Source organism: Manduca sexta, chromosome 26 (assembly GCF_014839805.1).
Source record: "Manduca sexta isolate Smith_Timp_Sample1 chromosome 26, JHU_Msex_v1.0, whole genome shotgun sequence".
Taxonomy (NCBI): Eukaryota; Metazoa; Arthropoda; class Insecta; order Lepidoptera; family Sphingidae; genus Manduca; species Manduca sexta.
Genome location: NC_051140.1, coordinates 3,027,485 through 3,164,948, shown reverse-complemented (window position 1 = coordinate 3,164,948; position 137,464 = coordinate 3,027,485). Strand labels below are relative to the sequence as shown.

Sequence of the window (137,464 nt, the reverse complement as noted above, 5' to 3'; positions counted from 1 at the left end):
TAACGAGGCGAATGACAAAAGCTCTCCGTGTGAGGTTGTCTGAAAATGGGCTGACGGCAGACATTGAAGATGAGAACAACAAAGTGGTGTTCATCGTCCTCAGCGACGCTAAGGACGGCGAGTCACGATACGACACGCTGCGCCGCCACAACGACTTCATGGAAGAACAGTTCTCTAAGTTCGAAGGAAATAATGTCATCGGTCTGTACACCGCCAGGAAACCCTCGCATGGATCATTCCAGAGTCGCACTTCCGCGTGCGTCGCCAGGCTCCCGCCGTCAACGTGAGCACTCCAGACTACTTTATGGATGGGCTCCGTTTGTATGCTAAGAAATCACTGTCTCACGGAAACACAACCAATGTGCTCAGCGGCTTCTCATCCGGCCCCAGTGCATTCAATGGCACTACCATGAACACCACAATGCACTTTGAGCAAGCCAGCCTCACTCTGAACTTCCAACAGGCTGGCGGATACTGGTTCTTTGGTAAGTACATTATAATTTGTTTTTTATATTTCTTTGCTAGTTTTTTATATTGATAAGAGAACTCTCCCAAATTTATGATGAGTATTCTATTTTTTTTAAGTATAGTATTCAAGGAATAAACAATTAAAAGTTAAATAAATATGTATGTTATACAATCAATCAATAAATATTTTTGTGTTTAAGATCTGTCAATTCTATCTATGTTCTTAAGATATATTTTGTAAGAAATTTGTATAACAGTATGTGAATTAAATCTACTGATCATGAAATTCCCAGGGTTACATAAGTTACAAAATACAATATACACAGTATGCGACTGGATAGACTTTTAATTGAATTTTGTGAACTGGAGGGTGAATAAATTGTTATTACTAGTGTTTGGGGCTCTCGCCGTTGACGATGCCCTGTAGTAGTTGTGTGTTTGTTGTAGGCCAAAATAGTTAACGCCAAACCACTTTGAAGCTTAAGAGTTTATTGTAAATAAAGATATACATTTAGTAATCTGAGTCGCACGTTTGTTTATAATAGTTTAGGGCGTGACGAGTGTTTTTGTGACGACTGTTTTATGACTGTTTTATTTAGCACATATCGACGAATATATGTACGATAATTGCTGTATGAGCATTATTGGCTCGTACAACTAGTCATACAAGAATAGTTGTTTCATATGTGATAATGCCCAGTCTAGGTAGATGTCATATTGTCCAATTTTGCTTGTCAGCAGCAATGAGCATACACTGTTGCAGTCTTATTTTAAGGTCATTGTGCACAGTATTATAACTGTAGCTTGTTGGCACCCAATGCTAAATATTTAAAGATTACCAATAAATTAAATGAATTAAGTTGTTACTTAAAATAAAGGAAACAAATGACCTATAAGGTTTATAAAAAAATCCATTATGGAATAAGACAAAAATTAAAAGAACCATATGGTGTCATGTGACAATGTAAGTCATGTCATGTGAAACTAATTTATTTGTACTTTAAAGATTTTAAAAAAATATAATATCTATATAAAAAATCCTAATTTTGTTGTCATATCTGTGTCAAGTACAGAAAGCACTTTATACAATATTTATAAAAGCAGATTTGAATGTCTACTAAACATCATCTTATGCTAAAGATAACATCATATTTAAGTAGATTCCTCAAAGGTTTTGTTTTGAGTGTCTTTAAAGTGGTTATATAAACAAGTTCTCATGTGTTACACATTTTCTACAGCATTATTAAATATTGTTCATCATGGCAAGAATATATTAAAATAAGACAATTAAAAGCATGTTAGAAAACATTGTTCTGGGCAAGAACAAGATGGTAATAAGAAAAATGTAGATAGAAATTTTAATATTAATTTAAACAATCACTGTAATAATGTTATAACCATGTAATATTTGTAATTTGTAGATTCGGTAGATTTGGAGCAGAGTCCATCGGTCTCGGAGCATTTGTTACCCACATCGGATGTGCACGCCCTGATCGACTTCTCGTACCGCTGCAAGCAGTTTATCAGCTTCTCTAGCGTCAACGAGTCCACAGTGTACACAGTCTCATTTGAAGACATGAAAGTATGTTATTGTACAAATATTTTATTTCTAAAATTTAAAGTGCAAACTAACTTCTGTTTGGGGTTTTAAGTGTGTAGTGTGTACTGGATTTATTAGGTTTATTGGTTTTCACTTAAACTCTAATGAGTAACTAGTTTATATTTATAAACATTGGCATAGCTAGTTTTTCTCTAGGGCAGCTAGCGGAAGTAAAACTAAATAAGCTCACCAAATTCAACGACAATAGCATTAAAAGCAAGAAAAAAAATAGGACTTTTCAAATTTCCTTTTATAGGGGCTACATTTACTATTACGCTCTTTACGATGAAGCCATTCAATTGGCTAACTAATCTTATGACACATTCACAGATCCAACCATTCTTCGCGTCTTCAAACGAGAGCCAACCATTCGGCGACTCGTTCAACTGCGTCGGGTTCTTCTCTGCGCCCATCTGGGCTGGCTTGTTCGTCGTGTTCATCCTGCTGGCCATCATGTTCTACGGCGTGATGATGATGATGGACATCAGGACCATGGACCGCTTCGACGATCCCAAGGGCAAGACGATCACGATCAACGCCGCCGAGTAATAGGCAGGCGTGACACGGCGCGGTTGGGGACTTCACGGATATTATAAGCACGATCACTCGCAACAGTCGCTCACTGTAGTTAGGCACTGGGCAACACAAGCGACAAGCGGTTAACTAGAATGTTGGTTAGTTTTGGATATGCGGATGATATGTTTGTTATTGGCTGTGCGTAGACGGTTAACATTTCGTCGAACCGCTCTTAAAAAACTGCCACACAATTTAGATAATGTTCTAACTTGAAATGTACTAGAAACATCTTTGGATCCCTTTTCTCAATCATGCGTCGTGTTATGTGAATATATGGTGCAGTAGCGACCAGTAACTAACTTAAGAGCTCAAAAAATTCCAAAATATATTGAAAAGTCGTTATTTCTATATAGTATTACTGAGACCTAGATGTATGGTTGAACGCATTGCGACGTCCAGTGCTACTAATGTGGGATATGCCCTTCATACCTGGCCAAGGAAACATAATGGCACACTGTTTCGCAAGCTACTGCCCAATGCTTACGAAATTGAATGATAGTTTGTGCAGACAATCTATCTTCAAAAACAGTGTTATACGAAACCACATGGAAGTTGTAGCACAGGACGCCACATTTCGTATATGGTGCCTCATAAATGCAATAGACAATATTATGATACAAATTAATAAAAACACGCCCTACGAATTCATTTCATGAATGTTTCAACATTCCGCATCATGTGAAATGAACTTCGTACAAAAAGCTATTTTTGATTTTAACACAATGGAAAATATTTAGATAGGATGCTTTTATTATATACGAGATAAAAATAATATTGCTATTCCTATATATTTATTTAACTAGATTAGTATTCTTTACCGGTTATGTGCCTAAGGTCTTGAAGATGCGGGGACAGTGAATTCGACCCCCACTTTGAAATTGAGCGAAACTTTGATCCTTCCAAACGAAATTTACATGTCCCCGCATCGTAACTTGTTTAGAGAAAATAATAATTGTTAATAAATTCGAGATATTAAACAAAATATATAAAATTAGATTTATCACTTGTCTTCAGAACACGTGTACTAAGGAGTCGTTTACAATGAAGGTGGGAAACCCAGCGTTGAAGAAGTGGTGTTGCAGAACGTCATTAGTACGCATGTTCAGTAAGACACGCTTGTATTAGTACTTTATGGCCTTACTGAAGCACACGAAAGTCTGAATTTCAGTTTCACAACGATTCCATACGGAGCTTGGTTATTGCGTAGTATAAAATGTAATGTTTAACAAAATAAAATGAGTGCCCTCCATATAGTGCCAATTCAATGTGTAGATTACGATTCGAATAATATTTATGGAAATATGGAATATAAGAGAATTAAATTTGTCACACAATTGAATATTCTTCCTTTCTATTTGACCCTTTGAAGTCGTGCCGATGAATCACTTACTTAGACTGAAGTTCATATTTTTTTTTGTTTATATAACGGTAAATATTACCGAAGAATCATTTTCTGATGTGGAATACGAACGTTAACTTATGAATGCTGTTGATTGTATCCCTCCAAAACTTTACATTTCATTAATTCCTAAAGGGTCAAATCTGAGTAGTTCAGTAGGATATCCGGCGGTTGAGATGCGCGTGCGCACGTCGCCTTAGATTTAAGTGTAACAGTTCCGTTTTTTTCTTGTAAATACGATTGCTTTCGATCCCATGTATATTTTGTTGATGTTTTGATGAGTATTAAATATGTGAGATATTTACTGTTTTTTTTCTTTAAGTATGTCATTTTTGCCTATAAGTCTATGTTTCGCGTTTGTTTTTGAGGCGCAATCTGTGGCGACTGACGCTCGACATGTTGGTGACAACCAACTATAAGAGCGCAGTGAACCATGAAACAAAAGTACTGTATCGTTTATCATAAAGGGACTATTTAGCGATTTACAATTTGGTATTGCCCAGTCGGCGATGCCCACCGTCACTATATTCAAACTATTCCTCACTAGTACACCAAACTCACGGTAATCGGTTAAGCGCCCTTTATTATAGAATAACATTTAATATTTGTTTTAATGGAATTCTCGTAATAGCTTATATTGTTTGGCTAAACCTTGCCACACCTCGGTGCCAAACACAAAACATTTGGCCAAAAACATTGTAGCCAGTGTAACTACTGGACATAATAAGATTAACATCTCATGTCTCAGGATGGCGAGCGCAGTGGAATACCAACTAATATCTACTTTGTAATTCAAAATGTTGCATGGTGATTCTACTGTTTATGGCCAGGCGTATCGCTCATTATTAGGCGAACAGCAAGCTAGTCTCGTCATTAAAAGGAAAAAAAAAAACATTATTTTTTCTTATTTAAATTTATTAGGATGAATTAATTATGTGAAGGATGCATACAGCATTAGTAAACAACATCTATGTTAATTCTTTAAAAAAATGTAGGGTGTTCAAATTTACATTATTGTAGCAAAAAGTCTTAGAATATATTGAGCACTCGATTATTACAATAGGGTATTACACTTTTTTTTTCTGAATAATAAGTGCCATTGAAATAAATTTAAATACTACATTTCAAATTTTCACGTTGCTGACGTCATCCCGACAGTAAACAGCGTTGTGCATAGGCACAGCGTTTAGGGAAAGAGGAAATTAATACAATTAAAATGCGGTACTATCTTTATCATTAGTGTATTGTTCCTGAATCTTAGAATACTAGTGTAAAATCGCCGAACAAATTGTGAATTCAAGTGCCAACTCATATAACTATGAGGAAAACTTGGTTACAACTTGCGGGAAGAGATCCAAATTAATTGTCCGAAAATTTGTATATTTCGATAATTTAGAAATAGTGAACGTAAGTATATTGCCATTTCAAGCAGTTTACTGCCTTGATGACGTCATGTCATGGCGGCACTCGTTTCGCATATTTGTAAAACAGATAAAAAAAGTCAAAACTTTGAAATGAATTTAAAAATTTAATTTATAATTTTATGAACTGAAACTACTATTTTCCGATTGCTTTTTGATTAAACTATCTTATTTATGTATTTTTGGATTCTTTCTCACATACACTAAAATGCCCTATTGATTACATAAGTTCATATTCATTTAATCTTTATATTAGTTTTACTATCGAATAACTATTTTATTTCATACAAATTCTTACTAATAATTGCCATCGAAGATTAAGTCCTTAATATTTTACTAAACCTATCTAAAATTTTCAATTTTCAAAATAACCAATTTCAGTGTTACATACGCAGGTTCGTCGAGAAATAATAAAAGGTGTAGCTTTAGGATTGTCTCCTGCACAAGTTAAGTATTTATATAAGTTTTTTATAATTTTTACATTACAGTGTACCTTTTATTTATTACAAAACTAATAATTATGCTGAAGTGATTATTAATGTACCGTATTATTAACCGCAAAGAAACGTTTTGGTGAAATTCTCAACAATTTTAAGACCTAGCTTTGAATATTTTACGTTTCCAAACGATTCGAAAAAATTATAAATAATTGGTTATTATTTACTTGACGAAATAATTTATTCTTAAATCTTAAGTATAATCTTAAACAAACTCAGACACTCCTGTAACAACCAATTTAATTCATTTATAATTCAGGTCAATAAATAATTAGAAAGTCGTTCTGGTAGAATTTTGCTGTGGACGTGTCTTCCTAATTTTTATTATTGATGTAAACGCTATAGAAGCTGAACTCCCGCGTTCGGTCTTAAAGTTCGTAAACCGTAACATCGTAGTTTACGAATAGCAGCTTGTCGTCGATCCACTCCCGCACGTTGGCCACATTCACATACACGCCGGGGGTGTCGTTGTCGTCGCACCCGCCCCACGCCATGATACCCTTCTGCACGTAGCGATCCTTCTCGTACTGCAAATTGTATGTTGGCGTATTAACTTGTATTTCTACGTAATAAAACGGGACTAATGAAGTTTATGCTCGTGGAACCTCATACATGAGTTGTGTGACATACCTCGTTAGGACAGACGAGCGGGGAGCCGCCGTCCCCCTCGCAGATGTTGCGGCCGGGTTCTCTGCCAGCGCACATGAACGACGAGTGCAGCTCGAAGAATTGCCCGAGCTGAGTCTTGCGCAGCTGGTCACGGCACGTGTTGCGGTCCACTACAGGCACTTCAATCTGTCAATATAACACAATACATTATCTACGTAGGTACGATCGATCATTAGTTATGAAATTAATGATAATAATTTTATTTCAGTATTGGTACCTTTTTCAATATAACCTGGTAGCGGCCAGCTTTGCCGAACTTGTCCTTGCCCCAACTCGAGGCGAAGCAGCGCGTGCCGGGGGTTACGAGTTCGCGGGCCTTCGGCAGGCACACCAGTCCCACGTTGGGCGCCAGATCCATCGGCGAATTAAGGAACAGCAGCGCCGCGTCGTAGAACAGGTTGCCTGAGATTAACAAACACTTAAAGGACCTGACACATTTGGTGAATGTATGTAAAATTATCTGCGTAGTGCGTAGGTAGCTGAACAAATTCAAAATTTCAAATCGCTTGTGCACCTTTTACTTATATTTGCAAATCTCACAATTACATTCGAGTAGCTGTTTGCACGCCACACTCCAGTGACATACACATTATTTGCATGTGAAATGTGCTAATGTTTTCGTTACATTGGTAACATAATGAAACTAAACTGCATTCGCGCAGGCTGAGCGCACTTTACAAGTTTTGTGAGAGTTTCAAATGGGGTGAAGCGCTGATTATTTGTTTCGGCTGACTTCTAGCGGTCAGACCGGACTTAGAGTAAAATATAGTCTAAATAAACCAGGAAAGACAGCTTATGAATTTAATATGGTCCACCGAACTAAGACTATAGTTCCGACACTCACCTTTATTAAAGTCCTTGTGAACGACAATCCGGGAGACATCGCGGTCTTGGTGGGGATAGGGCTCCTTGGCGTGTTGTGTATCCCACTCGCCGGCGCGCACGCGCAACTGCGGCCCGGACGCCACATAGTGCGCCGCCGTCAGCACCACGCTCGGGTGGATCAGTGACCCGCCGCCGACGTACTGACTGTCTGGCTCATTTTCGTTCGCCGGTTTTATCCTGAAAATTGACAAAAGTACATGATACTTATGGTGTAAGCATTTCTGGATGATGGATCTCATGTAATACCAGGTAATCTACTTTTTCGTTAATCAGCTTATGGTATTAAACAACTTACTTAAGAATCGCGACCATCCAGGGGAACTCTCCGAACTTGGTCTCGCCGTCGGTGTCGCCGGTGGTGCGGACGACTACTCCCTCAGGGTTGCGCCAGCCACAGCCTTGACGCTAGAACCAACCATGTTCTTACATTTATTAGTTAAAAATAAGTTAAATAATGTATACTTATTACTAACATATGAAATGAAACGTTTTTTTTATTCACAGCTGGAGTACAATTTGTACATCGTCTAAAAACACAGGAAGGCATATTATTAACGAAAATACAATAAGTTAGTAAGCCTACTAGCCGCGACAGTTGTAGGTTGACTAACTGAATGTCGGGCAATTACCTTGCTTTCGTCTTGCCAATATTGAGCTCAGACAACGTATCTATGTAATAAAAACATCATAGCGCCAGAGTCTCTAGTGCCATGTGCACCCTAATCCGTTCACCGATATACCATCTACAACCCTGCGATGGCCTTCTTCAGTGGCAGGGACTATGCCTAAGGTCAGTATTACTCGTTGTACTTGCTAAGACCAGCTAATTGCGCATTGTGATGTCAAACAGCCAAATGCAAATGTGTGATTTCGATTGAATATAAGTACAGTATTTTTGTCGACTATAAATGATGAGGATACAACAATATGTAAAGGACATAAGAAGATACTTAAAAAAATGTATTTTCATTGTTGTTTTCCTAATCAAGGTGAGGTCACGAGGGATGAGATAATCATAAGCATTGTGAACCTGTTCCACCGGTCGCTGTCCAGTCCTGGCGACCGAGTGAAATTAGTTCCATTGCTCATTAAATTATAGGTTTATCCTCAAAAAACTACAGAAATAAAAGACATTGTTTTTTGCGTGTTTTGTTAATGTATTAATTGATTTAAAATGCAGTTTTGTTTTTTCATAGTATACTTAACATTAGTATCGAACATAATGCATTTATATTCTTACCTCGGGTTTGACGGGGTCTGGCTTGGGTATGATGGGGTCGGTGTCCGGCCTCTTCTCGGGCACCAGGCAGCATGTGTCGATGTACGATTGACAGGGACCGTCGCGGAAACTATTTCAAACAAGACTTAATATGGATCCCATGTTTCTTATACTGTAAACTGAAGACGTCTGTCTGATTTTTTTATCGCTATCGAACCTTTGAAACTGATAGATTCGCTGTTCCACCAAAAACTAAATTCGACATAACCCAAGAGTACCCACTTATTGTTATTTAAAAATGTCTGTTGAAACTAATGAATTGAATTTGTTAATTATTATCGATATTTACTTCGTCAGGTCCTCGATCTAACCGATATATCCTCCTGTTTGTTTCTGGGGATGTACAGAATTGATTTTAATAAAGAAATCGTTAGGATCTATATTCTGTATAAACGTTGAACAGAAGAAACACACAATATGTTGCCAGACCTAAGGAATAAGGAGTCCAGGGTCTTCCGCCCTGCACCTTTATGTTGTCACTCGGCTACGAAGACGACAAAATTCAAATATTATGCTACCTACTAGGTACTACTTGTATAATTATATTATTCACCTATAGACCTGAGCTCTGCAAAGAGAATAAAATAGATAGTCTTAAACATTTCCGTGGTCTTTCATAGCTCCTGAAAAATACTCTCAAACATTTATGAGGTTTAAATATGTGTGCTAAAGTAACTCACAGAAAAAAAAATAAGAAATAAATACAAATGGAATAAAAATATGTTGGTTAGCAGAACACCAAAGTGCTAAATGTTGATCATGGGAACATGGAGGAGGCAGTTATACAAACGATGTGAATAAGAGTATACTATGATGTCTATTCACCGAATGTCGATGACCCCGGTGCCGTTGATGATGATGGTGTTGTTGCTGGTGTTGCACAAGTAGTAGGTGACACACTCGCCCACCTGTCCGTCGTCCAGTGTGCACGACAAGTCGGTCGCTGTGTGAGATCAACCGCTATGTTATAAAAACTAAATTTTTTGTATTCGTATGTCAAATATATTGTACTTAATTGGATTATCCAAAAAATATGATAGACTAGGTATTGCGCGCCTTTCGCCCACGTGCAAAGCCTTTGTTGCTACAAAGAAACCTAAAGCACAGTAGCGATCTATGTCGCCGGTGCATCTGTTTGAAAAATCAGATTCAAAATTCCAATTATTTCTATTCATGTGTCAAATACACCGAATTCCGTTCAGCTGTTTCTTTTTACTTCTAACAACCAAAGTTAAACAACCAAACATTATCACAAACTGGCATTTATTTATTACTTTTCCAAATTGAAATGTTGTTATGTACTTACTATTCGCTTGCGGAACGCTGGGGATCACGGTCGATGGCGTTTCGTTGTCTATAGAAGCTTGCGTCGTGGGGCTGGTGAAGGGAACTTCGGATATCTGACGGGTACTAGACTCCAGATCTTCGGTCTGTGCGCAGGCGCACGCCAGCAAGGCGTACAATGGTAGCGTTTTGTACATCTGGGCGAAGAGTTATACCTTAAAATAATCTTTCGCTAATGTTGTTGTCAGCAGGTCTCAAGTCTCTTAACCATTAATAATATGCATGATGCATCCTTCATATTCTTACAATGACATTTATCTGTTAGAATTTAAGGAAAAAATATTTTTTGTTTAGATAAGGAAAATCCAAAGAACATAGGTACCTAACAACATAATCTGAATAGCAACAACAAAGATTTTTTAATTTGACCAGATAAAAAATATTCAATAGCGTACATAGATCGTAGCGAAGATTCTAAGGCTCCGACAAGATCACCGTGAAAGTTTTCTCCTGGCTTCAATGAAGATAACTATGGTTGTGTATTATACAAGTGTAAGTAGTATTAATATATGGCTCATTCCTACAAAATATAAACGATCTTACTCGCAACGTTAGTTTCATAGTGATAATGAAGAATATGATTTTTTTTTATACTGGCACGGAATAGTAATCCGTGAGTGAGTGGAGTGGGGTCCAATAGAAGTCGATTGACGAGAGATGATTACCCCTCGGCAGTCGACTTAATTATGCCGGCCTGTTAGAACCACATACACACATTACGCAGGCTGACCCCGGAACGCGAGACACTTACGTCGTTTATTATGTAAGTACTTTTGAAATTATGCCACTCTTATCTCCCTACTTAAATATTCGGGATTACAAAAAACTATATTACGTTTTGAATTGGTGATATAATAATACTATCAGCCGTCTATTATATACTAAACCCCAACAGCTGGGCACGGGCCTCCTCTCTACTACTGAGAGGGATTAGGCCTTATTCTATCTACCACGCTGGCCTAGTGCAGTTTGGAAAACTTCACACACTCTCAAAATTCCTATAGGGAAATTCTCAAGTATGCACAAGTTTCCTTCACCGTTAAAGCAAGCGATCATTCACAACGAAAACACATAATTTTAGAAAAGTTAGAGGTGTGTGCCCTTGGGATTTGAACCTGCGGACATTCGTCTTGGCAGTCTGTTCCACAACCAACTAGGCTATCGCTGCTTTGGTCATATACATCTAATATTCTAAAGATTATGAATGTCTCGTCACATTTAATAAAAAAGTTGACGAATTATAAAGAAGATTAGTCGATAATGGCTTTGTACAAAACAGACACACTAGAACATTTTACCTTACCTATACTGTTACTTCTTACCTTAACCCACCGTACCTAAATATAATTTTGATTGAACGTTTATATCCTGGTGTTTACAAACAGGTTATCAAGTTGTTCGGCAAGTTATCGTCATACAAAAGTATGACCCTCGTACGACTTACAGTGGGCCATTTTTTTATGTTGTTTTACAATCATCCCGTCTTTCATTTCGTGTTACAGAAAAGGAGTCGTTACAGACATCCCCTCAACAGTGTATTGATTCATAGGCACGTGGTAGGATAGGTAGGTATCTATAAATGTATATCCACAGCTTTGGTAAACGTGATTGACGCAAAGAGTAAAAATCACACTGTGCGAATACTACTGGCCAATGGTAGCACAGCTAACCTTGACACGCAGAGCTTATCAGAAAAACTGGGTTTGTCGCTACGCGGTACAAGCACTTAAGTAACAGGTATCAATAATCACATGTCAACTAGTACACAGTCTTGTCACCTCGTGATAGTCTTTATGCTGTGCTTATACTGTTGACATCGAATGTCACATTTTGTCTGAGATTACCTGAGGAGATTACAGTCTTACCACTCTCATTTGTGCACGACGAACAAGTTCCTATTGCATCAGGTCTAAAACTAGCAGACCCGAACTTTAACGTTCCGTCAGTCGTAGATATCCTCGTAGGTGCTAAAATATTTTGAAATGTCTTAGGCAGCAATACGATAGATTTAGGAGCAAATCTACCTAGATTATTTGAAACTAAATTCGGATGGCTTGAATCATACATTTTAAATAAATCTAATATTTTTTCCACACTTTTTCCCATCATACCAAAATTACTCCTTATCTTGGAACAGACAATTTTGGGAGCTTGACACCGTGGTGTCGTCAAAGCATCCTCATTCTCTTGAGGAAAGAATTTGTGAAAATCTGTTTTATCAAAACGCAGTTCTTAGATTCATTTAAACATAAAAACATGTTTCTCGATTGCATATACAAAGTACCACATCTTTTGCAAGTATATTTAAGATTCAGTGCCTTCCTTCACGCCACATGTTTATAATAAAGTAAACGTAAAAGCAAATTGTATAATAAAACATTGTTCGGTCAGAGAAATTAAATTTAAGGTCCAGAAATGGTTACGTTCCCTCGAATATAAAGACGTTGTAGCACTACTTAAAGTAGCCCAGTAGCAAACTATAGTTCATATATGCAACACATAGACACATACACACACTATTATACCCATACTAAACAATCACAAAACCCACACACATGATATACAGACACTACAAAACGTGTATACAACCACACATTCGCAGACCCAAATTTATAAAACCTTGCATTAATGTTTCGCACTTTATTTTGTGCCTAGTGTAGGGTCTGAGGTATAGTTGTTGTCCTACAGTCCTATGTTCCCATTTTATTTTTATTAGTATGTTAAAACCTAAGGTTATTTGTCTTAGTTCATAAGGAAAATTGTACTTTGGGTAAATTTGGTAGGTACATAAATAAAAATAAAATACTTAATCACAATAAATCTTCTGTTGTTTTTAACGTAAATAGTTATGAACCACCTCTATTATTATTATTTTTAAGTTATTAAACTCAAGCAGAAGTAACGGCCACCCAGTGTCGTTAAGTTAGTAATAACTAGGAAGTATTTATTATATTTTATTGAGACACATCATACAATTAGTAAATAGTAAGTACTCACCTCAATAAGAGAGTAAATAAAGTCTTACTCCTTATCGAAATATATAACATAAACATATAATCATCAATCACGCAGGTAACCCGATAATCCGCCTTATGGATCGAGGCGTTTGGAAAATTCGACCACGGTATCCCCTGCATGTCGTAAAACGCGACTAAAAAGGACCATTGGGAATTGTCGGCGGGCGGCAGGGGGCCGCCCTTAGTGTACGCTGTGCACATTTCCCACATTGTGCTGCTGTTGATACAGAGAGCGTCCTTCGGTTGCCTCCTGGTACGGCCTGTCTCTTAAGGGGCCGTTGAACCACATTATCTCGAGATTGGTCTCAAATATAATCCAATCAGTATGGAGTTTGATCGCACCGTTCTCCTAATTTTTATTTTAGTTGGTTATTATCAAATTCGTTTAATACCTAAATTTGGAAATATAATTGCTTTTAAACGAAAATAGAGTCTTTTTTTTGTTTTTTTTTAATCTTTATTTAAGAGCTTGGTCGTTATTTCACGACTATGGTAATAAACATGAAAAATTGTATTATCGTATTTACAGTGGTCCGACGATATTCGTAGGATCGCCGGTGGACGCTGGATGAGGAGAGCGGAGGACTAAACAGCGTGGCGCGCTTTAGGGGAGGCCTATGTTCAGCAGTGGACAGCTGTAGGCTGATGATGATGATGATTTACAGTGTTATTAAGAGACCGCCTTGTCCGCATCACAGTTCTATGTGTGCACACTAGAGTTTATAATAATCACAATGAATTTCGCAAGTAGTCCTTTTATGTAAATCAGGTTTTACTATCGGAATTAATGTTTGTTTGTGTTTCAATACCAGATTAAATGGAAGGCAAGGATTTTTATGAGATAGGAACTTAATTTTTGAGAACAATGTGTTTTAACTTAATAAGACATCACCAAGATTGTGTTTTTAACTGTTTTCAAATAAGGAGGAGGTTCTCAATTCGACTTTTTTCCAAACTTTTGACTGGGTGAACTGATTCTGACAATTCTTTTTTTATTTGGAAGCTTTCTGTGTGGTTCCATATAAATTTGATTGTTGTCGTCAAGGTATACTGATTTTTATTACCACAAAATAGCAAAAAAAAACTTTTTAATTTTAAAGGTATAATTTTTGTTAAAATGTTTTTATTATAGTTAAAGCTTACCTTGTATTGTTAAGTTGAAGTTCCTGTAGAGAAGGCACACGTTTTCCGGCCGTCGAAGCTGTTCACTGACTAGTGACCATACAAGTACAACAGTAGAAGATGTAATAAGGAAAAATGTACAATATTTTCCAAAATCACATTTGAACTATCAAATGTCACACCGCCTTTATAAATAACAACGATGTGATCTACATATATAAACGGCAAGTATTAAACAGTATTTATTCGAAACCATTTTAGGTAAAAGTCAAGGCAGTTTAGGCGTGGAACATGCACGTAAGCTATTTTGATGACTCCAGTAGTCGTATCAATAGACATATCACCAACGCCTATATTTGCCAACTTCTCTCCATTTGCCACAGTAATTGTACCTTCATCTATAAGGCGATGGTTAATAAACCAACCACGGGGGTCATATGAACTGTTGCACCTAAATCCAAAATCCATCTTTTAAATTCTTTATTTTTTGGTGCAGATAAAGCCATTTCAGTGAAAAATTGTTTCGAATTCGTTCCACGTTCTTTCACATTACTCGCAAAAAGACCGGTTTCACATTTTGCATTCTTATCATTATAAACACAACTTGGCTTATCCTTTTTAAAAAGACAGTTGGGAGACTTATAATCTGGTTTTTTGCATTTATAGCTATTACACCACTTTTTTTTTTTTTTTAAAAAGCGACCATACCCCAGTTGGGTGTGAAACGGACTGCCAAGACGAATGTCCGTAGGTCCAAATCCCAAGGGCACACACCTCTGACTTTTTTTTAAATTATGTGTGTATTCTTTATGAATTATCGTTCGCTTGAAGGTGAAGGAAAACATCGTGAGGAAACCTGCATATCTGAGAAGTTCTCTATAGTAATTTTGAGGGTGTGTGAAGTCTACCAACCCGCATTAGGCCATCGTGGTGAACTATGGCCTAATTCCTCTCAGTAGCAGACGAGGCCCGTACCCAGCAGTGGGATAGTATATAATACAGGGCCATTATTCTGTATGGTAGCGTGAACGCGTAACGCGGCCGTGTCATGTTATCTTCGTGAAATGTGCGTGGAATGGTATTCTGTAAGACAAATTTCTATAGTCCTAAACATGATGCGTTATGTTACGTGCTTGTTACGCACTGTTATAATAACGTGCGAGATAGAGAATAAGGCCCCAGGGCTGATATTATTATTACATCCTTTTTATGAAATGAGTATCCTCCACGATAACGTAACTGCTATACTTATCTTAAATTCTAAATAAGATAACGTCATGCTGGTACTTACCACAAATACTTATTTGTAGTAAACATAATGAAAATACGAATAATTTTCGGATCGAATAAATTCGGAGATTTTCAACCCCCAAGGGGATAAAATTAGTTTGAACCTATCAGTAGTACCGGGAAAATATGTAGCAAGACTTTTATCATACAGTGGACTTTTATCCCGGAAAAATACTTCACGCGGGCAAAGCCGCGAGCAAAACCTAGTCTCCTTAATATAGAAGGTTTTAGAGAGTAGTCCCTACTATAACTGTGAAAGTCCTATACTTCAGCTTCTCACATATTTCTAAAGTATATGTAGTATGCTTTTTAAAGCATACTTAAAGAGTACCTTTTAAAGCCTTATCAAACATTTGCTGTTGTTTTTAAGGAAATAATAAAAATCACTTTTTAGTTTATGTTAGATCATAGATTAGTAGAATTATATGAAATGAAACTATTATAAAAAATAAAATGTAGACTCTCTAGTCTGTTATGTCTTGTATTGACAAGATGTATTTTATTTCGCATTACCTATATAAATTTCTGATTTAATCTATTTAAAGTAATATTTATCAGGTTATGGGCCATTATTACTCCGTAAAAGATTAAATCAGTTTTTTACCGAAATAGTCACGCGATTAAATGGGATAAAATAGATAGAGATTCACCGGTCAACCACGAGCGACATTTTGTTCTAGAAGTTTTTCAGCGAACTGCAAAAATGAATTCACAATTATCCAACGTGGAAATTCGCCGTGAAAAAATATTTGTAACATGAGGAGCTGTGGGACACTATTGAACCGGGTGCGGACTACAAACACGATGTCAAAAAGGATACAAAAGCAAGATCTAAACTAATATTACTAATTGATCCCATTAATTATGTCCACGTACAGGAGGCGACTACGGCGAAACAGGTATGGTCGAAATTAGAGCAAGTCTTTGATGACTCCGGGCTCAGCAGAAAAGTAGGTTTATTACGGGAATTACTTATTAACAACTACTTTAGATAATAGCTCTAATGTTGAGGATTATATTAATAAATTGATGACAGCAGCACACAAGCTCAGAAATATAACTTTGTAGTAGGAGACGAGTGGCTCGGTAAATTGCTACTCGCTGGCCTCCCTGAAGTCTACAAACCGATGATTATGAATAGAAAGCTCTGGTGTGCCCGTTAGCGCTGGTTTTGTCAAAACGAAGCTATAACAAGACGTCAAAGTGTCAGAATCCTCAGCCTATTATGTCAATGGGAAAGGAAATGAAACAACAATTGAAAAGTAAATTTGACAGAGTCGTACTGTGCCCGAAACAAACATATTGACTTAAGATATCATTTACTGCGTGAAAAGGTTTCTAAAAAGGGAATAAAAATTATGTACATGGGTACTGAAAGAATGGTGGCTGACATACTTACTAAACCTACAACACGCATTAAATTCCAAGAATGTGTTCGAGAAATGGGACTACGTTTTGGGGAGGATGTTAGATCATAGATTAGTAGAATTATATGAAATGAAACTATTATAAAAAATAAAATGTAGACTCTCTAGTCTGTTATGTCTTGTATTGACAAGATGTATTTTATTTCGCATTACCTATATAAATTTCTGATTTAATCTATTTAAAGTAATATTTATCAGTTTATTTAATAAAATATAACCAAGTTAATGATTTATTGTGGTAATTTCTATAGAAATCTTGTAAAAAAAAATTCGTGAACACTATTTAACACACTGAAAATGCGTCTGATATTACCCCAACATACAGTAAACAATTACGTAGTTTTAAAATGACAGGCCATAATGAACATACATATGCCCAACATAGTCATTCGTGATTTCGAAATTATTATTTTTTTATTTTGTAATGCAAAAACACACAACAATTTTTTTGGTACTTCCTTTATTATTATATAAGTTACAATTTAATCAAAGGCTTTTCTACTATCAATTTATGAAACGAATATAAAAGAAAGTGGGCCATCAATGACTCCATACCATTTAACTAATCACAAAACATTTTGGATAATGGTTTGTAAAGGGAACTCATCTTGAGAATTGAAAACGAATCTGAACTCCCGCGTTTGGTCTTAGAGTTCGTAAACCGAAACGTCGTAGTTAACGCCTAGGAGAATGCCGTCGATCCACTCCCGCACGTTGGCCACGTCCACGTACACGCCGGGGGTGCCGTCCTCGCCGCACCCGATGCCCCACGCCACGATACCGTTCTGCACGTAACGATCCTTCTCGTACTGCAAATTGTATGTTGGCGTATTAACTTGTGTTTCTACATAATAAAACGGGAATAATGAAGTTTAATGCTCATTCGACTTCATACATGAGTTGTGTGACCCACCTCGCTGGGACAGACGAGCGGGGAGCCGCCGTCTCCCTTGCAGGTGTCGCGGCCGGGTTCGCCGCCCGCGCACATGAACGACGAGTGCAGCTCGAAGTACCGCCCCAGCCGAGTCTTGCGCAGTTGGTCACGGCACGTGTTGCGGTCCACCACAGGCACTTCAATCTGTCAATATAATACAATACATTAGCTACGTAGTTACAACCTATCATTAGTTATTAAATTAATAACAATAATTTCACATCAATATTGTTACCTTTTTCAATATAACCTGGTAGCGACCATCTTTGCCGAACTTGTCCTTGCCCCAACCCGAGGCGAAGCAGCGCGTGCCGGCAGTGGCGCGTTCGCGGGCCTTCGGCAGGCACGCCAGTCCCACGTTGGGCGCCAGATCCATCGGCGAATTGAGGAACAGCAGCGCCACGTCGTAGAACAGGTTGCCTGAGATCAACAAACATTTTAAGGACTTGACACATTTGGTAAATCTTTGCACAATCACTTTCTCTTATTTTTGCAAATCCCACAGTTACATTCGAGTAGCTGTTTGCACGCCACACTCCAGCGACATACACATTTTTTGCTCATGAAATGTGCTAATGTTTTCGTTAAATTGGTAAAATAATGAAACATAACTGCATTCGCGCAGGCAGGCGCACTTTACAAGTTTTGAGAGAGTTTAAAATGGGGTGAAGCGCTGTTTATTTGTTTCGGCTGACGGCTTACTAGCTATTACTCAAATCGGACTGAGAGTAAATAGTCTAAATAAACCAGGAAAGACAGCTAGTGAATTTAATATGGTCCACCGAACTAAGACTATAGTTCCGACACTCACCTTTATTAAAGTCCTTGTGAACGACAATCCGGGAGACATCGCGGTCCTGGTAAGGATATGGCTCCTTGGCGTGTTGTGTATCCCACTCGCCGGCGCGCACACGCAGCTGCGGCCCGGACGCAACATAATGCGCCGCCGTCAGCACCACGCTCGGGTGGATTAGCGATCCGCCGCCGACGTACACGTTCAGCTTCTGGCCGTCTGGCTCATTTTCGTTCACCGGTTCGATCCTGAAAGGTGACAGTCAAATTAAGTTTACTCTAGCGTTACCATACAGATTTTACAACAATGTAATTGAAGCCCGTTAAATAAAATATGAATATTTTTGTACATAATCATATCAAACTAGAACCATAAATAAGAACTAGATATAAAAGTCACAGCTTGCAGTTGTATTTAGTGTATTCAGGGAGATATATCCCGAAGCCCAACTATGAGTATAGTAGTGCAAAAGTACATGATACTTATGGTGTAAGCATTACTGGATGATGGATCTCATGTAATACCAGGTAACCTACTTTTTTGTTAATCAGCTTATGGTATTAAACCACTTACTTAAGAATCGCGACCATCCAGGGGAACTCTCCGAACTTGGTCTCGCCGTCGGTGTCGCCGGTGGTGCGGACGGCTACTCCCTCAGGGTTGCGCCAGCCACAGCCTTGACGCTGGAAACAACCATGTTCCTACATTAGCGTATGTCTACATTGGCCAAGCTAAGCCAGATAATAGGCCCTTTATAGGAAAGTACTTATTAGTCAAATAACGCTGATGTTTACATAAATACACTATGCCTAGTATATTTTTGGCATAAAAAATACACTGGTATTACATTTATTAAAACAAAATCTGTCTTACAAGTTAAATCAATTTGATTAATTATTGAGGATCACGCAAACCAGTAGCGTAGCTTGACGTAGAGGAGCCCTATATCTATATTTGTTGGGGCCTCTTTAGGGCAGTGCAAACTTTTGGGCGCCCGTTTAGTTTAATGTAGGTATGGGCCAAGAGGGGCCCCAAAGTTTGAGAGCCCCGTATCACTGATACGGCGCGGCCGAAGCTACGCCCCTGACGCAAGCATTCTGGTGCGCCTTTTTTTATCGCGGGAAAAACGCGTTACTGATTGGTTTCACAAATCTTACGGCTGCGTCGACGTCTAGGAGTATAGCGTTTTGTGGACTAGTACCGGTCAGAGCCTCTTATGCCATGTACACCATATCCCTTCACCGATATACCATCCACGACCCCGCGATGGCTTTCTTCAGTTGCGGGGTCTAGACGCCTTCGGTAACATTTAGTTGCTGTACTTGTTAGAACCAACTCATTGCGCACTGAAGACTACCAAATGTATTTTTGTCGAATATAAATGATGAGGATATAACAATATGTAAAAGATAAGCTGATACTCAAAAAAACGTATTTTTATTGTTGTTCTCCTAGTCAAGGTGAGGTCACGAGCGATGAGCTAATCATAAGAATTGTGAACCCGTTCCACCGGTCGCTGTCCAGTCCTGGTGACCGAGAGCAAACTAGTTCCATTGCCCATTAAATTATAGGTTTTTCCTCAAAAAACGACAGAAATAAAAGACATTGTTTTTTACGAGTTTGTTAACGTACCTACCATAATTGATTGATTTAAAATGCAGTTTTGTTTCTTTATACTGTACATAACATTACTATCGAGCATAATGAATTGATATTCTTACCTCGGGTTTGACGGGGTCTGGCTTGGGTATGATGGGGTCGGTCTCCGGCCTCTTCTCGGGCACCAGGCAGCATGTGTCGATGTACGACTGACAGGGACCGTCGCGGAAACTATTCCAAATAACAATACTTAATATGGATCTCATGTCATTTTATACTGTTCTTATACTACAAACACAAGAGATCTGTTTGATTTTTTTATCGCCATCGAGTCTTTGAAACTGATAGATTTGCTGTTCCACCGAAAGCAAGATGGGACAGAACCCAAGAGTACCCACTTATTGTTAATTAAAAAATGTCTGTTGAAACTAATGATTTGACTTAGTTAATGATTACAGACCGGCATTTACTTCGTCAGATCCTCGATCTACTTATATAATATCAATTTCGTTTTATTTGATGGCAATTTGTCTCGTTGATATTGCTTTGTATTTGAAATCTTGGTAAACACTAAATTAAACAACCCTTTGAACTCAAACTCAGCAATTGGAAAAGAATGAAAGCCATGAACGGTGTTTGGTTATATTTTAAGCGAAAGGCATTGTTAGCATACCCTGAAATGGCTTTTGTTTCAGATTTCTCCGATATATGCTCCTGTTTGTTTCTGGGGATGTACAGAATTGATTTTAATCAAGGAATAGTTAGTATCTATTTAACGTTGACAGAGGAAAACGAAAATATGTTGCCCGACCTAAGGAATAAGCAGGCCACGATCTTCCAACCTGTACCTAGTAGATGTTGCCACTAGGCCACGAAAACGACAAAATTCAGATATTATACTACCTTCTGGGTATTACTAGTATAATTACTTTTACCTATAGACCTGAGATCTGCAAGGTGCAAACAAAACATAAAATAATAGTGTTAAGCATTTGAAGGACCGTGGACTTGCATATCTCCTGATTCAAACATTTATGGGGATTAAATATGTGTGCAAAAGTAACCCACCGAATATAAAAAATAAATTTAAATGGAATAAAAATATGTCAGTTTTAAAGCAGACCACCAAAGTACTACATGTTGATCATGAGAACATGGACGAGGCAGCTATACAAACGATGTGAATAAGAGTATATGATGTCTGTTCACCGAATGTCGATGACCCCGGTGCCGTCGGTGATGATGGTGTTGTTGCTGGTGTTGCACAAGTAGTAGGTGACACACTCGCCCACCTGTCCGTCGTCCAGTGTGCACGACAAGTCGGTCGCTGTGTGCGATCAAACGCCATGTTATAAAAAATATTTTTTTTTATATGTCAAATATATTATACTTAATTGCATTATCCTAAAAATATTGTAGACTAGGTGTTGCTCGCGACTTCGTCCGCGTAAAAAGACTTTCTCGCTACAAAAATTCCTAAATCCCAGTAGCAATCTATGACGCCGGTGCCATCTGTTTGAAAAATGAGATTAAAAATTTCAATTATTTCAATTCGTGTATAAAATTTCACACAATTTCGTTCAGCTGTTTCCTGTCACTTCTGACAACCATCTAAACATCCAAACATTTTCACGAACTTTCGCATTTTAATATAATAAGATAACTTTTCCGAATTGAAATGTTGTTATGTACTTACCATTCGCTTGTGGAACGCTGGGCACCACGGTCGATGGCGCTCTGTTGACTATAGAGGCTTGCGTCGTGGTGCCGGAGGCGGGAACGTTGAATATCTCGTGGATGATAGCCTCCAGATCTCCGGACTGTGCGCAGGCGCACGCCAACAAGGCGAACAATGGCAGCGTTTTGTACATCTGGGCGAAGATTTATATCTTAATATAGTCTTGCGGTAATGTTGCGGTAATATTTATTTTTACTTAGCACTTGATAATCATCAGGATACTCAACCAAAATTATGAGTGATAAATCTCAAATAGATAGTATTTACACCAAACTGACAAACCAGTTAAGAAAATATTTTTTTGGTGAAATAAGTAAATCCAAAGGACATAGGTGACATAATCTGAAGAGCCACCACGACGTTTTTTATTTGACCAGATAGAAAGTATGCAATAATGTAACGATCCTGAGGCTCCGGCAAGATAAACCGTGAAAGTTTTTTTCCGGCTTCGTGAATGTGAATACCGATACATACAAAATATAAACACTCTCACCCGTTACCGTCAGTTTTAAATTGTTTTTTTTTTTATACTGTAAGTGTCCCCACTGCACCTGATGGTAAGTGGAATGGGTCCAATAGAATGTCCACTGACGAGAAATGATTAACCCCTTCGGCACACGACACAGTTATGCCGGCCTGTTGGAACCAGATATAGGTACACAGGCTAATCCCGGAACGCAACACACTTACGTGGACCACTATGGCGGCATTTAACACCTTGTGTGATGTGATCGCTCTCCAGGCGGATATAAAACATATTATTTTTTATATAAATTTGTTTGGCATGTTGAAGTGTAGTTAGCGATTGGGATAGTTTAATTTTGGGATTGGCCCTTATAACAATGGTGAAACAGACTATTATAACAATGGTGTTAGGTAACTACCTATATTGAATCTAGCTATTGACAAAATGGGATAAGATCACAGTTAGGGCCGGCTTAGATTGAATTGTTTGTTTTAATAAATTGCAGTTAGTCACATGAATAATTTTGGTAAAACTTTTCATAGCATAAACATTTATACCTACATTTTGGAAGTTAGACGATAAATACAAGTACCATACCTATATCGTATTGTAAGGTAAGTACCTATGTGTTGGACGTGACACTAATTAATTTTATTAAAATAACTATGCGGTAAATGTCGTAGGTTTCTCATATTGTTACGTTCAATAAAATTCTTTAGGTGGCCTTATACTTAATCCTCACGGTTCTTAACACTTATCTTATTCTGCTAAAATGTCTATTCTTGGAAAACATTTTTTTTATTTAACTTCCAGAAGAATCTTCAAATTTTACCAGATTTATGATCATCGAATCACGTATAAGAATTACTTGCTTATATTTATTTCAGAGAACCGAGTTAGCTATGATTATTTGTACTAGTAACGACCGAGCCGAGGCGACCAAACCGGTTCCACTATTCAATCATAGAGTCTGCTAAATCTGAAGATTTTCCTTGTGGAAGACAAACAAGTTAAACATTGATAATACGTTTATAAGCGCGATGAGTTCATCCGACGAGGTCACGCACTGTTATCGTATTTGCTATTCATATATTTATAAGTATAGGGTCGTTTAATAATATAACATTATTTACCGACCTCCGTCTCCATTTAGGTTGCGAAAGACATTCTGCTAAACTATTATTTAATCTCTTATTATAAAGTACTTTTGAAATTATGCCATTCCTGAACCACCGTTACCAATGCCTTGGGTGTCTATGCTTATTGGATTATATCTGATGACTTATAAGTACTTACTTAAATATTTAGGCTTAAAATTTATTTATTGTTTAAATTGGCCATCTACCTACATCTTACATTCTAAAGATTACGAAGGTCTCGTCACATTCAATAAAAATAATTAGGAATTAAAAAGAAGTTTAGTCGATAATGGCTTTGTACAAAATAGACACACTAAAACATTTTACCTACCTATACTGTTACTTCTTACCTTAACCCACCCTAGCTAAATATAATTTTAATTGAACTTTTACATCGTGATTACAATCAGGCTATCAAGTTGTTCGTCTAGTTATCGTCATACAAAAGTACGACCTTCACATAACTCACAGTGGGCCATGTTTGTATGTTGTTTTACATTCATCCAGTCTTTCATTTCGTGTTACATGAAGAAAAGGAGTCGTTACAGACATCCCCTCAACAGCTTATTGATTCATAGACACGTGGTGGGCATGAAGTATAGGTAAGTATCTACTTAATGAAGTAGATACTCTATTATCTAACAAAAAATATGGTACAAAATGTTAAAGATGTAGTTTTTGAGTTAAAGCTTATTTTTTACCGTCCTCTGCAAGTAGTGCCTTGCCTACAAACGGTACTCAATAATGAACAAAAAAACAACTGCAACTGCTTAACCCCGCCTGACAATCGATAGAAGTAAGAAATCTTATTACATACATTACCCATTATAAGTCAATTAAAAATATATTACGCGTAACGTAAGCAGAAACAATTAGTACTTGGATAAAGGACTTCCCTGTTTATTGTCAGACATAGGAATTCCCCTACAGAGTCTGGTTCTTATTATTCAGTATAATGCATCATTACGACGTCGTCACTTGATTTAGAAAGTGCTTATTCATCATGAAAAGAAAAAAATAAACATCATATATTTTAATGCGTTTTCAATTATTATTGTCTAGCAAATATCTCTTGTTCAATTACTAAGAACATGAATACTTAAAACATTAAAAGAAATTTATATCCAGATCCAGTATCGTTATTCGTTACTTAGAAGCGGAATCAAGGGCGTCGTCAAGGGGGAGCTGGGAGGGGCAGCTGTTCTCCCCTAGAGGTTCTACAACTCGAAAGAATTCACCAATTCCATTCCTAATATTCCGTACGCTCAATTACGCTCTGCTCTATGTTAGTGTTAATGCGGGAGAGGGAGAGTAGGGGTGGAACATGTGCTCTCGACTTTACCTTGTTCCCCCCCTTCCTCCCGCCCCCCGCCTAGGCCATCGGCTGCCATCGGCTGGCGACGCTCTTGAGCGGAATAATTAAGTAAGTGTATCCTATTTTTTCTTTTCTGTTCAACCATAATAAAATAGGGGCGCAAGGAAAATAAAAATACGACAGTATTTCGTGAAAGGATGTGTTATTGATAAGCCCACTACGCATTCATCTGACGTAAATACTTGGTCAAAGTTAAGTTCAAGGAGAATTAATGGCCTTTAAATGAGAATCACAACAGAAAATCAAAATGATATTTTCGAGAATACCTACCATAATTAATTATTAACAACGAAATTAATATCCATTAAAATCCAATAAAGCTAATTCATGTACGTAATCGAATTGGTGATATTATTGTGTTCTGAGTTCTTGGAATTTTATATGAATGTGAACATGACCTTGTAGTGTCGCGGTCGAGTGGCGAGGTGTGTCCGGTGAGCGGGGTTGCCAGATTCAGGTCTATCATTACGTAGAAATCACCTAAATATTAATATGTAGGCACTGAAACGGTCTATTCAAACTTTTGGGCGATAAATCAATATTAAACATTTATGTTAAAATTATAGTCTTCTGTGATATCTGTAAAACGTAAATGCGTTAAGACTGTTACTTTAAGGACAGTAAAGTAATCGTTGGACATGAAACCAGTCAACTATATTCCAGAACTTTTTCGAATTTCCCAACCATCTGGCAAGTTTCGCGGCGCAGTGGGCTGCACATGCTAATTTCCCGTATTGAGACTAAATACTTTTTATTTGATCCGCGAATACCTATCAACTTGTTGAAAACGGCTTGTTAGCTTGTTACAAACAATCATAAGATGCTAATTTAGATAAACGAGAGGACAAATACTGATCAAGTAGAAGGTTCCTTGACCTACTATGACCTTTCGAAATCAAGTTACAAATTAACTAATTACTTAATCTTCTGTTTTTTTTAACGTAAATTGTTATCAACAACCCCTATTATTACTTAGTTATTAAACCCAAGCAGAAGTAATGGCTCTCCAGTATCTTTAAAAAAGTAATTACTAGGTAGTATTATTATACTTTATTGAGATAGAATCAGTAAGTACTCACCTCAATAAGAGAGAAAACAAAGTTTACTCTTTATCCTAACATGTTAGGTAAACATATAATTATCAATCAAGTAGGTAACTCAATAACAAAAAAAAAATATTAGTTACTTTATGTAAACACTAATAAATATATTAAAACAATGTTACCAAGGGGCTGATGTTAATAAATAACCGCGATGTCCAACACATTATTTCGAGATTGGTCTCAAATATAATACAATCAGTAAGTTTGATCGCATCGTTCTCCTAACTTTTATTTTAGTTGGTTTATTAACAATTTTGTTTAATTTGGAAATAAAACGTTTTTAAACGAAAATAGTGTCTTGTAATAAAGATGAAAATTATATTATCGTATCTTCAGTGTTACTAAGAGAGCGTTTTCTCCGCATCACATTTCTATTTGTGCAAACCACAATTAATTTCGTTTTCTTTTTATGTAAATCAGGTTTTATCCTCGTAATTAATATGTGTTTGTGCTCAAATACCAGATTATATAAAATGACAAGGATTTTTATGAGATAGGTACTTAATTCTTAAAAAACAATGCGTTTAACCTTAATAAGGCATCACCAATATTGTATATTAATAGTTTTTAAAGCTCACCTTGTGTTGTTGAATTATTTTAGCATATTAACACAAAAACACTGTTAAGTTAAAGTTCCTGTAGATAAGGCACACGTGTGCCGGCCGTCAGAGCTGCCCTCACACTGTTCACTGGCCAGTGACCATACAAGTAAAACTGACACTCAAAGATGTTACAAGGAAAAATGACGATTATTTTAACATCAGAAATGGTTTCCCCGCAGCATATTTAAGCGTTACTAGAAATAAAAACCCAGTAGTCGTATACTGTTATGGGGTTGTCCGTATTGCACGGGGACTTTTGGTTTTTCGCCAGACACTAACTGGCTGTACCCATATTGTGCGCTACGTTGTATACAGGGTCATACTGACACAGATTGCCTCGATGTCGTACTTTAATGCGAACGCGGTACGATAACACTACCGTACTGATGGATTCGAATCCCGAGTCAGGTCAATTATAAATTTAAACTGCTTCTTTCATCTTAATCTGAGGTAAGAACCTCTGTTTAATAATAAATAGATTTTACTGAGATACTGACGCGACATAAATATAACATGTTAAATTATTTTTTGGATTTTGTGGTTATTGAAGGCGGTTAAATATTTATTCTTTTTTTTTATTTGTGTTAGAAAAAATAGTCCGTCTCGATAGTGTAGTTATATTGAGCTCACGGTTTGACTATCGCGATGAGGTGTTACATCTCTACCTACCCCTGATAAGGGGAAAAGGTGTGATATTATATAAATATACGTAAGTAGGTAAGAAGTAGACTCAACTAAACTCAACGTAAAAACATAACTTAAAAACGTCACAAGAAAGCTAAATTTGTAATTTCATTTACTTGGCGACATAATTATTGTAGTTATTTTAGTTTTGAAACCAAACTACTGAAGCGAATATGAAAAAAATCTATAGGAACAATCTGGAGATATATTCTTTCGAACAAAAAATATTTTCCAAATCGGTTCATAAATGACCGAGTTTTAAGGTAACAAACATAAAAAAACACACGTCGAATTGATAACCTCCTCCTTTTTTTCAGTCGGTTAAAAATATTGGTAGTAGGATGCTGTATTCATAACTCAAATTACCAGATTTTGACGTACCAAAGACACATCTACTGACATTGAGTAAAAGGTCAGCAGATGACATCATGCTTTTCCTATATTACATTGTTTGAATATTGGTTGCTCCTTCTCCGCATTATTCCAAATGTACAGATGATCTTTTTGCATGATATAATTATTTACAAATAGTGTCTAGTGGCAACATGAGGTGACGGGGAAATACCGCTCGAACTGGTTTTAAACATTGGAAACGCGCTACTGACAAAATATTTGTCTAGGTACATTGGTTACTAATTAATGAACTTGAACTAAGTAATTCTCTCGTCATTTATGATATCTTTACAAATTATAGATCTGATAAAACTATAATTAATTGTTAAAATGTTTAATGGAAAGATTTTAATTTGAATGTGATATGGTTCACCGTTAAAACTAGTTGGCGGCCGCCAAAAACCGGAAAGTCCTAGCAAATCCTGAGTTCATGGTTCCGAACATATAAATGTAACACAGCTCGCAAAGAAGTTTTCATCCAATTTAATATTAATACCATATATATTAAGATGCCAACTCTGAATGCCAGAAAAAACAGCCCATAAGCAATAACCGTAACGTCTTCAGACAGATTCCACATTAGACGATGACATATTTGGGGGAATTCGGGTGATTCACCCAATTACCTTATTCTACAGACAAGGGCTTGGCGGGGGGGGGGGGGGGCTGGTTTGTTTTGCTGTCAAGGCGTAAAATTTTTTTGAGACTGCAGAATGTTATTTTTTAAAGTATGTAGTTTTGAAATAATGTATTTGCGTGTTTATTAAGGCAAGTGTTTACTGTATACCTACTCTAACCAATTACTATTGAATGGCGTGGTAATTGAATTTATGAAATAAAAATTAGTTTAAAAATATATAAATATATAACCCCTGGCATATAACCGGTGCCGAACCCGGACTGGGAGGATGTAAAATCTACACACACATTTAGAGGCTTTTTGTGTCGGTATTGTTCATATTTTTTGGATACATTTATTATAGCTTAATATAATATTAAATTTTTCACATTATGTATTGATTGGTAGAAATAAAATTATTTTTAAATACGTTCTGTGTAAACATTAATACTTAAATATCGATAGAATGCCTACACAATTATGTTAATTCAATGAATCAGGCTACAATGAACACCCAATTGCCCAATATAGCCATTCATGATTACAATTTTATTTTTTTATAATGCAAAAATCCATGATTTTTTTTGAAACTTTCTTTATTATAATGTAAGTTACAATTTAATCAAAGGATTTTCTTACTATTAATTTATGAAACGATCATAAAATAAGGTGGGCCATCGATGATTTCATTACCATTTAACTAATTACAAAGCATTTTGGACAATGGTTTGTAAAGTGAACTTATTTGAGAATTGAAAACGAACTGACCAAACGAAGCATTTGGTCTTAGAGTTCGTAAACCGAAACGTCGTAGTTGACGCCTAGGAGAATGCCGTCGATCCACTCCCGCACGTTAGCCACGTCCACGTACACGCCGGGGGTGCCGTCCTCGCCGCACCCGATGCCCCACGCCACGATACCGTTCTGCACGTAACGATCCTTCTCGTACTGCAAATTGTATGTTGGCGTATTATCATGTGTTTCTACATTATAAAACGGGACTAATGAAGTTTAATGCTAGTGGAACTTCATACATGAGTTGTGTGACCCACCTCGCTGGGACAGACGAGCGGGGAGCCGCCGTCTCCCTTGCAGGTGTCGCGGCCGGGTTCGCCACCCGCGCACATGAAAGACGAGTGCAACTCGAAGTACCGCCCCAGCCGAGTCTTGCGCAGCTGGTTGCGGCACGTGTTGCGGTCCACCACAGGCACTTCAATCTGTCAATATAACAATACATTAGCTACGTAGGTAGGAGCGATCATTAGTTATGAAATTAATGACAATAATTTCACAGATCAATATTGTTACCTTTTTCAATATAACCTGGTAGCGACCATCTTTGCCGAACTTGTCCTTGCCCCAACCCGAGGCGAAGCAGCGCGTGCCGGCAGTGGCGCGTTCGCGGGCCTTCGGCAGGCACGCCAGTCCCACGTTGGGTGCTAGATCCATCGGCGAATTGAGGAACAGCAGCGCCACGTCGTAGAACAGGTTGCCTGGGATTAATACACATTAAAACCCTGACACATTTAGTGAATGTATGTACAGTCACCTACAAAAGTAGCTAAAAAATTTGAAATTTATAATCGCCTGTGCACCTTCATGTTCTTACAAACCTTTATGTTTACTTTTATAAATAAAACATACAGGGTTTACTTAACTCAAAACAAAGAAAAAGAATATTTCAATTAAACTTAACGTCTACTTATATTTATTAAATTTTTAAATTTTTCAACTACTTTTGTAGTTAATCTATACTATTATATAAAGCTGATGAGTTTGTTTGTTTGTTTGTTTGAACGCGCTAATCTCAGGAACTACCGGTCCAAACTGAAAATTCTTTTTGCGTTGGATAGCCCTTTGTTCGTGGAGTGCTATAGGCTATATATCATCACGCTATACCCAATAGGAGCGGAGCAGTAATGGCTAATCTCAGGAACTACCGGTCCAAACTGAAAAATTATTTTTGCGTTGGATAGCCCTTTGTTCGTGGAGTGCTATAGGCTATATATCATCACGCTATACCCAAAAGGAGCGGAGCAGTAATGGCTAATCTTAGGAACTACCGGTCCAAACTGAAAAATTATTTTTGCGTTGGATAGCCCTTTGTTCGTGGAGTGCTATATGCTATAAGTATATCATCACGCTATACCCAATAGGAGCGGAGCAGTGATAGCTAATCTCAGGAACTACCGGTTCGAACTGAAAAAATCTTTTTGTGTTGAATAGCCCTTTGTTTTTGGAGTGCTCTAAGTTATATATCATCACGCTATGACCAATAGGAGCGGAGCAGTAATGGCTAATCTCAGGAACTACCGGTTCGAACTAAAAAAATCTTTTTGTGTTGAATAGCCGTTTGTTTGTGGAGTGCTCTAAGTTATATATCATCACGCTATGACCAATAGGATCGGAGCAGTAATGAAACATGTTGCAAACACGGGGACAATTTATTAGTTTTGAGAGCTTCCGTTGCGTGCGCTGCGTAAACGGTTAAAGTTATGCAACAATGATGTATGACGGGATTGTTCCTCTTAAAAAGTTGTAAAAAATATATTATAAAACATAGTCCCCCGCTGCATCTGTCTGCCTGAACGTGTTAAACTCAAAAACTACCCAACGTATTAAGATGAAATTCGGTATGGAGACAGTTTGAGACCCTGGGAAGAACATAGGCTCCCGGGAAACCACTACTTTTATAACGGAAAACTTTAGCCTGAAAAACTTTATAACGCGGGCGGAGCCGCGGGCAAAAGCTAGTTGTATTTATATTTCCAAATCTCGCAACTCCAGCTCCACACGAGTGGCTGTTCACACGCCACTTCTAAGCGAGACACATTTTCTGTGCCTGAACTGTGCTAAATACAATTGTTAGCTGGCTATTTAATTTGAATTATGAAGAAACGGAATTATTGTTATGTAACATCATAAATAAATTATAAGTTATTATTATTTTGCTACCTTTTTACCATATTATCTTTTAAAGAAGTTCTCACCTCACTCAATTTTGTTATTTATTTAATTTTATTTACTGTTAGTGCTCACCTAGCAAACAAATTATAGAAAACCTAATTGTGTTTTATATTTAAATTATTTCTGGTATCCCAAGGTACAGGCCTAGCCTAGTTTGGGTACCCCTGGCAAATATGTTAACTTTTGTTTTTATAATAAGTTTGTAATTTGTAACCATTGAAATTGTAAACAAATTCTGTTATTTACAATAAAAAAATATTATTATTAAAAAAATATTATTATTATTAATGATTCCATTAAATTGGTAACATAGTCAAACTGAACTGCATGCGCACAGGCTGAGCGCATTTTACAAGTCTTGTGAGGCTTTCAAAAAGGGTGAAGCGCTGTTTATTCGTTTCAGCTGACGGCTCACTACTAACGGTGAAATCAGACTGAAAGTAAATAGTCTAAATAGACCAGGAAAGACAGTCAGTGAATTTAATATAGACCAAAGAACACTTTATAGTTCCGACACTCACCTTTATTGAAGTCCTTGTGAACGACAATTCGGGAGACATCGCGGTCCTGGTGGGGATAGGGCTCTTTGGTATGCTGTGTGTCCCACTCGCCGGCGCGCGCGCGCAGCTGCAGCCTGGACGCCACATAGTGCGCCGTCGTCAGCACCACGCTCGGGTGGATCAGTGACCCGCCGCCGACGTACACTTCTAGCTGTAGACCGTTTGGATCGTGCAATGGCTCCAACCTTAATAATGGTAGCAAAGTTAATTGCGTCCTAAAGCCTTATTCTAATTAACGTCTTATTCTACATTCAAATGATGGCGGACAAAAAACAACCTATAGAAATCCGTCAATCAAAAATAATAAATACCAACCTGTAAATGTTTTACATTGTATTGTATCCAGAATATAATTAAGATAAACTCTACAATGCATAAAAGGGATCAACCTCTTTGCAAAGAAAATATTCCTGACTACTAGCGACCTGCCCTTGCTTTATATGGATGCAATAACTTACGTGATTTAAGTCAAGTATAAAAAAATATACTTAATACAAAAAATTCAAATGAAAATGGACAGAAAACGTCATGCGACAGAAAACAGAAAAATGGACCAAGGCTAAGACCAGGGCAAAAACATAATGGTATCCGAGGGATAAGAAAAGGAATAAAAGTCCATAGAACAAACGATAGAAAGATGACATCAAAAAAATGGCGGATCCTGAATGGATCAGGATAACAAAAGATAGAGAAAAGTGGGAATCTTTAGAGGAGGTCTCTATACAAGGACAAGCTGGTCAAGAAGAAAGTGAACGGGTTGCCGCTGAAGGCTTAACCGAGTATTGTAACTAATATTAAAACTTAGTAAACCGGTAACAAAATAGAAAATTGTAAGAGAAATGGCAATAAAAGTAACTTTTATTTTATTTTATTTATGCATAAAAAAACACTATTCTGTTATGTTGTATATAGATTAGGGACTCGCCGGGTCGTAAGACACGGTGAACCCCACATAACCGCACAGTCGCCCTCCCCGCAGGCTGGGCGGTAGTCATAAGGCACTTTTCCGCGAAAACAAAAAAAAAGACCACCGTCTAATACGGAACAGAAAAACCCTATATCACTTGCCTGACCCGAATAAATTCACTAAATAACAGTTAACGGATAAACAGACAGATGAGGGTCTATTATTGATATAGATAAATAAAATTAGGAGCGGAAATTTCACACGGCGTTGAAAACGGCAGCCAAAATGAACTCTAAAGACTCTAAAGACAGTATTGATGATAAATCGAATAGTATCTATATATATTCTAGACAAAGAATCAATGAACCTTACTTGAGAATCGCGACCATCCAGGGGAACTCTCCAAACTTAGTCTCGCCGTCGGTGTCGCCGGTGGTGCGGACGACTACTCCCTCAGGGTTGCGCCAGCCACAGCCTTGACGCTGGAAACAACCAAATTCTCACATTAGCATGTGTCTACATTGGTCAATGTGCTGTGCTTTACACAATTTACGGTGCTAGTTGGAAAGACAATTTGTGACTGACCACTAACAGTGACTACACTCTGCTGCGTGGCGACAAAAATAGACATTGGTACCTACCCAGGCAGACTCTCACATAATGAAAGACCTACCACCAGTAAAACGGAACTCTTCTAATAGTTCCGGCCTGCGAGCCGACGATGACGTTCATAGATTAGTTGACAGTAAAACCATCCCTTAATCACTTGCCTCCGTCTACTCCCAGTGACTGTTCTGAGCCGAGGTTCGTGACCCGTTATAAAGTTGCCCTCAGCACAGTAACTTAAAAGACTTCGGGCGCCTAAAGCATTCACCCGAAAGACCGGTGTGGCCAGAAAAGACGACTCACGTCAGGCTACTGGCCCTAAGGACCAGAAGTATTAGTCTGTACATATATGATACGCGAAAACGTATATGGAGAATTGGATCGTATATAATATGGGAACTTCAAGTATTCTTGCCTTTAATTCTGGCTTGGGGGTGACCTCCGGTCTCTTGTCAGGTAGCGCGCAGCAAATTTCGAAGATTGTCGGGCAGGGACCGTACGTACTAAAAAAAATAACACTATTAGAAGTTTGTAGGTACTTTATTGTATAACGCAGACGATTTTACAGCAATACAGGACATAATTATATTTTTTAACTATATAATATATTGTTCAACCGATTTCAAAGGAGGTTACTTATTTCGTCGTAATTGCACAGCAATAATGTTTAACCCTGTGATTCGATTTAAATTATTATTTGTGGGTTAGATTTTGTATCGCTTCAGAATGATCTTATTTTTAAACTGACTCCTTGTGTAATTGGTTACAATACCAATACATATAAGGAACTTAGACTTTGAATATGTAGTGGTAAACTCCTCACAACCAAAATGATTTTGATGATTATTTTTGTGCTGCGCTCAATAGAACTTTAAAATACTACCATATAAAAAAAATCTTTGTTTGACGTTAAACGTTTTTTATACGCGCACGACAAGTTGCACCTTATGGTAAGTGAAGTGGGGAGCCAATAGAATGTCGACTGATGAGAGATGATTACCCCTCTACAATCGACACAATTATGCCGGCCTGTTGAAACCGGATAAACACAAGCTGATCCCAGAATGCGCCTTAAGTGTGTACGGTTGCCGCTATCCAGACGGAAATAAAATATATCCTTCTACCAGCAAAAAACAATAGAACAGAAGGAAACTCCTTTAAATAAAAAATTCAAATAGAATTTGTACGATTCTTTTTGTTTTAAATGCAGTACAGTTTTAACATACAACGATAACACAACTGTTGTTTGACCTCTATTTTAGAAGCGTAAGTATATACTTAGGTATAATAAAAAATAATATATGAATACATTTATTGTATCTCACCGTATGTCAATGATGTCGGTGCCGTCGTTGATTATTGTATTAGTAATCTTGTTGCACTGATAATGGAGGACACACTCGCCCGTCTGCCCGGCGTCCAGCGAGCACGACAACTCGGTTGCTGCGTGCAATCAAATAAGGTGCATTGGGGTAAGATCGTAGGAGGTGTAACATCATATAAATCAAATGCCTTGCTATTGTATTATAATTTTTGTTTTTTGACATTTCCTGCAACCCTATCTTGTTTTCTATACTCCACTAATTCGTGTGAGTGATTCCGGCAAGTAAGTTAATGTTTACGGTGCTAACAAACATTATACCTGTATTTCGCCATTCCATGGAAGATCCGGGCTAATCCCGGGCAAGAATTTACCTAATTTTAATTGAGTTTTTACTGTTTTCAATTAATTTTCTACCTATCATAAAACAAAAAAAACTTCAGGCTTGTTTAATCAAATTTGTCGAAACACGTCTATACGCTGAGATCCGATCTTTACCCATACAATTATTTGGCGCTACAGGACGGATTAAAAACATAATATTTTGATCTTGCGCTTGTAAAATATTGCATGTGTGTGTCACTTACACACGAAGGGTTTAACATCATATAAATCAACACACATAGATAATCCCATTGAAATAGTAATTAGGTAAGTAAGTATTTACTTACTTTAAAGTTTGCAACTGGCATATTCAACACGTAACTAGATTCTAGATAACTTACATATTTATTTGAATACAATTAAAACAAGAAGAATATCAATGTTCTTACCGTTCGATTGTGGTTTACTGGTGAAGGGAAAACCGAAGATACGGGCTATTTCATCCACATTTATTGTTTGCGCGCAGGCGCACACTAGTAGCATGAGAAATGGAAACGTTTTATACATCTGGAAAAAAAATATACTTAGGTACTTAAATAAGTAAGTACATAAGTCAGATCTCGGGTTAAAAAAAGAGCTGCGCAAATTAGTAAGTAAGTAATAGTACTTACTTTTCGGCTGTACCTATTTATAATTCTACGAAGATTCACTGGATAACATTATAAGGTGCTGTTTATCTTCAAAAAAATAAATAAAGGGATATACTAAATACAAAACTAAGTATTGCCCGCGGCTCCGCCTGCGTGAAGTCTTACCGGCTAACTAAGTACTAAAGTTCCTAATCAATGACGAGACCCATAACACTAGCTGGCCAGTGTCAACTTAGTCAACTTATTTATAGCGCATTAAAATAAAACAATATTTCGGACGGGAGCGATGTACAAAAAGCAATTAGCCTATAATATGTTAAGCCAAGACATGGTCTACGTTCTACCCATGGGGTAAACCAACTATATGCAAACATGTCTACAAACATTCGAATTAATAACAATACTAGCTTCCGCCCGCAGCTTCGCCCGCGTGGATTTCGGACTTCAAAAATGGAGGAGGTGCTCAATTTGTCGGGATGTTTTTTTAATGTATGGTGGTATGCAGGTGGTCCGATTGTCCGGTCAGGGTCTGATGATAGGATCCTGGTGAAATCGAAAGAACTCCTCTAATATTATAGGCAAACCTATGACGATTTCGGTATTTTATATAGCATAGCTGTTGTCCGCGACTTCGCCCGCGTTTCCGTCGTTTTTCGTAAAAAAAAGTAGCCTATGTAACCCTTACATGAAAATAACGCGTGATGGCTTATTATTAGCGTATTTCATGTATAACTTTGGTGTTTCTATACCGATTTCTATGATTCTTTTTTATGGAATATTTAATAATGTTATCTTTTTTAATGAGTATATACAAAAATAATCCTTATAGCATGATTCAGTATTCACGCGTGATGGCTTTGTATAACTTTGGTGTTTCTATACCGATTTCTATGATTCTTTTTTATGGAATATTTAATAATGTTAACTTTTTTAATATATACAAAAATAATTCTTATAGCATGATTCAGTATTCACGCGTGATGGCTTTGTATAACTTTGGTGTTTCTATACCGATTTCTATGATTCTTTTTTATGGAATATTTAATAATGTTAACTTTTTTAATATATACAAAAATAATCCTTATAGCATGATTCAGTATTCACGCGTGATGGCTTTGTATAACTTTGGTGTTTCTATACCGATTTCTATGATTCTTTTTTATGGAATATTTAATAATGTTAACTTTTTTAATATATACAAAAATAATTCTTATAGCATGATTCAGTATTCACGCGTGATGGCTTTGTATAACTTTGGTGTTTCTATACCGATTTCTATGATTCTTTTTTATGGAATATTTAATAATGTTAACTTTTTTAATATATACAAAAATAATCCTTATAGCATGATTCAGTATTCACGCGTGATGGCTTTGTATAACTTTGGTGTTTCTATACCGATTTCTATGATTCTTTTTTATGGAATATTTAATAATGTTAACTTTTTTAATATATACAAAAATAATCCTTATAGCATGATTCAGTATCCACGCGTGATGGCTTTGTATAACTTTGGTGTTTCTATACCGATTTCTATGATTCTTTTTTATGGAATATTTAATAATGTTAACTTTTTTAATTAGGGATGACTGAGAGTGTTATAAACGTAAGAGTAGACAAACATAATGAGAAAGCTTCGAACTGCTAAGCTATCGGGAGTTACACGTGTTATTGTGAGTCAACCATAAAAAATAAACATATGCTGTCGTGGGATATTTTTTTGTATAATTTTAAGGACAACATTTCCGTCATACATGATTTCTATGTAGCTTTAACCATTAAGGTTGCATACGCGACGGAAGCTTAAAAAATGGAGTAACTCTCCCGTTTTCCCAACATTTCCCTTCACTGTTCTGCTCCTATTAATTGTAGCGTGATGAAAAGTATACTATAACCAGCTCAGGAGTATGAAAAATAATTGTACCAAGTTTCGTTAAAATCCGTCGAGTAGTTTTTGTTTCTATAACGGTTATACAGACAGACAGACAGACAAAAATTTTACTGATTGCATTTTTGGGATCAGTATCGATCCCTAATCACCCCCTGATAGTTATTTTGGAAATATATTTCATGTACAGAATTGACCTCTCTACAGATTTATTATAAGTATAGATAGACGAGTAAGAAAAATAAATTAAATTAAAATTCCATCCAGGTTTGAATGTCACAAGCCAAAGAATCTGGTGGGACGTGATCAGTTGCAACTTGAAATATAATACTAGGTAATACAGAATAGAATCAACTGTTTGGGGAAAGCATTCTTAATTTTGAAGTAAATAAATTCGATAAGCTTACCATGTATTCTTAAATATTTTACTATAGTGACACGAAGAACACTACATTAATTCAAAATTATTGTTGCCAAAGAACAGGCGCGATCGCTCCTCGTAAGCTATTTAAGAACTACCACATAATTAAAACTGACACTAAAAACAAACGTTTCAACTACCTATCATTCGAATGGGCTTTCCCGTGGCGTAAATCTTACATATCTAAAGTTACTGGAAAAGTCTCAATAGTGATTGACCTGTGACCAAATCAATTACAGATACCAGAATCTCCGTGTGACCCCAGCTGCACTGAGGCTATTTAAAGATTAACAGCCCGCTTGTATTTCATTACCCGTACTTAATAAGTAACAAATAGTTCAAAGCAGGGCTTTTCTGTGAGGGCATGCCAAAGGAAAGATCGAAACTATTGGAAAAAATGCCACTAAACAGTAAAGGAAGGAAGAAGGATACAAAATATTATGGACTTATAATTTTCGAGAATTAGTGTGAGCCCAAAAAAGAAGTAACATAAAAGACCTGGTTATAGGTATTCATGGTGATGTAAAATAATAAATATATTTTGGACTCACGGAATCTGTATCTGAAAACACTGATTCCCTACAAAAATGCTACATGAATCGTGATGCAAAATTAGACTTAACTTAATTATTCTAATCATAAGAGCGTTTACGTGCCGCGCGTGAAGTCAACTATAGGTAATTCTTCGCAAAATTCACTCACACAGAGCCGTTGCGTAGCTGTGTGCGTAGAGTTAGCGCGTCGGCTATCTTTATAGTCAGACCAACCAATTTTGATCTTTTCGCTTTAATTATCTAATTGGAATGTAACTTATGATTTATGAATTTATGATAAATGAAGAATTCTATTATTAAATATATAAGAATTCATCATGAAATAGTTTATATGTATCATTTTGTAATTATAAAAAAAAATAAACATTTTTAACAAATTTTAACGGCAATTTTACAAATTGTTATTTTCACTTTTTAAATGCAAATGCTTAAAAATTTAAGCATTTGCATTTAGAGAAAGTACCCTTTAGTAAAGTGGAGTTCATCATGAAGCCGAAAGATAGGCACCAGAACTCCGTATTCAGACAATAAATCAGGAAAATTACTGTGCTACGATGTTTATAATGGACCACATAATTACTCCATAGATCTGCAGTTTTTAATATTTAGCGTATTGAAAGTTTAAATTAAGTCATTAAAAATTACATATTGGAATTTATATTTTGAGTCAGAAGGTGTATGTAATGAGATGTCATTTTTAGGTGTATAACTAAAAAGTGAGAAATAAAAGACTTCTTTTTTCGGAAGTTTTTTTAATAGGTATTGCTTCTCAGTGACATCGATCATCAATCGATCGATTGTACATCCATGTATAACAATTTACCAGTTTTATATCCATAGTTTTGCATAATATTTGCGACACACGACGAAGCAAAATAGTTGGTTCTGTACTTTTTTTTGACCAACAGCAGTCAGCTTTGACTGTAAGTATGGGAATACCGTCTTTTACATCGCCACAGGCAACATCTTTATCAGTTTCTTCCCTAGCGGCCTCTTGCATCCTGTCCTCTGCAGCTAATTTCAATCATTTAGCTAACTCGTCGTAACATTTCATGTAAACATTTTGCGTTAATATTGGTAAATCTATGGAAGCTAACTGTTCGTTTAAATTTGATCTACCAACTTCAGTCATCATAGCTCCATTCACAGTTCCACGATATACGTCCATACTATCAGTATATCTCTTAGCGCTTAAATAGCTTAAATTCCATATTGCACATATTACACTTCATTAAAAATGTTGACTGCAAGCAAACATTCTCTTTCAATAGTTGTAAATGTTCGATACTACAACCTGTTGCTCTGTTGTGGTTATTGAGTGTTTTAATTTGATCCAAAAAATATTGAAAATCTATAATTTTACGGCTTTTAATAACCTTATTTATTTTGAGAGTAATATCAGGCACGATTACCTAAAAATTAAAAAAAACATATAGAATATACTATTATTGTTATCGAAGTTTACACAAACACTACATACTTAAGTAAAACTGCATATGGATCTAGACGCGTTTAATTTATACACAGGGTTAAACGTCAGGATAAAAATATATGTAAAATTGATGTGAGCTTGTAAACCTAAACTAGCCCAAATAGTTAAGAAGATAGGTATACTAACTACTACTAGTAGTTTTATTCACTAGCGTCATAAATTACCAAATCCCTTATTTCTAAGGTTCAAAGAGGAGAAAGATATAGGATTCCGTCTCTCGTCACTTGAATTTTCTTAACAGTGCGCATCAGTGAACACGAAAACCTTGTTATTTGAAAGTAAGCGTACCTATGCATTATGCAAAAAAATCAGCCAAGTGCGAGTGGGACTCGCGCAATGGGTATTTGGCGAGTTGTAAACGTTTTGACAACGGGACAGCAAAGTGATTCTATAAGGCTAAGAACTCACGAAGCGGTTTTTACTCGCGCCCGCCGTGGTTGAGAAACGGCTGTTTTATTTCCAAACTCATGACGACCGGAGATCTGTGCGATTTGTAACCACCGCGGTTCCGATTACGTCCTGCAAACTTGGCGAGCGATTATCGCAAGGCGGGCGGTTACAAGATGGACAGTTAACGGTCAGTTGAGTTCCAGAACGCCATGGACACATATCAGAAACGATCACGATGGAGGAAAATGGCGTCAGATTTCTGTAACCACCCCTCCCCTACCGACTACTGCAGTCGCCCACCTACTAACCACAGAGCGCGCTGGTGCTACCGTGGCCCGCACGATTCTACTAGTTGGCCGCCAATACAGCAGGTACCGCATACAACCGCGCACGCCGCGGGCGTAAAACGAGTTTTGAAATGTGCGTTTAGTCCATTGAAATGGTACAATTTAAGGACCGAATATTGCATTTCTTGGAGGACGCAATTTTATTTTTGAGCCATGTGTGGGGGGTCAATAGAAGCTTAACCTCAAGTTTGTGGGGTCGCCACCCTTGTCCCCCGGCCGCCATCTTGGAAAAAGGGGTGAAAACACTTTTTTCGCGATATCTCGGAAACTATACGTCTTACAAAAATTTTGTAAAGCCATAATTTGTAGCAAATTGTTTTCCTCCATCGTGATCGTTTCTGATATGTGTCCATGGCGTTCTGGAACTCAACTGACCGTTAACTGTCCATCTTGTAACCGCCCGCCTTGCGATAATCGCTCGCCAAGTTTGCAGGACGTAATCGGAACCGCGGTGGTTACAAATCGCACAGATCTCCGGTCGTCATGAGTTTGGAAATAAAACAGCCGTTTCTCAACCACGGCGGGCGCGAGTAAAAACCGCTTCGTGAGTTCTTAGCCTTATAGAATCACTTTGCTGTCCCGTTGTCAAAACGTTTACAACTCGCCAAATACCCAGTGCGCGAGTCCCACTCGCACTTGGCTGATTTTTTTGCATAATGCATAGGTACGCTTACTTTCAAATAACAAGGTTTTTGTGTTCACTGATGCGCACTGTTAAGAAAATTCAAGTGACGAGAGACGGAATCCTATATCTTTCTCCTCTTTGAACCTTAGAAATAAGGGATTTGGTAATTTATGTAGCTAGTGAATAAAACTACTAGTAGTAGTTAGTATACCTATCTTCTTAACTATTTGGACTAGTTTAGGTTTACAAGCTCACATCAATTTTACATATATTTTTATCCTGACGTTTAACCCTGTGCAGGTTTCGGCGTCATTATACTTGTATAAATTAAACGCGTCTAGATCCATATGCAGTTTTACTTAAGTATGTAGTGTTTGCGTAAACTTCGATAACAATAATAGTATATTCTATATGTTTTTTTTAATTTTTAGGTAATCGTGCCTGATATTACTCTCAAAATAAATAAGGTTATTAAAAGCCGTAAAATTATAGATTTTCAATATTTTTTGGATCAAATTAAAACACTCAATAACCACAACAGAGCAACAGGTTGTAGTATCGAACATTTTCAACTATTGAAAGAGAATGTTTGCTTGCAGTCAACATTTTTAATGAAGTGTAATATGTGCAATATGGAATTTAAGCTATTTAAGCGCTAAGAGATATACTGATAGTATGGACGTATATCGTGGAACTGTGAATGGAGCTATGATGACTGAAGTTGGTAGATCAAATTTAAACGAACAGTTAGCTTCCATAGATTTACCAATATTAACGCAAAATGTTTACATGAAATGTTACGACGAGTTAGCTAAATGATTGAAATTAGCTGCAGAGGACAGGATGCAAGAGGCCGCTAGGGAAGAAACTGATAAAGATGTTGCCTGTGGCGATGTAAAAGACGGTATTCCCATACTTACAGTCAAAGCTGACTGCTGTTGGTCAAAAAGTACAGAACCAACTATTTTGCTTCGTCGTGTGTCGCAAATATTATGCAAAACTATGGATATAAAACTGGTAAATTGTTATACATGGATGTACAATCGATCGATTGATGATCGATGTCACTGAGAAGCAATACCTATTAAAAAAACTTCCGAAAAAAGAAGTCTTTTATTTCTCACTTTTTAGTTATACACCTAAAAATGACATCTCATTACATACACCTTCTGACTCAAAATATAAATTCCAATATGTAATTTCTAATGACTTAATTTAAACTTTCAATACGCTAAATATTAAAAACTGCAGATCTATGGAGTAATTATGTGGTCCATTATAAACATCGTAGCACAGTAATTTTCCTGATTTATTGTCTGATTACGGAGTTCTGGTGCCTATCTTTCGGCTTCATGATGAACTTTTCTAAATGCAAATGCTTAAATTTTTAAGCATTTGCATTTAAAAGTGAAAATAACAATTTGTAAAATTGCCGTTAAAATTTGTTAAAAATGTTTATTTTTTTATAATTACAAAATGATACATATAAACTATTTCATGATGAATTCTTATATATTTAATAATAGAATTCTTCATTTATCATAAATTCATAAATCATAAGTTACATTCCAATTAGATAATTAAAGCGAAAAGATCAAAATTGGTTGGTCTGACTATAAAGATAGCCGACGCGCTAACTCTACGCACACAGCTACGCAACGGCTCTGTGTGAGTGAATTTTGCGAAGAATTACCTATAGTTGACTTCACGCGCGGCACGTAAACGCTCTTAAGGCGATACCTCAAGGTCCATTTTCATACATTTTGTTTCACCTTTAATCTGGGTAACTAAAAAAGTATTGGCAAGTAAAGAATTTAAATTCACGTCTAGATATTTCTGCCTTTAAAATTTCGTCATATTAAATTTTAAAGGCCGAAATATCCATGATTATTAATTATTTTTACGTTTTTCTTTTAACTGCGAGAACTAATCACTAACTAGACGTGAATTTAAATTCTTTACTTGCCAATACTTGTTTAGTTACCCAGATTAAAGGTGAAACAAAATGTATGAAAATGGACCTTGAGGTATCGCCTTAAGTACCTAAGTTAAAGTCTTACGACTAAATTTTGTAACAGTGTTGTCCTGTTTCTAATTTATCATAACAAATAAACTTTCCAATGCTCCTTTTATGATAAATAATAATATTCTCAGACAAATAAAAAATTCCAAGGAACGCCCACAAACAAGAAATGCAAGCGAGTGCCCACGCAGACTTAATTTTTTTTACTTTAAATGATCTATAGGTACTTAATTTATCGATTTTGCCGAATATTGTAAATATCCCTAGTAACACTGACGTGGGAGTTTTATATGGCGCAAATATTTGGCCTCGTTATGCGGTGTATATATTTAACTATACCTACTGTTTAATGTCTGCTTATATGTATTACAATGTGCAGAAATCGGCGCATAATAGGGTAATCATTTCATCTCTTTTTTTCACACGCGTCATTATTCCTTAATCCCATTAACGTCATAATGATAGAATTGCGTCTCTGTTTTCCTTTTTTGACATCTAGCCTTTCCATCGGCTTTCTGGTTAAAAATATTGACAAACTTAATAAAAAAATATTAGTTAATTAGCCTATTCAATGAACTAGCATGAAAATTATAAAGTATCTTTTCTTTAAGAACTGGTTTATATTTTGAACCATAGGTAAGTAAGTACTTTCGAGCCTATCGGATATCCATATACCTTGACATGCATCACAAGCAACCGTTGGAAATGTTTGGCTTTCGTTGTTAAATGAAAAAATCTTTAACAACACACGTTAGATTTTATAGTTTATCCAATTAGTTAGTTTTATATTTTAATTGCACCAGCAGAATCTGAACAAGGCATTCGCGCGACGACTGTTTTCAAGTGTAACTGCTCCGATGGGACATAATTTCTTATTTATTTCAATATGCTTGGTAAGTTTTATATGTCCTGTGACATGTATGACATTACGTACCTACATACATTTGTATTCATTATTAACACTTATTAATAAAAAGTAGATATTACACACAATGAAATATATAGGTAGGTACTTATTACCGATAGATATTTATGAGCTGTGACCTATTTGATTCTCAGGCTGATGCAAGAAGTGTTAAGGCCCGAAGGTATTAAGTACTCCGAAGATAGTGTAGCCAATTCAGATTTTGAAAAAGGCGCACACTAAAACAAAAATTATGTAGATTTATAGATCATCCACAAAGACGCGCCTACTCCCAAATCGCTTACAGTGTGCGTGAGCTGCATCAGTGCACACTCACACCACAATAGATAGCGCCGAAATGACAATCCTGCGTAAGTCCAGTTGCCATAAGGCTGTGAATCGTCTGGATTCTCCAAACATTTTATGTGATGTCAAGCGACAGACAAACAACAAAATCTCCCAATAAACTGCTTATTGTCATGCTCTATCGCAATAAAAAATTTAAAAGATGCTATCTTATTTACAGAGCTCTACGATTTTCAAAACGCTTATAATATTTCAATAATTGTTAATGAATCCACGGACACTCGTTGCATAACCAGCTCATAACTCCCCATAAATAAATAGCACGGTAGATGTCTTTGAAATATTTCATAGAGTTTTTTTTTTTAAATCTTTATTTTAGGAGCTTGGTCGTTATTTCACGACTATGTCGCTCCATACGTCCACTTTTACCCGTGCCTACAAAATTTTGATGAAATCAAAATATTTAATAAAGTCTTAGCCTCTTCTGATACAGGAAAAAAGTTTTCCTTTGTTATTGTTGAATGTGCAGTTTATTCAGTTAAAGGTCGGCCTATTTCCTGTGGTCTCCGGGTCCAATGGCGATCTATCTTCATTTCAACTTGTAAGTTTGAAAATATTATGAAGGTAAGCACATTTGTTTCGCAAGTTAATAATTTTCTAATTCGCAATTATATTTTTAGCTCGCCCGCCTCTCTTTCCCAACTGTGGAAACTGTAAGTACGGTAGAATAAATATTTGAATATTGAACGAAATCAAATATTTGAGAAATGTACGTACTTAATCAAAATTCCCAAATGAAAGCATTGTTATTTATATATATGTGGGTGAAGCGAATAATTTACCTCGTCAGACAAAAAATACCTAGTGAACTCCACCTGCAACTTTGAATACAAATAATTTTAGGTACTGATCTTATAGTTTTGGGTTTATACAATGTTTTTAAATTTTAAAATGCCTATTTTATTCATACTACACTCAAACAGAAGCCGTACAACATGCCGAGCTCGAAGGAGATCGACCCTCGGCACAGCTACGCGGACGAAAAGTTCGAGAAACTTCAACAGTACTATAGTTACATGAATGGCAGGATGAAGGAACCCCATAACCCGGTAGGTGCTCAGTTCTGGTGCGTGACCAAGCAACCTTGATAATAACATTATTTTTAAAATTTTCAGCTTTACTTTCCTGGGATTGCTTAAATTGTGTTTTTGCACACTGTGCAGCGTGTTCAGTGTACACCTCTTCGTAGCAGTACACATTAAGGCCTAAAAGGGTCCGCGAACATTTCCCTGCCACCCATTCTTAGAAGTTCCTATCCTTCCCCACTCTCCATCTTATTTTATTTTATTATTACCCTTGCAGGTATACCTTTAGCATGGCAATCTGGCAATAACTACTACCCCTCCCACCTTTAAAATCAATTATACATACTTAGAAATTCTAAATCGTGCACTTTAAATGAAAAACAATATGCATTAAACAATATTATTATACTTGTCCCTCCATATACGGAGCAGACAACCATATAATTGTGGTACACCACGGTCCACAATATAGTTGTACTGAACTACGACCGGTAATATTAAAGCACACTCAAAAATCACACGCTCTTTCTCAATTCCAGTCTCTATTTTGCAGACAGAACGGCGAGAGATATTGGAGAACTCGCAGCAGAAGTTATTTGACTTCATAGACACACACATCAAAGACCTGAAGCGATTGTTGTTCGCGACCGACATGGCACTCATGTCTATGGTCCTCCTGAAGTTAAACAAGAAGATGGACACTTCAGAAGCCAAGATCAAAGCCACTCAGGCGAAGATTCCTTTTGGATTATATACCAGCCCTGGTTCAAATTTCTTTTTATTATATTTTAACATGCAAAAACCATTATTCGAACTATAAGGCTGAGTAGCTTCTACTTGCTTTTGATGAATGTCTTTTGTGAATTGCAATGTTTGATCCCAACGGGGGAGAAGCAAATTATAAGTTTATATTTACTTTCGTTTGTTACCAAATATATTTTCTATAACGTCATCTATCGTTTCCAGAATTTAAGTGTCTAGACACTTCATACTACATCGCATCAGCCCACAATCAAGAAGACGTTCAAATGATTCTCTCGAGCGAGAGGAAGCCACACTGTTATACTTTCAGAGGTTGGGAATAAAAATTTAAAATTATCAATTTATTTACAGTTTGTTGTTGAAATATGAATATTGTTTGTGCAATTAAAATTTCAAAGGTTTTACTTCTTGAACAAACTGTGTAATACACAGCAAAGCACTTAAAAGACCGAAACTCAATTAATATTGTAGGTGCTTTCGCGTTCAGTGGATTTTACCATCGCCACTCGGAAACCACGTACGTGGGCCCGCACGCGGAACAGTTCCAAGCGAAGGACCCCAGCCAGGGCCTGTACTGCCACTCCGACGACAACTGGAGCGATGCGCAATGCATTTACAAGTAATACCTTTTCTCGACATTGTTATGGTTTCTGCAGATCCAGTAGCTGGATGTCAAATGGAAACCAAACGAATTCACCGGGTTTTTCTTTGCATTGTTGTGACTTTTGCAGAACCAGTAATTAATAACTTACGGAAGAAAGCCGTACAATTCTATTTTTTTTACATACCAACCAACAAATCAAACGATTTTGTATATTCTATGACGCGGATACGATACTATATCAACATGTGCCATTGAAACGTCACAAAAAGTTAATTCCTTAAACCGCGTAGGTGCCTAATAGTGAACCAGTAATGTAAAGGCCTCCCTCTCAGTAGTAAAGGAGGCTCGTGCCCAACAGTAGGACAGTATATAATACCTGATATTATAATGTTAAAGCACTCATCATGTTACATATGGTCGCAGGATCAACCCGCGCGAGGAGTTCCCGGAGTCAGTGGAGTACGAGCCGAAGATCTCCTACTGGTGCGGCCCGTACCGGTACTTTGTGCCCGCTACTACCGACGTGCGCTGCATCTTCTCCATCTTCGCCATGAACTTCGTCTTCCGCTTCGGATATGACGGCGTCACTTATAAGAGCTCTGATCTGTCATTTGTTAGTATCTTTGTGACTATTTGTGGATGTTTGTTTTGGACTCAATTGTATATGTATAAGGGGGAGTCGTGACTTTTTTGTCTTGCCATCTACGTTCATGTCTTAAAGTGATGAAGGAATCTCTCCTAGTCGAAGGTGCACTCTCTGTTCCTTCACGCCCGTAAACGGTTGACGCGGTAATCCGACATGACCGGAGAGAGATCAGGTGCAGGACCAACGACTTTACGTACATTCCGATGAACGAAGGTATCACACCGCTAACTTCTTGACTCCGAGCTATGATTTTTTTTTTTTATTAAAATGGAAAACTTAGTAACAATATTTTTTTAATAACCCGGGATTCGAACCCAGGACTTCAGGGCAGTCGTACTCGACCCGCGTACGCATTACAACTACGCCACCGAGGCAGTCAATAACAAAGTAATGATGATGTGTCACGAGAGTAATATAGTAGTTACAACATGATGATCAAGGTACGATTATTAATAAATTGCGTTATATGGGCAGATTTATCAGAACGGGCAGGTGTTCTACACAGACGAGCCGTGGGCGGGCATGTCCTGCTGGAACTGGGCGTGCAAATGGCGCCACAACCAGAACATGCGCTCCAACGAGTTTTTCGTCAACTGAATCGAGCCTCTGACAATAAACTCGTGCAAACTATCATTTAGTTTCATTAATATTCATATTCTTTACGTGTTACGATAGCAGTTCAAACCGATGTGGTCAGCTCTTTCTGAATAAAATATAAACAAAAATAAACAAATTGTTAAACGCTCTTTTTAACCGACTTCAAAAAAGGAGGAGGTTATCAATTCGACGTGAATTTTTTTTTTGTTTTTTTTTTTGTATGTTTGTTACCTCAGAACTCGCTCGTTTATGAAACGATTTCGAAAATTCTTTTTTTATTCGAAAGAATTTCTCTCCAGATTGGTCCCATAAATTTTTTTTCAACATCGCTTCGGTAGTTTGGTTTTAAAATTAAAAAAACTAGAATAATTATGTCGTCCAAGAAAACGAAATCGCGAATTTAGCTTTCCTGTGACGTATTTAGTTATGTTTTTGCATTGAGTTTGGTTGACTGTACTTCTCACATACTAATACATATAACATAACACCTTTTCCCCGTGTCAGGGGTAGGCAGCGGCGTAACATTTCATCACGATAGTCGTACTATGTGTGAAACATATCAGTAGTGTTTTTGGGTTGGGTTTAATTGAGTCTACTTCTTACATACATACATATATGTATATAGTATCACACCTTTTCCCCTTTTTAGGGGTAGGCAGAGATGAACACTATAGCGCGATAGTTATAGTATGATCGAAATATATCAGTTGTGTTTTTGCGTTAGGTTTGCTTGAACTCTACTTCTTACACACATATATATAGCATCACACCTTTTCCCCTTTTCAGGGGTAGGCAATGGTGTAACATTTCAGCGCGATAGTCGTACTGCGTGCGAAACACATTAGTTGTGTTTTTGTGTAGGGGTTTAGTGAACTCTACTTCTTACATACATACATATATATAGCATCACACCTTTTCCCCTTTTCAGGGGTAGGCAGAGGTGTTACACCACAGGGCGATAGTTATACTGTGAGCCAAATATATCAGTTGAGTTTTTGCGTTAAGTTTCCTTGAATCTACTTCTTACATAAATATATATAGCATCACACCTTTTCCCCGTGTCAGGGGTAGGCAGAGGCGTATAATTTCATCGCGATAGTCGTATTGCGTGCGAAACACATTACTTGTGTTTTTGCGTTGGTTTTAGTTGACTCCACTTCTTACATACATACATACATATATGTATATAGCATCACACCTTTTCCCCTTTTTAGGGGTAGGCAGAGATGTAACACCACAGCGCGATAGTTATGGTATGATCGAAATATATCAGTTGCGTTTTTGCGTTAGTGTTGCTTGAATCTACTTCCTACATACATATATATAGCATCACCCCTTTTCCTCTTTTCAGGAGTAGGCAGAGGTGTAACATTTCAGCGCGATAGTCGTACTGTGAGCCAAATAATATCAGTTGTGTTTTTGCGTTAGGTTTGCTTGAATTTACTTCTTACATACATATATATAGAATCACACCTTTTCCCCTTTTCAGTGGTAGGCAGAGGTGTAACTCCTCAGCGCGATAGTCATATCGTGAGCGAAACACAACCATGCCATTGAGACGGTCTATTTTTTATTTATTACTAACACAAAAAAGCAAAAACTCCAAAATTGGTATCCAATATATACTTGTTATGTGAAATTATTTTTTGGTTTTGAGTGGTTTTGAAGGCGGTTTAATTTTTTGTTAAAATTATTTTTATTACAGTAAGCATTATATTAGCAAAATAATTACAGAGTACAATTTTAGACATTTCTTGACAACGTCCAACTAGAGAGAATAATAGAATGGTCGCCGCGTGACATATCTTCTCTTCTACCAGCCAGACCGCGGAGCCGAATACTTCCGGAAACGCCCGATGACATCGGCTAGGATAGCGGCGCGTAACAAAATACATATCACACATGTATGAAAATATGTTATTATAAAAACCATTTCGATAATAATGTACTAGTGCAGTACTCATAATTACGTGTGTACATAAAAAATTATGTTCAAAATTAAGAATTAATAAAACAAAAATATCCTCAAAAATCATATAATATTTCTAATCTCATATCTATCTACACATATATCTTTTACAATATATTTTAACAATCATTATCTTATATACAAAACAATTCATTTTTGCTATACACCAAAACTGTCAAAAACTTGATATAAAATATTTTGTCAGTGCCAAATTAATCCATTAACTCATGTGGAGTCACGAGTTATTAAAATAATTATATAAATTCACGCCTGTCCCCTAAGGGGTGCGTAGAGGTGCAACTACTGCAGCCGTAAGAGCCAAACTCATTTCCGATCCACGGCCAAATAGCATAAGAACCCTATTCCAATAACGGCATAAATTTAAATCTCTCTGATCTTTAAAACTTAAAACGCATCTGTTTGTCAACTATGGCTTAAATAAACAACCAGTAGACCAATAGAAGATTGTTCTACGAGAAATAATAAACAAAAATAATTATAATTATTACTTTCAGTATTAAATTGTGCGTTAAAATTGATATACTTAAAATAGGTATGTTAGCCGCGTAAGCAGTGTTTGGAGTACGCGTTACAGCACCATGAGGAAGCTCAGAAACAGCACCGGCTTTAAACTAAGGTAAGGGGTGGGGGGGCTTGGTGCGGCCGCCCTGGACCCTCAGGCCATGCGACATGCATTCACTTTACTTCATCATCAGGGAAATGGAAATAGCCACAACGTAACAAGTTTCACATTATCAGAATGTAATGTCAAGATCATCAGCTTGTATTCACTATTTACCTGGATCTAACGCCAGCGCTAGTATACTTTGTAAAATTTAGGATGAGCCCTATGACAGCTGCATAAATACCGGTCTGGAAGGGGCATATTAAAAAAAGATGAGTAGTAAGGATTATTGTTGAATTTTTTATCTATTAAACTATTAACAGTACTGTAAATTCACCTATTGACAATGGTCATTAATAGCGCCTACACGAATGTGGAAGGTTCAGCGATGGATCGTTCTCGAAAGTTCACGATGTTTCCAAAATGGTGTGGAAACTCGATAACGGATCTCAATTTTACTAGAGAGTTCCCGACCATTCCGGATCTTTCGAGAATGTTTCACAGACATCCATTGTGCATGCGGCTGGGTATAACAGGAGAGCGCGCGGCCGCCGCCAGACAGTCTTGTTTTTGACGCGATCCAAAGCGATATCCGTACTACAAGCGACTTCGAAGTTAATACCGTGAATACTGTATAACTGCGTAGTGAGTGTGATTAAGTATACTTGAGTGCTTTAGTGTTGTAGTGTTGATTCACGTGTTGTGTTTTAGCGTTTTTATTTAGTATTTTGGTGGTAATAAAACCGTTTATTTTTTTTCAAGTACAATCGGTATTGACATTGTCTATCTAGAACCCTAGCATGTAACAAAACGTAATTAACAATATTTCAAAGAAATTAATCAACAGTAATATGTTTTTCGTTAAAAGGTGTTTTAATGCAGTACACGTATATTTTTAATAAATTAACTATTTCTATTGGATTTATACTGTTTGTTAAATCGATAACTTACAATCGATGGTTATGAACATCACTATTACTGCAATTGCACTAATAAAGTATGATATTTATCGCACATATTGTAACCTTCAAAAATACGAAGTTTGATAGGCGTGTTTACAATGACAGCTGTCACGAAGCTATCCTAAATCTTACAAAGTATTAGAGGTAAGGAACATTTACGAGCTGGACGGCTGCAGCGGCATCTTATTTGTGCGATCATGGGAGACCTTCCTAAGTAAGCATTGAGTCTACATCAGTACATAAAATTTGGTTTCGAAATAACTGGCACTATGTTTAAAACATTAAGCACATCGATTCGCCATAACAAACTATTTACAATAACTATACATAAAAACAACAATTGACATTAATCTTCAACTACTCCCGAAGTCTCGAAGACTATAAGAACAAGAAGCCATTGCTTTTTCTTGCACGTCACATTATTCCTACATGGAAAATCGTTAGAGAACCCAGGCTTGCTGGAAAGACTAATAATTTTAACCTTGTTTCTGCAATTTTCTCACGCTGAGCAAAGCGCAGTACGCCTTATTTTTAGTTGTTTTTTTACTATTCCATTTTGCAAGTACCTTATACTTTAGGCGCAATTTCTTCATCATAACCAACTACAATCCTTACGCAAACCTTTTTATGCGAGTAGTAATCCTATACTTATGAGCTATTATTTGTGATCGCGGAACGAGAACTGTCTTGGTCAAAATTCTGACTTCATGAGGTCCAACCATTACTCAGAGAGCAGTTTGCCTCATTAACCGGATTGCAATAGTAAATAAGCAAGCCGGGACATTTTGGCAATTTACTTTGACGCGAGCGGAGCTGAGAGTAGCAAGGTAGTGAGCATGGGCGCCAGTAGGGGATACAAGTAGATGCACGTGTCCCCTGACCATAAATAAATCACAAAAAATATAAGTTGCTGAGTAAATTTGCAACGATGTGAATTATTCACCACAAAGGTTTTTTTAATGATAGAGCATTTTCAAAATCACGAGCGATTTGAATAAAAAATAAAAAAAAACTAGTACGCATTAAACTATGTAGTATAATGCATAGGTGCAGATGCCCCACCTGAAACGAATCTAAGCCCATGATAGTGAGTTATAAATATAAAACATGGCGGCACTCGCAAATTCCACGTCAGTTCTCTTTCCGCGCACTAAGTAGAGGTTTTACATTGTTGTGTACATTTAAATATTAAATTATTTGTATTGATTATAACCGATATAGTTATTCATTTATATTGTTGAATATTCAAACGAGATTTAAAATCAGTGTATTGCTTTCTTACTAACTTTTTGAAATTAATTGTTGACTATCTCTTTCATTATTGTACCATTTAATTCATTCGTATAGCACATTTGCATATTAGAACTTATGATGTAGTTCATACTATATATTGAATATTTTAAAAGGATATTACATTTTTGTACCACGTACAGTTCCGACAATCATCAGGAAAACATAAAATATTATTGACTAGTGGGCAGTTTGGAGTCGATAGTTTCAGTCGAACCTAAAGGGTTTCTTACTTGGGCCTAACATGCTCTCCAAGATATCTTAATGCTCCTGCTAAGCGTGGTCACTTCCTCTCCAGGAACCGAACTCACGTCATTGCAGCGCTGTAACCACGGTAGCAGGTTATGTACGACATAACAACATAAAATTGTATTTATATTTGTGCATGTATTTTGTTCAACAGTCATAATATATGTAATAAAAAACATGCTTCATACTTATTACATAATTTATAACTACATATAGTGTAAAGTTGACTTTCGAGCATCAAATCCTAGGGGGGGGGGGGTGTTTAGGGGGTTCATCTCCCTAAGAATAAAGTTTGTTCCACTAACAATTGCTTTGAATTAGTCTTTTAAAGATTGACAATATCTTATTTTATTCAAATGAATATGAAAAGCATTTAAAGCACATTTTTGCTGCTTTTTTTATCCCCTCCCCATACTAAAATCTAGCTACGGTCTTGAAACTAGCGTCAGACGTGTACATGAGTCGTATCGCGCTGATCACGTGATAAACTCATGCGCACACGCGTGCACGATGTTTGCATTGCGTTTTTGACGCGAACGTGTGACTCCCAATATTTGACGCGATCTAAAAGTATTAACAATTTTAAACGCGAGGTTTTAAACAGGTCCGCGAGAATAATTACATATTTTATAGGCTTTATTTCGCTTAAAATCAGGTGCAGAGAAGCCACTTTGCCGGGCAATGTTAAAAAAAATCCAACCGATTCATGATAGGTTTAGAATTATAATTGTAACTTGATTGGGGTAAACGGCTTAGCTCACAGCAATAAGTTTCACGGCCAAATGTACAATCAATGGCTTTGTGGTACCAAAGCGTTTACAATATAAGTCCAAATCTTTATTCAATCATTGGTAAAATTATAACCCGTAGATCTAGCCTTAAATGAAGTAATTTGAAATTGCGTTAATAAATGAAACCAAACTCATTTTCACCCTATATGGTGGAAATAAAGATCAGAATAGTTTTCTTTTTTATTGCCTTTGTAAGCAAACGAACAAGCAGTCCGCCTGATAATAAGCAGCATTCACCGCATGGACTTTGCAATGCCAGAGGCACAGCCAAGCCGTTACCAACCGGGCAACCTAAATATACTTCTTAATGATATTGTCATTTAACGGACCCTTATTCTTTGAGAACTAACACTAAACTTAAAGAGCAAATAAACGAAGTTGCTCTTTATTAGTTTACAACCCTCAACGCATATCAAACCACGACCAGCGTGATTTTGAACTAAGCCTCGTGCAAAATAGTCATATAGCGTATAACTTATTGCACAAATCTCATAAAATTGAATGGAAAGATATCCAAACCTCCTGCGCATGTCTGGCTTCTAAGTGAACCATTTGAGACGTGGACACGACGTTACTGGCAATTGTCAGGAGTTAACAACATTGTAAAAGTCTTAAAAATATCATCCCCCTTATTCATAAACGTATATATCTAAGGACGGAACATTGCTGTGATAAAAAGTCGGTTTGTCAGATTAGTTTATCTGACGGCTTGCTGTTTGTTCAGCTTTGTTTATCTGACAGCCAACTAGATTAAAGTTGTATTTCAATATTAGCCAATCACAACGGCCCTATATCAACGCGTAGGCACTGCGGAGGCTGCCATGTCGTCAGCACTGAGAAACAGCCTTGTTATCACTGTAATGCTCCGTCCTTAGATAAATAACGTTTATGAATAAGGGGGTATAAATATAACATTTGGCCGGGCGCGAGTCCTATGACGTGAGCTAGTTTCATACGAAGTAATAGAACGGATAGAGATACCGCCACCAGCCACCGTTGCTCTCGTCTGACGGCTTGCTGTCCTCTTCAAGCGTGGATGAGAAGCCCTGTGCGAGAAAGAGATAGTTATTGTTTTAGTGTTTTGCAATATAGAAATGCTACAATGATACTTATTATTTTGAATATATTGTATTAGTATATACTGTATTAGTTTTCTCTTCTTCATGTTCCTTCTTCTATTTTAGAATGATGTCAACCAGTGTTGTGCGCTATTGCAACTACAATAGATCATAGAAAACTAAAATTAAATAAAAAAAAAAACTCACCCTCATTTCACTGGTAAGTGCGTCGGTGCCGATGCCGGTGTCCTTGAGCTTTGTGACCTTGACCTTGACCTCTGGCGGAGAGCTATCTTGCTCGTCGGTCTGCGTGCCCTGGTGGTGCGTGCTGGTCTCCGGGACCTTGCCGTTGCCGTTCAACTCCGGCCCTTGTTTCGAAGACTGTAAGTATAGAAACAGACATTAGACCACTGAAGATTACTGCGTGCGCAGGAGCATTGAAATGTAGATTTACGAAGTGCATTTGAAGTTATGTTTAATGAATAAACTTTTCAGCTTAATAGTATAGATAAACAATATATAACCTCCATGTCTTCCTCGCTGACGCCGACGGACTTGTCGTCCTCTTCATTGGACACGTTTGTGGGACTAGGATCGAACGGCGTGAAGTCAGGCAACTCCTGAACGGACAAATCATAATGACAGAGCGACACTAGTACTACAGTACACTACGGGATATATTATTCATAAATGACATGAGTTAAAATTTTTAGTCAAATTTCATGCGCTATAATTGGTTATTTGAAAAACACCAGCAAACTCTCAGGACTAAATAGCTAATATCATAAACAACAAAGCAGAGCGGTCCCTGGCCCACGCCGCCCCGCCGTGTGTAGTGGCTCACCTCGTGTGACTGCGCGCGCGCGGTGCGGTAGTGGTGCGCGGCGGCGCGCATGCGCTGCAGGTAGGCGGGCGCGGCGCGGCCCGTGGCCCACGTCGCCACGCCATGCGGCAGTCCGCCCACCGCCGGCTCGTCGTAGTACGTCAGCACGAACTCCATACCCACCTAAGATTTGAAATTTGCTACAATCGGCATGCCCTGATATCAACTTGATGGCGAGTAGCATTTAAAGCATGCATATCCAGACTGTGTGATTTATCGTTAACAGAATAAATAAATATGTATGTACATCGTACAATTATGATTACCTTGTCGGCACCGTTTAAGGTCTTAATGACCATGTGGCTCCAGTACTCGGAGACGCGGATGGCGTGTTTGCTCACCGGCACCTTCGGATGCTCGCACGACCGCGATATTATCACATACACCTGGGAACATGAACAGAAAATTAATAATTTTCTCAGACCAAAGATCCTTCTTAAACAATATAGGAATTGTATTTTTTTTACACAACAAAAATATATGCGACTGGCTCACATGATGTTGAGTGATTCCTACTGCCTCTAAAGACATACTATACTAAAACAACGGTGAAGTTGGGCTACCGAAAATCACCACTGGAATCCGTTCGGAAACATTGCAATAAATACCTTATTGTCCTTGACAATGCTATCCGCCTGCTGTACTTTGTACGCCTCCATGGCTTTCCTTTTCGCGTTGGAGTGCACGCTGGGCCGCTCGTCGTACTGCGGGTTACGCTGCGGGGTACGCTGCGGCTCACGCTGCGGGTCGGCGGGCGGGTGCGCGGGCGGGTGCGCGGGCGGGTGCACGGGCGGGTGCGCGGGCGGGTGCGCGGGCGGGTGCGCGGGCGGGTGCGCGGGCGGGTGCGCGTGCGCAGCGAACAGCCCGTCTTTGTGCGGCGCTGGCGTCGACGCCGACCGCACCTCGTACTCTTTGTGCCGTCTGATGTACACGTAGTCGCGGTTCGCGAACAATCTCTGGAATTGTTACAGACTACGATATATTTTTAAGTAGCATATGTATATAGTTATGGATGTTATAGGTGACAAAATTATAGAGTGCACAGCGCGTTAATCGCAATACGACATATAAAACCGCCATAAAAAAATATTATGTATAAGTTACGGCTTTGTTATCAAATTAGTATACCTGCCAGCATAGTATTTGTTTATTATTATTTATTTAATATTCTTTTCAACAATCTTTGCTTAACTGAAATCAGTTTCTTAACTTATATCATAAAATTGCAAACCAAATCCTATCAGAACAGAAACTTTCCTATCTTCTGTAAAACATGTACTAAATCTTCAAATGTCTTAATGTAAAACTTATTAAGTATTGTGTTACTGACCGGCCACAGCACCTCCCAGTGCAGCACGGCCTGGTCGGGCAGCCCGTTGGCGCGGCGCTCCACCACCGACAGCGAGGCCACGGCCGCGTCCCACTGCCGCCGGTACGCGCCGTCCACCTGCACCGCCGCGAAGTCCGCCGCCGCCACCTCGCCGTACCGCCCGTACACTGAACACGCAATGCAAAATATATATACTAGGCGTTCTTTGCAGTTTCACGCGCTACAAAAGTTCCTAAATAACTGTAGCGATCCATAGCCTCATCTGTACGACTTCAGCGCCATCTACTCCAAACTCAGATAAAAATCAAATATTTCCTTCGGGACCAAATGATCGTGACAAGAATAAGCCATACTTGAATACGGAACATGGTATAACCGTGTGCCAAATTTCATCCAAATCCGTTTAGCGCTTCCTGCGTTTATTCCTTATAAACATCCAAACGCTTTTTATAAATAATTATTTATAAGTTTACGATTTAATATACCTCCAATTTCAACAACGATTCCTTTTTTTTCTATTCATCGGAATAGACAAATCAGATCAGTTTTTGTATGAAAAAACTATTGTAATGTAAATGTGACACCTCCGAAATCACCTAATCGATTTCAATGATTTAGTTTGTGAGAGTTAAGTTAGTACTACCTTGAACCATAGGATAACTATGGACCCGCTAGATGGTACAGTTGTCGAGACTTAAAAGAAAGGTAGTTTACACAAAAAGACCTCTTTTTAAATAAACCTTTACGGCAGGACAAAGTCTATCGAATCCGCTAGCGATAAATAAATATCGATACTGAAATTTTTAATTAATTATATTTTATTTTAGTTTGTGGCACAACACTGACGCTCGTTTGATTGTTTGTCGATTGTATTTTGGTATTCTGAATACAAATGAATTGTGCTTTAATCCGCATGACGATAAGGTACGATGTAGAATGAATGCAGTATTATCTGCATAAAAAATTAGATCATTAAAAGGCAAGCAATCCTCAAAAATAAGAAAGTGCAGCTTCTGAACGTTGTAGTATTTAGTGTACTGTGACATCACGAGATTCAACACTTTGTTGCATTCCAAAAGTACAAAGTACTGCAAGAATAAGATATCAATAACGTTAATTATATAATAATGATAATGGTCAGAATATATTATTTCGTACCGGACATTGTTACGAATTGATATATAGATTGTTCAATTAAATATTAATAATTAATTGTAAAAAACAGTTCATTAAAGGCAATCAATTTATAAAATAGTTTATTTAGATAAATATTTGCATTACAAACTGTAGAACACAGGGTCCAACTCTAAGCGACATTAATCTTTTATATCAAGATATTGATTGACAAACCATATCAAAATATTAACTTGTGTAGAACTAACAGCATTTTACGCGATCTCAAAATCAAAACAAGTCTTTCTGTAAAAATGGAACGCAATTTGCATAATTTTAATAGGGGACCGTCCTGTGTTTGATTTTGTACATTATTCTATATGTAATGGTTAATAATACGAAAAAGAAACCGTCCAGCGAAAACTGCATTAAAATTGGTTAAAAAAAGAGCCAGTAATTCATATTCCAAATATTACTATGTGCCGAAGTGGGCGCGGAGAGGGGATATCGCTTCATCTGTTTCTTTCGCACGCGTCGTAATTCCCGATGACGTCACACGTGGGTATTGCGCCTCATTTCTGTTTCTTGTTACTTACCCCTTCTACCGAAACTGAAAGACTTATAACTTGTTGATTTTTTACCAGATTTAAATAATTCTTTCTGTGTTATAAATTATATAACGTAAATATTTGATAATAATAAAGAACAGAAATGAGTCCGGTCCCCTATTCTTGGCGCATGGCGGCGTCACTGTCAGCGGTTATGTGAAAATCCCTTTTTTACCTGTTAATTGTAAACTGCTCCTTTAAAATAATATACGGAAATTTGTATCTAATATCAGCGCTTTATTTCACAAATCTCCTACACTTTCCACCATAGCTTAAGCCGTGTATTGGAGTTTTTCGGCCACATAGCCAGAAAGGACGGGCATAACCTCGAACAACTGATGGTCATTGGAGAAGTCGAGGGCAAACTTCCGAGAAGTCGTAACTCCATCAGATGATCAGACCAAATCAGTTCCACGCTTAGCACTATTTCATGTTCCGCTCCACTACAATGTGGGCAGTATAAATAGTTTTTGTCGGTTTCTGTATCTGAAGAGGCTAGGCCTTTATTACAAAAATATTTTGATATCATCAAAAGTTGTAGGCACGGTTAAAGTGGACGTACGGAGCCACATAGTCGTGAAATAACGACCAAGCTCCTTTAATAATGATTTAAAAAAAAAGATAGGGCTAGGTGTCGCAACTTAATTAAAACAAAGATTACCATGTTCAGGGAATCACGACCCTCGGCCATAAAGAAAACGATACGAAGAGAAGGGGGGAGTACTAACAGCAGAACAAAAAAATATTTACTATTACTTTTTATAATTATTGGATAAATATTATAATGGAATATTTATCTTGACAGTTTCAACCCTGATTTGCGATAATTCATGTGTACGACTGCGGTGCGTGACGTCGGAAAAACACAGGACCTTGACGCGCACCGCATATCGTTAGCGAGTCGTCATGTCGGTCGCGGTAGGGTTGCCACTCGGTAGTATAACATTGTTTGCCTCAGTAACATAGTTGTAATGCGCACGCGGTACGAGCATGACTACCACGCTTAGGTACTGGGTTCGAATCCTAGATCAACCCCAAAAATAATTGTGATTGGGTTTTTCCATTTTAAAAAATATTCAGTCGCAATTCGGCGTCAGGAAGTTAGCAGTGTGATTAGTTAACATAAGAAATCATTATACTTACAGTGTGACAACCCTATATAAAATGTTATCGAGACGCGGAATAAATTACGTGATAGTGTAAGATAATCGGTAAATAAATTTTACATGTAGCACTAGTTGAGGGATGGCACAATTTACTTAACGACACAAGAACTTTTTGTCACTTTAGCCTGAGACTCCCTAAAATGCAATACTTTTATAAGCTTTATACTGGCATTAATAAGCGCAATGATCAAAATTCTAAATCAGACAACACAATTCCTGTCATTCGGGGCAAGAAATAACTAATGCATAACCTCGCCGATGTACGCGGCACGTCACTATGGACACGGTTCTTGCCTAGAAAAATATTTTTATTTCAACGTTAGCTCGGTTACGGTCAAGGCCATTGTCGCTTTTATCATGTTCGCATATTTCGTACTGATATGAGTATTTAGTAAAACTAAAACACCGCGGTGGCCCTCTTCGGCGAATTAGGGACAACTGCGGGCTACCTCTGGCGGAAGTGTCTAAGTGGTCGTCCGCAGCCGCTTCTGCGCGGTGCCGCCTGGTGTGGCCCGTCTCCTATGTGGGAAGGAGGAGGGGGCTCTAAAGCACACCGAAGGACGCTCTCAACGATAACGCGAGGCCCATAATCAAAAACTAATTTCGAAGGATTGTTTTGCTGATAGATTAACAGTGAAAGACAAATGTTTTCATAGAGTGCTGTAAATTTTCGACTGCATTCAACTAGGTTTAGATCAGGGCTAAGAATGAAATATACCTTTATAAGCGTAGAGCCCCTGGCCAGGCTTGTACTCCTTCCGCCAAATGATGACGTCCTCCGCCTCCATGTACGGCACCCAGCCGTCGAGGGACTCCGGCTGCTGGCTGCCATTGTTACATCTGGCATGCGCACACGCACACATAAGTATCGGAATATTGTGAAGTATGAATGAGAAGGTCAGAGGCAAGTTCTGTACAGAATTCACCCATGTGATCATGTTTTGATACATGATGAGCGTGTGTTTGTTAATCCAAAATTGTCATATTCAGGGTTGTTTCTGTTTACCGGATATTCAACCTTTAGTTCAATTAGAGGATTCTGACAACGACAGAAGAAACTAACCATTACTTATGAAATAGGCATTTCATAATACTTTAGCCAAGTAAGCAAAAGATAAACATTTCCAAATCGTTATTTGTGAGATTTTATAAATTTGTAAACTCACGTGCAGTAGTGTACTCCGGGGTGCTTCTTGTCGATGAGAAGGCGGCGGCCGCAGCCCGCGCAGAACAGCGTGCGGCGCGACAGCTCCTCCACGCCGGCTAGTTCGGTCAGCAGCGCCTAACGGACGCATTGGTATTTTATTATAATCTATAGTAAACTGCGACGGATTCTGTGATACGGGTTACATAAGACAGTTAATTGACAGAATGCGAGCCCGATACAAATACGTGTAGATACATCAAATATTTGTATCGGAACTGGAAATCCCATTCGAGGAGCTTTTGTCCTCATAGTTTGTAGTATTTACTACAAGCGCGGGCTAGGAATAACGGTGTGTGACTTTTGATTGTAATTATTTCGTACAATGTATAATAAGTGAGTGAGTGAGTGAGAGTTTTTGTATTATTCCAATAGGTTTTAGTGATTATGAACAGTGCCATTTGCGCACATTTCAATAGGGTCCACAGATACTACTTTTTTTCCTTTTTTTTTCATGACAATACGTTTGTTAGCTGGGCCAGGGCAGGTTTATAAAAGTTTTGGATCAGCACTTTAAGCGCTCGCAACTAGAGAACTAATAGTGGCGGGAATATGAAGGACATGAGGATACTGTGTATGCATTAAACAAATACACTCCAAGAATCATTAAAGTCTCGTTTTTAATGATTGAGATTGAATGACGTACACCAGTTTTTTTTATCCCTTTAATACCCGTTTATTTAAGAAAGTCGAGTGTACCCGGTAGTGCCCTTCTGGGTTTTACAATAATAACACAACCATTTGGCTCCGTTTCAAAAGTAAGGAATCTTTGGATTATTTGCGATGTAAACGCTCAAAAAACGGCATGAAAAATGTTAATAAATGTAACACTCTGGAGCATACACGGCATTTTTTTATGAGAACACAAAATTTTTGTCAAACAAGAAAATCTTCCAAAATCTTTGAGGCAGCAACTCGCTAGGTACGGCAGCACAGCCGGGGTAAGAAACATCCCTTATTATTTGTACCATCAAGGTACAAGTTATTGATACATAATTGAAAATTCTATGTAAAATTTACAAATAAAAAACCTTATACAGAATTTCCTTATAATTTTTCTTCCGCGCTTATAAAACCCAAGGCCCAACGTACACAAAGACACGATATAAAAATAACGAAGTGTAAACATGTTTGTTTACGCTGCAATCGCACAGAGGTTTGTGACTCGATGCGATCAAAATATTTTTAGATTAACGAGAAAGGCGGACTTTAAATAATGCTTTATAAAAATCAACTCATACTGGTTATGAGGTAAAAAAACAAATATCTCTACACGATGCTGTTGGTAGGATATATTTTATACCCTTCAGTGTAGCAACCAACGTACACAAGGTGTTAAAACCCGCCATAGTGACCCACGTAAGTTTGTTGCGTTCCGGGATCGGCTTGTGTATATGTCCGGTTACATCAGGGTCACTTTTCTGTACACATATAAAAAAACTAAGCCAATACAAGTTGTCAAGGTTGCGGCATCCTCCTGGGGAACAATGTCACCTAATAACCCACTCATAAGGTCGAGGTTACTGTGGGGTGTTGTAATAGCTAGACAGAATGGCGCCAACAAAGGCGCGTTTTACTACTAAACACTTGATATTATGCGCGCAATAGAGGAAAAGCGGCCCGAGTAACGAAAGGTAGTGGATTTGATTTACCTATACATTTGTTTAGGGAGGATTAGCTGTGATAGTTTATTATATATTTGATTTTTGAGTTCAATGTTATGATATATGCCTTGGTTGTTGACTTCAAGGACAAAAGAAGTGAGATCTAAATGAGTGGCAAGTTCAATGGTCAGTCCTGGAATGTATTTATAGTTCAACATAATATATTTTATAACAACTTAAAATATAATTTCTTATAACTTAGGATAATATATTGAAACCTAAGGTCTGACTTGGCTAGTTCGAATATACAAATTGAACCAATTTTAACATGTTTATGTGAAATAGTTTTTTAGTTCTGAAGGAGTCAAAAGAGGCTCGAAATGGTTCGGTAGTATTGCACAGGGTTCTGCTCGCCATTCTATTAGCTTGAACTTGGCTTGACATGCTACCGCATTTTTAGATATTGAATGTATGAGCACAATAATATATGTAATTGTTGGACATGTGTAGTGTTCATAAGCGTTGAACAACTTAAACTGTTGGGAACTATGTATTTCAACACACTTTTTAGTACATATTACTAAATACTGGTATATTCACATATGATTCAAATGACCTTAACCATATCATAATGTAATTATAATGGTTTATCATACATTATGTAACACCTAACCTGTTATTTTTTAGTTCTTTTCAACAAAAAATAGTTCCTGGTCAGACCTGAAGTATATCACTTAAATCTTATAATATTGATTACAGCTCCATTACACAATCTTGTGTCTCATAACACCCATTCCACACTCTTGTGTATGCCTCAATAAATGCTGATCACCACAAAGGGCACAACATAAACTACAAGTCTTTATGTTTACAAGAGCTACTTTTAATATTAAAAGCGAGCAATATTTGAAAGCCAATGCCACTCTCAAGGCCGATCAGTATTAAATGTTTAATGTAATATTAAAACCTATGAAAGCCAAATAATTTGAATAAAATTAAAGGTTTTTTTTAAATTTGTTGTACACTCATTGAACTGAATTGGAGATTGGACAACTATTTTACAACTAACAGAGTCATGATGGGAATTAACAATGGCTTTTGTTAAAATGTGTTGGTATTCTTTGTTATACTTAATATTTTTTTCTGGATATTCACAAACTTATGTAGTTTATAAAATTTACAGACAAAGTGAAAAGGATAGGGAAATCAGTATTCAGAACTTTAAACAGTTTCTTCTGAGTTTATCTTTATATTGAAAAAATGCTGGCTGAGACTTTAACTTCTATTCTATTAACAAACTTTACCCCACTTAAACATCCCAAGAATTACCTCAATCTTCCATTACTGTTCACCTGTTATATTGTGAGCTAAACTTTAGCATTGTAATCCAGTATATGACATAGTGGCCCATGTGAGTGTTCCAGGATCAGATTCCTGTGCATATCCGGTTCTAACTGGCCAGCATAATTGTGTTTGCAACCTATTGGATTTCAGTTACCATGAGATGCAGAGAGGTCATTTTGTTGTGTTCATTTATAAAAAAACATGTTTTGTCTATCAACCATTGTTAAGAATTTTATTAAACCAAGTAGATAATGCAATGTCACCTTAGATGAACATGTCTCACAGTAATCAGCTATATCAGATAAACAATCCCAATATCACTATAAAAATATTTGTGTATCAATGAAACTGAATATTTTAGGTGAAGTATATTTTATGAAGACACTGTAGTTACGCCAACATTGGCTTATGTAGGACTGTTTACTAGGGCTAGTAAGGCCGAAAAATACACAACATCAAGGGCGTCGCTAAAGAGGGCTATAGAGGGGAAGCTGCCCCCCTAGAGATTCTAAAAAAGTTGCCAAATGTAAAGCAACCAAAGTCCTAAATCTTTGACTCAACTTGCTTGATTTCCGTATGTTGAACCGTGAATGAATTCACCAATTCCATTCCCAATATTTCATACGCTCAACTACACTCTTCTTTTTGTTATTGTTAAAGCAAGAGAGGGGGAGGAACATGTGCTCTCAACTTAACCTACAATTCATACTTTTCTCATTCTCCATATTATGAACTTGCTATCGCCCTGGACCATTGGCTGGTGATGCTATTGTACAGCATTCCATTTTAATTGTAACTCACATAGTCAAATCTAGTACGCGTCAAGCGGCGATAGCCTAGTTGCATGTGGAACGGACTCCCAAGACAAATGTTCACAGATTCAAATCCCAAGAGCACACAATTCTGACTTTTCTAAAAAATTATGTGTATATTCTTAGTGAATTATCACTTGCTTTAAAGGTGAAGGAAAACATGATGAGGAAACCAGCATATCTGAGAAATTCTCTATCGGAATTTTTGACGGTGTATAAAGTCTACCAATCTGCATTGAGCCAGCTTGGTGGACTAAAGCCTAATCTCTCTCAGTATTAGAGGAGGCCCGTGCCCAATAGTGGGACAGTATATAATAGAGGGCTGATATTATTATTATTACTACAATAAAATAATGTATTTAGGATCAAGTAAGTATGTTATATTATATTTCAGATCAATATTAAGTGTCTTATCTCTAAGTGGGTATTTGTATCTTAAAACTTTCCAGACTCCTGAAGCAATTCTACTTTCAATTTGATATAATTTATTATCAATATTGTTTTCATTTTAAATAATGAACTTAATTTTTGTTATGATCATGAGGCAAACAAACACCAAGAATTTATATGAATTATGAACCCTATGTTATTTTTGAGAAATTCAAATTAAGTTAGTAAAGAAATATGTACCTTTAAATCGTCATCAGTTATGCTAGTATTGCAGCTGGCAGGCGGTTCCTCGTCGTCTGCGCGGTGGTACGCAGCCGTCGCCGCTAGTAGTAGAGTCCGCCGCGGTCGCAAAAATGTATGTCGGAAGCACTGGAGTACTTCTTTCACTCCACGCTCTCTTCTGCACCTCCTAACCACATTACTTATTAGGTAACCTCGCGTCCATACACTCCATAGGCGTGCAGCACTTAAATCTTTCCAGATAATTTTGAAAGAGGACATATTTCTCCCCGGCCAGTGGGTTTTATTTAACGTACTGAATATATCTCGATATATGCATCGTTTCGGTGTTAAATAAGATGGTACAAGGTAACCATAAAGGACAGTACTTTTTAATGTCGATTTAGTAGTGGTAAATTCTTTAATTTTCCTACATAACATCTCGTGAACGATTGCGAAATCATAACCTAAACAACCGTCCGTATTTGACAATTGATAATTTTGACGTTCTTGCTGTGCTACCATTCACGATTTTAATTTTACCCTATATTTTAAGTAAATTACCCTAAAGTTCCCTGAAAGATTGAGAAAAAATATTGGACTGTTTTCATAAAGTTTTAAATATGATTTATCAAATAACTATTTTCTTAAAGAGCTAATGTGGATAGTATATAAGTATCAATGCTATTTCAATTTATTGGGAGCATAGAAGTGACATATATAATAAGTCTGCTTACACAATTACAATAAAATTATGATGAGCATACTCGGAAGTTAGGAAACACACCCTAAAAATAACTTATCATGTGTTTAATAACGTAAAGCATGTAAATCTATAGCCCTAGATCTAGGCTATTTATCGTCTCAATAAATCCTTACGATCGGTGATGGAACTATCAATAATACAATAGTAACTTTCATTTGACACGTTGGAGCCCGAAAAATAAGTAATAAATTAAAAGTTGTTTACTGGAAATAATATTTAAAACGTTAAGTTGGAGTTTATTCAAAATTTTCCTCAATCCCTTTTCATGGCAAAAAAGTCGCTTATTTATACAAAATTAGGCTATTTAGCCCTGGAAAAGAGATAAATTCCTCAAAATGGAAAACAGCTTTCTCACTCGACAGCTTTCAATGATTACGAATAGGGATGATGAAAAAAAAAGCAACCAAATCGATAACTTTTTATTATTCTAAGGAGCTTTCATTTTTTTCATTTTTCCTTAAATTTTTCACTTATTCCACAATTTTTCACTTATCCTTCAATTTATATCAATATTTTATTCCACGTCGTACAAAAAGAAATATCTGCACAAAATTGCAGGGTTGCTAATCTTTATTACTAGATACAAACACTGTTACATGCGATTAAATACATATCCTGTTGGTATCCGCAAACAACCATAATAATAGGATCACAGAGAGTAGATATACTTTTATTCGCTGAAAAACTACATTAACTATTTAATTTTACCATATTTTATGTATTATGCATAAGTGTTGTTTAATATTTTTATTTTTATTCAAAAAAAATATTTTGTACCTTTTCAAGAATGTAGTATTATTTATAAAAAAAAATACTGGCAGCCCTGTTAATTTCTCTCATTTTGTCGCCACTCGCCACTCGTCAAACGACTGGTTATTGGGCGTCCGTTCTATCGTTCGGTAAACGTCATCTTATCTCTTTATGTCTGATTTTTGCGATCCACATGCTCAGTGGTGACCGAAATAATTAAATATTCCATAATTCCCGCACGGGAAGCAATTTTGAGGGACGTCAGATGGTAAACGCAAACTAGAAAGTGTTTCAACTGAAGTGTGAGGTGTCCTACCCGTCCGGATCGATCTGGATTTGGGCAGTTTGAACTACATTTTGGGTTCACTTTCCCCCTAATAAATTCATTTAGAAGCGAGGTGGTGTGTTGTAAAGACATATTTTTAGTAACATACAATCGAATCAGTGAGTTTTTTTTGTGTATCAGTTCATAAAACCGAATCAATATGTCTGAAGAGTCGTCAGCAGATCGCAATGTTGAAATATGGAAGATCAAGAAGCTCATAAAGAGCTTGGAAATGGCCCGTGGGTAAGTATTGTATTATTATATTCCAGATGTTATTACGAGATATTCTTTTGTTGTAGAATGTATTGCAATATTGATCGAGCGAATTTGCCAACTGGGCTGCGTCACGGTCGACACATGCGCCGCTGGTGCATGCGCGAATTATAACCTTGTCGATGTACTAAGAAGAAGAATGCACTTTGATCAATTAACCTAGTCTTTCAAGTTGTTATTATGGAATTATAAGAAAATATAGCTGAATTGTCTATTCTGTTTCTTGATAAATGCAAATCAAACAAAGCCGCGTCAATCTCCTACGTATTCGATGACTATCACTTAGCAACAAGTGTACATAAATACAAAATATTTTTATTTTCGGTGATTCAACACTGCTCAATAATGGTTTCCCCATAATACTTGCTCCTAAGCTGTTCCACGCGCGAATATCTATTACATCCCTCTTATACCTTGGTTATCAAGTGAAGTACAAAATGCTTAATATTTAATTTATTATAAATATATTTTGACTAGCACTTAATCATATAGTGTAATCCAATACACTACCAATTTCTACTAAAGTCATGTTTTAATATTTGGCCAACAAAACAATTTACACAGTGGCATAGCTACGCATTTTACTTAAGAGGGGCTTGGCAGGAAGAAAATGGGAATTTAATGAAAGGCTTGCACCATCCGAGGATCTAGCACCAAGACTCTTGGGATGGGCAGTATTAATAATATTGTTTACTGTTTCTCTAGGTTTGGTTATGCGGTTAGAAATAGGTCTGTGAGATGGTACAGGATTTAAGATTTATTTGATTCGATTTACCTTGTAATATGTCATGTTAATATAATTAAGGTATAAACCTCAGTAAAACACCTTAGTAAAGCAATTATTTTTTTGAGTATCAGACCCTGCATTCAACATCAGGGGAAACATGCAAATTGGATACTGGGATTAGTGACAACCGGGCCTTAGAGGAAAGTTGAGAGGGTGATATCTGTGGAAGGAAGTGTGGTGGAAGAAGAAGAAACCTTGTTAGGATGGGCAGAGGGGAGAATGCCAGGATATGTTCGCGAGCCCTCATAGGCCTCAATATGAATTCGGCAACTATAAGGTATACACACTTAACTATGTGACTAAGGTCATAAGAAATGTCTCCCTGTGCATAGGCAAGCATTTAGTGTAGAGAACAAGCGCACCAGAATTGCCTCAGGGATTATTAAGGCAAATTGATGTATTGTAACATTTAAAACATTAATGAGTATGACACTTGAATTCAACATAGTCTGTGAAATTTTATGTCTTTGTTTGGGTACAGTTTTGTTTGTTTTTCAAAAATGTTAATAAGATGATGCATGATGTGTAAAGAATCTAATGTTTTGTTTAAGTTTTTGTTTGTAATTTCTGCATCTAAGAAGATGCTACATCGTAATTAGTGGGCGTGGCTGTAACAAGGTGTACAGCGCCAGCGCGCATCTCCTGCATAAATCAATATTGCACCCGAGAGAGATTGGCGGGAGAGGGGGAAAGCAAGGTGCTCAAACCAACTGTTGTTTAGATGGACGTACATCTAGATTTTTCGGCGCCAATTATCGTTTACCAAATACAAAACCAATTATCACATCTTGCGTATATGAGTGGCCCTCTACTCATGAGATTTCAACAGGTATTGCCTTACCACCTGCTTGAACGTTGAATAAAATGTATGAGACTCAATAGTGGGTACAAACCTATGAATAAAATTGGTTAGTTTTACTTCCACCGGGCTTGCTGACATAATGTGGCCTGGTATACTAGTCATGCCCCTGAAATTCTTACGACGAATAGCAAGCAATAATAAACAGTAAATATCGACTCTGAGATATCGGCAGTCACTTTCGGCCCCGCCAGACAATTCTGTCAGGTAATGCGTTTTTTTTTAATCTTTTATTAAATGTAAACTATAAGAAACTATTTTTTAAAGTATCAGTAGTTTAGATCACGCTTTTCGCGACATTACCTGTTATTATAGTTTAATGCCGTCGCGAGTATTCTCGATCCAACGGCTTGTAGTATTCAACAACCTAAAGATGAGTATGTTCCTTACATAAACTCAAACCACGTCACCTTGTACGAATTCTGCCTAGCTCGTTATTGTATCTTTCATCTTTATTTTAAATTCATAAATTAGGCTGTAGAAATCCCTCTAAGAGTAATAAATTTGTTATTGGATACTAAGATGTTTTTATTACATAGATACGTTGTCCGAGCTCAATACTGGCAAGACGAAAGTAAGGTAATTGCCCGACTTAACAGCCAATGAGCGTGCGGCACTAACGTTGTTACGTAACTGTCAATGTATATATATCTTTTTCTAACGAATGTGTGCTGCATCTTTTTATTCCTTCTTCGAGCCAATTTGTAATTATATGTATAGGTACGTGAATATAGCAAATAGTGCGCCGTTTTTATGTGCCATTTTGTTAGTGTATGACGTGTCTATTTGTAAAACGTCATTGATTGGATATTACATATTATGTTAGTATAGTGAAAGTAGGCTGATGATTCCAATATAGTGCACCAGTTTTGGCATCTTTCTAATAATTGTATGTCAACATATTTTTCATTCCTAATTTAGTATAGAGCATTTCTCAAGATGAAAATAGTATTTATTCTCCATTTTGAATTCGAATTCGCGTTACCCCAGTCCAATAAATTGTCTGATTATTGAGTAACGTAGTCCTGCACGGCATTGGCATGTGTGCATCTCTGGTTATACATTTCCCGGTACAGTTGTGTCTACGTTTAGGCGAAGGTCGCACTAGTTGCGATCAATCATAACACTCTTGTTTGCGAATTACATCTACTGTGACAGTTCCGCCAGTTTCCTTGTGATCTAATATTACTTAACACTTGTTGCTATGCGGTATGTAAATATTGCAAGTACTATGTAGGTTTTTACCAAACTCGTTTCGGCCCGCTATTGAGCATTGTCTATGAGCAGTGAGGAATCATAGTTAAATAAAGGCGTCGGAGGTCCAAGAGTCACGTCATAAGAAGCACCTGAACTATCTTATTCAGCAGCAAGCTGCATTAAGAACTAAATGTCTACTTATCATATTTGCGCTGTAAATCTAAGCGGCAGGTTTTTTTGTAGGAATCCATTTTAATTCAGAACATTTCGTTCATAGGCGCGAGTAGGTTGAGCGGTACTTGAATTTACGATGTCGAATTACTGAGGAAACGTTGGTGACAGTTTCTGCATCACAAATAATATGAACAATACTATGAACCAATATATTATCTGTTAAGTAAATATAATCAGCAGTACATTTTTCACAAAGGCCATTATCTCGCACGGAGACTACCTGACATATATTTTTCGAATATCTATGATAAATGATTGTGGCATTCATTATTGAAAGTCCGACGCATTATGCATGCCTTTGGATTAGTAACCTACATTTAATATTAATTGGTTGTATATTATCTACAAGTTTGTCAGGGCAAAACAAAGATACTTCAATCTAGTGTTTCGATAGTTTACAATGGCATTTTTGTAGGACAAAACTCATGCACACGTAAAGACTAACCCCCTTATTCATAGACGTTTTTTATCTAACGACCGAGTAAGGCTGTGATAACAAGTCTGTTTCTCAGTGCTGACGGCATGGCAGTCTTCGCAGTGCGTAGACGTAGGGCCGTTGTGATTGGCTAATATTGAAATACGACAAAAATAACCAATCACAACGGCCCTATGTCTATTTCTCAGTGCCGTTGGGCATTGAGAAACAGGCTTGTTATCACAGCTTTACTCCGTCCTTAGATAAAAAACGTTTATGAATAAGGTGGTTAATATATACCAGACGTTCCACCTAAACTATTAATATTTCTATAACAACAACCTTATAAATCGTGCTGGTCATGTCGGTTATTGTCATCGTGTTGAACACCTTGAGCTTTGGGTTGTCAATTATTTACCGTGTATAAACTTAAATAATGGAATAGTGAGTACCGCGCTGCAGCCAGACGTTCGGAGCCCACGAGTTTTGAAGTTTGATGTAACATACTTTTATCGAAAGATCAGCCATTATCATTGTTTGTTAACGATGGCAACGATGATGTAGACATTTTACTAGACCTATAATAAAATTTACAAAGACCGATATGCAAAAATTACTAACACAAAGGAAGTTTCGCGAAAAAAACCTAGGCAAAGAGCGCAACGAGGTTTATTTTTTATTGTAAAGCACGTAACAGAGGTCAACCGCCCTCAAAACCTGTAAACTGTACATTCACGATTCTTGTATTTCTTTATTGCGACGATCTCTTAGATATTGGTAGTTGTCATGTTACGTTTATATTATTTACCAAATGAGTAGATATAAAATCGTCTCTGTTCATCTTGAAGTCACGTGTGCTTGTTTATATGCTTTGATCTGGCGGCGTTTGGAATCTCGAGTGTTTGTACAAACCAGGCAACAGGTGTGAAGATTCTTTGAATAACTCTCGCTAATGGATTATTTGATTGTCGATAGGTGTTATGTGTCTGCTAAGCGGTGATAGCCTAGTTTGTCGTGGAACAGACTGCCAAGACGAATGTCCGCAGGTTCAAATCCCAAAGGCAGACACCTCTGAGTTTTCAGACTCAGGCCAGCGTGGTGGACTAAGGCCTAATCCCTCTCAGTAGTAGAGGAGGCCCGTGCCCAACAAGGGACAGTATATAATACAGGCTGATATTATTATTATATTATTAGGTGTTATAAGCTGAAAGACAATTTCTCTTTCTTTTAAACACAATTGAGACATTTGTTTGTGTACACCTGTTTTATAAGGTGAATTGTATCAGGTTTATTTAAGGATTCGTTGAAATAATGGAAATGATTTCCCCTGTTGCCTTTGTTTGATTTTGAAAGCTGTTTACGAGGAGACTGGTTCCGGCAAGATGTCTTGTCTGCTTGTTGAGGACGAGTATATTGTATTCAAAGCGGGATGTTGTGTGTTATTTAGATTGGAACGTGTTTTCTGACATAGTTTCACAATTTGTTATAGAGGTAATTTATCATTTGTGTTTTCATTTACAACGTTAGACAATATGTTTGAACAATACTTTGTCTTGAAATAATCAGATATTACTATTTATGTACTACATATAGTAGTGTCATATATTATGATTATAGTGCAATAACAAAAAATATGAATATGCATAGAGCCTTTCCCCCATACTAGCATTCCCCTTTGTTATCGGCTAATTTGCGACATCGGAACTTCTCGATCACAGGTACGTCGCTACACGTATTCTCAGCAGTCAAAGGCGTTTGAAAGACATTGCAGTTTCCAAATCGATAGGTGCACGCAGGCGCAATTGCGAAATATCCAATTTGAAACGCAGTTTCCCAAAGTGGGAGGCACCACCCACCCACAGAGAGCGCCAGTAGCGTAAGGATGCAAGGGGTGTGGAAGAAGGCGGGCGGGTGGTTTGGGGGGCCTGGGGAGATGATGAAATGCAATAACTTGATACGAATAACCAGTGTAAATAATATAAAAGCATTTACGTGAATAACATAATTAATGTTATGATTTCTTATGTTTACGCCAATGTTAGACATTACAATTCAATTATTTTTTCCGATTTTATCGGGGTTTTAATGTTTAAGGACTTTGGGGACCATCCCCCGGGACCACGAACGCTGCAGTCTTGGAAACGTCGGGAGAAAACTAAAACATTAAAACCGCGATAAAATCCGAATAATTTGTTTTATTTTAATAATTAATATTGTACGCGCAGATTTGCTAAAGTACGGTTGGACAAAGATTTGAGCATTTGAACGAGTTGATTTAAACTTCAATGCATGCTCACACTGATACATAAAACATTTACTACCGTTGTTTAACAATACAAAGATAATAATGATGATTGTTTTTGCTTCATTAAAAATATTAACTGCGACTTGTTTGGTTCAACCTCCACACTGGTAACAATTTATTTTTTTCTACACTTCTTATAGGTACCTAACAAAACATATTGTTATGATAAGTATAGGTTAATATTGATTAAATACAATATTTTCGGGCTATACCAATTTAAAAATTACAATAGTGACTGATCCAGTCATAGGTACAGGTATCACAGGGTTGTGCAGTTCAGCTGTACAACCATAATGCAACTTGCAAACTTAAGGAAACAACAGTTTGTCCCATGTTGATGTGTGAAACCCTTTTAACCCTCGAGCCTCCTCGCCAGTACCCTCGCGTCATGCTTCCGCAAGCCTGTTGAAATTAGTTTCTAATAGTATATATTTTAATGTTTGCACATTAAATATTAATTGAAATCTCTTTTTACATTATGGTTCATAAAGATTTATAGGCCAGTCGAAGTAATGTTGTGTAAATTCCCATTTGACGGGTTTTTCTTAATAAGATTTGTAAGACCGAAGTTAAGGACAAAAAATAGAGATAACTTTTATTAAAACATTCCCTAAGGATCTGATGAAATACAGTTTTGCTCGGGGATTAAATGCCCCGGGAGTTCAATTTAAAAAGGTAGGTCTCTCATCTCGGATGGGTAAAATCTAGTGCTTATTTAACATCAAAATAGAGTACAAATAGAGCTCGTCAGCTCGAGTGCGCCTGCGTGATGTATTGATTTTGTAGCGATGACCTACATCAGATTGCAATCTAGGTGGCTGTGATTGAATCTGTGTACCGGTACTGTAAGCGAATTACTACGCACCTTACTAAAAACTACACAAAAATATGATCGCATGAATAAATGACAGAAGAATAAGGCTATTAACATATCATATATTCAAAAGAGGGAGATTTGTTGACATGACAAAATATAATTGAAATAATTTATAAACCAAATATATTTACATTTTCAAAGAGGGATACCATTATTAGTATGATTAGTAGAATAATTTAAGATGTTTATTTTAATTTAAAGCTAAGTCAAGAAAGGTAATAATGTGTGTAAAGTAATATGGCCTAGTAATGTAATGCGTATTGTGCTCGCAAATCGCAGATCACTTCGAACGTGTTTGTGTGCGTGTTGCGGTAGGACGGACACCTGATGAATGTGCCGGCACGCGCTTCACATAATCCACGCGTAATGTTATTTTATAGTAGTAACACAGCAAACGAATGTGTTTACTACAACTTCTGAGCACAAAGCTGCAGCTATTATAAACGCGTTGTGAGATTTTATAACGTATTAGAAACAAAAGGATCCTTTGGTCCTTCCATAGATGATTCTTAATATTGTATGTCTGGATAACGAGCGCAGTGCAACGCCACGCGGTGCTTTCAAGTTCGACTGGTGTTGCTACTGGTAATATGCATCGTGTTACTGCCGAGAGGTTTCATGTCATTCGGAAAATAATCACAAAATAGCACACCATACCCGCTATATCTTTTTTATACGTGTAGGACCAAGGGACCCCGCTGCACCTGATGGTAAGTGCAGTGCAATCTAACTGATAGCTCAAAATTGTATTTTGATTATATTATCATTTTAATGTTATGCTCTGAAACTTATCAAACACGAGCTTCGTTCTACATCCACAATAGAGACCGTCACGTTGCGTATACCGCCGCGGCGGCCGTTTGTAATAAACTTCCAAATAGTTACCTGATCGATGAAATTGGTTAATAATAAATATTTGAGCCCGGGCAGGTGGAGCGAGTTCGTATGATCGATGCATCTACGCAGCCGCATTGGATGCACCCATCGCGTCGGTCCTGGTGACCCTGTACCGCCCCGCTCCCGTTACGTATAGCTTTGTTAGTAAGACACTCTAATTGTATGAGAAGTTGACACCCGCTACTTCACTGCTGTGTCCGTAAAAATATATATATTACGACTTATAATTTTCTTGTTATTTTTATAATCATATAAAATATTTAGCATTTAAAGGCTCAAGTTAAGTTCTAAGAGCTATTTTCATAGCTATTTTTCTAAAGTTTGCAAAACCAACAAGTGGCTTGTCGCAAAGATAGTTTCAATTTTCTAAGTATAGATTAGGATGAATGAATGAATCGAGCCGGTACTTATTGGCTTTCTGGAATTTACATGTGAAAAGTATATCTTCAAGCCGTATGCCAGAAATGTAGATAGATTTACTTCCTTTAGAATATATTTTTTTTATTTAAGTTTTGGAGATATTTCTACCTTTAGGAATTATGTGAGAGGGGATATAAATTGCTGATATAAAATTACATTAGTTGCTTTCTACGAACTTGTACTGACGAGTATGGTGTTACCGTACTCGGCCGACTCCATATGACCAGCATTATTATTAAACAATTCGGTAATATTACGTGTACGCAATTTGTGTGATAAATTATTAAATAGAGTGTTACGTTTGTTTGCAGTAACGGCACGTCGATGATCTCGCTGATCATCCCGCCGAAGGACCAGATCTCGCGCGTGTCGAAGATGTTGGCGGACGAGTTCGGCACCGCGTCGAACATCAAGTCGCGCGTGAACAGGCTCTCCGTGCTCGGCGCCATCACCTCCGTGCAGCACCGGCTCAAGCTGTACACTAAAGGTGACACTAGCATTTTATTATAATATATTTTTCTTTCATCATCATCATCAGCCGCAGGATGTCGACTGCTGAAAATGGGTCTCTCCCGCAGATTTCCAGGTCGACCTATTGGAAGCGGCCCGCATTTTTTCGCTAATAGAATATAATATCTGGGCAAGATGTCACACGTAAGCAAAATCTAGACTAGAAACATTTGATAACTTGTTGCGATCCAACTAAGTGCCCGGCTTGAAAACAATGCCCAAAACAACACACAGTCTGTCTCAAAAAATATGTCGTCGAAATCGGTTCAGTGGTTCATCCTTGAAAGCAGACAGACAGTCACTACCGCATTTATAATATTATATATGTGTAAGTGTCGATTGTTTGTAACTCTTTCTTTATGAACGTTTTTTTTTTTTTGTTAGAATGTTATTAATTCTCGCTCAACACTTGATAGGCTAATTAATGTTTCTAAGATTTGTTTTATATATTAAATTATTTTTTGCAACACAGTGCCGCCCAACGGCTTGGTGATCTACTGCGGCACGATTGTGACGGAGGAGGGCAAGGAGAAGAAGGTGAACATCGACTTCGAGCCGTTCAAGCCGATCAACACCTCGCTGTACCTGTGCGACAACAAGTTCCACACGGAGGCGCTCACGGCGCTGCTCGCCGACGACAACAAGTTCGGTTTCATCGTCATGGACGGAAACGGCGCGCTCTTCGGTACTCTACAAGGGAACACAAGAGAGGTGACAATAAACACATATCGTCTTCAAGGAAGGAATCTAACGATGCATTTTGTGGAGTTAACAATAATTATACCAATACTAAAGAAAAACCCAAATATGTGGTGGGATGTGTCAAATTAACAGTTAAAAATGGGAGCAAATAATAATGTGTAAGATAACGATGTGTTTATTTTACAAATATCTTGTTTGCTGCACAGGTGCTGCACAAATTCACAGTGGACTTGCCGAAAAAGCACGGTCGCGGTGGTCAGTCCGCGCTGCGTTTCGCGCGTCTGCGTATGGAGAAGCGGCACAACTACGTGCGCAAGGTGGCCGAGGTGGCGACGCAGCTGTTCATCAGCGCCGACCGGCCCAACGTCGCCGGGCTTATCCTCGCCGGTTCCGCGGACTTCAAGACCGAGCTCTCGCAGTCCGACATGTTCGACCCGGTCAGTGTGACATACATCATGCTCTATACACGTGCATGTGTATTAGTTTGGCCTAATTAAAAAAATAACAAGTAACATATTTTAAATGATAAAAAAGTGGAGTTAAATGGATTACACTGACATTTTTTTTGACAATTATTGTAGTTGTAAAATGTATTTTTTTTTTGTGTTGACAGCGTCTGCAAGCCAAGATCATCAAATTGGTGGATGTGTCGTACGGAGGCGAGAACGGATTCAACCAGGCCATCGAGCTGGCGGCCGAGTCCTTGCAGAACGTCAAGTTCATCCAAGAGAAAAAACTGATCGGCAGATACTTCGATGAGATCTCGCAGGTAACACCTACTGACACACTCAATGAGGTCTATCAGAAAAGTGTAATAACTCAATTAAGAGGAAACAGTCATAAACATAGATGAGAATATAGAATTGACGAGAAACTTATTTTAAACACTGAGGTGTAGCGATGGCATAGAGTGACGATACCCAATGCTTTTTTAATTAAGACATATGTGGAGTTGTTCACATTTATGAACATTTATTGCCTGATGGCAAGCGATTTTTCTATCTTCTCATGCGTATATATTTATATATAAAATAGAAAATAACAAAATTGTGTTATATGTTCGCAGGACACCGGCAAATACTGCTTCGGCGTGGACGACACGCTGCGCGCGCTCGAGCTCGGCGCCGTCGAGACGCTCATCTGCTGGGAGAACCTCGACATCCAGCGGTCAGTCTATATTACCTCAGCTTTCACTTTCATAATTCCGTTCCTGGTATAAAAAGTAGCCTATTATAGCACTTATCTAGAAATTTAAACGTGAATATAGACTAAAGCCTTTATGTAACGAATATTCGTTGTTTTAAAATTTTTGAACACTTTGCTCGATGTTTTGTCACATGATTTTAAAAACCAACAAATGAATTGGTGTACCTTTTTATCGAGCAAAGCCACGAGCCCGGCCGACGCGGAATGAAGTGCTCGGGCCGAGGAATATAGTTACTTGTTCAGGGTCACTGGGTGGTGTTGCACGTGCTGTGTGTTTTTAGTATATTTTCTGCGTCGGTGACATAGTTATATTACGGTACGACTAGAATCCTGAAGTCTTGGGTTCGATTCCCGAGTCGGGCGGTGGTACAGGGTTTTTCTACTCAGTATCAGCCCGGAGTCTGGAATTTGTGACCGATATGGTTATAGACTCGCGTCCTATCATGGGACGGAATAAACACGGCGGGATGGGTGCACCTGCGCCCCTGCTTACTCCTTCGGAGATAAAAGGCATTTGTATGTGTGTGTGTAGTCTATTTTCTATTCCAGAATGTCTTGGGATAAGGAAAACTTTGTTTATGAAAAATACCGGAGACATGACGTCATTTCTTTTTAAATATAACTTCATAATAAATGCAGCTTACGCATACCTGTAGGTCGACATTTTAACAATGACTGAACGCAAAGTAGAAAGAAATATATGTTACTGATTAATGCTGACTCGCCTTGAGCAGTATTTCGAACCAAGCGTCGAGCATTGAGAGGAATGCTACAATATATGTAAATGCATTTGGAAACTGAGCTTTTGCCTGTTTTGAACCGTTCATAAGTTACGATACATTGTATTGCTCTAGTCTGTCCTCACCTCAATAGCTTTTATATTAACGATTCTGCCAATCGCTCAAACTATAACATACGTTGTATTTTAAAACATCGAACACGAAAAACAAATGTGGAGCACAAAAAATTCTTTCTGTATAGATGTAACGCATCGCTCGAAATGAATCGATAGTCTCTCGTACCTGATGCACAGCGCCGCGCTGCTCGTTTTGCTACCACGATATACATTGTATTTACATTAAGGTAATACATATGTTTCAGATATGTGCTGAAATCGCACGCCACCAACCAGGAGACCATCCTGCACCTGACACCCGAGCAGGAGAAGGACAAGTCGCACTTCACCGACAAGGAGGTGAGATCGTTATACCTTTTTTTTTAAACTATGACATGTGCATTGTTGACCAAGGAAAAAAAACTGGGTGAATTATGGAGCTTATAATATTGCGCTCCATAAATTTCATTGAAAGTTAAATATAATATAATAATATCAGCCCTGTATTATATACTGCCCCGCTGTTGCTGTCCTCTACTACTGAGAGGGATTAGGCCTTAGTCCACCACACTGGCCTAGTGCAGATTGGTAGACTTCACACACCTTCGAAATTCCTATAGAGAATGTCTCAGGTGTGCAGATTTCGTCACGATTATTTAATTATGTTAATGCAAGCGATAATTCACAAAGATTGATTGACATCATTGACAGTTTGATTTAACCAATGTAGTAGCCTAAATGATATAAATTGTTTCCCGTTAGAGCGGCGTGGAGCTGGAGCTGGTGGAGTGCCAGCCGCTGCTGGAGTGGCTCGCCAACAACTACAAGTCGTTCGGCGCCACGCTCGAGATCATCACCGACAAGAGCCAGGAGGGCAGTCAGTTCGTGCGCGGCTTCGGAGGCATTGGCGGTCAGTATTCTGTTATGCTTTGGGTACATTACTTCTGGGCGTTGTCTTTGTATGCTTGGTTATTGGAAATTCATAAAACTTTGCAGTCACTAGTTTTACTTGTGGCCATCATTTTGAAGATTGCCGGTAATTTGCGGGTACAATTTGTCTGAATGTGTACTACTGCTATCTTGGTGTCTTCGCACTATGATTTTAAATAGGTGATTTTCGATTTTCATGAAATCTAAAGTTCTGTACAGAAGTTTGTAACATTTTCCATACATTTTAATATGTTTTGAATGCTGTATGTTTAGAAATACATCAAAATACAAATGTTGTATAACACACAGTATTACTTTTTTATGAATAATCTATACAAAGCTTTACATTTTCATTTGAATGTAGATATAACACATTGGAGTAAACATGGAGTGCAAATGTATTTGGTTGTATTGTAACTCGCTAATTTTATTTTTCTCCTTTTCCTGCTGCTCGGACCTCACCGTGGGTATTACTATAACGCATAACACACTTCACTCATCAGGCATTTTGCGATACAAAGTGGACTTCCAGTCACTGCAGATGGATGAGCCGCTCGATGACGTTGACTTGGATGATTATTAAATAATGATAAATAAAGAATAAAAAAATCGAGACCATATATTTACTCGAACCAAAAAAAATATAAAATTTACAAAAATGTCTTTAATGACAATAAAAAAATTTAAGTAATTTAAGAGCGGCTTTGGGTTTAATTATTTTTTACTTGGGTTTTTATATCGGATTTTTGTTAGGGGAAAGGGAAGGGCCGTGGACGCTGCGTTGGATTTAGTTTTGTTGCGGTTTTTGTTGTACAGTCAGCAACAAAGGCTGCTGAACAGGATTCATTATCATTGTAACTAGAAACAAAGTATTCAGCAAGTTATGAAAGTTTGTGTCAAGTTACTATGTTAAATAAAAGTGTTCAGCAACTTTTGTTGCTGGCTGTCCCGTACATTATGTAGTAGTAGTAATTAGGACAGTTTTAGAAGTTAAAATGCTCTTGGAAACCCGCGCATTTCAACTTAGGAGCTGTGTAGAATTTGTTCATTATTAATATATTGTTTTTTGATTACATTTTAAATGAGTTTATAGTATTGATTTCTTACACTTTACAACGCAGCGTCTTCAGGCCCTTAATATTAAGATTTGTTCAAATGTTTTATATTTTTCTAAACTTTATTTTGGACATAATGTTGTTTTACCTGCCTCGCACACAGTAATTTGCTCGTTATCGAAGTTTAGAGTTTGGTCTGTCGAATAAAGATTGGAGACGATTTCGACTGGTACAAGTTTCTTAATAATAATCATGAGAATATGCCATGAGACACCGCCATGTGCAGCCTTGAAATAGATATGGTAATCAACGAAAGTGACAACCCTGCAACACCTATTGGCCATCAAATTCATTGACAACTTAATAATTGAGATAAGCTTGTATTAATTTCAATTATAAGTTGAACAGTAACTATTGTTTAGTGTACTGCTGTTCTGTCGATTTGACGGTTAAAAATGCAGCGAGGCATTCTTTAAATATCTCGCTTTACGTCACCATACGGTCGCTTTGTTGGTTGCAAAGAAGATTTTAACTATTGAGAAACTCGGCACACAGTAGGAATACGAACAGGAGCCGTGTTGTAACATTTACCACAAGAGGCTATTTAAGATGATGTAGGGTCTTAAAAGCACTTCATATTTGGACTATGATGTTCATTGACACGTCATGGTCACTCTTCTAAATGGTCGGGGCCCTGTTCGCGCCTGTGACAACGTACCTACTTAAGCTGTAGTCACGATCGGCGCGTCTCCAATGTTCATGCGACAGATCGACAGTCCGCGCAGTCGGCGGTCTCACGCATGCGCGCTGAGGCGGCCGACGCCCGACGGCAACGCAACGCGCTCGCGGCGCGGCCTCACTGCTCGACGCCGACATCTCATTATCACCACTCTTTCACCTCTGCTGGGAAACAAAACATGCACAAATAAGATTGTTTAGTTGCCCTTTACCGTCATTTCAAATAAACGGTCCCAACCGATTTACTCGTTCCATTGCAAAAATGGACCAATCAGAGTAAAGTTTTGTTTGACATTACAAATGAGTTATTTTGATTGGTTCACTCTCGAAATTAGATTGAAGAGTGAGATTGGGAGGGTTTATTGAAAACGGCTGTCAGTCGCAGAGGTACCGAGATGTCACGACTAGAGATCAACCCCAATGTCACGGAGAGTGCGCGCGCGCTCGCCGCGAGTACGTTGCGATGCCGTCCCTTAATATCACTCAACATCGTGTCAGTTTATTGCCAATCCTGTACGAAAAAACAAAATATGTTCGCCTTAGCCTTTCGAAAAGTATCATAAGCAAAATGAAATTTTTGTGATGATAGTTCGGCCTGTAAACCATATCGAACATCATTATACAGTAGCGCGGATTGTAACTGTAGCGGTTCTGTCATTTTCATTTGGTGCTCCCCGACCACGCTTCGTGCAATAGCTATCCCTCTTGTAACGTAGAATGTCCTTAAATATGATATAATCACGATATAGAAGTTATACCATTAACATATGCTTAATCATAATTGTTCGTCCGGTTTTATGGCGGTGGGGTTGTAGACATAACTAGATTTAGCTCTTGTAAAAAAAACAATGAACATACAAATGAGTTGGTGTGGATAAACATACATAATATTATGTTCTAGCGTTAATTCATTACGATTGCGCACAACTCTTAATTAATGAGTTTGAAATTTGCTAACATAATCTAGCACTTTATAAAATTGTTAAAAATCTACAGTTTGCTTGCAAGAGCTGTATGTTTTTGTTTCTTCACCAAATAACACTAATTATTGAATTTTGTGTTTGACTTTTGAAGTCTTATAGCTACAGCGGGAGACTAATTCGGCTGTGAACCAGGAGATTTAGGTTTCGGTACCCTCTCAGGTCTGGAAATCGAACTCTATGCTGTTGGTTAAAACTTTGGAAGGTTTAATAAGTTCCCACAAAACAACTTAAAATGAACCTCAATTTATTAAGGCTAATTTGAGTTTATGACAAATACTCTATGAAAATATTTCAAAGATCAAATTAATTGCGTAAAATTGTCTAATATTGACTCCTTTACCATTCTAACCATTGTAAGAAATAGAGCCCATTCCGCTTCATAACCGGACGAACAACCTATATTCCAACCATTTATCTTGTTCACGTAGTATGTAGTGGGGAAGCATACATTAGGGTTGGAGTCCGGGCGGCACTGTAACGAAACTCTCGTTACATCTGATGCGCTGTAAACTGCAAGTAACACGCTAACAGCTCACACTTGTGGGTAACTAACAACTATTACTAACTTCAGCATCTGTGCCCAATCAACAAATGAAGATCATTATACCTTGGATCATAAATTGAGAAGATGTATTAATAACAAGTACAAAACGTGTTGCAGACCCACGCTTTGGTTATCATGTGGACAGATGGTCGGTCTTAAATGATATTTTTTTTGCTTTATAAGTGGATAGCCTTAGAGCTCTTCAAAAACATTATATTGATACCACCATCATATCCCACGTTTATAAGTATTTATGTCTAGCATTATATTGATGTGTGTAATTGAATTTTAATGATAATATTAAGTTTATCAAAATTATTTTTGAATTGTCAATCACATCAAACATTAGAAACAACAAAATCTAAGATTAAGGGATTCGCGTTAAGAGTTGGAAATGTATGCTTTCTGTAATAAATATACCCAAAAAAGCACATAAAAAACGTTTCTGAAACGGCATTTCGTTGTGTTATTTCGATGAAGCCCCTAAAACTATTTTATTAAAATTTATGGGCTCCAGAAACTTATCCCAATACGTTTTTGTAGGTTTCTAGACATGTAATGTGTGTTCCCCTTAACATTTATTTCCTTTTCCACACGCACACTAAAGGCAATATCAAGGTAATACGTTGTTGTTACAATTCATATGCAGTGTGATTAACTCTTACGCTAGCTAGATGACGACCTAACGTCGGAATCTGTAGTTAGATAAAATAAATAATTGCTTTTGAATATACCGTGAATATCATTAACATTGTGTTTTTGTTTAGGTCTTCTGCGCTACAAGGTTGACTTCCAGTCGATGCAGCTGGAGGACGAGGAAATCGACAATCTTTACGACATCGACGACTACTAAACGATCGCGGCGTACACCTGCGACTATTAGTCGCACGCGGCGTACACCGGCAACTATTAGTCGCGCAAGGCGCACAACAACGCGCGTCTGATCACCTCGTGTTGTGCCGTGTTAGATCTTAGGACAATTTTTAACTCGTCTGTAATGTGTATTGTTATAAAATCAATTGTTTGTTATATTTAACTCTGCGAATGATGAATGAAATTCTATAGTGGCTATAATCTGTGTTAATGATTATTGTGGGTCTAATCCCTAAGTGTTTTTGAAATGTGACTGATTATTATTTTGGGGCCTTACAGAGGAGTCGCACGACATCGCACTAGACTTGGGAACTACTCAGTAATTATAGAATTTGCACAATTATAAGTTTCAGATTAGTGTGCGGGTGCCCTATAGTGTGGCGAGACATAAAGTCGCATCGCAGTAGCGGTTACGTATATTCGTCTCTTTCCTGTGCATGTTAGTTATAATTGATCGTCGTAGTTGAAACAGCAACGCCTCTCAGCACTCCTTAGGTATCTCAACACTGACCAGTATATGGGCTGATTGAATTTGATGTATGGTATGTGTGAGTAAATAGTAAGTATTGGGTCATAATATTATTTGGGCTTCATCACAATAAATATATTTTTTTACAATGATGAAGTCTATTCGCGTAACAATAAACAGCCACATACATAGATCCAAAGACGAACTGATATTGAGGCAATCCTCATACCCATGACAAGATTTCTGTTGACAGTTTTGACGTTGGTGATCCCGTGCATTCTCACGGGTCACACTTGTCCCGGGATACGGATTCCCGTTATTCCCTGTCCTAGTCGGATCGACACACACGTCGACCTGCCACGGAGACTCGGAGATAGTGTAATCATTGTAAAAAAAAAATATACTAACTTTGTAGCTTGTGTCATTCTCATTTTGCTGTAGTTTTATTATATATGGAATCGAGTTAGGTCTCGGTGTTATTCCACAATGTTAATTATTTGTAAACGACACGACACAACACGATGCGGCGGCAAGTTGGCAACAGGCTGGTCTCGTCGCCTTGTCACCAGAGCTGCGTGCGCGAGTCTGTTCGCATGAATGTGTGGCCGTGCCAGCGTGGAAGCAATATTGTCGAATATTATGAACTAAGATACTGACTGATAATGATAAGGCGCGAGCGCAGTCGAGCCGCGCGGAGCCGCGCCGGGACAGCCTACGTGTGAATACTGAGTGGACACTTGCATAAGGGGAACATGGTTTTCTGTACTTGTGGTTGGGGGTAGTGGAGTTTATTGCCTTCATTCGTTTTCAATAAATAATCTCAATCTCAATCGTCCATCTAATTTCGAGAATGAACCAATCAGAATAATTTATTTGTTAACATGTAAAGATAAACTTTCTTCTAATTGGTCCATTTTTGAGATAGATCGAAAAAGCGATTGGGATCGTTGATTGAAAATGGCGGTTAGGCGACTGTCACCGTATCAACAAAAGTATTAGTAGTGAGTCACACAGTAGATCTAGCTCTCTTCTGTCAATGCTACTTGCGCGTATGAACTAGAGAATATTATTTAATAAATATAAACAATGATGATCGTCGAGTGATGTCAATGATTTTGATCTTTTTTTGTACTGAATCTATAGTAGAGGATTACTAAGAAAGTGACCACTCGAAAAGGTATTTTTAGATTAATTTTGTCGGAGTTGTGACGGCGGCGGCGTGGCTCGCGCGGGACGCAGGTCCGTGAACTAAGCGTGAACATTCTCATATCATATGTATCGTATGTAGGCAATATCTACTGTTTTAAAACAATTTATATTTGTTGTATTATATTTTGAATAAAATTAAAATGGTTCATGGCTTCAAAATTTGTTTAATTTTGTGCAACTTTATTAATTCGTAGGCTCATGCTTGATGGTAAAATTATAAGATTATGAAGTGACAAACAGTGCTTGTAATTAAACCCTGAGTACGGACTGGGACAAGGAAAAATGTCTTGTATGACAAGCATATGTTCAGCAGAACATATCGAAAATATGATTTTTATACAACACTATTTCGATATAAAAATATGTAAGAATATAATGTTCACTTCGTAAGAGTTGCTCCCAGCCGAGTCTCTGACCTCATTGAATTCTATAAAAAATACATTAAATTTATAATTTCATTGCATCGTTATACTTTAGAATATTTACATATAAATTGAGTTAAATTAATAGAAATTTAAAAACATGGAACTGAAGTCTGATTGAGCTGATATTATGGGTTATATTTTGTGTGTTACGATCAAATGCAGGTTGCATACTTGTATTTCATATAATGATTTCAACCTACCTATGCGTAGACTCAACCGATAACAAGTAACCATACCATCTGTATGGCAGTAGTTTAACCCGTCATGACTCGTCAAACAGCTACGCGTGTGACGGAAAAATAACCTTATTATGTAGTATATAAGGTTATAATCCCGTGACACGCAAATGTCATGTAGCTGTCTTGGCTCGCCGGCGAGCCACGAGAGACCAAGAGTTAATTGATCCAAAAGTGCTGTCTGAACCTTATTTGAATGTTAGCTATCATTTTCTAAATGGAAACAGTAATTAATCTGGTCTCCAATATTTATTTATTTATTTTGTACGAATAATAATATTGGATGTTATAAAACGGGCATACGACTGTCATTACGTCAAATATTCCAAAATTTAAAAATTCTTACGTCACGTATTTTTCCATATTCCTATTATCCACATTATACTTAATTCCCTCTTTAATTTTCATCCTTCCCTCGCCGATCCTCGCACCTCATCCTGCCTCATCCCTCATCGCCCGAGGACAGCATCCGAAGCATCGCCTGGCATCCCGGGCCTCTGCGGTGTGCGCCTCGTGACTGGCTGCAAGACCGGTGAGTAATTTTGCGCAGTATTACCTAGTAGCCCTCGCTCTCCTCCCTTGAGGGGACGTCGTAGGTAGTGCCTGCTCGGCCTTGCTGTTCCTTGCCCTTCCTCCAACTTTTTTTTCTCTTTGGTTGGGTTATTTACACGCCCAGCCATTCTTATTAGGTATTTGTAGTATTACGGTTTGTTTGATGGCGATGAAATGCCTCCAACGAATTAAATATCGTCAATCTACATTTTTTTAATAATGCTTTAAAATTCCGTCAGGCGCAAGCACCGGTCTGTGAATCAAAATAAGTGTAAAATGAGGGTACAAAGCAACAAGCCTAGTACCATCTTCACAATACTACCACTATAGTGGCACGATTTATATAACCTTATTAATCCATTTATTCATCTCGTATATGAATACTGATCAATAAAAATTTTCAACATTTCTTTACAGTAGGTATGATATGATATCGTACATCCTAGTCTTACAGTTTGTATCAAATGTTATGATACGATAGTTTATCGATTTTTGTCCAAAACAACTCGTTCCAGGAGACTATGAGGTACACGTGTTTTTTATTTACAGGGGCTATTGACTTTAAATTGGTAGCACGCGATAGGATATATTTTCACAACAAAATCATTTTAGGGTTCTCTGAGTAAATCAATGTAAGAAACGCAGCTTAACGTAAGGTGATGCTTCAGTTCTGCTCAGTATCCGCCCGGAGTCTGGTATCGTCTCCCTGGGGACTAAATGGGAAGGGTCGAGACTCGCTCCTTACAGGGTACCTAATATAGTTGGTGAAATCTGCCTAGGTGTACAAATCTTGGACTACGCAGGATGCGAGAATCGTGATACTAGATTGTCAGAAACGCTGTTGTTTCGTGCGTCTAGTGGGTCAAATGTTTTGCTGCAGTCAACGTTATGTATTGCGACAGAGAAACCAAATTTGTCTCTGACAGAGCTTTGGTCTAATCTATAGGCGGCGGATCTTGCTTGTCATCAAGCGGAGCGCTCACACCTTTACCTACTAAGGTAATAAAAATACCTACGATGAAGATTTGCTATAGTAACTCATAAGAAGAAATTCACACAAACCGTTGATATTATGTATTTGGAGTATTCCGATTTGTTGAACGACGATGAAATGTCTCCAAGGAATTAAATATCGAATTAAATTATTTCTCCATAAAAACAAACCTCATGGTGAAAATGTCACTGGCGTGGTGTTTAACGATGTACAGTTATGTACTGTTATTTGTTATTATTGTGGCCATATTGGCCGGCTGTGGTATCTACATTTTTATAGATACTTAATTAGAGTCTTATTAATAATTATAGAGTCATGGAACCCTGACTATACATACGTTGTACACGAACCTGAGGCGAGGTTTCGCATTCGGGAGTTTTTGTTAATTTGACGTCATTGGCAGCTATTCTCGGAATGGTTGGATACTAGGAATTTCAAAGAACCACTTATTTGACTCATGATGAAGTTAGTTATCTTTTTTCTAGATTTTATATGAAATTTTGCACTTAAATAAGTACGTAATATGCAAAAATATATATTTTAAGCGTGTAATTTTTTTTTTATTAAATTAGTAATCTCTGCTTAGTACTTAGATTCAATTTACATCGGGAAGGTAGTCCCGTAAGCGACGCGGTGAACAGTTTCAGTGGCTCCATTATTACAGAATTTTAAACTTTTCTCTACGCACAATTAAAGGTGCTAGCGGTTGATAATAGCGGCGATGAGAGATACAAAGACATACGCTGTTAGCAGGACCACGCGTTTCAGTACTCTGTACATATAAAAGTATTTTAAAGATCGTTTGTCAGTGCTGGCGACCACTTGAGGTCCTTCTCTTTCCAAAATGTTTTGCATCAACAGCACATAGGTAATTGTACCAATTCATATGGAGGCAAGATACAACGGAAGCATGAGTGGGCGCGCGGTTATGCGGGAGGCTGGCACGTGGATCTTTTTTTTTTATTAGCGTCATCGCCTAGCTCAGCTATACCTAATAATCAACCTCGTGCCAGGTGATGTAGAGATGTCTGCACACTGGCATAATAATTTAGTGTAAAAACTTTAGGAAAGTACTTAGTTTCTAATCCGAAATTACTTAAGCCCAAAGCAATTCCGGATTAGACAATCCCTAATTCTTAGGGTATTAGTAATCGTTTTTTAATTACTCAAAACTAGGTCTAGGAATCAAGTTAGTCTAACTTAGAGTAGACGGGGATTAGGTACCTCATAATAAGTATATGATAGTCGCTACAGTTCCACCAACTTTTCATTTTCTGTTACCAAATATCGGGGGCTCCTCTCGATAATTGTCTAAAAGTCTTGAAACACCGGCTAGATTTTAAAAGGTCATCTATAAACTTTTCAAAATAATTGCGTCTATAAAATGAAACAAAAATAGAAATGCCAAAAGTCGAAGCCAATGATATTTTTTATTATTATACAGATCGAAACCGGCTTTTAGAGAGATTTTATGATTTTTTTTTATCAAATGATGTATGGTGGCGTAATGTTTCTGGTGGTATTCAATTTATGAAATACCTACACCAGTGACTAATTCATTGGAGCATCGTTAGTGTAGGAACAGCCCGTATGAGCGGTTGAATGGCGAACTAGAAGATTCTGGGTTCGAATTGTAGGTAGGTAGGTTTAACCAGACGAGATTGACGACCAACTAGGCGGCTTGCATTAGAAAAACTAAGCAAATCAAATTTGCTACAATCAAGGAAAATGTGTTGTGCCGTTCGAGCATTGAAGTGGGATAGGGGCAACAGCACCGAGCCACGAGTTTTGGGTCTGTGTACAGAATATTTTCAAGGAGAAAATTACATCTTATTAATATGCCTAAATATATAATACCGCTCTGAAACTCGTAGTACTGTTATTAATTATAATAAATTAAAAATTATGTTTCATTTGGCTCATTTGTAATCTATATTTTCAGTTACCGTTGTTTAGTATTTGTTGTGTTCGGGGCGCGATCGCCAGCTGGTCGACTGGTCAGCGTCTCACGCTTTGTGAATTGGAACCATCTCTTTTACTGTTGTAAAGGACGAATAATTAGTGATCTCCTGGAACCTTGGCTCCGCAACGAGGAATGTACGGATTAACAACGTCTTTAGTGTATGTATATATTTTCATAGTGTTATTTATTGCTCGATGAACGGTACACATTAATGACTTCCCACAATTTTTTATGACTTTAAGGACGGGCGCAACAATTACCGCCAGCAAACGTAACAATAAGAACATATTATTATGTCTATGTTCATGTGAACAGTACAATTGGGTCGTATGCTTGTTGTATAGGCCAGTGGCCACTGGTTTCGAATTGTACAGTGAAGTATTCCAGCAAGTTATGAGGTGATGCATGTCCAACTTGAATTTTATTTCGGTATTCAATTAACTTAACATAAATGTTCACTTCGTGAGAATTACCTGCTTGATCTACTTTCGACCAATCGACAAGCGGCAAAGACGGCCACCGCGGGGTTTTCATCGACTTTATACCATTTTGAGATTGTTTAAGGTCAATAAAGACTGAAAAGACTGCGAGTTCACGGTAGACATTACCCACGTAGCTGGGAAACTACTAAATCTGAAATTTATCTTCCAAAAATTCTCTTACTCCGTACCAATAAATCTTCACTTCCGTGCTTACGTCATTTTGGATGCGATATATAGTGTTTGTTATTGATTCGGTAGACGTGTTTATGAGTAAAATCCTTCGCTTTTCGCACATTGTGACATATGGATATTTTAGGCTCCGTTTGTAGTAAATACTTACTTAAAATTTTGTTTATTTTAACATCTACACAATTTTTATGCAGAAAAAATGCAGGCGTTGTGTTAATAATAATTTCACCATTATTCACCACGAATTCAGAAATCTTTGCAGGTTTGATTTAAATTAAAGTCCGTATAGTTGACCATGAATAAATAATCTAGTGACAAAAACAATAGCTGTAATAAATTGAGCAATCACGTAGTACGCAACCTGCCTAGCGATGATAACCAAAACTTTTCCGTCACAGCTCTCCGTCGCCGGAGACCTTTGAAAATAAAAAAAACGAAAAGGTCGACACACAAAAACTGTAGTGACGCAACGAACTACCGATACGAAAGTATCGTTTTATTTTTTACTGGGCTCAGTTTCAGGGCCGTCTTTTTGTTTGATTGGTTCTAGTATAATTTGAAAATGTTGCACAACATATTTTGCTTAGGGTTTTCATACACGATCGTTTAGATTTTGTGGATCTAATATCGAACGCATATATACAAAAACATGATTTGGAGATGTAAATCAATCAATCAAGTCATGAGTATGTACTCTAATAGTCAACTTCCCTGCAACATGCTTGAAGCAACTAATGGCTGGTGCGTCATAGGTAGGTACACGTGAACTGGTGATGCTTGTGTGGACTGGTCTGCCCGCTAATACTAAATCTAAGCAAGTACAAATTATTATTAATAGTATACTTATATTGGAAAAAATGTACTTATATCATCAAATTATTTCATGATTACTAGGCACTGGTATGGGAATACAAGAAAACTACTAAACTAAATAGAAAACTATGTATGTAAACGTAACTGTGTATAATAAGTACTTCCTTATATATTGTATTTAGATACCTACATTGTACCTTTGAACTGATTTTGAAAAGAGCAACACTAGAGTTTCTTGCCCTTTCTTCTCTGTTGGAAACAGCTTTCCGAAGTGGTGGTGGAATAAAAATTTTACGGAATCTAAATAATGTTTTACATTTTACATATTCAAATAAATTATTCCATTTGAAGGTAGGGTGCATAGGTTAAATAATCGCTCCATTCAGAGCAATTGTGGTTTTCCTATAACGAAACCAATTAGAAGAGACATATAATTATTTTGGATTTCCGAACTCAAATAATGATAAAAATTGGGTTCTTCGAGTGATTTTTAATAACTGTTGATTGGTCTTCAGCTCCTGATATTCTGGTAAATATACATTTCGGTATTTTTATCAAACAATGATATGGAAAGAACTGATTATTAATTTTATAGGAATTATAAAGCTATATAATTGTGGTAAATAAATAATTCGCAAACACTGTTTAAGACTTTAAAAAAGCATCCTTTTTACCAATACACCTTTATATACTTATGTTTTATGTATTTTATTTAAATTTATGCACAAGAAAATTTTGACGGCATTATATTATTAAAATATAATAATAATTCTGCATTAACCTGTTCTCAACATAAACATGCATGGTTTCGCCACATTATATAATAATGTTATTCTACTAGATTTTTTTTTTGGTTACACGTGTACACACTTCCACGTGTACAATTTATGTTGCAATCTTAGTTTTTGATGCCGAAATTTTGAAATATCAGTACATGTAATAAACAGTGATCGATCCATTGTGTATAGCAACTCGCGAGAAGTATAAAAATTTTCGAAGAATCGGGAATGCTTTGTGATCTTCGAAAATTGACCTATAGGTAGTTACTGTTAATCAACATATTAATTATCTATCTTATACAATATGTAACATGATTGTGCAATATTTCTAATGAAATATAGGTGATACTGTTTCTCCATATTCGTGTGCTCTGTCCTCTGAGTTCTATAACTATTTACCAACCGCACTAAGTGAGGATGAGACCTAAACGTAGCGTTATTCTAGAGGTTTTAACTCAGCAATTTGTGAAAGAAATCACCTACATTTTCGATAACTTGGAATAGAATACCGTTACAAACTTAACGGTTGTTTCATATAAAAGTCATAACTCACCAATATTTAATATGGTTAAAATTATTTCTGAATAAAATCCATCGCATCAGTTGCACGAGTATCCGCAAACTATGAAGTAACCACTTCTATTATCCGAGATGATGATGCACTAATCCAACGAACCAAGGCGAATACTGCTTTCTCCGAGAATTGTGCGGTTTAATTGTGTTATTGTGGATATTATTATTTTTTTTTATCAAAGGTTTAGGTTAAGGTTTGTTGGCCATCTTTACATACAAAGCGTGTCTTCACAACTGCAACGATTTTAATTCTATTGATTTCAATTATTGTATAATTTTAAATTAATTTTACAGATTATGCAATTCATTAATTGACCCTGAAAGAAATCTAGTGACTTCCGACCGATTTTAATCTTAAATGTTAGTGATCCAATTAGATTAATTATATAAATTTAAATACGATTCGAGATTATCAGTAATTTATGCTCAAATATAATATCACAAACGAATGACTCTGTTTCATCGCGCAAAAAATATGTATATTACAGATTAAATATAAATTGATTGCATAATTTAATATAAGTAATCTTAGAGAAACAAATTCATAAAGATAAATTTCGTTGTCACTCCCGATTAAGTCTTTCTACTTTCATCTACTTTCTTATCGAACTTTACCAAAGGTTTATTTTGTGAGCCACAACGTGTTAGGAAATCCTGAATACTTTTTCCTAGTGTAGCTCGACCTGGAATTCGGACCCAGATCCCAAGACCTTCTGATCCGCAGCCCAATAAAACAGTAAGACTACAAACTATCTTCCGAGTACTTAACAGTAAATCACAGAAGTAAAAAATGGAATAGTTGATCTCAGAAGAGTCATATAAAACTATCACACGTGGAAAATTGATTGACGCAAGAAATCCTTGAGAAATTCATTAGTTTCTAATGACGCCGGTTTTTTACTTTCAGACTAATTTTTTTATAATACTAGGCGTTGCTCGCGGCTTCGCCGACGTAATGGTGCTTTTCCGCTACAAAAGTGTCGCAAACATAGAACTATGTTAGCGCCATCTATTTAAAAAATTCAATTATTTCCCACAGGAGCAAATACCAGGATAGTAGTATATGTACAAGTATTAAGTAATTCAGAATAACATGGTCTACCGGTGTGCCAAATTTTATCAAAATCTGTTCAGTGTTACCTCCTAAAAAACATCCAGACATTTTCACACACTTTTGCATTTATAAGATTAGTCAGATAAGAAGTAAGATGTATACTAAATTTTGAGTGCTCTCTTTTGTAAATTATTTTCAATTTTATTGACTAAATTAGGTGTTTATCTACTTGATCAAATGAGCAATGAAGAGGTCCGTAGAAGAACAAAAGTCACCAACATAGCCATACGGTTTAGCAAGCTAAAATGGCAGTGGGCACGGCACACAGTTCGCGGAACTGACGGCAGATGGGGCAAAAAAGTTCTCGAGTGGAGACCACGTGCCGGCAACCGCAGCGTTGGACGTCCACCTGCAAAGTGGACAGACGATTAGATAAAGGTCGCAGGAACACGTTGGATGCAGGTCGCTTTCGACAGGTCCGTCTGGAAATGTTTAGGAGAGGCCTATTTTCAGGAGTGGACTTTATGTGGCTGATGATGATGATGACTGAGTTATGAGTTTCTTCCTTGTTTCATAAATGGTGTAACGTAATAATATTTCTCCTTATTTGCGACTAATATTCAGTTTTAGGACTTGTTTAATGTTTAATGTGAAGTATTAAAAAAAAATTGTACCTATATACTGCCGTGCATACTGCCGGGTCTCTATCGAGGGTTCGCTCCTATTGTTTAGCCATCGATTATCAGCTTTAGGTCATAGCGAATATGTTCAACTTTTGCCTTCCTTACTCTGTCTGACTATTTGGACCAGTAAAAAACACTCGTCGATCCACTGAACCCCAAAACGACGATCCAACGGCACAAATATAAATTTTATTAAATACAAATTCCTTTACAACATTCACCAATACAAATTTATACATTTGGGTACAAACATAATTGGAAAAATACAAAGTCTATTAATATTCTAAATAACTTTGGAGCAAAATAAATATTTTATTTTACAAACACGTCAATATTTTTTTTACTGACGAGCTGACTACCTCGCCGACCTCGTCACGCTTCCTTCCGTTGTCACGCAGAATTCGAGAGTTATTAAATCCATCACATGTAAGGGTGAGCTTAATTAATATATTAGGTGTTTAGATAGAATAAACATTTTGAGGATTACTGTATATATACACTTTTATAACGAAGTTCCCAAAGAGATCTAGTCCTTAAATATGGATACATTCCGAGCAACTGTTAAGCAAAATTTGTGGAGTAAAGCTTATTGCAAGATTTCAGTATAGCTAAAGGATATTAATAATTAACTATATTCGCGTTTTTTTTTAAATCATGTAATTCGATCGAACATATATCATGTTTTTTTTATTCGTAGTATAACTGTAAGTGGCTTGTGTATGACATATTCTCTTATTGTCTGGACCCGCGGCGGCGTTGTGTAACGCGTCGACCACTTCCCTGCAACATGATTGAGGAGGCCGATGGCTGGCACATGCGTCACGCTCGTGAACGGGTACTGCTTGTGTGGACTCTAGTTACTAGATCCTAGTATGTAGAAAATTTACAAATTGTACAAATACCTAGTTAACTGTGTAGGTATTAGTTCTGTTATTTATTTATTGTTTTTTGTCTGGACTTTGGGTCTCGAATAAATATTACTTGTGACGTAATGTAGCAGTATCAGACAACAATAAGAACATGACCAGCAAGGTATTCCAAATTTATACTAACAGCTATATTAGCATATAACCTTTATATGATTTCCACGTCTGCATGACTATGACAAAACTGTAATAATTGCTCAACAGGCTGCCTGCTCGCCGTAGGAGCGAACGCTTTGCAAATAAAAACCATAGCCGGTTTGTCTCAATATGTTTTTAAGCGAGTTTTTCGACCAAATGTAGGTATTTAATACCGTTGCATGACGTAAGTCTGAGCCAAATTTAGAAAGCCACATATTTTTGAGGCTATTTTTAGCTCCACGTTCATTAATAAGTAATTTGTTCGTTCGCGGCGCGGTGACGACGTGCCATCATGTTTTTTATTCTGTTGTTGTATAAAGTCGATTATGGCTTGCGTTTTCAGTGCTATCTGCGCCAAGCCATGGTGAATATAAGCAATGATAATTATTTTACACACAGTGACATAAAGCAAATTTTGATATATAAGATTCGTCCGTATCTTAGTATTTTTTATACCAACCGCAAATTATGATTTGTAAATTGTGACACACTACGGCGAATTTTTGAAAATGTTGTGCAATAAGTCTGATAAAAGTAGGTACCACATTACGGTATATTCAGGCATTTTCTACTTTTTATAAAAAGTACGAAAGTGATAGAAATGAAAACTGTTTTATTCTAAAGCCTGTTATTATAGAAAGAATGTAGAACGTTATTTTGCATCGTCACCTTTAATTATTAGAAATAATCGTTATTCAGTGAAATCTCAAGTTTGTCTCTGATTGCGCGCTAAAATTTGTCTTGTACTTAACATAATTCTGAAAATTTATTAGAGATAATTAATATTTCTCTATTTAAAAGCAAAAAAAGTAATTTTTAGAATATACTTACAAATAGGTTATAATATTATTGACTCATCATCTATACTATTATATAAAGCTGAAGAGTTTGTTTGTTTGTTTGTTTGTTTGTTTGAACGCGCTAATCTCAGGAACTACCGGTCCAAACCGAAAAATTCTTTTTACGTTGGATAGCCCTTTGTTCGTGGAGTGCTATAGGCTATATATCATCACGCTATACCCAATAGGAGCGGAGCAGTAATGTCTTATCTCAGAACTACCAGTTCGAACAGAAATTTTTTTTTTGTGTTGGGTAGCCCTTTGTTCGCGGAGTGCCATAGGCTATATATCATCACGCTATACCCAATAGGAGCGGAGCAGTATNTGTCTTATCTCAGGAACTACCGGTTCGAACTGAAAAATTCTTTTTGTGTTGGATAGCCCTTTGTTTGTGGAGTGCTATAGGCTATGTATCATCACGCTATACCCAATAGGAGCGGAGCAGTAATGGCTAAACTCAGGAACTACCGGTCCCAACAGAAAAAATATTTTTGCGTTGGATGGCCTTTTGTTCGTGGAGTGCTATAGGCTATATATCATCACGCTATGACCAATAGGAGCGGAACAGTAATGAAACATGTTGCAAATCGAGGAAAAATTATTAGTTTTGAGAGCTTCCGTTGCGTGCGCTGCGTAAACGGTTAAAGTTATGCAACAATGATGTATGGCGGGATTGTTCCTCTTAAAAAGTTCTAAAAAATATATTATAAAACAAAGTCCCCCGCTGCATCTGTCTGCCTGAACGTGTTAAACTCAAAAATTACCCAACGTATTAAGATGAAATTTGGTATGGAGACAGATTGAGACCCTGGGAAGAACATAGGCTCCCGGGAAACTACTACTTCTATAACGGAAAACTTTAGCCTGAAAAACTTTATAACGCGGGCGGAGCCGCGGGCAAAAGCTAGTGTTATATAAGTAAGTATATAATTTTCTTTTGAGAATATTGTTTACAGATCATGTTTTATTTTGAGCTGTGATTTGTATTTTTGTCAAAATAGGGGAAAATATTTAGAACAAAAAATAATAAATAAACACTGTATCTAGTTTATTTTCATTAAAAATATTACGAATGTTAGATATTGACAAAAGTAACTGGTAACAAAAATTGGTGGTTGGCCTCTGATTATATGTATGTGAGAATTCGCCTGGGTAGGTAGAACTGCAATGTCTATTTCTGCCGCCAAGCAGCAGTGTGTAGTCACTGTTGTGTCCCGGTTTGAAGGACATTGTAGCCAGGGTAACTACTGGAACTTATAAGACTTAAAATCTCATGTCTCAGGATTGCGAGCGCAGTGGAATACCAAGCAATACTTAATTCAGGTTATGCATGATGTTTGTACTGTTTATGGGCGGTTGTATCGCTTCCCGCGAATGGCAAAGTCCTCTCGTCATTCGAAGCAATAAAAAAATTGTAGTTATAGACTTTAAATAGTTATGTAGGTACCTACGTAACATGCGTAAAAGTTTAGATGCTACGTCACCGTCTGCCGTCTATTGTTACCGTTGTAAAACAGGTTTGGTTACTGGGCTTGTGCGCGGTAAACCTCATTTATTGCTCGCAATAATCGTACGCAAATATTGCTAGAAATTATTATCGTTAGAAGATTATTGTATCATACTGTTCAGACGCATATGATAATGTCACACAAGAATTGCTCGAGACGCACACTGCGACGATCTACACATAATTTTTTTTTTCTCGAACTTACTAATATTTCATATTTTTTTATACTTTAGCAGATTTTTAATAAAAAAAATATAACTAAAATAATGATTAAAACTCTAGAATTTTTTAATGATGTCCACCATCTGGGCCTGAAATGACCATTGCTCTTTACAATGTAAAACAGGAAAAAAAAATAGCGCCATAAAGGAAATTCCACATCGTACAAGAAGTGACTTTACTGATTGTTGTAATTTTTATTTACATATTTTGTTTAGTCAATGCTACAGAATTGTTCTATATAATTGCTACATGTTTCGGGAAATCAATGAATTAAATTCCACCGTGCATGTTGGAAGAAACGGTTAATTAGTACCAAATGACGTTTCATCTTTGGTAAAATTTTAGCAAATAAGCAGCGATTTTCGACATTTGGACATTGGACATTTTACCATTTTATGTGTATCTGGCTTTTAATCCAAAATGATAAGAGCGCAGTTGTTTATTATGGGTGGGCAGTAGATAAACTATCAGCCAATGGCATCGACTCGATGTATCTGAGTGCTCACTTACACGTGTCGGGTCAATACCTCGATGTGGCTGTTTATACCGCTTTTCGGGTTCCATAATATTTGTATTGTAAAAAATTATCTTTATAATAATTTAATTTACCTACCAGTTTCATATTGCCAGTTAAAAATTACCTTTTTATTCCGGTAGGGGATCAAATAAAAGCAAAAAATAGATGAAAATATAATATTAATTGTTGCAATGTTGAAATCGCAAAAAAGACATATTTTTTATTTCTTCCTAACACTAAAGTTTTTAATGTAATATGGTTTCTGATTGGTATGGAACCCACAGTGATCAGTATTGGCTCCGGATTTTTTGTGAAATAGGTAAACTTCCTGTAGGCCCGTTCAATTGTAGTTATCTTCTTGTTGTTAGTCGCGAGCAATTTGTCACAGGACCGACTAGCGATATCATAGAATGCACCGGACCTCGATAGCGTCACACACAATAATATCTTTCGTAATAGAAGGATTATTTGAATTTTCCCCAAATATTCTTTTTACAGGATTTTATGTTCTATGGCATTAGTCTTCCATAATTCGAAATGAAGATAAAATTTAAAATAAAATGACCTTTGTCTTTTTTATTTTTCTTGATTAAATTTTGTTCTTTTTATTTTGTATGAACATATAGGAAAGGTCGTGTTGCGGGCGATAGATGTGTATAATTCGTGGTCTGCTTATTTACGAATCCATTCACGATTTGCATGGCTTTCCGGCAGCAAACTTAATACAATTCAATTCAAAATCATTCTCAGTTTTGATTATCCAAGAGTTCATGGTAATGGAACGGCGTGGAAATCCCTCGATCATATTTAACACAATTAATTGCAATAGAAGAAGTCATAGTTGCAAACGAATAATGTACCTACTGAATGTAATCTGATAAACTAATTTCCAGAGTTTTGTTTAAATTTAAAGAAATATGGTAAGTAGTCATACGCTTTATAAACTACCCTTCAAGTAAACTTTATAGAAAATGTTTATCATTTTAAAATCTGTTGGGCAATTGGAAACGATGTTATTAGTTGTTGTTTTTGAGGAAATTATAATACACGACATCGTGTAATCTAAGTCAAGACATATCTATATTTGACCATACGTCTCGTTTTTAACCGGACTGTACCGTTGTCAACCCGTGTGCCGCGGTGGCTCTAAATAACGCAAAACTAATTGGTTACTGCATTCCATTTTTACTGAAGTTAACTGAATATATTCAGATATATCTATATAAAATTGCATATTTGATGTTCTGTAATATGTCCAAAGAGCTAAACGAATAAAATTATAATAGATATAAGTAATGAAATTATACTAATTATATGTAACCTAAATAACTGTCGCCTTATTTAAAAACATCGAACACTAGAGTCAAGGCGGCCCTACCACGAGGTATATTATATGTTTATATCCTTTATCGCAAAACATTACTTAAATATTTAGATAAGGAATACCTATCTTATTAATTATGTCAGAGATTACAAGTAAGAAATTACTGATATTATGTTATGAAGACATTTTCCGACTATTACCGTTGTGAGCATTCTCTGGTGTACCTAGTTCGGCATATCCTTACATAAATATATGTAGTTACTATGTATATCTCATTAAACTTTAAACTATACTAGTTTTCGTTCACGGAATCACCAGCTTGAACGTGATTTCCCGGGATAAAAGTCCCGCTATATATTTACCCGGGATAAAAAATTTAAATCCTTCCCAGGGTCTCGAACTATCGCCATACGAAATTTCATCTAAATCCATTCGGTAGTTTTTTATTTTATCGTGTTCAGACAGACACGGCTGACGCGGCGGGGGACTTTTTATACAATATGTAAGGATAACAACAATTTAGTATCTATTAACAACGTTGTAACCACATAATTTGTGTTACCTCCGCAGTCACATAATATTACTTATGTTTTGAAGGTTTGGGCTAATGTAGGTACCTCTCAGCGCATCACCTGAACATTTATACATTAGTAATTGGAGTGTAAAGAGTTAAATAATTTGCCTAAAGGTAAATTTCTAGCAGATTGTAGTTAAATTAAACCTGTTACATCCTAATTCGCAGCTTGCTAACACAGCGAACAAACATTTAATTTATTTAGTTTTAGCACATTATAAAGGTAAAAATAAACTTGTAGTGAAAGTATATAAACGCATAAACAGAATCATTAATCCGAATTTCACGCTAATTATACATAAATGCTACGTTTGTTTGTGCTGTCTATACGTTGCGACGTTACTGCATTCAAGTTGAAAGTAAAATAGTGCATCTCTACGTAGTGGTTTTTTTGCTATGTTTGTTAGCCTGAAAAGGGTCGGCTTATACTCACACCAGACTTTTAGGTGAGTGCTTTAGGCGCTCACCTAAAAGGGCGGTTTATAAACCTCACAATGGCTATTGGGAGAGGATGAGACATCAACGATTAGGGAAAGGGTATTGTTAAAGCGCGGGGTACTTTGGTTTCGGCGAATAAGTTATGTAATTAATTACATAGAGACCATCATTAGTGCTGCGTATGGTCAGAAATAATTCCGCGGCGGACAATGAAAAGTTGTGCTGAATTTGCAATATTCATTAACGGAATGTTTTGTCTGTTCGTCGTTTGTTTGTCATGCATGCAACATGTAGATACTTGAAATATTTGGCTTATTACATGCGGATATTTGAAGCGTTAAAGATGAGCGTCAGTTGTTTAGTAAACTGTCTTGTACGCGACGAATATAAGCACGACTTTTATTAGTTCATTACTGCATTAGTAAGGCAATGATTTTTTTCAGATTTATATTACGTGAAGCAATGTTTTTGGATATCGTTATGTTCATAATACATATGTATTTTTGGCTATATAACTTATATTTATTAGCATGTATGAAAAAGCCAGCTATTTTAGATATAGTCCATCCTTCTGTATAGTGATAATTAGTTGTCACCGTGAGACTGAAAGGCTCAGGTATTCAATACCTATAATAGTATAATGGTTTACAGTAAGGTTGTTGATGGTACACAGTTTGAATTATAGCCTTATATAGCCGTTTTGTGTGACTATTTTCTAAATATATTATCAAATCTTTAGTTCCAGGAGGCAGTGGCGAAGGGTGATTTTTTTCAAAAGGTAAACCGAGAAAAAAAGAATTGCCTAACCAATATTACGGCCAATTTAACAGAAAACAAACCTAAAAGGGAAGCCAGTAGGATTCGGATTGTATGGACGCTTTGCCACTGCTAGGAGGTAAAAAATATGACAAAAATTTTAATTTTTTAAGGGAATAAGTACTGACCTTACAATCTCTTCAATGTTACTGCGTCCGTAGTTGGTAGGCGTGTGAATCTTCTAAATATATTATTGTTTTTGAGCATCATTGAAGGTGGCATACAAGTTATCCAGAATAAACATGTTTTGATACTGAAATGGATTTTCCTGTACAATTTATTATAAGTATTTATTATATTTGAAAATGATTTATTCTCTTAGTACAGAGTACACTACCGCTTGATTACATAATATTAATGATGAAAAATTGGTAAAATAAAAGTAAAATGTTGCCCGTTATGCTACGTACCCATCGAGAAAATTCTTAAGCTAAATCTAAGCCATACTTGTGCATATTTATATTTTTTTACATAGATAACACTAAACTTTAAAAAACATATATAATCCAGATTAATTTACGGGCAGACGGAGCCGCGGCACCGGCTAGCTGCAAATTAATTGAATACTCAAACAAGATCTCTGCGGCGCGTAGCGATGATTTGTGATTTTTACGATGTTTGTATAGAATGATATGTAGAACACGACTTTTCCATCCATCGAACGTTTCGACATCCGTTTAACACTTACCTGTGAAGTAATTATATTTAAAAAACACTATTTTCATTACTATAGAACTTAATATCCGCCTTCAAGATCCGCCTGTCCGAATGTTGTACCTTGAGACGCAGATCAATATTTACTGGTCTGTGCGGCATGAACAAAAATTAAATATTTAAATTAGGTCAGCTTAGACTAGATACAAATAAAATATATAATACTGTTAAGCCGTAATAGCCTAGTTGGGAATAGAACGGTTGGCGAACCGAAGGAAGCAGATTCAAAGCCCAAGGCACACACATCTGATTTTTCAAGGTTACCTGTGTAATGATTACCAATTATCGCTCGCTTTAACGGTGAAGAAAAACATCGAGAGTAAATCTACATACCTCAGAATTCTCTATAAGAATTGAAAAGGTACCTATATGAAGTCTGCCAACCCGCATTAGGCTAGCGTGGTGAATCAAGGCCCAAACCCTCTCAGTAGTAGAGGGGTTCGTGCTCAGCAGTGACTAGTATATTACAACTACAGACCATTACTATTATACCCAAGTTTTCAATGCCTCTGTTAGAGTAACAAAAACCATGGCTAGAAATGCTACTGTCATAATTCATTCCTTTTTTTCCATGGTGATGGTGCGGTCGACATATAAATCAAAGGCCGAATTGTTATTCTAAAAATTTGAACATACAGAGGGCGCGCTCCACACGATATTTTCTCATCGCAAAACTCCTAGAATATTGATTCAAAAATGTTTTTTCTTCCGCCACGCAGACGCGGAGTTATAAATTTTTTTACAAGCGAGGCCCACCCCACTCTCCCACCACATACCTACGTCTGATACCAACTAAGGCCGCCACCACCACAACAAAATTGATATACGTTTTTAATATTACCCAACCAATGAATGTTCTGAAATTCTGATATTAAAGGTAAATATCGGGTATATATAAAGGTTCCAGCTTAAACGTGTTTTTGGAAGAATCTTTGATTATTACAGGGTCATAGCATGCAAATCTAACCTCGGAAAAACCTTATGTTTCCGCTGTACGATCTTATTATGTTCGGCTAAACGTAAAGTTTTAGATCCAACTTTTGGGCCAGATAATCAAAGTCAAGAAACAAGTTTGAACTTAATAGTGAGCACCTAGCGACTTTGTTTTAGTACTATTGAGAATTAAGAGATTCTTACTTCGCGCTTTTTTATAACATCAACTTAACACATAAATTACATGTATTTTTTCGTTTTCTGGGGTAAGCAGAGGTGGTAATACATCCGCATTTAGCAAACTACATTAGATTACTTATAACTGAAGGCGAGCGAGGCAATTATCATTTAACAAGTCCATACTGATATTCAGGCTGTTGCTGAATAATACTTTCTAAGTAATCCGTGCTGAGCAGAAAAACCCAACGAGACTACCTCACCTGGGGATTAAACCCAGGACCTCGATAGTGGATTCAGCAATCGATTTCTACAACTACGCTGAGGGAGTTAATGTATTCATTAATACCAAAGCAACAAACTTGAAATCAATTTAAGTCATCGATAATTTAAGTCATTTATTTTTAAACATAGGTAAATGTCAGCACACGAAAATGCACCCATGTGAAGCAAAGGCGAGCTGTTAGTTATATCTGTATTAGGTCTCCTATATGTGAGTAGGAAAAAATTAATTATCTATTTATCTACCTCTCCTCTTTATAATTTGTATATTTATAAAAAGTTCTGTTCACGATGGAGCTGGTGAAATAAATATAATAGACGCCAGAGGTAATATCACAAATCCAGAGTTATCTAATTTAATTGTAGCCAGTGTAACTACTGGATATGTCAAGTAGTTCATAATACATAATAAGACTTAACGTCTCATGTCTTACGATGGCGAGCGCAGTGGAATACCAAACAATACTTTGTAATTCAATGTGTTGGATGGTGTTACTACTTTGAAATAAAAACTAAAAACTATTTAAACGGATTTTATCGCGGTTTTTTTATATTATTATTTTCTCCCGACGTTTCGAAGACTTTGCAGCCTTCATGGTCACGGGGGGGACTGAGGTGTTGTTCATCCGTAAAGTCAAAGTTACAATATCTACCTACATTTTTCAAATATACAACTTTTTAAAATTTTTTATCTGTTGACGGTCCGATCTACGCAGAATGAGCTCACAGTGTCTTGAGGTCTGGCAGCCGGTCTTTTGGGATCCGATTTAATTAAATGTAGAACAGGATCCCAGGCTTGTGCAAGCTTCCAACCATCTTCCCTATTGAAATTTGGGTGTTTTTTAATTTCAATAGCCTCGCGAATCATCCTAGGCAGGAATCGGTGTTCTTTGGCAAGGATTTGTGGCTTGTCTAATCGCAAATAATGATTGGAGCCTCCTTCAGAATGTTCAGCGACTGCAGACTTCGTAGAGCGTCGGTGTTTCACGTCAGCTATATGTTCTTTTACGCGGGTCCCTATATTTCTTTTGTTTGTCCTATATAAGAGAGGCCACAGTTGCAGTCTATCTTGTATACACCCGGTTCTTGCAGAGGTATATGGCACTTGACAGGTGGTAAAAATTGACTAATCTTCTTAGGCGGCTTGAAATAGGTTTTTATTGAAGCACGCTTCAGGATGTAGCCAATCTTGTCGGTGACTCCTCTCACATATGGTAGTACAACCGGAACACGTTCAACTGTGGCTGGTTTCACTCGGTCTCTGTGACGGCGGCGTGGAATTTGGAGCTTGTTGTCTCGCAGTACTTGCTTGACATGTTGTAGCTCAGCGGCCAGGTGTTTCTCGTCACAGATTCCTCGTGCTCTCTGAAACAATGATTTGCCCACGGTAGCTTAAATTTTGCTGTTACACCACGAAGGATGCCGTATGAAGACATTATTTGCAATGTTGAGAACAGTCTTTTCATGAATAATATAAAAAAGGAAGATTCGGAGGCAATACGCCAAGACATTTCGTCAATTTTGCGTCAAAAGAAAATGCCGAAACCAAATCTTCCAAAACATCAATATATCGCTTTGAAGAACTTGCGATCAAGGAAAGACCTTACCATTCTCCGTGCAGATAAAGGGAATGCGACAGTAGTAATGGATACGTCAGACTACAATCATAAAATGGAACAACTTTTATCGGATGGAAGCACGTATAGAATAGTCAAATCAGACCCGACTAACAAGATATTGAAGGCTACTAGCACTTTAATAAAAAATTACTCCGATAAATTAAATCTCGACGTAAACTTACTCGTTCCTTCGTGTGCAAAACCGCCTAAACTGTATGGACTGCCGAAGATACACAAGTTAAATGCTCCACTACGTCCCATTGTGAGTCAGATCGACACACCAACCTACAGATTGGCTCAGCACGTAGCAAAAGTGCTTTCACCCCTCAGAGGAAACACTAGAGCATCTGTGAAGGATTCATACCAATTTGTCAGCGACATTAAACACCTACAGTTAGCTGACAATGAAACAATGGTCAGTTTTGATGTCCAGTCTCTCTTCACGAGCTTACCATTACAAGATTGCATCAAAATTGTGTCTAAGAAGTTAGTAGATAATAACATACCTGTGGAATATGCAGAACTACTCCAACACTGCCTTACATCTGGCTATATGTTGTGGAATGATCAGTTCTATGTACAAGTAGAGGGTGTAGCGATGGGCTCCCCTGTATCTCCGGTAGTCGCCGATATATTCATGGAGGACTTCGAGGGAGACAGCCCTGACAACATCACCGGTCTCTCCAAGGTTTTACAAACGGTACGTAGATGATACTTTCACAATTTTACCATCGGACAAAGTATCTGCATTTTTAAATCACCTTAACTCCATCAATAATAAAATCCAATTCACTATGGAGTTAGAACACAACAAATCTCTTGCTTTCTTGGATGTTTTAGTCATTCGTAATCCTGATCAGACCTTAAGTCATACTGTGTATCGGAAACAGACCCATACTGATAAATGTCTGAACGGTGAATCTCACCACCATCCAAAACAGTTAGCTACCGTGGGCAAATCATTGTTTCAGAGAGCACGAGGAATCTGTGACGAGAAACACCTGGCCGCTGAGCTACAACATGTCAAGCAAGTACTGCGAGACAACAAGCTCCAAATTCCACGCCGCCGTCACAGAGACCGAGTGAAACCAGCCACAGTTGAACGTGTTCCGGTTGTACTACCATATGTGAGAAGAGTCACCGACAAGATTGGCTACATTCTGAAGCGTGCTTCAATAAAAACCTATTTCAAGCCGCCTAAGAAGATTAGTCAATTTTTACCACCTGTCAAGTGCCATATACCTCTGCAAGAACCGGGTGTATACAAGATAGACTGCAACTGTGGCCTCTCTTATATAGGACAAACAAAAAGAAATATAGGGACCCGCGTAAAAGAACATATAGCTGACGTGAAACACCGACGCTCTACGAAGTCTGCAGTCGCTGAACATTCTGAAGGAGGCTCCAATCATTATTTGCGATTAGACAAGCCACAAATCCTTGCCAAAGAACACCGATTCCTGCCTAGGATGATTTGCGAGGCTATTGAAATTAAAAACACCCAAATTTCAATAGGGAAGATGGTTGGAAGCTTGCACAAGCCTGGGATCCTGTTCTACATTTAATTAAATCGGATCCCAAAAGACCGGCTGCCAGACCTCAAGACACTGTGAGCTCATTCTGCGTAGATCGGACCGTCAACAGATAAAAATTTTTAAAAAGTTGTATATTTGAAAAATGTAGGTAGATATTGTAACTTTGACTTTACGGATGAACAACACCTCAGTCCCCCCCGTGACCATGAAGGCTGCAAAGTCTTCGAAACGTCGGGAGAAAATAATAATATAAAAAAAAACCGCGATAAAATCCGTTTAAATAGTTTTTAGTTTTTATTTCAATGTCTAACATTCGCGTAAACATAAGAAATCATTATGGTGTTACTACTTTTTAAGGGCAGTTCTATCGCTTACTATCAGGCGAACGGCAAGCTCGTCTCGTCATACAAAGCAATAATAAAAATACTAAGTTTTTATTTCAATAGCTTTTTGCCTTGACCACAAATATGATAGCAAACCTATATTTATTACTAGTTCAATTATTTGAGTAAATATAGTTTTTAGTAACACGTACAAAAATGTTCACCTATTTACATAATTATGCTTGTCTCTTTAAAATAGTAATGTTTTTTATAACTCACAGCTTAACTGCAAATATCTCGACAAGAAGCCAGTCGACTTGGAATATAAAAAAAATAATAAAAAAATAATTTAGTCCACAGACTGTAAAACGAAGGAGGCGGGAAGATTCCCAGAAATAAAAAAAGAAAAATAAAAAACTCGTAAAAAGGCATTGGCGAGGTAATAGAACCGAAGGGGGGTGCTTGGGGTGGCGGGGACTAGGGCTGTTCCTCGAAGTTCCACCGCGCCATTTCGAAAATCGATCACGCGGCGCGTGTGTGAGACCGTTTTGAATTTCGATCTACATAAGTCTATACATTTTTTTTATTCCACTTAAACTACGACCTTAAAGTGAAAATATTAAAGTATGTTTTTAAATATCAGAGTCTTCAGTATATGGGTGACCCACACACGCACAGCACCAAAATATGAACATCGACCTGGCCTCGGTCCCGCCAAAATAGATTTTTTTGTACGTGAATAAGCATTTTCGATAAAGTATGAGGGCCGGAGATTTTTTACATCTGCCACGGAATATTTAAAAAAAATTAGCCGGATATTTGCTAGCCGATTCTGTTTAGTTAGTATACTTTTTATGTTGACGCTTGTTTTTGCTTTGCAGAATTGACGATTTCTTGGTTTTATTCTAAAAATAAAAATAATGTCAGCTCAAAGGAACCTACTAATTGTCATTATTTCCGGGATTTTCACTTATTTTGTTATCATACTCCTATATTAACACGGTTTGGAAAAAAAATCGTTATTATTGAGCACGAATAATATATGTAGATTTAATACTTTCAAACAGCAATGTCTACAGTATTCAAATTTAGGTATTACATATACATATTTTTTTTACGAATTTTAAAAAGATTATTTTTGTTATACTTATAATTTGTGTAATATTTAACTGGGACATATTTATATATAATTAATTTCATTAAAATTATTTTACTTGTTTGTGTTCGTTTTTGTAATGGAATTTCACGGCGAAGCGACCAATAAAAATCAATAAGCATTGCTTCAGACCATTTCATGTTGTAATATCAGTTTGCAGTATATTTTGTCAGTCATATCAAAATAACAATCGTTTTTATGATTAAGATGTTCACTATAAATAATAGACATTAGCAGTGGCATAAAGGTTTGTGTTCCTTTGATCCAATATTTTCGGAACGTAATTCTTGTCTTTCGTTCAACGGAGATTCAAAGTAATGATGATAAGCACTTGTCACCAGAATAATTAATGCATTTAATTGAAATTAAACGTTGACATTGGCAGATGCGCAAACCGCGCCTTGCCAGAGAGAGAAAAAAAAATTTAATTTAGTAAGTTAATTCACTACAAATGTAGCAAAACTCATTCGGGCGCTTTGTGGAAGTCCTTTGAAAATTTTACGTGTCTTTCTCAACTAACATAAGAAAGTTGAAGTGAATGTTTGATTGAACGTGCTGTCAAGATTTTATTCACTAATAAGAAGCTACGTTACTCCTGAGTGCTTTAGGCTATTTTTTTATCCGGGGAAATTATTTATCCCGCAAAAAAACTCGCGGTGGAACCAGATAAAAGCTAGTTTACGAAACTGTTTCGGTCCTAATTTAAAATTGAATTTGCGTTAAAGTCGGGACAATGTTCTAATCGTGCTATATTATTTTGGTCTAATTTGAGCATGAAAAAAATATATACCTGCGTGATAGAAGTAAACCGCAGGCAGATTTCGATTCACAGGCAGAAAGGAGGGGAAATGTTCGCGACCCGTTTTAGGTCTCAATGTGTTATACAGTCAAGAGGTATACTGTGTACACACTACGCTGGGCGCCTCGGCCCTTGGCCAGCCACAAATATGTCCGTATAGGCGTGCATGCGATGTGAAGACCGGTCCCGCACAAGAATTGCCTGGGGCAGAATTGATCGTGTGTTTGTAGTAACCTATTTAAATTATTAGCAAAAAATTTAATTGTAATTTGATTTAATGTGGAAAATGGAATGCCTACTAATAGGCCAATGCGAGTGCTGAATCTATGTACAAAATTAAATATATTAGAAGAAATGCATTGATAAATATGGTGATATCGCCAAATTGTGAATTTTACATTGCATTGATACTACTTACGGATTGAACTCTATTTACGGTATAAAACTTCTCTAGATCTAGTTTTGCCGTGATTCCATGAAATTTTACATTAATGATTATAGCGGTCAGATCTCAAATTCAGCTCAATTTGTGGTCACGATAGATATCGCATTTCGTAGTGAATTTCTATAAAACGATCGCGGTATATAATCAAAGAATATTAAGTATTTAAAATGTACTGCTAACTTACAGCTGAGCTTGCGTCATGTGATGTTAGATTGAAGATTATTGAGAGCAGAGTCCTTTTTATAGTCTACTCTGACGTCCAATATAGATCGACTAATCGCCTAAAACATTTCGTTCCTAGACTCACTCCCCGGGTAGGACGATTAAAAATGTAGGTAGCTATTACCATTCTAATAGTGCTCAGATTTGGGACTAGCTCTGCCTTTGTCATATAAAATGAAATGGACATCAGCTCGGTAAACCACGGGAGCAATGAACGTAGGTAATTATTTTGACAACAGCTCATGTAAATAAAATGTATTTTAATGCTCCACCATTGAATGGTCAAGAATCGACGGAACTCATTCAAGGAGCGTTGTTGATCAGCAGACGACGAGTTGGAAAATCAATAAACTAAACTTACAACGCTGAAATATCTCGGCGACGAATTAGCATCGACCCGCCAAAAGACTATCGCCAGCTCGGCTCGATGATCGTCCAACGTAAATGCATTGCATTTAGCATGGACTGTAAACACTCCAAACTGCGGCGGGCGCTTGTTGCCGCGCTATTTACCAGTTTGCTACACCACTTAATAGTTTTGTAGCAAAAACCCGAAATGTTTGCCGATGTCGCGTTTCGGTTGTTTTTTGACACTGCCCGTGCGGTGCGGCCTTGAGAGCGTAGTGGCGTCATCAGGGAAACCCAGAGCTTGCGCTGCCCCGCTGCTTACCACGAGCCGCTTCAGTCTCCTTGCGGAACTAATTGCTTTGACGTATAACTTTTCATAGCTTTTTATATGAGTTTTATTTGGAAATGACAACAGGCTCTGATTATACCTAATTCGGAATTCAAAAACATTGATGTCGTCATCGTAATGTTTAGTCTATTCAAGTGTTATTGCTATGTTCCGGGTTTTTTAATTTCCAAAAGGGTTTGGTGCATAGTAATTTTTAAAAATTGGCATTGGCACCCAACTAGTGAAGACCAGCGGGTATTTGTGAGTTGCCTTGAAATTTAAAATATTAAATTGCTTTCAGTTCGTAGTGTCATTATTAATGAAATAATAAAATATGTTAAGAATTAGTAGGTAGTTACCAGTTCTCCATGTAACAAAGCGGTAAACGGAACAAGTAATTAGAACGAGAATAGGTAGAAAATATTATTGGAGTAGTCAGATGTACCCTAATATAGATAAAAGTAAGTACATGAGGCCCCTTATGTGGGATAGTATATATGATTAGAGTAGGACAAAACCACGTCCGCGAGCATGGAATTTCCGTCCCCACAAAGACCACGTATGTAAAACATCAAATATTTTTTGCGAACTAAATTAAATAGTCAGATTATATCAACGTTTACCACACTTTGGTTAGGTGCTTATTTTCGATTAATATATTTATGATTTCTGTCTTGCAACTTGGTCGTTGACGACATGACGGGCTCACTGTAGCGTTAACAGATGTATTGCATCCTATGAAAAAGTAACTCGACCTAAACATCAACTAAGATTACATAGGTAGAAAGTTCCTATTTACCGGATATTGTATGTATCTAGCATGTCTCAGGAATTGGCAAGTACAATCGATATTTGGCTGATATCTTGAACCATGCTCGACAATATGCAAACTAGGCTCTAAGGCCAAGCTTTAATTAGGTATTAAATCGCTTAGCAGTATAATTTTTTTATCAGTTACAGTCAATTTATTTAGACATTCTGATGCTATCCAATGTAAATACGTACTCGGGGCCCTAACGTATATGTCTGTAATGCATTAACACATTACCCAGCGGCTTTTTGTTGTAAACGTATTTATTATTCTAATCAAATACAAGTATACGCGATTACGGGGATTGTAACTTTTTCTAAACGTGCCGATGGAAACAGCACAGTCATCGAAGAGGTGAAATCCGGGCTTTCTCTAAAGGTCATCGTCTTTCGTTTGCGCTTAATCATAAAATACCAAATAGTCACAATTAAAAACGGAGCAAGTGAACGGGTACGGTCGTTACTAATGGTCCGTGTTCGATATCAAGTGCTACGTAAGCCATGGTGAATTCTTATTTTATAACAGATTATGATTTTAATGAAAGGTATTGTCCTATAAGAAAGGAATTGATACATGTTCGACATTCATATGATGCAATTTAGAAAAAATGATATTTCAAGAGGACTCTGTTAGGTTAGCTTAGAAGTTCTCAGAAGCTCTGATATAATTCTAAACAATTATAAAGTATATATGCATATTCAAAATAATAATGAAAGTTGTGTCACATATTTATCATATATATTCTAACGTTTACGCGTCCAATAGATGGCGGCCGCTGGAATTTGTTAGCGCTATGGTTTACTTGCAAGCTAATTTAAAATGTGTAATATTATGGATACTACACTGATACTACATTGATTTTACGAGGTGCTCTAGGTACCCCGAAGTTTATTCATAACTTTTACGCTGGTCCCCCAAAACTATACAATACTTACTCCATTCAACAGCGCGAAATGGAGTCATCCGCGTTGCTTTATCCGATCTATAAAACGAGATCAATTTGGCCACCAAATGCAAGAAGGAATGGAACTGTACACCCTCCCTCTCTATGCTTGAGGGACATAGAGACTTCGGTCTGCAGGCTGGCAATGACTGGACACGCCCCAATCACTAGCATTTCAATATTTATCTCACCCTTAAAGGAGCTTGACTCCGCTGATCTAGATCTGCAATTAGAAATGGGAGTATAAGTCCTTCTGGCGCGTTACCTCAACTGTTCTGAACAGGAATATTGACAGCACAGAAATAGAGATTATAGCTCTACCCGCTATAGTTTCATAGACTACAAACCGGTCTATTCGACATAGCCTTCGTAAAGAATGTCTCCGCATGCGCTTTATGCGGATGCTACAAGAGTCAGGCTCAGACTTGCGATACTAGATCTAGTCTAACAACGATCCAGACGACACAGGCTCTAACGAACCCATGACGGTGAAATCACATTGGCGCCTGTTAGGTGCCAAGCTCTTGGACTCCTCATCCAATGATCACTGCGATGTCCGCATGTATTGTCACCAGGGCTACACAAGAGAACACTTCACGTCGCTTTTCTCTGCAACAATGTTTTCACCATGGTCGCTTCGTACAGTTTATGCTCTACCCAAAATTTGGTTGTGTTTGCTAAGAATACCAAGACTACTTCGTAATTTAGCAATATTGTTATTAAAAAAAAAATAAAACAACTCTTGAATAATTTATTAATTGATCACATTAATGTTTATAAAAAAACTCTGTTCCTATAAGTCTGTGCAAAGTATTTTTTTTTCTATTTTATGCAACAATTATTTTTTTTGATAATGTTTGATAGTGTATCGTGAATTTTAAAAGTAGAATGATGAAGAGAACGACTGCCAATCTTTCGTGTTAACTCAAGTGTTGGGTTCCGTTAGCTAGCAATGGTTGGGCCACAATACCGATTTGGATTTAAATATTAAACACCTACCTACGTGCTTACAAACATTGTATTAAAACGCATTAAGTACATTACGTTTTCAAAATCGTTTCTTTTTATTTATCTTTTTATATCGCTTTTACGCAACAAATTTTATATATTTTTAATTAAAAGGGGTTGCATTTGAATTAAACATTAACGGGAGTAAATTAATTTTACTTGTAGAAAGTTTACAATTAACGTGTAGACGCATCGTGTGCACGTGGTAGGGGCTAAGTTCATCGCCCTAGTCCATACAGCGAGTGCTTCTTTTAAAATACCACTAGCCCTACAATAAAGGGCTCTGACATTTACCCGCCGCGGCCACTGCGAGAGCGGTTCTAGTTTTTTAGTTTTCTTTATAAATACATCGCCGTATTGTTTTGTAAAATAAATTATTTTTGTAAAAGGTTATTAAGGATAATAATAATTACGAAGTACTGTTTACACACAGTAATACCGTTGTAGTAAGTTCTGTTCAATCTGAATGATGAGTCCAACACATTTACAGATCCCAGTCGGGACCCGAGATACGGGAGCTAAATGGAACTTGCCACAATTTTTCTTAACCTGTCTATTTATTTAATTAAATTAAGACGCAAAACAGATTATAATCAAAACTATAGCAAATTATAAAATATACAAGCATAAAAACTAGAATGTATTCCTAAATATTGCGCCCTTATACTAGTCAATTACTGTCACACTGATTTGACTACATCTGCTGTTTAATAATAAGAGGCTGTCTTTTGGCATTAATACACAAGTTACTGTTTATATTGGGACTTTAGCACGGTTCGCCGAAACTAGCTACTGTGGCAAGTCCTCGCTAAGTCGAGCGTAACGGATGCATTCCTGTGGATACCCCAAACTGCAACCTTTCCTGCCATCATTATTACATTGTTTAATTAATATTAAAGCTGTCTTTGCCTTTTCTTATGCCGAGGACCTAAACTATTCATTATAAGTATCGAGTTAAATAAATTACATTGAATGGAAACATATTAACTTAAGACCACATCCTTGTGTCCCACAAATTATTTTTGTTCCATAAAAGCCCGGAATCTTGTTCAACTATTACCCTTAAATAAGTTAATTTTACGATCAAAAACCTAGTCCCCGATTTGACACAGAAGTCGCAGAAACTATTATTTTTTTATTATAGGGTTTAATGAGAATCCAAAACCTCAGCTACTGTCTGGAGTTGAGCTCGGGCCCGTCGTTTGTAAAGAGCTCACGTACGAGCGAGGTGCGGAAGTGACGCTGACGTAACGTCGTGTTGTTTCCTTCTTCATTGTTAAAACATTATCTAACTTTTTATTGATTATACATTCTAGAACCTATCCATACAATCTGAACTAGGTATAGGTTTAAGAATAGACCCGCTTTACGGTTTACCATGATTATTATTTGTTCTACAAAATAACCGATACCAATGTATCCTTAGTTAGCATTCTTCAGTAACGGGGCAGGGACGCTTCGGATGGCAAAATGTATCGAAAATTAACTGGACCACGTAATCAACAATGACTCACACAATTAAAACAGTTTATTTCAGCAATTAAAATATCTTATTTTATAACTCATTGTCAGTTTTTTCGAATTGTAAATTGTCAAGGCGGTCAGATTGACGTGGCGGTATAAAAAAATTGTTAATTTGGAATTTAGAAGGCAAGTCTGTGGTAATATCTGATACTAGAATAACAAGAAGCTTCCCCAATATCACACAGGGCAGAATTTAAACCCGGTAACGATGAACGCATTATTCCCATATCTGTTTGTAATATATATATAAACCTTCCAGGGTATTGGCATTAACCAATGTAATAGTTAAGTAATTATATTTTATTTACATCTCCTACGAAAGTAGTGACATGTACCAACCTGACCGACTTACTATAAAGGTAATAAATTATTAATAAACTAAGCTCTAAGAATCAAATTACAATAAAAAGTATTATAAATGTAAAATAACTCAGCTTTCACTTAATTTACGTTTTAAAGCAAAAAGGTTGTAACGTTAAAATAAAACCGTTTGTAATTATTGTAGACTACGCTACAGCGCTGGTCCGCCATCGAGTAAAACGAATACAAGTTTAAGAGAAAGGTGGGAAAATTCCATCGCAAATTGCATAGATTTTGTTACGTCTCGGGTTCCATCGCACAGTTAAATACATTATTTACTTACCGTGTGGAGAAATTTATTACAAAGTTGCAATTACACGTCGATTTACATGACTTGGTTGTTTTTAAGTCTCCAATATTATTTTATTATTATAATTCCTTATACTTAAAAATCATCATAAATGCAACTTACATTCGGCCTATCTACATTATTTGTGTCTATTTATTGTAATAATATTATATATGTCCCAATTCAATCCCTCGTATAAAACAATTGGAACTGGTAACCACACAGGGGTTACTTAACTGTTTTATTATAATAAATAGATAAAAAGCAAAAGATTACATAAAAAAATCTAAAGTTGGGTACCATTATGCCTAAGTCCTAGTGATAAGACAAATGACTAAAATAAAAAGTATAGTCCTATTCAAACAGACTTATCAAATTTATTTGTTGTTCAAAGGCAAATTCCACAAGTTAATTGCTTTGAATAACATTTGGGATGAAAATAGATATAGCTGATATTTACATTAATAATTTCGAACAATACCGCCTAATGAGTTCAAAATGGACGCGAAAGAAATGTTGTTCGTTGCATAACGTGGAACGAGGCGTTGAACATGTGATACTCTAGGGATAGACATCACTGATGGACGGCAGTGTGCTGTTGGCCTCACACTGCCGTAGACGCCGAGGGCGTCCTTCGGTGCGCGGGGGCTTCTGAGCCCCCCCCCCATAGGGAGACGGGCCGCAAGGCGGCACCGCGCAGGGGCGGCTGCGGTCGCAGACTAGACACTCCAACGTCAGAGGAAGCCCGCGGCCGTCCCTAATGCGCCGAAGAGGGCCACCGCGGAGTTTTAGCTGGTAGGCCGTGCATAGGTTAAGTTGTATATAGGGTTAGGGACTCGGCCTGGCGGTCGCCCGAAGGTCACCATCAAATCCGGGCGGCTCAACGCCGGGCCGTAAGGCACGGTTACCCCAGCATAACCGCTCAGTCGCCCCCCACGAAGGCTGGGCGGTAGTAATAAGGGACTTTCTCCGCGAAACCAAAAAAAAAAAAAAAAAAAGGGATAGACATCACTAAATATAGCATTATTTACAATATATTTATTTGGCGACGTGGCCTCTCACTATGGTACTCATTAGGAGGCTCAAGGTCACTCAACGAGCTATGGAGAGGGCTATGCTCAGTATTTCCCTACGAGATAGAATCAGAAATGAGGATATCCGAGAACAAAGGTTACCGACATAGCCCATAGGATTAGCAAGTTGAAGTGGCAGTGGGCCGGGCATATAGCTCGAAGAACCGATGGCCGTTGGGGTCGAAAGGTTCTCGAGTGGAGGCCACGTACAGGCAAGAGGAATGTCGGACGCCCGCCTACAAGGTGGACGGACGACCTGGCAAGGGTCGCAGGAAGTCGCTGGATGCAGGCCGCTTCCAACAGGTCGACGTGGAGATCCTTGGGGGAGGCCTATGTTCAGCAGTGGACTTCTTGTGGCTAAGATGATGATTATTTATTTGGCGAGTGGCGACATAATAAAATATGTATTTTGACTGCCTCGGTGGCGTAGTTGTATTACGGTACAGCTGCAGTGCTAAAGTCTTCGGCTCGATCGCCGGGTCGGGCAAAGTGATATTGGTTTTTTCTACTCAGTATAAGCCGAGAGTTTGGAATTTGTGCTCGATATGGCGATAGGTTTCCGCATTATCACAACATAGGACGGAACACAACCGGCGGAATGTGTTTGCACCTGTTGCGTCTCTAATTACCCCTTCTGGGAAGAAAGGCGTGATTGTATGTACTTGTGTGTATATTTTTCAGCTTTCACGATTTTTAAGTATTCGTACTACTGATAGATGGCATGATACTATGCTATGCATAACAGACAATATGATGCAAGAAACAATTACACTGGCGTATGCGAACACAGTGATTTCTTGCATTTCTGTGTCTTACATTAGACACTCAAGTCTAATGTCGGTTCTGTTTGAAAGTTATGAGGCTCGAAATTTTATTATTATCGGTAAAAATATGCGCGTCTATCCTTTTCAAACAATCCACACCCATTCCAGGTACGCGCTGACTTTAAAAAAGATGCTTCGGTCTTTCGCTCGCAAGCTCATTTGACACGTGCGTATTTATACTAAGTACTTATATTTTGCTTGATTAAGCATGCTTTAAATTCCAAGTACCATTATAATCTACGTACATTAATTTACTTCACAATATCCAGGGCAAAAGCAACGAGAAATCGCAACGTCGCCATGATCTGCACTATATTCTGAATAAAATAGTACATCGTCAAACGGCAATATACAAGTAATAACTATAGCAGACATATCAGCTGATAATGAGCGGTTGCAGTTATAACAAAAAGTGGTAGTTGGAGCAAAAATCTAGTAATACTAGTGGCAGCCTTCGATTGGAATGAGAAAGGGCGCGCACGGGTGGAGCGTGTTGCGACACTAAACAATATTGATACGTTATTTGTCGGATTTGGACTTACGGATTTAAATATCAATTCTTTCAGACAGTACCACAGAAACAATTGAAGTAAATTATTGAGTTGCTTCTCTGGGCTCTGGTAATCGACATTGAATAGTAAATTCGTAATACGGTATTTAAGTCAGGAGTCCTCGGGATGTTAGTCTTTGTCTAGTAGCTCATTATACACTGTTAGATAATTCATCATTAGCATCTGTCAGGGGATATCCGTGAGTGCGGCGTGCCACGAACCCAAAACACCTTCACTGACAATTGGCAGCTTCGTTCAAATCACACGAACCTACTTACTGTCTGTCTAGCATTCAATGACAGTGGTTACAAAAAATTGCGCGATTCACTCCCTCGCTTACGACAAATACTAGAAGGTTTTTGTTCAATAGTCTACTTTTTCTTTATGTGCCATTGGACTTTACAACTTTTACCTTTAAAACATTAAATTTGCTTAAAAATATTTATAATCATTTGTTTTAAATAATTTAAAAAGACATTATTCCAATTAGTCATGTAAGAACTTAAAGTTATTTTTAAAACGTTGGCCTTTGTTATATAAATAAATTTTTTTGAGGGCTCGAGGCACGGATCCGGTTTTCGAATTTTTATTACCTACTCGATATCATTAAAACTATTTCGGTAACAACAAGAATTGTTGTGAACAAAACAAGTGTGCTTTTAAATGTTGAAATTATGTTTTTAGCACACAATATACTTATGTAGTTATTGTAGTAGAGTAGTTTTGTTATATTAATCGCAGTTGCATGGATCTGAAGAAAATCGGGGGTACGGATTAGTTTTGTAGCAGTGGTTTTCATTTACTCGTCCAGCGTGATCCGTTGCATGCTAGGCTACGAACTTGAACTTGTTCTATGTGTATTTCACTCTACTCGAAGTCACACGGCCAAATTGACAGAAGTCCAATAACCACTAATTTTAACTGCGTGCTTGTAGTTATTTGACTATTCCACTGGGCCTCTTGTTAGTCCCGTTACCGATTGTTTAAAACAACATTCGATAGTAAATTTAAGAGAAGCGTTGATATTGTCGTTAGCTAAATATACATAATATTTGGGTAGCATCTACCTACTGGACCAACAGACGCGCGGAACGTGTCAAGTCTTAAACTTTAGTCCGGTCCAACTTTCAGCATATCCACTACAAAACATATCTTTAGGTGATTAAATATGTATGAAAAAAAATATTCTTTCGTACAAAAAAAGAATCATCAAAATCGATTCACCCATTCAAAAGTCCTGAACAAACATAAAAAAAAGATACAGTTGAATTGAGAACCTCCTTTTTGATTTTGATAGCTGACTCCTTCGTCATTGCTTAACGTACACGAGACACGTTTTTTTATTTGGTTTCCTTATTTCGTATTGTGATGAAATTTGTCTAAGTTTTTATGTTACATTGTCAGCTAAGTAACTGTTGCATACGTAATCGAACTCAATGCAATAAACATTGTCCATAAAAATGTTGATCAGTGGAAATTTATAAAGTATCGATTATTATTTTAATATTCATTATTTAATTGCTAATATTATGTAAATCGTCGGGGAACTTCGCTTATTAATTAAAATTAATTATCCTAGAGCTGTTTCATAATATAAATACCATAATTGAATTTTATCAATTATGTCTAGTGCTTAATTATTTTTTTCCTTTAATTTTACATGACATACTACAGAACATAATAATTATTAACAATACTTAAGCACTAAATTACGTCATGTATAATTGTGAACATTGTCCTCTACTGTTTGGACTTAGAGTTCATTTTATCATCCAACTTCTTAATTCCACTCATCATAATATAACTTCATCGAAACTACGAATATTTTCATAAGTAATAAACGATTAACACAGTAGATACATTAGTGTAAGTCTTAATTTTATTGTCATTTAAGATAATATATAATATATTGTTGAATGTTTATATATAAGAGCAAGTAATTGTAGACACATTAGGAAGAAGAACTAAGGATTCTGTTGCTGTCGAACGAGTAGTTGATAAAAGGCGATGAACTCGGCGCGGTGTCTGCGAGCTGGCCGTCAGACTAGCTAGTACTCTTGAACTAAGAATAAGCATACCCACTCCCTAAATGTACGTAATATATATTTGTGATTCAGGACTTATACCTGAAAGTGTGTTTAATTTATCGACGTCAGCTGTAATATTTTGGAATAAATCCTATCTGCGAAAAGACAACCATTGTTTGTGAAAATTAAAATCACATTAGATTTGAATTATTTCAAGGTTTCAATTTGTGAGGGTTTTGTACATATATATTTATCACCTGGCTAAAAATAGCAAAATCTTTTCTTAACATTAATTAGTTAGGTTTCAGCAAATACGCTTTAGCTTGCTAGGATATTCATAATACAATAAATTTTCTATAAATACTCATTCGCTAGCGGTAGGATAAGTATATTTTATATCCGTGCGGATAGCGACCTCCTTACACGAGATGTTAAAACCCGCCACAGTGGCCCACGTGAGTATGTCGCATTTCGGGATCAGCATGTGTATATCCGGTTACAACAGGCCAGCATAATTGTGACGACTGCCGAGGGGTAATCTCTCGTCAGTCGACATTCTATTGGACTCTATTTCACTTATCAAAACAGTCTGTATAAAAAGATTATCACATAATGTAACATGCCGAATCCTGCATGGAGTAATTATAAAAATATCGCCAATGCTAATATAAATGAGATGATAGCTTCTTGTTTTATAACTGTTATTAAATGTCGGACACCGTTCAGACCACGGAAAATTTTCAGTTTATAATGTGCACAACTGGTAATGACGCGCTGGTTTACTTTTTATAAGAGTAGGTATCTCCGTAATCTATACTAATTTAATATGTTTAAGATGAAGTTAGACGAACGTTTTGTTTGTGTAAACACGTTAATCTCTGGTACATTAATCGCTTATGACCGATTAGTAACAAAAAAGCTAAACCAATAACTACTGACTCAAGAACTCCTAAAATATTTGAGGCAATCCATTTTTAAGTGAGGTCAAATGTATGTATGTCTTAATTGAAAATAAATTTGAAGCATTTTTATATTAGCTACGAGCTGTTACTACCATAAGATGATGATATCATGGTCCACAGAGAAGTTACTTTGCTCCCAACGCTGCATTGCCTCGGACTTGATAGATATGATCAGAACTAACACCATCTATTTGCCATACCGGCAGAACGTACAAGCGACTGGAATGCTAATTATCCAGTATGTGTGGTGCCAACTCGGTTACAAGACCTCTTGCCTAACGCACCCCTGATTGACGATTTATTCAGTTTGTTTTTTATAGTAAACGTGCGTAATGAGATGGTAAACCAATGTGGATTTATAATTCGGACATCATTCTTAGCAGTGCGTTATTTTTTTCCCCTTATTGCTGCCGAAAAGAGACGAGCTAACGGCTCACCTGATGGTAAGTGGTTACCGTTGCCAAGCCAAAGCCGCTGCCTTTTAATTTAAAGGTATAAAGAAGGAAGATATATAGTGGAGAAGAGCGTCTTTTGCCGGTTAATATTTTATATGGATTAAACTGCGCATTCGCCAGATTTGTATCTTTACCGAGCAAAAAAGATTAAGCAGAGCCCCAAAGGAAAGAAGGCAGTTGAAGGAAACTTAGCTATATGTATCTGCACTATATTTCTCTTGTAAAATGATATTGATCCTCAATTGGTAGCAAGATAAATGTTCGTAGTGTAGACATTTAAAATGATTTTTGTCGCGGAGCAACGCCCTAATATAACCAATAATTCTTAATTATCCCCAGTGGGCCGAGACTCGCGAGACCGAGGGATTCCGAACGACTGACTCAGTTTAAGTAGGACACGTGTACCCACTTGGACTGCATACTTTGGTGAAACCTAATTCTTACTTATGCCACGGTATCGATCAGTGTTTATTTTTACGAGGTATAGCACCATCTAAGAGTAGGCTCTAACAGTGTATTTAACAGCTAGCGTATTATAAAGATCGACTTCCAGGAAGCACTATATGTGTTGGGTATGGTCGGGAAGCATTTATTATATCTACCTACTCTTTTTATTTGGAAGGAATTCAGCCAGCAGTGTCTTTCGGGATTAGAAACAATTATATCTGCTTTAATCTATTTCGATCGAAATTTTTATTTTTTTCTTCTAGATTGGCTAGTTAAAAGCAAGTGAGTGTTCTACTAAATTGCTTCTGCCACCCAAAAACAAAAGCCATTCCAGAATCATAGATGCGCTAACAACCGTAAAGGAAGAGAATAGGGATTAAGATATTTGTCTCCCATACGAAAGCCTGTCAGAGTTACATTCACATCATGTTTCTGCTGCTGATTAGAAATATGCAAGAACTGGTGAGTTCTTTTGAAGAACATCGTAGCCAAAGTTATTAGACTTAAAATTTTATTTACGTCTAGACAGTATCAACGAGCATAGTGCAGCACCGCGCCGTGGTTTATAATTCAAAGTTCTGTTCTGGCTACAAGTGGCTATTAGAATTAGCTAACATTCTTTCATCACTTCTTCATTTCTTTCGCGTCCATTTTCTTTAGAAGCATAAATTGCAATCACATCATTATAATATTAACCATCATCGCCACAGAGGTCATTATAAACATCAAAAGACTCGTACCCATTGTCGTTGTTAGCGTCATCGCTAGAATCATTGTCATCGTATTATAATCATTGTCAACATAATTACTTATCATCATCATCATGATAATGATGTTGACGTTAATTAAGAGCTAACTCATTCACTAGAGGTATTTGGTAAGGAGATACGTACTACACCGCGACGGTACAAATTACGCGGATTCTCCGCTTGTGGAAAAATATTAAATAAGTACTGTCCGCACGGGAGCTCCAAGGAATGTTAAGGAATATAAACGTAATGATGCCGCCATTTTCAATAAACCATCCCAGACCCTTTATTAGTTCTATCTCACAAATTGACCATACACACCAAAAAAAAGATTTTGACATGTTTAAAACTGAGCTATTTTGGTTAGTTATTTCTCGGAATTGGATCAAAGACTGAAATTGGGATCGTTTATTGAAACCGGCTGTATTAGTCAATATTGTTGTCAATCTAGGTAAGGTTAGGCAGTGACAGTCAACCTAAGATGTTTTTATTAGCATGCAATGACGTTTCAGAACGTCATTGCAGTCTACCATATATTTTTGACGTAAGTATTTGGTGCGAAATAAAATATAATACAAAAAGAGGCGGACTTAAGGATGTAAATTTATTAATCAAATACATTTGGTATTTTGTGTATTCCGCAATTCAACCAAATTACAAAATAAATTAACAAATTAAGTAACAGCTACGGGTTGTGACTAGTCAGTCAAATTAAAATGAATTATACGACATCAGAGTACTCTCGCACTGGCCCAACGGCTAACACTCATGCTGGGAGTACAAGACGGTCAAACGAGAACCCGTCCCATTTCTCGACCCTCCAATCTTCAGAGGATTTCTCGATTATAGGTTTATTAGATACATAAACTTTCAAAATCATCGCCAAATCCAAATAGAATATAAGTACATATAGATAATACAAGAAATTTTATTTTGACTCGCACTTTTGATGGCTTCAGTTTCATCGGAATATGGCGTCCCACATTCAGATTAAAACTGAAGCCAACAAGTCCTAGCCTACCTCGTCAGGTAGGACGGTTTATTGTTTACAATACAAATTACATAATATAAATAAATACTTCGCAATAGTACGCGCTGTGGAAATATTGTAAATGTTCATTCCTGAAAGAAGAGAAAAATTTGTTAAATATTGTTGTACTTAATAGTTTTAACAGAGTGAACTCATGAAAACAAGTTTTGTTTGTTCAAATTTATTTTTACCTGATGTTCAGATATTTAAAGGACGTTTTGATTAACACATAAAGTCAATGCTAGTTTAAGGTGTAACGGATATACCCTCATAATAATAATTTTATCTACCGACCGAAAAAATCTATTAATAATAAAATCTATTTACCTACACTATTTACAACAACCACGTTATAAGCTGCCAATAAATTTGTATGCAAAAAATATTAGAGTCTCTGTAAAACCGCAAAGCATAAAGTAAACGAATCTAACAGTAGGTATTTTCAATCTCAATATATCGTTTGAGACCGCTGTCTGGCGTGCCCCGAAGTACTGCGACGTAATACTCGCTAGAAAATATAAAAATGAAATTTTTAGATATTGATTCCGCGGCCGACACGCGCCTATACCATTTTTATATAAGTGTAATACAAAACACACACACACACAAATTTTCATCTACACGATAACTACACTACGGGAAGTTAGCGCACACCAACGTAACTTTTACATAGAAAACAGCCGTTCTCCTCTCTAGCCTATCTCTATACGTAATATAGAAAAAAACTTCAAAATAGTACAGCTTCGCTCACTTTTCAACCTTTTTAAACAAATTTATTCCAATTTATATATAAAACTCAAGCGATAGAGCTCAAGTTGCTGTGCTGCGCCTTATCAGGCGTCTCGTTCTCGCAGCCGAATGCTTTCGAGTTTTCCCGTACGCGACCCAACTCAAAATACGCCAAAAATGACGTCGAGCCAATGCTGTTTCGAAAACAGTGTGTGGCGTTTCTTTCTACGGACACCGCGCGCCCGCTCGCTGTTTATTATTTGGAATTTTCCAATCGACTGGCCGTCGCTTGTCGTGAGTTTTACAAACAAATTCATATCCGTTTCGTATTTTTCGCAATTAGCGCCAAATACGAAAGTCGTAAGTGATGATGTAAATAAGGTCGAGATTCGTCCACCCTCGGCGGTTAACCGACCGATTCGAGACGAAGGGCCCGATCGTAATCGTACAGTGCATCACGGTACCGTCCAAATCGGTCGCATAGAACGTAGAAAATTCTGACAGCTCGGAGCCGTCACAAGAAAATAATGTCGTTTTTATTACATTTTTTGATAAATTATTATTGTAGTTTCGAATCGGCGACGCACCGACTGCCTTATCGATTTTCCTATTTAGCGCGCCAACTTATTTTGTGTATTTTCGAAAGGTCCGCGTCGCGTCTATGCGCTTTCGAAAAACATTTTACTTGTAATTTTCTCAGCGGCGAACGGACGTGGAGCGCGGTGCCGTAAATTGGTAATAATTCCGTTGATTACACAGTAATACAGTGAACGAATATGGGTTAGTGGTGAGGAACACGGAGCGTGCCAGTCCCAGTTGTGACCGTTGACTTGTGATCTGTGATACGGCACGGGCCATACCAAATGTAAAGTGTGTTGTGTTGATCGCGAGTGGTGCATTCTTTGCGTGAAAGTGTACAGCGTTGTGTTGTTTTTGTGCTGTAACGGATGCTGAAGCGGCCGCCGGCCGAACGCACGGGACTCTCGGCACGGCGACTTCCTCTAGGCCCATCGGCCGAACGTGTAAGTACTAGTACTGGACCTTTCTACGGTGACCTCGAAGAGCCACAGCAGCATAGTTGCTATGTCGCTAAACTGTCGTTTCTTAGCAAACTTAACTATTACTGAGTAACATAACCTAGCGTCTAGATTCTAGATATACTGTGACACATTTATTATTATAATTTTAACATAATAGACCTCACACTGGTCGATTCATTTACCAAAATAGCCTGAAATTATTTACGTATATTTAGTTCAGAGAATCACTGTCCATCTCTACAAGTTGTTCTAAATTTAAAATACAGGTCAAAGACCCTTCACTTATCAGCTGAGGGTTCATTATGTGGCATTAATTTGTTGTGCAGGGTTCATTCTTATCCATTTTATTTGGTACTGAGTCATGCAGCTTGTTACATGTTAGGAATGTTTTAATATCACTTTTGTAACATTCTTTATTTAAATATTGTTTATCGTCTGCCAGACAGGAACAAACATGGAACACATTCCAAACAAACTAGGTATAAAACATGTAAACATCCATGTGTATGAATCTACATTCACTAATTTTCTTATAAAATAACAAATACATTTTCTTTCAAATACTTGCAAAGGCTTTCATGAACTGCAATTGTAGGTTACCCCCTACTTTTTTTATTTTGGATATAGGAATATTAAACAGTGAAAATGTACTAATCTGATAGGATAAAGAACACAACATTCCTGTTTTGAAAACCACAAAAAATATATTATGAAGATAATTAGATTGTGCCTACAACTTCATGTTTTACCTTATTTACACTGGAAATAAACTATTTTTTCTTAAAAGTAGGTCAAATGTGATACCTAACGGAAATTCATAGTTGTGTAAGCATTCAAACAAATCTTATAAACTTATTTAAACATAAAATAGTGTTAGGAAAATGACAACTTAATATTTATGTTTTTGGGCCATATTTGATGTGTTTCATTTTTGTTTTGACATCATAGGTTGTCAAAAATAGATTTTGAAACATGGTAAAACCTAGAATTATCTACCACATAGTTACACATGATGCCCAATGTGTCTGAATCAAAATGTTTTCGTCCCGGAGTAGATATGTTCCCGTCGGAAGGCTTCTTGGTATTGATTAGAATTTTGTTTCTACTTATTATATATGCTTTGTGATGTTGTTTATGACATATTGAAGGGCAGAGAGGATATCCTGGACTTGATACTAACTTCAAGGTGACAACATGAATAGTTGATAATTCTGTGAAAATAAATATTTAGCCACTGAATAATTCAATTGAATATACTCAAACAAAAGGTACCGAAATAAAAGGAAAAACAAATATTTCTATGAAATGTTTTCAAAGTTTTTGATTACCTACCAATTGGAGAAATTAATTATAATGAGGAAACCGATAACAGATTGAAAACATTTGTTAATGTTAAAAACTTTGAAATAATTTTAGATTTAGTTTTAGCCATGAAGTAGAAATAATGTTGTTTTTGAAAATCAGGAGCATACTCAATATGACCGCGTGCTGTACACGCGACAGGGCGGTAAAGCAGTTTTATATAATTTGACGAATTTATTTCAAATATATTAGCGTTTCTTGTGAATGTTGTTTTACTGTAGCTATGCGACAGTGTATGATGAATTTCTTTAATATAATATGCGTCACCCCACAGTAGTCGCATTCTTATTGAATACGCGTGCTAAAATTATCACATAAGCATTCTGTCAATTTCGTGTCCTGCAAATGGTCCATATAACTCGATTTCTACCGGCTTTTCTATCGTAATTGACGTAAAATCTAATTAATATATCTATATTAATAAATCTAATAAAATCATTAAACAATTTGCAGACCTCATTTATGCATATTGTTAGTACCTATAAGTTGTGTGAGGTTCCCTTTCGGCAAATTTCATCCTTCGCCACTGATCCTTGATGCGGCAGGTAGTGGTACGACTTGCGGGAACTTCACTCTCATTTCGAAAATCATAACGGCCAAAAGTAAAATCCAATCCAAGCAAGTCATTATGAAATAGTTAAAAATAAAATGCCTTTCATTTCTTGCCAATTAAATTAAATATTCAACAAATTAAAATATATTAATAAAATATTATTATAAAATAATGTTAAATGAAATTAATATTTTGTGAAATTTTTTACGTTTTTATTTTTAATGAGTTAGTAAGAACCTCTTTCAGCTGAAGGCCTCCTCCAGAGATTGCCATGCTTTCCTGTTGCTTGCTATCGTTACCCAGTCTCTACTAGCTACGTGTGTGATGTCGTCTGTCCATCGTGTTTTCGGCCTGCCTCTTTTTCTATAGTTGGCTGGTTCTGGCCACACTTTGGTCTGTATAGTCCATCTGTCGTCATTTTAGCTACATGGCCCGCCCATTTCCATTTTGATTTCTGTAACTAAGGGCATCAATAACGTTTGTTTTTTCGCGGATTGTTTTGTGTGGTATTTTCTGAAGTTTACTTATTTTCGTCATACTCCTCTCCATACATACTTCTTTAACTTGTCACTATCTTATTTTTGATCTTGTGACTGAATTTCTATGTTTGACAAGCATATGTTAAAGAGGGTAAAAGGCATGAATTCATTATTTTTCTTTTTGGTATTATAGGAAAATTGCCCTTCAGTACTTCCTTGTAACTCCAATATTTGTTACATGTCTTTTGAACTCTTCTATCTACTTCTTGTTCAGTGTTTTGTTCGCAAAGTGAAGTTTGTTTTCCTAAATATATATAGTTACTCACGTATTCTAGTTGAACGTCTACAAGTTTTATAGGTTTATAGAGACCGTTTGTCATTACTTTCATTTTATTTAGATTTTTTCTAAGCCCATTTCCATCCCCCAGAAGCAAGTCATTACTGAAATTAAAATAAATGAATAAAAAACAACAAAATTACACCCGGAATCTCATCAGATTCATAAACAATACACAGCCAGTAAACCTCAAAGGTGATGTAAATGTGTCATTTATAAATATTAGTCGAACAATTAAATTCCGCTTAATAAATAAATCTACTTGGAATAAGTTTTTATAGCTTTGCTTATAGTTGTAACAATATTACAAAAATATAAAACATACGCGCTAGTTTAGAATAAGTTGCACAACCAATTACAAACAAACACAGTATGCAAAAAATACAAACAAACAAAAAAGAAAGAGTTAAAACGGACAATACGGTGTGATTCCCAATTTTAACCAAAGACGAAACAGTACAGAAGTAGAGATGTTTCGTTGGGGCTAAATATTTCATTAATTATACTGTGACAAGAAGTACAATAAATTTATTATAACCAATGTAAGCAAATGTTGACTATCGAAAAGCATAATGAATAACTCGTGCCAGTTCTGTAGCGCCGTATCGGTGGATGACATTTTTGTTGCATTATGTGTAAGGTCACGCAGCTGCCGAATAAAGGATCCAAGCCCGGCTGTTTGGAAGCATGAACGTAATCATAAAAACGATGTGATTACACTTTCAGCGGCGCGACGCGATTCATAAACGAGCTTGCAGCATTACCTCCTACTAATTTGCTGAATTTACTTTCTTGTTATCCTTTACTATAAATACATAAATTTCGAAACCAACGTTGTCCCCAGGTTTAAATGTCGATCTGTATATAAATATTGTGTCACTATTAATATTTTATAAATCTATGTCTTTGGTCGTCGCGTCGACTTTAATAGCACTCGGCGACTCAAAAATTATACAAAATGCATTTAGAAGTGGTTATGAAGCTATGAATGTTGTTGTAACTAGTCAAACGACCCGTGTGTGAGTGATACATAAATATAAAATTTCGAAATTATTTATACGGACTAGCTCTGCGTAAAATTATAATCTTCAAGTATAATTTTTAGTTTTCTGATGTAGTCAAGCCTTGTTACTTGTCGTGTTTTCTATAATTAGAATTCTATTAAAATCCTACTAATATTATAAATGCGAAAGTTTTTGAGGATGGATGTATGTATGTTTGTTCCTGTTTCAAGAAAAAAACCTCTGAACGGATTTGGATGAAACTTTACAGTAATATTGGTTATACATCAGAATAACGCATAGGCTACAATTTGTAATGATTTTGTGCAATTTGGTCATTATATAACGATACATATCATGTAAGTCGGAAAAAATAATTATCCCGGAAAACTCCTTCACGCAGCCGAAACCTCGAGCAAAAGCTAATACTCCGTAAAGCCAAAAATCACACACTATTGTCCTACGCGAAGATCAAGTCACACGTTTTTATTGTCACGAATACCAGCAACTACAAGATATTTGATTTCTCAATATGCGTAAAAGTCAGCCAGCACACGAGTTCTTTCCTCTCTACCATATGAAGTTCTTTAAGCGAAATTTGATGGAGTAACTGGACAAGCCACATGGACTATGGTGACCAATATAAACGACGCGGTGTATATGATCTTTCCCTCTGTCAATACTATAAGACCAATTGATCACGGACACGTTTATAGAATCATATTAGTGTGCGTGAAACGGAGAAGCGTTGAAGGTCTATATATATGTATGCATTTACATTGACACAATACGGTTTGATTATGCGTATTGTACTTTCAATGAAGTGATACTGAAAGTGACAGAATTATTTGTTCCCGCTAGTAGACATATGGCCTTTCTAGATAGTCTAAGATGACATCAAGAAATATATTGGTCGATTGTTGAATATTTATGTAGATCTGTTATACTAATACTATCCGGTGCCATGTACCCAATAATCATTTTACCATACCGCGAAAAAAAAATACGTAAAATTTTTTGCGAATTATTTAAAATTTTAGTAAATATTTTTTTCGGCCGAGAAAAGAACCCATGACCATGGGTTTCATAACTGCATTGTCGTCCGCTGCACAAGATAGGAACACTGTGTGAATCCTGAAAAACTCGAATCCTCTTTGTAACAATTAACTCTAAAAGGCCATCTTCATGAAATGTAAAGATCCTCCAAGAAATGCTAAGCATATTAACTATGATTAATTTTTTCGACCTATCTCGTATTGACCTTCTATTCTACTACTCAGTACTTTCGTCGACAAGCTCGCCTAACCACCGTGTTCAATAAACAATTCAAATCGTTTTTTCGAACAAACAAAAAATTACCAAAAAGTACAAAGTTTTTTTGATATACTTACTAATGAGTTGTTTTGATTGGTTAATTCTCAGAATCGGATTGAAGATTGAGATTGATAAAACCATCTCACGTTTATTGAACACGGCTGTAGACGTGTTGTCAGGCTTAATGTTACCTTCGAAACTCTTAAGTAAAGCATTGCTGTTGCTTTTTTACGACCAGTGATATTACCAGAGGGTCGGCGAATCCTTTCCTAACCAGTAATCCCCATGCCGCTTTTAAAGATCAACTGCGCACTCACAATTCCTCTAACAAAATGGGTGTTCATGTGCGTTGACTTACATCATCTACTGTGTGTTCACCAACTTTCATCAATAAACAAGAAAAATATCGGTAGTGAGTAAGTAGATTTAATTTTCAACATTCGGTTACTCAAATATTCGTGCAATAAAAGTTTGAGAAAATAAAATGTGCTTAAAAATAAATGTGCTAAGGCTATTGATCATACCATCATCAACGTTCAATTAACTAATGATAATTATTATGTTACGAATACGTGAGTTGTAAAGAAGTATTTCAAACATCTTATTTGGGTTAAAATGGAAAAGTTGACCAACTAGCTGTCATCATACAGTACAGCAGGCATTTTATAATATTTTGCAAATATTTCATTACACTATGAAAGATCCAAACCTTTTTTTTGTGTCCATCTAAGTTTAATGTATTTTTTCCATAAGTATATTTATCATATAACAATTAATTTTCAAAACTTTTACTACTACTATTATTGTATCTTGAAATTATTATTATTATATTATATTATTTTTTTATGTAAAATTTATTATATACTATATCACACAGTAAACTATGGAAAATCGAATATATCTTAAAAAATCATCACAGTTATTATTTTTATCGAACGGCCATATTATAATGATTTTTGATGTTAAAATTTTAAATTATTTTCAAATATTAATGTTAAAATATAAATTGCTGTTTAGTTCTAAGTATTGCTAAGGGAGTTAGCTACCGAGCGTGTCCCTTGCATGATAAATATTTAGAAAACAGTGCCACAGAATAGTTATCGCGTATGTACACGCAGATCCAATCAAATTCTCAGTACTATCTCGAGTAGTTACTACTACGTCACATGTATATCGAAATGACATGTTCAGCCTTACATATAAACTTATAAGCTTGTAAGAGCAAATGGTAGGTATAAATGAATTCGAATGATTGCTGTTTATTAGTTTAAATAAGCAATTATTTGTTGTTTAATGACTATGTTCGATTTTGGAGTTATATTTGTTCTTATTTTTAAATATGTAAATTTTAAACTTCGTCAGTGCTCAGGCATTCAAATTTAAAAGAACCCAATAAGTATCTCAAAAACTCTTAAAAAAACTCGTCTGGCCAACTCAGTGACAGTAAGAATAGTTTATTACCAATGTCCTCTTAAAATTCTATTAAATTAACACCAAAAATTACATAAATAAAATGAGGTTAAAAGGGTGCCTATTTTTGTGTTTTCACCCATTTAAGTTCAATATGTTTTTGCGTTGTATCACGCTATATTGCGCGTTTACCACTTTCGACTAACGAAAATCAAAATAGGTAATGGTAATGCTGTTATATTTAAGCCGATTCTGAGTTCATAACATTGTCGATAGTGTAATTTGGCATAGGATATACGAATCGGGTCGGGGGTGAGGGGACACCGCATGAGCGGCGTGCGGGGAGGGGAATATTAATTGATTTCAGGATACGCCCTTCAATAACACACGTACGTACACTATACAACACAGTATCTGCCCCGGATCGTGCCGCGTAGGGCTGTCGCCTGTCACCAATACATTTATTGCTTAGAAACATAGGATTCTGTAATTTGAAAACCTCCTTTTTTCCATTTTTTCACTTATATAAAATGGCATGAGGATAAATTAACATATACATAGAAGTACGGCACTGCACTAATGAAACTTACCCCGTAGTGAAACGTAATAAAGAATGTCATGATCCACCTCTGCCGTGGTAATCGAGAGGGCAGTACATCAAAGGCGGCCAATGTTTTTATTACTGATTTGGAATGTACGTTAAACGAACTTTCTTCCTATCTAGGTTTCATACATCCTCGTAATTTATAAATGCATTTTCTTGTTTGATAAACAGCAGTAAGAACGATAAGATAATCTATGTAGCTAACCATGTAATAAAGCGGAACCGCCTTTTCTGACTCACTGCCCTCTCGATTACCAGGGCAGACCTGTAAACGGGAGATTTTTTAGTTGGTCAGCAAGTAGGTGTATGAAATCGTATCTAGAAAGTTTAAATAACTTGGAAATTCAATTTAGCCGTAACACCGCAGGCGCAGTTAGACTCCTCATGTATGCATCGGTAATGTTTATACACGTTACTTGTCAAAGTAAGTGCTCATTCTCCGAGATACGAGCGTTGATTCGATTGTAACTATTCGGCATTGTTACCAGAACATGTAATTTTCGCAATGACACATTATGCAATAACTATAATAAATAAGATTTACCGTATTATTGTAAAATTTGCGTAATTCGCGCAGTGGGCAACCCTGCACGAGCGGCCTTTACTAAAGGTCGGCAATAGAGAAAGTTGCCTCTCTTAACCCTAGAGCAAAGCTGTTAGATCTTGCAAAATGTATTGTTTCATAAGATTTATTATAACCTCCAGTAAAATTAAATATTTATATATACTGGATATTGGATTTAGTTTATTCAGGAATATGTTGTTTTGGGTTGCCACGAATATTATACAGACGCGTTCCATCGCTCATAATATGGCATGATTATTTTTAAATTAATGTTACATATTCTTCCTTCACCTTTGCCGTCTCTGATTGTGTAAATTTCATCATCATCAGCCCGTTGCAGTCCACTGCTAGACATAGCTCTTTCCTAAGATACGCCACAACGCTCGGTCTGCTGCTCTATGCATCCATAAGCTGCCGCCCCTCGTGTGCAAATCGTCCCGCCATCTGGCTAGAGGACGTCCCGCGATAGTTTGCCCAGACGCGGTCTCCACTCCAGAACACGCTTACTCCAGCTTATCTGTTCTGCGACACATGTGGCCAGCCTATTGCCATTTCAACCTCTCTTTATCATGTATTGTAGTCTTTACCTTAAACTGATTTTGAAAAGAGCAACACCAGAGTTTCGTGCCCGTTCTTCTCTGGTGAGAACCGCTTTCCAAACTGGTGGTAGAGTTAATATTGACGAAATCTAAATAATGTATAACATTTTACGGATTCAAATAAATCATTTCATTTCATTTCAACCGATTACCGGTGCGGTCACCTTGGTTCTCTGATGGATCACTTCGTTCCGAGTTTCGTTCTTCTACATTTCGGTCGTGATTTTTTCAATAAATGACGCCACTAATATGGGATCCACAAATTTGGTGAGTGCTATCTAGACTAGTTTCTGTCTCGGGGACGTCCTTTCGCGTCAGTAGAGCCACGTGCAGGAGCTAGTGAAATATATTGAATCAACACATCAATATGTTCGCTAACAAACAATTAAGGGAGACTGCAATGCTGAGAACTTGGTTTTAGTTTAAGCAAGCTCGGAATTATGTCAGATGGAATTATGTCGACATAATTTTGTCAAGGCGATTATTTTATAACATTTATTTAAGTATACGGATTTTTATAGTAATTTTTAATTGGAGATTTATCGTGACTTTAACTTTCTAGATTTATGCAACAAAATGATTATTAATCAACTAGTTCAACCGACAGACGTTGTCCCGTCTTAAATATCAATATTGAATTCGATCTGCGTCATCGTTTAGTTTCAATTCAAAACCATTTTGGGAACTAAGGTGATATTTCAAAATTCATATTCATCACACGCGCCAAGATAAAACAGTCGTTAAGTTTTCCGAAATTTAAAATTTTCTTATTTTTCTTACCGTGAGAACTTTTTACAAATTATTAGAAAACATAAAAAAAAAAATAATATCGGTTAAGACATTTTTAAGTTATAGCGTGACCAAGGGATATATCCATTTTATGTATAGATTACCATAATCGATCGACCTTTGCCCAACTTGGTGGACTCCCGTCTTCTAATACACATCAAAGCGATGCGTCAACCCCGCTACGCAAAAATAGGCCGATCACAAGATTAGCAAAGGCTGGTGAAGAAAACGAACATACATATAATGTAGAAAAGTTATTCAAATACTAGATGCTTTACAAGAACATTTATTGATCTTAAAATATAACTATTATTTATTTATGTATTACACATGACATACACACTTATTGCCGGCCATTCTCTCCCACTCAACCTTATGGTGATGCAGAGAGGATGGAGGCAGATGCATAATAAAAACACATAATAAGAGTAATCTATTGTCACGAGAAGAGACCGCACAAGACTTTCTCAGTGTCGAAGTGCCGTTATATAGAGAATATGTACTTGGTTTATATTTATTCATTATGCATGCAATACAGAAATAACAATCGAAGGCTTTACTGCTTGTTGTAAAGTGATGTTAATATCGGTAAGTGGACAATTGATTAAGCATGATGCGCCCACAGACTGGACTGAACTACTTGTAATTACAGTTATGTCGACGTCAATATGGGGTAATAAAATATCTGCGGATAAATAAGTTCCTTGTTGCCACTCTACAACAGGCAACAGCCAGTGACTGCTCTCGAAGCAACCCGAGAATCATGTTAAAATAAAATATCTACACTGATATCCACACAAATATATTTAAAATGAAACTTAATTTTATATTATGACCAAATAATTTTTAATAAGTACTGAAGGTTTTTAATATTACAGTTGTACGATCTACAAAAAAAATAATGCATATTTTGCTCAATGGAAATGAATGTAAACGAAATAATGAATCTCATAATTGTTTTAGTTACGTGTAGTTATTTTTTTGCGGACGACTCCTTCCGCGTGGAAATCCCCGTTGCATAAGAAGCACTATTTGAACTTGACTCGCCAGGTGAATCGGCCCAGAGCGTCGGGCGCGTATACACTCACGAATGAGTTAATAAACTACCAAATATTTTGTACTGAAGTGAAAAAAATAAATCCCAATAACAAACTTGTACCGTACCAAATCTTATTATATTTCATGTGTCAAAATTTCTTGATATTTTATATACTTAATGAAATTTATCGTGATTCTCTAATAGACAAATTAATTGTTAACCCCAAAAATATTCCAAAATAAAAAAAAAACACATACAAAAATATTTTACATTTCGTTACATTGCGAATGACTGCATTTCAAGTTGTAATAGAAAACTAAATAATATAATAAATAGCACAAAATAATATAAATGAAAACAAGAATTTTACTACTAACAATAAGTTATAAAATCTGAATAAAAACGATTACGAATACAATTAGGATTCGTTTTAGGATTCCGTAATTAATTATAATTTTGCATCTTTTCACTATTATGTTAAAATAATAATTATATTCAACTGATTCTATTTTTCTTAACTTAACTGCTTAACTTTAAAGGAAATAACAATTTTACAGAGGTTTGAGCATTTACTGTCGATTGCTATAATTATGTTGACCTCTTTAATTGCTTCTTCACGGTTGGCTAATAGGGCCCAATATAGGGGACGGGACCGCGGAGTAAGCACGATAATTCTATAATAGATATCATTTACAATTTAATAATACGTCGTAGGTTTGTAAGGGCGAACTATTTGCTACGCATTTACTTGCTAGGACTAACAAATTTCTATTATCATTCCTTTATTTATGGTTAATTTTTGAATGTATTTTTATGAATAATAATTAGAAGGTGCCCTAATGTAGGGTTTTAGAATATTATAAACTAAAATAACTCATATGTCTAGAGACGCTTATGGTTTGATTCGCTGCTGCTGATTGACAGGGTTCATCTAAGTAAATTTTCTATGATATTCAAATTATAATTTACAAAACTCCAATAATAGTTTTTGATTACGTCAAGCTATATTATTCACACGTATTTAAATACACGTATTTACGTTAGTTTTACACCACAGCATCACAACGCAACGAGATATCTAGACATGTTTAGGAGATTTTGTAACATAGAACCGAAAATATAGTTAAACGTAACATTTTGTTCCGAGCGTTCATCGTTATAACAAACTAGACCGCTAGCGACCCAATGTCCTTACGCTATTGCTACTCTCAGTACAATTATAATTTACGTCCAATGTCTCCAACATTCACAATACTCATTGGAACATTGTTAGCGGTATTGGCCTGGGCAGAAATTAAAACAAAAATTTTATTCAAGTCAATGTTACTATTAAGAAATGAAATATTTTACTTCTAATTCCTAACTTCGCTGACGGCTGGGACAAACCCGAGTTATAATATAAATTGAATACATAGTATTGCAATGTGAACTAAACACATACACACACAGACAGACGTAACATGAGTTGTGG

At 36.9% G+C, this 137,464-nt stretch overlaps 8 protein-coding genes across 15 annotated transcripts in view; 4 read left to right on the top strand and 4 right to left on the bottom strand.

Annotated features, from left to right (window-relative positions):
• Nucleotides 1–4,347, top strand: part of LOC115449315 (V-type proton ATPase subunit S1) — a 5,200-nt gene extending 853 nt beyond the window's left edge. Inside the window, 4 exon segments of the mRNA XM_037443077.1 lie at nucleotides 16–227; nucleotides 230–485; nucleotides 1,890–2,050; nucleotides 2,399–4,347. Of these exon segments, the coding sequence (XP_037298974.1) occupies nucleotides 16–227; nucleotides 230–485; nucleotides 1,890–2,050; nucleotides 2,399–2,617 (848 nt within the window). The 3' untranslated portion in view covers nucleotides 2,618–4,347.
• Nucleotides 4,348–6,183: 1,836 nt separating this feature from the next.
• On the bottom strand, nucleotides 6,184–14,600 carry LOC119188543 (phenoloxidase-activating factor 2-like). 2 transcript variants are annotated; one of them, XM_037443677.1, is made up of 9 exons: nucleotides 14,299–14,600; nucleotides 10,101–10,293; nucleotides 9,620–9,737; nucleotides 8,756–8,864; nucleotides 7,811–7,920; nucleotides 7,475–7,692; nucleotides 6,848–7,032; nucleotides 6,592–6,756; nucleotides 6,184–6,488 (listed from the first exon to the last, which is right to left on the bottom strand). In XM_037443677.1, the coding sequence occupies exons 2-9, from the start codon at nucleotides 10,273–10,275 to the stop codon at nucleotides 6,330–6,332; spliced, it is 1,239 nt and encodes a 412-aa protein (XP_037299574.1). In that variant the 5' UTR covers nucleotides 10,276–10,293; nucleotides 14,299–14,600; the 3' UTR covers nucleotides 6,184–6,329. The 2 variants fall into 2 exon arrangements, with proteins under 2 accessions (XP_037299574.1, XP_037299573.1); XM_037443676.1 differs by having other exon boundaries at nucleotides 10,101–10,275; nucleotides 14,299–14,598.
• Nucleotides 14,601–17,437: 2,837 nt separating this feature from the next.
• Nucleotides 17,438–27,019, bottom strand: LOC115454017 (phenoloxidase-activating factor 2-like). The gene is made up of 9 exons (XM_037443397.1): nucleotides 26,720–27,019; nucleotides 22,017–22,191; nucleotides 21,530–21,647; nucleotides 20,443–20,551; nucleotides 19,295–19,404; nucleotides 18,740–18,969; nucleotides 18,164–18,348; nucleotides 17,908–18,072; nucleotides 17,438–17,803 (listed from the first exon to the last, which is right to left on the bottom strand). Exons 2-9 carry the CDS (start codon nucleotides 22,189–22,191, stop codon nucleotides 17,642–17,644), a joined length of 1,254 nt encoding a protein of 417 aa, XP_037299294.1. The 5' UTR covers nucleotides 26,720–27,019; the 3' UTR covers nucleotides 17,438–17,641.
• A 1,998-nt stretch (nucleotides 27,020–29,017) lies between these two features.
• On the bottom strand, nucleotides 29,018–38,254 carry LOC115454018 (phenoloxidase-activating factor 2-like). Its single transcript, XM_037443398.1, has 9 exons — nucleotides 38,070–38,254; nucleotides 35,574–35,691; nucleotides 34,805–34,922; nucleotides 33,895–33,982; nucleotides 33,246–33,355; nucleotides 31,928–32,151; nucleotides 29,748–29,932; nucleotides 29,492–29,656; nucleotides 29,018–29,387 (listed from the first exon to the last, which is right to left on the bottom strand). Exons 1-9 carry the CDS (start codon nucleotides 38,070–38,072, stop codon nucleotides 29,226–29,228), a joined length of 1,173 nt encoding a protein of 390 aa, XP_037299295.1. The 5' UTR covers nucleotides 38,073–38,254; the 3' UTR covers nucleotides 29,018–29,225.
• Nucleotides 38,255–44,193: 5,939 nt separating this feature from the next.
• On the top strand, nucleotides 44,194–48,451 carry LOC115449313. The gene is made up of 9 exons (XM_030177085.2): nucleotides 44,194–44,407; nucleotides 45,263–45,325; nucleotides 45,405–45,437; nucleotides 45,708–45,833; nucleotides 46,363–46,573; nucleotides 46,776–46,883; nucleotides 47,043–47,190; nucleotides 47,599–47,788; nucleotides 48,296–48,451. The coding sequence occupies exons 1-9, from the start codon at nucleotides 44,372–44,374 to the stop codon at nucleotides 48,416–48,418; spliced, it is 1,038 nt and encodes a 345-aa protein (XP_030032945.1). The 5' UTR covers nucleotides 44,194–44,371; the 3' UTR covers nucleotides 48,419–48,451.
• Nucleotides 48,452–50,440: 1,989 nt separating this feature from the next.
• LOC115449310 lies at nucleotides 50,441–66,542 on the bottom strand. The gene is made up of 10 exons (XM_037443369.1): nucleotides 66,057–66,542; nucleotides 61,629–61,744; nucleotides 61,181–61,302; nucleotides 57,576–57,742; nucleotides 56,854–57,201; nucleotides 56,512–56,631; nucleotides 56,207–56,368; nucleotides 55,887–55,982; nucleotides 55,570–55,743; nucleotides 50,441–55,350 (listed from the first exon to the last, which is right to left on the bottom strand). The coding sequence occupies exons 1-10, from the start codon at nucleotides 66,474–66,476 to the stop codon at nucleotides 55,255–55,257; spliced, it is 1,821 nt and encodes a 606-aa protein (XP_037299266.1). The 5' UTR covers nucleotides 66,477–66,542; the 3' UTR covers nucleotides 50,441–55,254.
• A 1,077-nt stretch (nucleotides 66,543–67,619) lies between these two features.
• On the top strand, nucleotides 67,620–86,353 carry LOC115449304 (eukaryotic peptide chain release factor subunit 1). Of its 3 annotated transcripts, XM_030177076.1 has the most exons (10): nucleotides 67,620–67,700; nucleotides 68,018–68,119; nucleotides 76,452–76,627; nucleotides 77,123–77,361; nucleotides 77,559–77,789; nucleotides 77,966–78,121; nucleotides 78,419–78,519; nucleotides 79,660–79,753; nucleotides 80,156–80,303; nucleotides 84,411–86,353. In XM_030177076.1, exons 2-10 carry the CDS (start codon nucleotides 68,037–68,039, stop codon nucleotides 84,494–84,496), a joined length of 1,314 nt encoding a protein of 437 aa, XP_030032936.1. In that variant the 5' UTR covers nucleotides 67,620–67,700; nucleotides 68,018–68,036; the 3' UTR covers nucleotides 84,497–86,353. The 3 variants fall into 3 exon arrangements, with proteins under 3 accessions (XP_030032936.1, XP_030032937.1, XP_030032935.1); XM_030177077.2 differs by lacking the exon at nucleotides 84,411–86,353 and adding an exon at nucleotides 80,827–80,936 and having other exon boundaries at nucleotides 67,641–68,119; XM_030177075.2 differs by having other exon boundaries at nucleotides 67,642–68,119.
• Nucleotides 86,354–125,075: 38,722 nt separating this feature from the next.
• LOC115449324 (protein tramtrack, alpha isoform) overlaps nucleotides 125,076–137,464 on the top strand; it is a 72,134-nt gene continuing 59,745 nt past the window's right edge. For 3 of the 5 annotated variants that reach the window (XM_037443359.1, XM_037443358.1, XM_037443353.1), the window contains exon 1: nucleotides 125,223–125,923. The gene's annotated coding sequence lies outside the window, so the exon portion shown is untranslated. Of the gene's footprint in view, nucleotides 125,196–125,222; nucleotides 125,924–137,464 lie in introns of those variants that run through there. The other 2 variants (XM_037443356.1, XM_037443355.1) reach the window with 2 other exon arrangements.

Excerpts from the sequence above, each read along its gene's own strand:
- LOC119188543 (XM_037443677.1), bottom strand. The coding sequence starts at position 10,275 with ATGTACAAAACGCTACCATTGTACGCCTTGCTGGCGTGCGCCTGCGCA. Across the intron at positions 8,865-9,619 it reads ACCGGGGTCATCGACATTCG|TTTCCGCGACGGTCCCTGTC; the intron begins GTGAATAGACAT and ends TGTTTGAAATAG. Across the intron at positions 6,489-6,591 it reads CGCTCGTCTGTCCTAACGAG|TACGAGAAGGATCGCTACGT; the intron begins GTATGTCACACA and ends TACAATTTGCAG.
- LOC115454017 (XM_037443397.1), bottom strand. The coding sequence starts at position 22,191 with ATGTACAAAACGCTGCCATTGTTCGCCTTGTTGGCGTGCGCCTGCGCA. Across the intron at positions 18,349-18,739 it reads TCACAAGGACTTTAATAAAG|GCAACCTGTTCTACGACGTG; the intron begins GTGAGTGTCGGA and ends TGTTGATCTCAG. Across the intron at positions 18,073-18,163 it reads ACCAGGTTATATTGAAAAAG|ATTGAAGTGCCTGTGGTGGA; the intron begins GTAACAATATTG and ends TTATATTGACAG.
- LOC115454018 (XM_037443398.1), bottom strand. Across the intron at positions 34,923-35,573 it reads CAGTAAACCACAATCGAACG|CAACCGAGTTGTCGTGCTCG; the intron begins GTAAGAACATTG and ends GATTGCACGCAG. Across the intron at positions 33,356-33,894 it reads CCCCCAAGCCAGAATTAAAG|CGTCAAGGCTGTGGCTGGCG; the intron begins GCAAGAATACTT and ends GGTTGTTTCCAG.
- LOC115449313 (XM_030177085.2), top strand. The coding sequence starts at position 44,372 with ATGGGACATAATTTCTTATTTATTTCAATATGCTTG. Across the intron at positions 46,884-47,042 it reads ACACTGTTATACTTTCAGAG|GTGCTTTCGCGTTCAGTGGA; the intron begins GTTGGGAATAAA and ends TTAATATTGTAG. Across the intron at positions 47,789-48,295 it reads AGAGCTCTGATCTGTCATTT|ATTTATCAGAACGGGCAGGT; the intron begins GTTAGTATCTTT and ends TTATATGGGCAG.
- LOC115449310 (XM_037443369.1), bottom strand. The coding sequence starts at position 66,476 with ATGTTATGTAGGAAAATTAAAGAATTTACCACTACTAAATCGACATTA. Across the intron at positions 61,745-66,056 it reads TAACTGATGACGATTTAAAG|GCGCTGCTGACCGAACTAGC; the intron begins GTACATATTTCT and ends TGCGTCCGTTAG. Across the intron at positions 55,744-55,886 it reads TCAGCGAGGAAGACATGGAG|TCTTCGAAACAAGGGCCGGA; the intron begins GTTATATATTGT and ends CTATACTTACAG.
- LOC115449304 (XM_030177076.1), top strand. The coding sequence starts at position 68,037 with ATGTCTGAAGAGTCGTCAGCAGATCGCAATGTTGAAATATGGAAGATC. Across the intron at positions 76,628-77,122 it reads GCTCAAGCTGTACACTAAAG|TGCCGCCCAACGGCTTGGTG; the intron begins GTGACACTAGCA and ends TTTGCAACACAG. Across the intron at positions 77,790-77,965 it reads AGTCCGACATGTTCGACCCG|CGTCTGCAAGCCAAGATCAT; the intron begins GTCAGTGTGACA and ends TTGTGTTGACAG.